Here is a 144179-nt window from a genome sequence, read left to right as displayed (position 1 = left end):
TTCCTCTTTCTCTTATGACTTGAACCACAAACTCCCATGTTCCCTCCAGTATAAACCAGACGTTTTATGTGCATCGCCCAGGTACGGGAGACGCTGACAAATATTGGGTTTGGGCTCATTTTAACCCTAATAGAATACACTACACCCCAGCCGAAGCCTTAAAGCCTCTATCTATAGTCTATACTAATATAATAAGACAGAGTTTTAACCCGACTGCAAGAAGGGTTTTTTTTTTATTCTTTACAAGTTAGCCCTTGATTACAATCTCACCTGATGGTAAGTGATGATGCAATCTAAGATGGAAGCAGGCTAACTTGTTAGGAGGAGGATGAAAATCCACACCCCTATCGGTTTCTACACGACATCGTACCGGAACGCTAAATCGCTTGGCGGTACGTCTTTGTCGGTAGGGTGGTAACTAGCCATGGTTATGTTTGTCGCGCGTATCTTGTATGTATGTATGTAAGTATTTATGTATGTATGTAATATTCTTTATTACCTCATATCTTCCAATCTGTTGAACGTATTTATGTAATTAAGATATCGTTAGATTTGTCTTAATAACCCAAATGTTGAAATTAAAAAAAAACCAACATGACGACTGTGAGACGCTTTAGACTCGAGGTGAGAATTTTTTTTTTTTGTTGAATATTGTGATATGGGTATCAAATTCAAGGACTCATCAAGAGAATTTCAAAATGGTACAAAACGTTATTTATTAATCGCTATACAAAATGTATAAAGAGCCGTGATAGCCCAGTGGATATGACCTCTGCCTACGATTACGGAGGGTGTGGGTTCAAATCCGGTCCGGGGCATGCACCTCCAACTTTTCAGTTGTGTGCATTTTAAGAAAATTAAATATCACGTGTCTCAAATGGTGAAGGGAAACATCGTGAGGAAACCTGCATACCAGAGAATTTTCTATATTTCTCTGCGTGTGTCTGCCAATCCGCATTGGGCCAGCGTGGTGAACTATTGGCTTAACCCCTCTCATTCTGAGAGGAGACTCGAGCTCAGCAGTGAGTTGAATATGGTTTGATAACGTAATACAAAATGTATGTGCGAGCAGGTTGGGCTGTCGGGTTTTTTAATTTTTTAATTATTGACTTGTTGCTGCATTGGTCCAACGGTTAGCTTATGCGGGTTCGGATCTTGTGGTACTGGGTTCAAATCCTGGGGACAAGCTTTCGTGATGTCATGCTTCCAGTATGTCATCATTGCAGTCAGACTAGCGAGCCGCGTGGAATTCAGTTTTTCACAAATCCCGCGGGAACCATGATTTTTTTACGGATGAAAAGCCTATGTGTTAATCTAGAGTAAAATCTATTTCCATTCCAAATTTTAGCCAAATCGGTTCAGTAGCCGCGACATACATACATACGATGTAATTTTTTGCTTTTTTACTTTGTTTTTGTGGTTGAATTTATTTGTTAAAAATATTTTATTAGTCAGTTTTTCTTACTGAAAAACCAAACTAACAAAACTACCATTGAATGTTTGGACAAAATACATCCTTTTGTGCAGTTATTTCTCTGTAAATCCTATATATTTAAATTGTAACAGCAGCAAAGCCTTTGCAAGCCCACATAGCTCGCAACACAGGTGCCGGCGCGCGGCTGCGCCCGTATTTGTGAACATTATTTATATTCGCCCCACAATCGCCGATGTTCGCTAAATGGGATTTAAAAGCTCCCAACAATTCACGGCGATGCTTTGCTGCTCCCAACAAGGACGGTCTTATGCGAGATACACTCAACATGCCGTGACATATTGTTTTTATATGTACATTAAGCCGTGATAGCGCAGTGGATATGACCTCTGCCTCCGATTCCGGAGTTCGGTTCGAATCCGGTCCGTGGCATGCACCTCCAAATTTTCAGTTGTGTGCATTTTAAGAAATTAAATATCACGTGTCTCAATCGGTGAAGGACTTCGGCGTCGTTAATGATTATGATGAAACCAGCATAAGACTGCGACTTCGCCTGCGTGGATTATCTATTAAAGTAAAGAAGAAAAAGCCTCTGTTTGCTTGCAAGTGATTTTTCATTTTTTTTTTCTTCTCTATAAGTTAGTCCTTGACTACAATCTCACCTGATGATTGCAAAATATAAGATTGTGTGGATTCTCTGATTTAGTAAAAAATCATTTTTTTTTTCTCTCTGTAGTAAAGTACCAATTTGGTACTTCATAGAATTACGATTTAGCCTACTTATGTGACTGATTAGTAATTTAACTTTAACCTAAACGTATAATATGTATATTATTATTATGCTAAGATAATGTCCAATAACTTAATCTTAGTCTTTCACTAACTAGTCTTTAGGTCACTTTGTTCACGTGATATTCCATGTAGCACTTAGCACTACACTATCACTAGTCACTAAACACTAACTCTAATGGTTTGGTCCGTTTAAGTCTTCTCACTGTATTCGTAACGTCGAGTAACTGGGTTGCTTCGATGTTTACGTGATGTTGAAGTCTTTGTTCATGAGCAAGAGACATTTTTCAAATTATTTTGTCTCTGATTTAGTAAAGAATTCTGATGCTATAAAAGATTTAAACCTGCACTTAGAAAGTAGCTCATTAATTATGGATTTTATTCAACTAGAGATTTTTTTTAATTATAAAAGCAAATAAGAAACAATGTATTGTGACATTTTTAATATAATTTTTTTTTGTTTATATTTATTAATTATGTTTATCCTATGACATTGTAAAGATTATTTTTATATTATTAATTATTATTATTTAACATAAGTACTCGTACCTGCACAGATTGTAATTTATAACTTTTCATTAAATTTTTATATTTTTGTTTAATCATTTGCTGTTGAATTAATTTTTTTATATTGTGTCAATAATATTGTATTTGTAATGTAAATTGTTGTATGCCAGAAATGGCTGAATACATTGGATTTTATGTGTTCTCAGCAAATAAATAAATGAATTGGCTTGCAAGCGACTGCATAAAGTCGTCCGCACCCGCCGGCCCGTCGCAATTAGAGCGTGACTGAGGACGGGGGAGTATCATAGATTTGTGATACATCCCGCAAACTGCGCCGTCACTCGCCACTTGCTTCACGCTGAGGATTCTATAAAAAAGTTATACTATAGCACATAATCATCATCATTCATCATCATCATTCATCATCATCATCATATCAGCCGATGGACGTCCACTGCAGGACATAGGCCTTTTGTAAGGACTTCCAAACATCACGATACTGAGCCACCTGCATCCAGCGAATCCCTGCGACTCGCTTGATGTCGTCAGTCCACCTGGTGGAGGGTCAACCAACACTGCGCTTACTAGTGCGGGGTCGCCATTCCAGCACTTTGGGACCCCAACGTCTATCGGCTCTTCGAACTATGTGCCCCGCCCTTTGCTACTTCAGCTTCGCAACTCGTTGAGCTATGTCGGTGACTTTCATCATCATTATCAACCCATATTCGGCTCACTGCTGAGCTCGAGTCTCCTCTCAGGGTGAGAGGGGTTAGGCCAGTAGTCCACCACGATGGCCCAATGCGGATTGGCAGACTTCACACACGCAGAGCATTAAGAAAATTCTCTGATGTGCAGGTTTCCTCACGATGTTTTCCTTCATCGTTTGAGACACGTGATGTTTAATTTCTTAAAATGCACACAACTGAAAAGTTGGAGGTGCATGCCACGGACCGGATTCGAACCCACGCCCTCCGGAACCGGAGGCAGAGGGTATATCCACTGGGCTATCACGGTTCTTGACCGTAGGTACTGCTCAAATTTGTGAGATTTTCAGGGGCATATAAAGACCAAAGGTTTCATTCACAATCTGTTTGACTAACCATGAATATCGCATAGGTGTTTGAACAATGAATACTTATTTTGTTATCTTGTATATTTGTTTTGTTTGAAAATGGACTGACTAACTTTCAGTTCTTGTAAAATGATTTCTAGTTTCGTTGCGTGAGGAAACCTGCATATCAGAAAATTTTCTTAATTCTCTGCGTGTGTGAAGTCTGCCAAACCATATTGGACTAGCGTGGTAGACTATTGGCCTTCCCTTCTCATTCTGAGAGGAGACTCGAGCTCAGCAGTGAGCCGAATATGGTTGATATTAATAATAATAATATATAAAGGAATGTCTTGAGTTCTTTCCGTATAAATCAAAATCCTCAGTTCGTGTAAACAATGCCACATTACAATTCGAGGCGCGGAGACGACAGTCGGCCGCGCGGAATAATATTTTAATCCAATCGCTAGCAGATGTTTAAATACGAATCTCATTATTTCATAGGGTAAACGCACCTATTTGCGGTTAGGTATAATAATCGCATTTTGAGTTCGTTTTTTTACATTTCCAAATCATTTTATTTACGAATAACTTGCGTCTATACCATGGTTAGCCAGTGTAGTTCTTTTTTTTTCTTCTAGGTAATTTTCTTTCTTCTAACTCTGCCTCCGATTCCGGATGTCGTGAGTTCGAATCCGGTCCGAAGCATGCACCTCTAACTTTTCAGTTGTGTGCATTTTAAGAAATTAAATATCACGTGTCTCAAACGGTGAAGGAAAAACATTGTGAAAAAAACCTGCATACCAGAGAATTTTCAAATTCTCTGCGTGTGTGAAGTCTGCCAATCCGCATTGGGTCAGCTTGGTGGACTATTGACCTAACCCCGCTCATTCTGAGAGGAGACTCGAACTCAGCAGTGAGCCGAATATGGGTTGATAATGATTGTAGACGTACAAACAAGGCCAGCGCTTGGCTGCAATCAAGCCTGGTAATAAGCAGTGTTGCCTGTAGTAGAAGGCACTTGCATAGAAGGTGCCTAATGCCTATCAACTCTTAACTTGAAGATAAAGGTTTTTTTTTATTATTTTCAAATTAGCTCTTGACTACAATCTCACCTGATGGTAAGTGGAGGAGATGGAAGCGGGCTAATTTGTTAGGAGAAGGATGAAAATCTCTTCGTCTTTATCAGTCTTTATCAGTAGGGTGGTAACTAACCGCGGCCGAAGCCTCCCACCAGCCAGACCTGGATCAATTAAGAAAATTTTAATCGGACCAGCCGGACCTCTGTTTTGTGAATCCACCGCGCATACCACTGCGCCACGGAGGAAGGTGGTAAAGGTGGTAAGAAAAACAGTTTTAATTGTCTTAATGATCATGTTAAGCGGTCGGTTTCAATTAATTTAATCTATACTTATATTAAATAGCTGAATAGTTTGTTTGTTTGCTTGAACGCGCTAATCTCAGAAACTACTACACCGATATGAAAAATTCTTTCACTGTTGGGAAGCTTATCTATCTCCGAGTGCTACAGGCATTTTATTCCCGTATTTTTACTGAGACGGGATACACATGGGTGAAACCGCGTGGCGTCTGCTACGTCAGTCAATTGCGCATTAACAGAAAAATAGTTTTCCGTAGTTTTTGGTATCACGTGCTCGCTAACCAGAAGTACGTATGACGTCACAATCAATTTTCTATTTGTTTTGTGTAATCTCGATAAATAGTGAGTAGTTAAGCGCGGTTTATTGATCACTGACTAGTTTAATCCTAAGTATAATTTATTTCACGCAAATCTGCGCGTCTGGATATCTAGTGATAATCATCACGTGTCAATATTTTGGTGATTCACGTTCCTAGTAAATAGATACAAAATAGTATTTACTGACCAAGACCTTCCACCACGCTGGCCAAATGTGGATTGGCAGACTTCACACATAGTTCGAAGAGCCGATGGACGTTGGGGTCCCAAGGTGTTGGAATGGCAACCCCGCACCGGAAAGCGCAGTGTTGGTCGACCCCCCACTAGGTGGACCGAGGACATCAAGCGGATTGCAGGAAACTGCTGGATGCTGGCGGCTCGAGATCGTTATGCTTGGAGGTCCATGCAAGAGGCCTATGTCCAGCAGTGGACGTCCATCGGCTGAAAATGATGATGATGATGAGACTTCACACACGCAGAGATTTGAGAAATTTCTCAGGTACGCAGGTTTCATTCACCGTTTGAGATACGTGAAGCTCGACTAAGTTAAAAAACATTTACTTAGTCGAGGTTACTACAACATTGATGAGTTAAAGATAAAAGCGCGGTGGAAGCTGATCCAATGGCCTCCAGCCATTGGATCAGCTTCCACCTTCACACAAAAAGTAAAACTATAAGAAATTGTAATGTTATCATCAATTGTAAATTATATTATTGTATGATTTTTTAACAAGAGCATCTTTTGAGTTTCTTGCCGGTTTCTTCTCAGCAGAACCTGCCTTCCGAACCGGTGGTAGAATCTTTACAAATAGTCAACTGACGTGTCAAACGTACTTGTAAACTGAGCCTACTTGAAATAAATGATTTTTGATTTGATTTGATTTGATTTATTTTCTTAAAATGTTGTTTCGTAAAAGTTGGAGGTGCATGCCCTGGACCGGATTCAAACCAACGCCCTTCGAATCCTAGGAAGAGGTCATAACCACTAGGCTATCACGTCTCCCAATAGGCTACAATATTTAACTGTAATGTCACTTAACGTCAGATAAAACTGCTCCAGCTAACAGTTTATTAAAACAGTATGCTTCCGCATCATTATTACGAATACTAAACTCGAGAATAGGCCAATAAAATAGTTATCTACCTATAGGCTTATTTTACTGCCTCGGGCAATCCAGTGGTTAGCCTATAGGTATAGCTTCGGATTTGAATCCTGAATCGAACTTTGAGACTGAGCTACGAAATTTTCAGTCAAAATTCTCAGCTTGAGAGTTAGAAAGTTGGTGGTGTTACACACAATCTAACATTATCACTCTAATACCACCTACCCTCATTGAAGCAGCATGGTGGGTAAAAACTTCATACAGGAGACTGGAGAGGGACTGATAACGATCATAGGCTTCTATCTAGATCTAGACACAAAAAGGCACCTTCGAAAGACCAGGCTAAAGTCTTCTTATAACTATAACTACAATAATGGTCAGGTATTTAGCCAGTCTTGTAACCGGACTTTTAAAAGTATGTTTGGTTGTGCTACATCCGGATAAATAAAACGAAACGTAACGTAAACGTTGAAGCCAAGGTAAAAGCAAAGACAGGAACTTTACGAACCCCATTTTACCACAGAACAGCGAGACGCCGTGAAAAATGGCATCCTTTTGTTGTCAACGTCCAGTCAACGCACGAAACGTTTTGCGTCAACGTTCCTAATAAGAACTGCCAAAATATGGAATGCCCTTCCGGCGTCTGTTTCCTGACACGTATAATTTGTACACCTTCAAGGCAAGAGTGAATAGGCATCTTCTAGGCAAACGTTCTACATCTTAGAACTCATCATTGCTTCCCACCAGGCTTGTGGTCAAACGTAAGCATGTTGCCATTGACGGTTACATCATGGAAGACATCAATTTTGAAGAAATTATCAGTAGCTGCTTGGAGCTAAAAGATTGGCAGAGATGATACAATCCCGTGCCTTGAAGAGTACGTCTTTCTTTCCGATTGTGTCAATATGCCGTCGGTATATCTGTGTGATGTGAAGAGCAGTGATAGCCCAGTGTATATGACCTCTGCCTCCGATTCCGGAGGGTGTGGGTTCGAATCCCGTCCGGGGCATGCACCTCCAACTTTTAAGTTGTGTGCATTTTAAGAAATTAAATATCACGTGTCAATCGGTGAAGGAAAACATCGTGAGGGAACCTGCATACCAGAGAATTATCTTCATTCTCTGCGTGTGTGAAGTCTGCCAATCCACATTGGGCCAGCGTGGTGGACTATTGGCCTAACCCCTCTCATTCTGAGAGGAGACTCGAGCTCAGCAGTGAGCCGAATATGGGTTGATGAAGACGATATCTGTGTGTGTGTCTTGCACTCCATTGTACAATAAAATGTCTTTCATGTGTGTCTAGGCACAACAAGTAATTGGCCGATTAATTATAAGTAGGATTAATACCAGACAGGCGGTATTAAACGTTTAAAGTACTCATAAAAGAAATAATTACAGTGTGTTTTTATTTACTTTTAAGAGAATATTAGTCATGACTTTTGAATAATAAGATCTCTTTTGTCAAAGCAAGTGGATAGTCCAACGGATACAAACCTAGACCTCTTGAATTTGAGTTTAGCATCTTAACTGTTGAGCTATTGTGGTTTTCAATGTTATGGGTTTTATTTATTTTATGAAAACTGGAAAATCATAATGCCGTCGGACGCATTAAAATTCAAGCAGTTTAAATTCAAGTTTATTTCATTAGACTAATTTCAATTCGCATGCTTACTTGACAATCATTTTTAACGTTAAGTCTCTTTGTTTATAGCGACTCGCTATAAACAAAGAGTTATATACTTAATGTACTCAGTATGAACTGCCTTTATACCATGGGGTTTGAAGGCACTTCATACTGAGTAGCATTGTTGTTTTCCATTTCAAAAAGCGATTTAATTTGCAGAGGAAAGCAGATACGACTGCTTCCGAAATATTTGTATTACTTTTTATAGTAATAGTTGAAGGTACAGTCTGGTGTATTCAATTTATTCGGGCACTTTATGCAAAGAGAGGTTGCAGCTTGGAAAAGCGGATATTAACTGGCAACACCAAGCCTGACGAACTCACAGAGGAAAGGAAGACATAGATACCGATTGAAGCCGGTGCAAAAAGTGAATCCGTTTTAGATTGAGATCATACTAGGAACACAATCTTCAGAAATGAAGGAAGGACTGCAGAAAGATACCATGTATCCACCCATCTATGCGTTGTTACCTATAACAGAGCAACTTGTTTCAAGCACTAAGAACATGTGCTATAATTTTCCGCTATACGCCCGGTACGTCAAGCATTGATCTTCTTCTTCTTCTTCTTTCCTGGGCCTTTTCCGCACTTGGCCATTTGTGTTTGGCCGTTGTACGTTGGTCCCTTTGGTGCTGGTCCCCGTCGGAGTTACTCCAGCCAGCCGAGCTCGCTCCAGAAGTTTAGCAGGCCGCCCAGGTCGCCGAACGCCTCATGGAGTGTTGCTGGGGATCCAATGTGTGCTGCGCGTTGTTCGGATACACCTCTGCATCTAAGCATAACATGTATCGGGGTTTCCTCTTCCTCCATGCATGCTCTGCACAGAGGACTGTCGGTTATACCTAGAACCGAAAGGTGTTTGTTTAGTGAACAGTGCCCTGTCATTAGTTATGTTACCGTCAAGCATTGATATTAAGCCTCTTAATGTATTTCACTGGCATGTCCTGATCAAAGCACAACAATATTTAGCGGCGGTATATAGCAGTAAGCACTTTGCTAAACAAGGTCTATCATAAAGATATACTGCTGATCTCGAGTCTCCTCTCAGAATAAACCGACCTGGATTATCAAAATTCTCTTGTATGCAGGTTTCCTCACGAAGTTTTCCTTCATCGTTTGAGACGCGTGATATTTAATTTCTTAAAATGCACACAACTGAAAAGAGGTGCATGGCTCTTTTAGAAAGAAAGATAAACTACTAAAATATTATATTTTAAGAATGAAACGCGTTCCAAGATATTTACATCTATGTAAATTTATCTTACTGATAGCAACGGAATATCATGTAAATTGTGGGATCATCTAGTGTTGGATGATTGCAATTCGTTTTGTTGTTATCACGGAAAGACGTTATCGAGGTTAATTTACTTGTACTGATCGATTTATGTTTTTCCATTGCGATAATGCTTGCGATATCTATCTTTAATTCCTTTACGTATTGAGGAAGTATATATTTAAGTTATTTAATATATTGATCGTCATCAAGCTTCTATCTTTAGGAAAACGAATTTCGAGTTCAAACTGCTGATCTAATGTGGCTGGCTGGTGTAAACACTCATGTCATTAACACTTGCAGGGACCGACGGCATAAGTTGCACGGGCAACGTTCGACGCTGCTTCTAAAATATTTTTTTTAAGGAAACACAAGCTAATGATTTTATTTTCACAATTTTAATTATTTATTGTAACCTTTATCGAACAATTTTTTTTTTATTGTTTACAAGTTAGCCCCTGACTACAATCTCACCTGATGGTTAGTAATGATGAGTCTTAGATGGAAGCGGACTAACTTGTATGGAGGAGGATGAAAATCCACACCCATTTCGGTCTCTACACGGCATCGTACCGGAACACTAATTCGCTTGGCGGTACGTCTTTGCCGGTAGGGTGGTTACTAGCCACGGCCGAAGCCTCCCACCAACCAGACCTGGACCAATTAAGAAAATCTCAATCTGCCCAGCCGAACCCAGGACCTCCGTTTTGTAAATCCGCCGCGCATACCACTGCGCCACGGAGGTCTTTAAGTGATAAATAAAAAAAAAACAATTATACAATATAAATTAAACTCCAGCGACTTTGTTCAAGTGAAGTTTGTTCCCGGATAGATTTTTATACTCAAGCCCGGTTTTAAGCTAAACTAATCAATCAATCAATTTAATTATTTGCAGATACATGCATTATATATACAGGTGGTCGGTAGATGTAGATGGTAAATGTATCTTACCAATTTGGCATGCAAATTATTTATTAAGTATTTAATGATTCAAATGACAATTTCACCATTTAAAATTTACATCTTTACAATAATTTTATAATTAAACATTTGATAATTATATTACTAAAAATAGTTAATGTGTACATTTTAAATATTTAATATTCAATTATAATAGGAAAAGATTACCAAAAGCCTTACTCTAAGTTTGCTTCAATAGGGATGATGACAGTTTTTTAAATTGTATATAAATTAAGAGTATACTAATAGTAAAGCAATTTTGTAAAAGGAACAGGGTATCTGCGATCATTATTTTCGGAGCTACAAGGATTTAAAGAGTCAGATTTGCGGCGCTAACGCGGATCCCTGAAAAACGCCCCATACAAAATGGTTCGAACTAATGACGTCATAGGCAATGTAATGATCGTTAGATTTGTATGCGCGTTCAAACAAAATTACTAATATCTTTGTTATTTGTGCGTTTATGCTTATAGTTCATATTATAAAAAATGTCACATTTAATGTAAGGACGCTAAAACTGTATGAATTTTCATCTAGTTACGATAAAATATTTTTAATAGATTTTGAAATTTTATAATCTCATTTATTTGGCAAATATCCAGACAATCCTTGCTTTATATGTATAAATTAGTTAACATTGACCCTATTTACCTGAATGAATCATAAAAATGAATATATTCAAACCTAGTCATCATCCCCATTTACTCGCATAAATCACGTAAAAATTGGTCCACAAACTGCAGTTGTTATCTATCCACTATAAGTCAAGATTCATGATACAAAAAATTCTTTTGGAGATCTTATCATTATCCTATATTGATTTTATCAGAATCAAAGATGAATATGAGTGATGATAAAACATTTATTTAATAAAAACAGGAAAATAATTAATTTATCATTAAGTTCATGTTAATAATAGTTAAGTGCCGAAAATGGGCACATTTACCCTACCGCGGAAAGACAAAAGATTTTACACTGACGTTTGTTTTACGTTAAGGGAGTGGATTAAAACAGCATCCCGTCTTATTATTAATATACATAAAGATCTATCTAACAAATTTCAAAATACATTTGTAATACTAATCATCATTTTTTTTTGGTTTTTTTTATTTATTTATTTTTTTATTCTCTACAAGTCAGCCCTTGACCACAATCTCACCTGATGGTAAGTGATGATGCAATCTAAGATGGAAGCGGGCTAACTTGTTAGGAGGAGGATGAAAAATCCGCACTACTTTCGGTTTCTACACGACATCGTACCGGAACGCTAAATCGCTTGGCGGTACGTCTTTGTCGGTAGGGTGGTAACTAGCCACGGCCAAAGCTTCCCACCAGCTAGACCTGGACCAATTAAAACCTCAATCGGCCCAGCTGGGGATCGAACCCAAAACCTCCGTCTTGTAAATCTACCGCGCTCAACACTGCGCCACGGAGGTCATCAAAAATTGTTACATTTATTCTTAATAAGAATTCATACATTCCAAGTAGATTTAGTTTACTTAGTCCGCGTGGATGTCAGTGTAAACTTTAAACCCCTATTTCACCACTTTAGGGGTTGAATTTTTGAAATTTTTGAATCACGTTATATTTCTTATCTTTTTTATGATTTATAAACAAAGTTTTAAAACTATAACTCTTAAAATTAAGGACTTTCCATACAAACTTTCAACCCCTATTTTATCCAAATTATTTCTTAGCAGATGCGTACGTCATACCTGCATGCCAAATTTCAACCCCATCAGTTTAGTGGTTTTGGCTGTAGGTTGATAGATCACTATGTCAGTCAATCACCTTTGAGTTTTATATATTTATAGGTAGGCTACTTTTGAAATGTCAAACTTTATTTATTTAGCAATACATAGAAAATAATTAAAACTATGACAAATTATGGACGAAGGCACAATTGTATTTCGACAATTATATTTCGATAATAATAATCAGATCAGAAAAATTTTTGATTTATAGTGCCCCACATGGCGATAATCTGGTGAAAGCTGATAAGTAACAAAATGATCAAAATACCTAGGACCACATTATCCGCCATGTGGATGTTAATTCAATCGCTATTCTTCCGATGGTCATTTCAATCGACATCAACCCATATTCGGCTAACAGTTGAGCTCGAGTCTCCTCTCAGAATGAGAAGGGTTAGGCCAATAGTCCACCACGGCCCAATGCGGATTAGCAGACTTCACACACGCAGAGAATTAAGAAAATTCTCAGGTATGCAGGTTTCCTCACGGTTTTTTCTTTCACCGTTTGAGACGTGTGCTATTTAATTTCTTAAAATGCACATAACTAAAAGTTTAAGGTGCATTCCCAGGGCCGGATTCAAACCTATGGTCTATAAATCGAAGGCAGATGTCAGAGCCGTGATTGAGCTTATACGGCTCTTACCAGATATCTTATCTTACCAGATAATATTTTGAAGAGGAAAAGTTCGATTGATTATTTGTTTATTTGTTTGCTTGTTTTTTGCATTGCAAAAATTATTTCACTGTTAGGATAGCTTCCTAACAGTGAAAGAATTGTACTATACACTATAGACTATTTTTTATTCCCGTATATCTATACTAATATTATAAAACTGGAGAGTTTGTTTGTTTGTTTGATTGAACCCGCTAATCAGGAATTACTGGTCCGATTTGAAAAATTATTTCAGTGTTAGATAGCCCATTTATCGAGGAAGGCTATAGGCTATATATTATCCCCGTATTCCTACGGGAACGGGAACCACGCGGGTAATACCGTGCGGCGTCAGCTAGTATTTGAATATGAATTGTAAGTTTGAGATTCGTAGTGCCCTCTGTTGCCAAGTAGTCGATAGCTTGAATTATTTACCACACTTACAAAGATTAACATTTATAAATATTGTGATTAATACGCATTTACCTATAATGCGTTTTTTATATGATACGTAAAAAAAAATAATAAAAAAACCGAATTCAAAATCACATGAATGTTACCACTAAACTAAAAAGCAAAAAATAACATTGTATGTACTACCTTCTGATCAACTTGAAGGCGGTGCCAAGCCAGTGACGTTTTAATTAAAGCCGTTTTTAAAAGAACCACGGGAAAGAACTGTCTGAAAATACTAAATCTTTACGATTAAAACGAGAGTTAATGCCCTTTTTTTGAAGTCGGTTAAAAAATTAACTCCTGGACACTGTAACAAGCTCACATAACGAGAATACAGTTCTGATAAGATAACTCAAAGATGCAGTTCTTGTGTACTAAAGGACAGTTCCCTAGAGGTTCTTCAGGATCCAAGGATCTCCAGGATTGATCAGGATCCATACAGATGCTGACAGGATCAGTATGGATCCACCTATAAAGTGTAAAAAATCGTTTAAACAAAAATAATTTAAATTAAATGTTTTCAAAGATCAGCAGAACCTGACTTCCGAACCGGTGGATAGAATCTTTACAAATAGTCAACTGACGTGTCAAAAGTGCTTGTCAGTTTAAAAGCACTTTTGACACGTTGCCTACTTGAAATAAATGAATTTTGAATTTGATTTTAAAAAAGTTGTTTGTGTTTTACGTGTAAATAACATTAAGTATTTGAGAATACATAGTTTGAAATCACAGACAGACATTAAATTTTATTTATAATGTACCTATTGATACTGCAGCTACTAGTCCGCTTCTCAAGGTGTGTGTGGCACATATTACACCTAATAAGGCGTCTTGTAATAATCGGGGTACATACTTACCTACATAATCAAAGAAAAAAAAAATCGGCGAATTGACAACCTCCTATTTTTAAGATCGGTTAAAAATATGAAAATGGTAAAGTGCTGCAATCTAGTGACTCGTAAGTAACTTTTGGGTTATAGCTCACAAGTTTTAAGCAAGATGGCGCTAAAAACAACCTGAGAGAGGCTCTACTGGGATACAATCTCCTCGTCGGGATGCTGCGACGTGTTACATGTTCTATTCGTTAGATGTCGTGGCAAATCCGTGGAGCTTATAAATATTACAACCTCGCTTAATAATAAATTAATTAATTAAACAAATAAAAAACCCGACTGCATAAAGTATAAAAAAAACTGAAAAGTAAAAAAACAAGCTCAGTCCAGAAGTGTGGAAAGCAATTAGAAAACAGTCGGGACTATATATATATATATATATATATATATATATATATATATATATATATATACATTCACAAATAACATGGCTTTATATCGGTGAAGGATTTTTTTTAATCTGTTTAGTAAATTACTCCCTACCATCAAAAAACCATCTATACTAATATTATAAAGCTGAAAAGTTTGTTTGTTTGCTTGAACGCATTCATCTCCAGGAACTACTGGTTCAATTTGAAAATTTTTTTCAGTGTAAAATAGCCCATTTATCGAGGAAGGCTATAGACTATATATTATCCCCGTATTCCTAAGAGAACGGGAACCACGCGGGTAAAACCGCGCGGCGACAGACAGACTCTTTATAATGTTTATATATAACAGTAATGTATGCATTATTTGATTAATTACAGGAAATGTCTAATAGGGATTGATACTTGATCTAATAATCTCGCTGTCACTCAGAATAGAAGTTTTGCAATCACATTTATAATCTGACTGAATGATTACTTCGAATTCAGTGAGATTACGAAATAGTTCTCGTGATTCTCGTTACTCGATAATTAATATTCATCAACAAACACATGATAAGACAAATATTTTAATCTCACCCGCTTCCGAGAATTTTTGGAACATTTTGGGCCCAGTAAGTTACAGACCGACAAACATAGGCGTATATAGCGGGTAGGCCGGGTGGGCCGGGCCCACATAATGTTGAAAAGTCGAGTGTGTCGAGCAGGGTAGCGTACTTTGTCCTCCGAATTACTCAACAGTATTCGTTAAAGGTTATATCTCAGACCAATTATTGTATAGGACCTGCCTCGCTAGATGTTACTTTTCTGTCAAAGTATATGATCAACGATCTAAAGCGATTATAAAAACTGTCTCTATATAATCGGTGTTAAATAGTTGTACTCGTTTTCATCGGTCAAAGAGCCCCGTAAAATACCTTTTTGTGTAATTGAATGGTGTAAAAATTGGACAAAACCTTCTAGTTTAGTACAAGGTATATACCAAATCTAAGCTCGTTTTCCTCAGAAGATGTCAGACAATTTTGTTCGTGACTATGAGTGCGATACAGGCAGGGCCGGCCCGTCCATACGGCGAACGGAGCGGTCGCTCCAGGCGCCAAATCCTAGAGGGCGCCTAAATAGTAAAGAAAAATATAAGAAATTTCTTTCCTTTCGATTGTCTTTATTTTGAGTGCGCGGGCACCATCACTTCGTCATCCGGTGTCCGGAAGTATGATTTTAGAAGTTATCGATATTCCTACCTACTTTTAAAATCCTAGTCGAACGTAAACGGTATTGCGCCTAAATTTTCAATTGGTCACTGCAGAGTATGGTCGAGATCTTCGCGTTCCATACTTACTTTGGACTCACAGTTGGCACATATAATTATTATTAGGAGCCTGGAGCAAACAGGAGAGGCGCCATAATCGGATCTCGCTCCATTCTAAAATTTACTTCGGGCCGGCGCTGGATACAGGTCCTTCTATAATTGGTCTGAGGGTTACATAGGTTTACGCCCGACCTCGACACATCCTGACGATGAGGTAGAGGTATTGTATGAGGATATTTCTAAAGCCATACACTCCTTACACTCTTATTACAATGTTGTGATGGGGGATTTTAACGCTAAGCTAGTCGAACGAAGCGGTTCAGAGTTGAAAATGGGACGATTTGGGCAACGGGACGATATGGGCCTAATGTTAGCTGATTTCATGGAAAAGGAGGGCTTCTTTATGATGAACTCCTTCTTCAAGAATCCATCACACAGAAAATAGACCTGGATGAGTACCGATGGTTCCACGAAAAACGTATTCTTTTATCAGACTCAAAAGTGATTACAAAAATAAGAAAACTAATGTCGAACAAAGGTTATGATATAATAAATATAATAATAATAATAATATTCTTGTAATATTCAGCCACAAAAATGAGGCTGGTCGGTAGTTTATGTTAGTAGACGTTCGCTAAGAAAGGGTTTTGCGACAGGGCCGGATTAAGGAGATCTAAGGGCGGACGAAGTCTCAGGCGTCAGCTTGTTAAATACAAATAGTATTCGCTTCAATTGTATGTACCTACTCGTATTTTCTCAGAGTAATATTATTGTGGCCGAAGTTTGTACAATGGCTAACTTTTAACTATTCACCCACACCCTGTCATGCCTGCTTCCTGTCTTTAATGATGCTTTTTAAGGAATTTAGGGTATTTCAGTATATTTTCTTTTTTATATCAAAATGTCTAGACTTCAAAATAGGATAAAGTTTGGTGTTTTTAATGAGATCGAAGTTATAGAAAAGAAAGTTACTCTGTTATTAATGTCTGTGTATCTACTAGAGAGCTGAAATTTGCCATGGGTATCATCGTCATCATTATTCGGCTCGCTGCCGAGCACGAGTCTCCTCTCAGCTTTAGAATCATTATTATAATATTATGTAAAGTGTCCTGCAAGCTGATTTACTATCTTTGACGTAAGCTAGTTGACATAATACGAAATTGAGATTCTATGTAATAACAAATGTCATCCGGTGCTTACTGGTGGATATTATACAGTAGATGACATTTTGTCAGTTGATTTTATTTTATTTTTTATTTTATTTATTTGGGATCGAAAACAGTTGTGTACAATAATATATATTACAAAACTTAAAGTAAATTTAAAAACAAATAGTTTGCATACACAACCCACATCTCTATCCACGAGTAATTATACAAAATGTAGATGGGGCTGATAAAAATGATATTCAAATTAAATTATCTAAAAAAGTGCTTTTATACAAAGAAAAGAAAATAATGAAAAAAAAAAAAAAACAAAAAAAGAAATGACACAAGTACAATAAAAATTAAAGTATATAAAAAAATAGCAAAATTATTAATCGCTTTTAAGTGTACCGATGACCAACTTTTTAAAAGTACCTACTCGACTGGCAAAAATGTCTATGTTTTTGAAGTGCTTATTATACGTCAGTGTCATTCTTACTATTGGTGACCGTTTACCTGCATTTGTGCGGCACCTAGTAGTTGCAAACAGTCGATGTTCGCGACCACTACGTGCACGCATTTTATATGGCACACTATAGCAGAGTTTACGCGTTAAAGCTGTACAATCATATTTATTGTGACACAGATCGTATAAAAGCATGACTTCCAATTCTTACGTCTTGATTTTAAGTCGAGCAGTTTATATCTTTTTAAAAGTTGGTCATAGGATAAGCGGTTTCTCGTACATTTGTAGTGCATAGTCCTTAAGAATTTTTTCTGAACAGTTTCAAGGCTCTTAACATATTTTTCATAATGAGGGTTCCAAATAGCAACAGCATATTCTAGTTGTGAACGAACTAGTGTTTTGTACAGATGAACATATGTTGATGCTTTCTTGAAATTATTGCTTGCTCTCATTACAAATCCGTACATTTTATATGATTTATTTATAATGTTTTCAATATGTATGTCCAAGTGTAGTTTACAGTCTAATGTAACTCCAAGATCTTTGATAGTATTAACTTTTTCGAGACTAACACCACAGAGCGAATAGTTAAAGTTACTTACAAATTTTTTCTTCGTAAAAGTGATATATTTACATTTATTTAGGCTTAAACTAAGTTTATTTCTCAAACAATATTCTGTAAATCTATCTAAGTCAGCTTGAAGGTTGTGATGATCATCCGGCGTTTCGATAGTTTTAAATATTTTAAATATTTTGATTATTTAGATTTGACATTTATTTTAATAGAGCATCGGATGACATTTGTTTGTTCTCAATCTATACTATAAATATAGCTAGTTTTACGTTATCTTTTATAGTAATTAGATAAAAATTATTATTAGAACTATAAACATAAACGCACAAATAACATAAATATTAGTAATTTTGTATGAGCGCCCATACAAATTTAACGATCATTATGTACCTACGACGTCATTAATTCGTACTATTTTGTATGGTTCGATTTTCAGGGATCGCAAATCTGACCCTTTAAATCCTTGTAGCTCTGAAAGTAATGATCGCAGATACCCTGTTACTTTTACAAAATTGCTTTACTATTAGCATACTCCTAATTTATATACAATTTAAAAACTGTCATCATCCCTATTAAGAAATTTCTCTGTCCGTCTATCCGACCCTCAGTCCATCTGTTCGTCAGTCCGTCTGTCTGTCTGTCGCAGTCGCTATTTTGCTGTAATTAGGTATTTAAAGTACTTCCTTCTTATAGAATTATTAGCTATTGCGAAATTAACATCAGGATTAGTGTTGAACGATTATACACTTATCGATGGATTAGTGTCATCGTATTTCTTGTGATTTCTTGATTCACTGTTGTGGAAATGCGAAAAATTTCTGATAGATTTATGGCCTAATGGTATTTTATTATCATGCCCTTCGGTTTCTTCAAGGTTCGTGATTTAATATCAAGGTACTACTACGCGTTAAGCTTAGATGTATTGAATAGAGGCAAGCCTTATTATGCGGAAGTTAGGAATATATGTCTCTTTGTTTTTTTTTCTTTTTTTTATTTAAAGACAAACAGCTTTACATATTACTTAAAATTAAACATATATAGTTGTTAACATTAAACCAGCAAATTTTTCACATAAAAATTGAGAAATAATTACAAAAGTAGGTACAATAAATAAAAATATAATAGATACACTTAGTTATTTATTTTGTCGTATGTATTTGTCTAAGGTAAGGCTTACATCTGCAATCAGGAAACGAATCTATACTAATATTATAAAACTAAAGAGTTTGTTTGTTTGATTGAACGCGCTAATCTCAGGAACTACTGATCCGATTTGAAAAATTCTTCCACTGTTAGATAGCCCATTTATCGAGGAAGGCTATAGGCTATATTTTATCCCCGCATTCCTAAAGGAACGGGAACCACGCAGGTGAAACCGCGCGCGGTCAGCTAGTTCAGGATATGAATCCAGATAGTTTAGGCACTGGACCAAACGAGGCAGTTTAACTGGGTTTCTCTGCAGATACACCAAATTTGAATGCAATCCATCCGTACGGTGTTGCCACACCAAAAAAGCAGCAGTGGTTATAAAGTGGCATTTAGCTACTAAGATTTGATCCACACATACTCTTACATAAAGGCAAGATAAGTACATCTTTAACTTAGTCAATTATATTAAAATTTTATTAATGTATCTGAAATGTCATATATTTAGGTATATGACATTTCATAACAATATCCTAACCTCATCATGTAACATGCATACTAGCAACATTAAGTTTGCTGATTGCTTTAAGCAATGTGTTTGCTTGATAGCTTTAAGCAATGTGTTAAAAAACATTTACTTAGTCGAGGTTACTACACTATTGATGAGTTCCTTAAAGATAAAAGCGCTTGGAGGCCATTGGATCAGCTTCCACCTTCACACAAAAAGTAAAATTATAAGAAATTGAATTGTTATTGTAAATTATAATACTGTATGATTTTTTAAAAAGAGCAACTGTTGAGTTTCTTGCCCGTTTCTTCTCAGAAGAACCTGCCTTCCGAACCGGTGGTAGTGTCTTTACAAATAGTCAACTGACGAAAATAAATGATTTTTGATTTTAATTTTAAGTCATCTGATGAATAACCTATAAATAAATGAATGAAGTTTGAATTATAGTACTATTTTGTGTACTCACTGTACCGGAGTTGATACTGGGGACCGATTATAATCAAGACATCGACACATTGCAATGGATTACGAGTATAATCCTTGATCTCTTGTTGACAGCTCTTTGCAGGGTTGTCAAAAATATATAACAATTTTTTTCGTGTTACTAGCCAAAATACGGCTAGGTATATTCGTTTTTTCGGAGTTCCTCACTCACTTTTTGTTTCATCATCATCTGTGAAGGTTGTAATAATTGTAAGGACGGTTGTAGATCCTAAGCATCGCAATTATGTAAAAGGCACAATAAACCAAAATACGCAAAAAAGATCCTCACACATCTTGAAATAAATCCTTTATAATAAAAAAAAATTATGTCAAATGGACAAGTCGTTTTCGAGTAATCAAACCTAAAAAGAAAAACCGGACAAGTGCGAGTAGAACTCGCGGCACGAGGGTTCCAAATGATGTCAATCTATCATGTTTTGAAAAGTGACCTGAAATTGTACCTAATTATATAATTTTCAGGCTTATTTGTTTCGTTAAATATTTATCTAAGCCTATAATTATTATCACAATAATATGTATTATAGTTAGTATCGATTTAACAAAACTTAACATAAGTTCTGATGAATAGGGTATAATAATATGCACAAGTTTTCCTGTAATCTATTTGAGATTAAAATATGTAAATATATTTTACTAGCTATTTCATTTGATATGCCACACATTTTTTTATTTTCCATATTGCTCCCCAAAAGTGAACATATTCAAATATTTCAGAGTTCTGAAGTTTTCCGGTAATCTCCAAGTAGTAAGCTAACTTCTGTATTTTTTTAAAAATTTTAGATTTAGTGGTTTTGGAGAAAGGGCCCCTTTCTAGGGTCAATTTCATTCAAAAAATCGTCATCGTCGAATAACTTGTAACTATTTATTTTCACATTACAAAATAATATATATTCAAGAGAACTAATGACTTCTGTAAAATAAAACTTTCTTTAGATATAATGCAATCGATCAAGTGACAACCCTAGCTATCGATTCTTATCAACTACCTATATACTGGAATTAATATAAAATAAGTTAATTTTGGAATATCCAGCAGTTAATTGTTTGCTATCGCGGACACTAGGAATTTTTGGCGGGAACAGTGAACAAAAGAGCCCTGTGTCTACTGAGACACGATGATAGGTATGTAATTTATATATTTAATTAAACTTAGATTCGAATCCTGAGTAAAAAAAAACAACAGATTTTTTAGTTTACCTAATTCTTACTAGCCATCACATATTATTGAAAGTGGTTTTTTTTTTAATTTAATTGTCACTGAGAGCACCAATGAAAAAAAAATGAAAAAAAATTGAAGAAAAATTCACTCAAGGGAATCGTCACGGAACCTGCCTTCTGAACCGGTGGTAGAGTTTCAAATGTACTTGTGTAGTAAGCCTGCTAAGATAAATGAATTTTGAGCTTTGAGCTTAGCCAAAGTATGGAGCATCCGAGTCATCACCGCAAACCAATTAGAATGACGCTGATTTGAGTATCAAAGTTCAAATTTTTTGTAGGTTCCATTGAGGTCATATTCTTTCAATAGGGATGATGACTAGGTTTGCATACCTATATTGATTTTTATGATACATTCGGGTAAATAAGGTCAATGTTAACTAATTTATACATAAAAAGCAAAGATTGACGGGATATTTGCAAAATAAATAAGATTATACAATTTCAAAATCTATTAAAAATCTTTAAAAATTCATACATTTTTAGCTGCCTTACATTAAATGTGACACTTTTTAATATATTTATGATCTATAAACATGAACTTTTTTAATATAATAATGATATATATACAAATAACAAAGATATTAGTAATTTTATTTGACCGCTCATACAAATCTATAACGATCATTATGGTCCTACGACATCATTACATTGTACCATTTTGTATGGGGCGTTTTTCAGGGATACGCGGCAGCGCCACAAATCTGCCACTTTAAATACCCGTAGTTCCGAAAGTAATGATCGCAGATACCATGTTACTTTTACAAAATTGCTTTACTATTAGCATACCCCTAATTTATATACAATTAAAACTGTCATGATCCCTAATAATTAATAGCTTTTTGTAGGAAAATGTAAGCGAAGTAAACTACACGCAGCTCTTTCTTGCGCCAACCGTATCATACGTTGTTTATATTGTCATATTGTCGGGGAATTGAATGAATGAATGAATGAAATATACTTTATTGTACACCAAAAATATTAATAACAGGCAAGAAATTAACTTAAAAACTAATGAGCGATCTCTTCCAGACAACCAATCGAAAAAAAGAAAGAAAATAATTGTTTGATTGAACGCGCTAATCTCAGGAACTACTGGTCCGATTTGAAAACTTCTTTCTGTGGTAGATAGCCTATTTATCTAGGAAGGCTATAGGCTATATATTATTCCTGTATTCCTACGGGAACGGGAACCACGCGGGTAAAACCGCGCGGCGTCAGCTAGTGTATGATATAAACAAAAACTGTAATTATGGGTGGATTTATTATTTTTTATCTTAACTTAGGATTATAATGTCACAGATAGATTAATCCACTTTTCTTACAAACTAGGTACATAAGACTTTATCTTATGTACTTATGCGGAATTTAATAATATTATCAATTTTGAGTTAATATCTTGTAGCTCATGCAGATACCTATATTTTTGTTATATCAGGAATTAATCCTTAAATACAAGTAGGAATTACTGTTTTCACAGTTTAAATACAAAAAAAGATTAAAAGTTTTGTTTATTTATTTATGCGATAAATAAATAAACAAAACTTTTATTTTTTTTAAATAATCTCTGAATCTAATCAGGTTTAAAAAATTGATGGAAAGTTATAAATATATAATTTTTACTTTTCCGGCCTTTTTTTTTGTATCTATGGTTTACTACTTGACTAGTCATTTGTACAGTAGGTACTTTAACATTACATTTTTTTTATTTTTTTTTTTCATCACAAGTTAGCCCTGGACTACAATCTCACCTGATGGTAAGTGATGATGCAATCTAAGATGGAAGAGAGCTAACTTGTTAGGAGGAGGATGAAAATGCACACCCCTTTCGGTTTCTACCCAACATCGTACCGGAACGCTAAATCGCTTGGCGGTACGTGTTTGTTTGGTAGGGTGATAACTAGCCACGCCCGAAGCCCACCCGGGCTTCCCGGCCCACCAGACCAGACCTGGACCAATTAAGAAAATCTCAGTCGGCCCATTCGGGGATCGAACCTAGGACCTCCGTCTTGTAGATCCAACTTGTAGAGGCCGTCACATTACAGCTATACCTATATTATACATACGAAAGATTTGTTGGTTTCTTTGCATTGAATAGGCACCGAAACTACTAGACCGATTTGAATTTTGTTTGTAGTGTTTGTATATAATGGTACCTATACAAAACCCTTTAATTCCCAAATTGACTTACTTATTTATCTCCTTCCAGTTAGACTTCTCCTTCTGGGCCTCGTAGCCTCGGCCTACGCGAGGCCCCAGGCCCAGAATGCCTTGCAAGCGACAGTGGACAGCAGATGCCCAGCATCAGGTCAGCGTTACCTGCTGCCTCACGAGGATGACCCCACGATATACTTCTTCTGTGTCCACGGCATGAAGATACACGACCCCCAGACATGCGCGGCGGGAACCCACTTCTCTTATGAGTTGCAGGTGAGAATTTACGCTCCTCAAACTTTTTATTTTTTTTTTTTAATATTTGCCATATTTTTTTTATAATATGACCAATATTCCCATTCCCCTCCAACTAATCAGGAAAGACTGTGCTAGGAGTGGGTACGACAATAGACCAACGGGGCGGGGATCGGACCACCACCCCTCGGTGATGAGTCCGATCGCTCTTACCGTTGAGCTATTGAGGCTTAAATACTAAATAACAATAGAAAAGGAGATGGTACAAAATTGTATGGAGCCCAGGTCCAGTCATTGTACCCTAGCGGAAATAAAAGAAAATATATTTTTTAACTATTTTTGATTATACAAATCTACGAATTTACTTTAATTCTTTCGAAATAATATTAATTATCTCCCTAGAAATGCAACATTAATACGGGTAATAATGGCGGATTGATGACGTTTTTCAATGCAGTAATCGGTTTGACGTTTGCTGTCAATTGTCATGTCATAGTTGCTAAAAGGGCGCCATCTTGATACAATTCAAAAACTTGGGTTTTAATATTATTTATTTCTTTTTATTTAGTTACATTTATTCACTTTAGTAAATTTTAATAAGATTCTTGTATTTAAAACACAACATGCTTACATAGGTCCGATACCGTATAGATATCTTCAGTGACTCAATTAGTAGTATCAAGACTAGGTTTCCTTAAATGTTAAATCACCGATTAGGTACTTCTTTGCATTTGTTTTTTCCTCATCATTTTGTTTGTTTGTCTTTTTTCTTTTTGTTTAGAGTAAGTTAATAATTTATGTTATGTACCCTATGTAAGCATGTTGTTTTACTTCAAGTAGGCACAATTACGTAAGGATGAGAAGAAGCTATTTTTAATATATTATATGTTAGGTTAGGTCATTGTGCCAGCTTAGCAAACCAATAAAAAATAAAACATACTTGGAAACTCGTCATCCACACAGAAAAGCTTAGGAGGATGGAAAGGTTTTTAAATAAAAGGCGAAGGCTCAATAAATCTTCGTAATAAACAGGGTGTCCCGTAAATACTACGAAATACTTTACAGGGTGATAGCTGACGTCAAGGACTACTAAAATAACGCAATTTATTTAATTTGTTTTTTTATTAAATAAAATTCATTTATTTCAATAATTATACATATGCAACTAAATACAATAATATTTAAATTACTAGTAACTAACCTAAACTTATTATAAAAATAAAATAAAAGGAAATATAAAACTATATCTACAGACTTAGACGTGAATAGAATACATCTGAATCGATGTTCATTGGTAATGTGCCCAGAAGGCTGGCAGTATTGCTTCGTTGTATGGCAATACTGATTCTCTGACCTAAATATAGGCCAGCCTACGGTCACGGGAGGCTTTGATTTCTTTACGGTTTTAAGTTATATTTATTTTACTCCAATTGTGAGATCTTTCTACAGACCTGTCTCGAGCTATCGAAGCTATTTTCGGCGTTAAATAATCACCAGTAGGGAATTTTGTATTTTGGAGAAAAATTAATATAACTTAAGAATTTCGGCTAACATAATATATTTCATTATTTTAGAAGGCCTTGATGTCAGCTAAGTATGTAGTACTATTTACGGGACTATATGGGCAGGGGAGTACACAAGGAAGTATCCTGGGTACAACTTTGTATAACCTTTTCATATCAGATTTACCCTTGACGGAAGGCGTGGTTGCAGTTGCCGATGAGATAGTGGGTCTGAATTTCCATAAAGGCTCAGTCCAAACTAGCCACATACTTCAAACCAGCTTAGATATCATCTCAGAATTACTAGAATTTTGGAGGACCAAAACTATTGAAACGGCACAAGTCAGCTTTGCCATGACCATGAGACACCTGCCCTGCAGGTAACTTGGATATTGTGCAAATCTCGCAAGCAAGAAGAAACTAAATATCTGGGACTTTATTTGGATAGACGTCGTAATGGGAAAAAACACAATTTACTAAACGCTAAAGCTAAAGCTTTAGGCATCCAACTCGAAAACACGTACTGGTTCTAAAAACAAACTGGTCTTTTGCTTTAAAACAAATACCGGTGCGTACTATAAGTTGTTTGCGCTTATGGGATTACGCTCTAGGGAATTGCCTCTAATTCAAACATAGAAATACTACAAAGGTCTAAAGGTTCAAGATGCTGAGAATTATAACAAACGCCCCTATTGTTAACTTTTAACTAACCAGCAATCACATAAGAATTATAGAAGAAACCAGACATTCTATGACAGGCGACAAGAAGAGACTGGAAACTGCAAATTTAAAAGAAACGCCCAAACCACTTCAAGTCATATTCTGACATTATTCATAAATCGAACTGTAAAGTATTTGTTTCGATAGGATTTGGTGGCACAGAATGATCTTGAGTGGAGTCACGCACTTGTGAACGCTGTGTGTAGGGTTAAAGGTAACTTTGACTGTTAACAAACACTCCCATTTTCCACTCAAGTAACCCATAAAGAATTACACAACAAGAATTGTAGATGGCTCGAACGCCACAAGTACGCTGAACGACGCGCGCCTTATATCGCAATTCGTTCACGCCAATCGATCGCTACCCCTCTCAAAATCCCCACGGAAATTACTCGACAGACGTCATATCCGTCTCCGACTACTATTTCCTACAGTATAATATTACAAAATTGTTTTCTTTTAAAGATTTGTGATTGGCCTGAAAATTTGAGTGGAGGCGGAGGAGGCGGCGGCGGTGGCGGTGGCGGCGGCGGCGGCGGTGGCGGCGGCGGCGGCGGTGGCGGCGGCGGCGGCGGCGGCGGCGGTGGTGGTGGTGGTGCTGGAGGTGGTGGAGGCGATGGTGGAGGTGGAGGCGATGGTGGAGGTGGAGGCGATGGTGGAGGTGGCGGTGGAGGAGGAGGTGAAAGAAAAATGCGTTTATTTTAAAATTATACCACACATCACACCAAGTCATCCAGGACAATACCCTGCGATGTGTGGCATAACTCAGAAAATGGCCCCAGCTCAGCATAATGCTACGTGACCATTTGAATTTGGACACGTAGCGCTATTTTTTTTATTTCTGATTTTCAGCTGGAACCACTGACTGGGTAACGCCACGAACACAGCCATCACAACCTTATAATCTAAACTAATATCTACACTGACATTAAACTAAAAAAACACTTAATAATGAATAACCAAAAGGAATTCAAATGAGTTAACTATACACCTAATAAAAATATTGTAATATTATTTCAATATATAGTAACGTTATATTATTTTAATAAATACATAGGTACATACATTTTCAATTGATTTATAGGTATTTTTCTTATATATTATATTGCATTTTGTGCAAATAATAATGTTATCCTATTTGTAACACGATGATGAAACTTACTAAACCTACTGACTATGCAATGCGGTAACGATTGAAATTAAATTTATTTAGGTGGTGGCGGTGGAGGTGGTGGAGGTGGAGGCGGTGGTGGAGGCGGTGGTGGAGGTGGCGGTGGAGGTGGCGGTGGAGGTGGCGGTGGAGGAGGAGGTGAAATTTCAATATATAATTACATTATATTATTGTAATAAATACATGGGTACATACATTTTCAATGGATATATACAACGATCTAAATTTATAGACAACTTACTTAATTTAACAATTAACAAATTAAAATACTTATCACCTTTTTTATTTTTTTATTTTTTTTTTTGTTTATTTACCGCTTTTTTATTTTTTTTTTATTTATTTATTTGTAACAATTTGACTATGCAATGCGGTAACGATTAAAATTAAATTTATTTAGGTGGTGATGATGACGGCGGCGGTGGTGGAGGCGGCGGTGGAGGAGGAGGTAAAATTTCAATATATAATTACATTATATTTTTGTAATAAATACATAGGTACATACATTTTCAATGGATATATACAACGATCTAAATACATAGACAACTTACTTAATTTAACAAAGAACAAATTAAAATACTTATCACCTACTTAATTGTAAATATATAATTACATAATATTATTGTAATAAATACATAGGTACATACATTATCAATGGATATATACAACGATCTAAATTTATAGACAACTTACTTAATTTAACAATTAAAAAATTAAAATACTTATCACCTTTTTTATTTTATTTTTTTGTATATTTACCGCTTTTTTATTTTTTTTATTTATTTATTTATTTGTAACAATTTGACTATGCAATGCGGTAACGATTGAAATTAAATTTATTTAGGTGGTGATGATGACGGCGGCGGTGGTGGAGGCGGCGGTGGAGGAGGAGGTAAAATTTCAATATATAATTACATTATATTTTTGTAATAAATACATAGGTACATACATTTTCAATGGATATATACAACGATCTAAATACATAGACAACTTACTTAATTTAACAATTAACAAATTAAAATACTAATCACCTTTTTTTTTTTTTTGTATATTTGCCGCTTTTTTATTTTTTTTATTTATTTATTTGTAACAATTTGACTATGCAATGCGGTAACGATTGAAATTAAATTTATTTAGGTGGTGATGATGACGGCGGCGGTGGTGGAGGCGGCGGTGGAGGAGGAGGTAAAATTTCAATATATAATTACATTATATTTTTGTAATAAATACATAGGTACATACATTTTCAATGGATATATACAACGATCTAAATACATAGACAACTTAATTAATTTAACAATTAACAAATTGAAATACTTATCACCTAATTAATTGTAAATAAAATGAAAAAAAAAGGCTTTTTTTTATTTTTTTTATTTATTTATTTATTTGTAACATGATGAACAAACTTACTAAACCTACTGACTATGCAATGCGGTAACGATTGAAATTAAATTTATTTAGGTGGTGATGATGACGGCGGCGGTGGAGGTGGAGGCGGCGGCGGTGGTGGTGGAGGCGGTGGTGGAGGTGGCGGTGGAGGAGGAGGTAAAATTTCAATATATAATTACATTATATTATTGTAATAAATACATAGGTACATACATTTTCAATGGATATATACAACGATCTAAATACATAGAAAACTTACTTAATTTAACAAAGAACAAATTAAAATACTTATCACCTAATTAATTGTAAATATATAATTACATAATATTATTGTAATAAATACATAGGTACACACATTATCAATGGATATATACAACGATCTGAATTTATAGACAACATACTTAATTTAACAATTAACAAATTAAATTACTTATCACCTAATTAATTGTAAATAAAATGAAAAAAAAAGGCTTTTTTATTTCTTTTATTTATTTATTTATTTGTAACATGATGAACAAACTTACTAAACCTACCGACTATGCAATGCGGTAACGATTGAAATTAAATTTATTTAGGTGGTGATGATGACGGCGGCGGTGGAGGTGGAGGCGGCGGCGGTGGTGGTGGAGGCGGTGGTGGAGGTGGCGGTGGAGGAGGAGGTGAAATTTCAATATATAATTACATTATATTATTGTAATAAATACATAGGTACATACAATTTCAACGGATATTTACAACGATCTAAGTACATAGACAACTACTTAATTTAATAATTAACAAATTAAAATACTTATCACCTAATTAATTGTAAAAAAAAAGAAATAAAATGCTTTTTTTATTTATTTATTTATTTGTAACATGATGAACAAAGTTACTAAACCTTCTGACTATGCAATGTGGTAACAATTTAAATTAAATTTATTTAGGTGGTGATGATGACGGCGGCGGCGGAGGTGGGGGCGGCGGCGGTGGTGGTGGAGGCGGTGGTGGAGGTGGCGGTGGAGGAGGAGGTGAAATTTCAATATATAATTACATTATATTATTGTAATAATTACATAGGTACATACATTTTCAACGGATATTTACAACGATCTAAATACATATACAACTACTTAATTTAACAATTAACAAATTAATATACTTAACACCTAATTAATTGTAAATAAAAAGAAATAAAAGGCTTTTTTTTATTTTTTTTATTTATTTATTTGTAACATGATGAACAAACTTACTAAATCTACTGACTATGCAATGCGGTAAAGATTGAAATTAAATTTATTTAGGTGGTGATGATGACGGCGGCGGCGGAGGTGGTGGCGGCGGCGGTGGTGGTGGCGGTGGAGGAGGAGGTGAAATTTCAATATATAATTACATTATATTATTGTAATAATTACATAGGTACATACATTTTCAACGGATATTTACAACGATCTAAATACATAGACAACTACTTAATTTAACAATTAACAAATTAAAATACTTAACACCTAATTAATTGTCAATAAAAAAAAAAGAAATAAAAGGCATTTTTATTTTTTTTATTTATTTATTTGTAACATGATGAACAAACTTACTAAATCTACTGACTTTGCAATGTGGTTACGATTGAAATTAAATTTATTTAGGTGGTGATGATGACAGCGGCGGCGGAGGTGGTGGCGGCGGCGGTGGTGGTGGAGGCGGTGGTGGAGGTGGCGGTGGAGGAGGAGGTGAAATTTCAATATATAATTACATACTATTATTGTAATAAACACATAGACAACTTACTTAATTTAACAATTAACATATTAAAATACTTATCACCTAATTAATTGTAAATAAAAAGAAATAAAAGGCTTTTTATTTTTATTTATTTATTTATTTGTAACATGATGAACAAACTTACTAAACCTACTGAGTATGCAATGCGATAACGATTGAAATTAAATTCATTTAGGTGGTGATGATGACGGTGGCGGCGGAGGTGGAGGCGGCGGCGGTGGTGGTGGAGGCGGTGGTGGAGGTGGCGGTGGAGGCGGTGGTGGAGGCGGCGGTGGAGGAGGAGGTAAAATTTCAATATTACATTATATTTTTGTAATAAATACAGAGGTACATACATTTTCAACGGATATTTACAACGATCTAAATACAAAGACAACTTACTTAATTTAACAATTAACTTATTAAAATACTTATCACCAAATAAATTGTAAATAAAAAGAAATAAAAGGCTTTTTTATTTTATTTATTTATTTATTTATCACATGTCGAACAAACTAACTAAACCTACTGACTATGGAATGCGGTAACGATTGAAATTAAATTATTTAGGTGGTGATGATGACGGCGGCGGCGGAGGTGGGGGCGGCGGCGGCGGTGGTGGAGGCGGTGGTGGAGGTGGCGGTGGAGGCGGTGGTGGAGGTGGCGGTGGAGGAGGAGGTGAAATTTCAATATATATAATTACATTGTATTATTGTAATAAATACATAGGTGCATACATTTTCAATGGATATATACAACGATCTAAATACATAGACAACTTACTTAATTTAACAAAGAACAAATTAAAATACTTATCACCTAATTAATTGTAAATATATAATTACAATTACATAATATTATTGTAATAAATACATAGGTACATACATTATCAATGGATATATACAACGATCTAAATTTATAGACAACATACTTAATTTAACAATTAACAAATTAAAATACTTATCACCTAATTAATTGTAAATAAAATGAAAAAAAAGGTTTTATTATTTTTTTTATTTATTTATTTGTAACATGATGAACAAACTTACTAAACCTACCGACTATGCAATGCGGTAACGATTGAAATTAAATTTATTTAGGTGGTGATGATGACGGCGGCGGTGGAGGTGGAGGCGGCGGCGGTGGTGGTGGAGGCGGTGGTGGAGGTGGCGGTGGAGGCGGTGGTGGAGGTGGCGGTGGAGGCGGTGGTGGAGGTGGCGGTGGAGGAGGAGGTGAAATTTCAATATATAATTACATACTATTATTGTAATAAATACATAGACAACTTACTTAATTTAACACTTAACATAAAAATACTTATCACCTAATTAATTGTAAATAAAAAGAAATAAAAGGCTTTTTATTTTTATTTATTTATTTATTTGTAACATGATGAACAAACTTACTAAACCTACTGACTATGCAATGCAATAACGATTGAAATTAAATTCATTTAGGTGGTGATGATGACGGTGACGGCGGAGGTGGGGGCGGCGGCGGTGGTGGTGGAGGCGGTGGTGGAGGTGGCGGTGGAGGCGGTGGTGGAGGCGGCGGTGGAGGAGGAGGTAAAATTTCATTATTACATTATATTTTTGTAATAATTACATAGGTACATACATTTTCAACGGATATTTACAACGATCTAAATACATATACAACTACTTCATTTAACAATTAACAAATTAAAATACTTAACACCTAATTAATTGTAAATAAAAAGAAATAAAAGGCTTTTTATTTTTATTTATTTATTTGTAACATGATGAACAAACTTACTAAACCTACTGACTATGCAATGCGATAACGATTGAAATTAAATTCATTTAGGTGGTGATGATGACGGTGGCGGCGGAGGTGGAGGCGGCGGCGGTGGTGGTGGAGGCGGTGGTGGAGGTGGCGGTGGAGGCGGTGGTGGAGGCGGCGGTGGAGGAGGAGGTAAAATTTCAATATTACATTATATTTTTGTAATAAATACATAGGTACATACATTTTCAACGGATATTTACAACGATCTAAATACATAGACAACTTACTTAATTTAACATTTAACATACTTTATCACCAAATTAATTGTAAATAAAAAGAAATAAAAGGCTTTTTTATTTTTTTTATTTATTTATTTATTTGTAACATGTCGAACAAACTAACTAAACCTACTGACTATGGAATGCGGTAACGATTGAAATCAAATTATTTAGGTGGTGATGATGACGGCGGCGGCGGAGGTGGGGGCGGCGGCGGCGGTGGTGGAGGCGGTGGTGGAGGTGGCGGTGGAGGCGGTGGTGGAGGCGGCGGTGGAGGAGGAGGTAAAATTTCAATATATAATTAAATTTTATTATTGTAATAAATACATAGGTACATACATTTTCAATGGATATATACAACGACCTATACAACGACCTAAATATATAAACAAGTTACTTAATTTAACAATTAACAAATTAAAATTCTTATCACCTAATTAATTGTAAATAAAATGAAATAAAAGGCTTTTTTTCATTTTTTTTTTCATTTATTTATTTGTAACATGATGAAAAAACTTACTAAACCTACTGACTATGCAATGCCGTAACGATTGAAATTAAATTTATTTAGGTGGTGGCGGTGGAGGTGGTGGAGGCGGCGGCGGAGGTGGAGGCGGTGGAGGAGGAGGTGAAAGAAAAATGCGTTTATTTCAAAATTAAGCCACACATCACAATCTCCAATATACCAAGTCATCCAGGGCAATACCCTGCAATATGTGGCATAACCCAGAAAATGGCCCCAGCTCAGCATAATGCTACGTGACCATTTGAATTAGGACACGTAGCGCTGATTTTCAGCTGGAACCACAGATTGGGTAACGCCACGTACTCAGCCATCACAACCTTATAATCTAAAGTAATATCTACACTGACATTAAACTTAAAAGAAATAAACTTAATAATAAATAACCTAAAGGAATTCAAATGAGTTAACTATAGACCTAATAAAAAATAAAAAATATTATAATATTATTTCAATTTCAATATATAATTACATTATATTATTGTAATAAATACATAGGTACATTATTTTCAATGGATATACAGGGTGATTCGGTCTTTAGTGCGGATATTTTTTTTCGTGGTTCTGTATCATTAATAGAATATAAATCTACAAACAGTTCGATACATTTTATGTAATTTTTTTTTAAATTTATGTCTCTAAAATAACAAAATAATGTACATATTATTACTAAAAAAGATATATTCAGCTTAAAAGTGATCTGGTGACGTCCTTTAGGTATCAAACAAAAATAAAATAAACGCACAATAGGGTGACCCTAAAATTCTGTTCAAAAGTAAATAACTATAGCTAACGATAATTTTGTTATTTATGAGTTAAAAAAAAAAGAAAAAATACGTGATCATTAAATTTTGTTTATGTACAAAATATAAAAATATCCGCACTAAAAAAATTTTCTTCCTGTATACAACGATCTAAATACATAGACAACTTACTGAATATAACAAAGAACAAATTAAAATACTTATCACCTAATTAATTGTAAATAAGAAGAAATAAAAGGCATTTTTATTTTTTTTATTTATTTATTTGTAACACGATGAACAAAGTTACTAAACCTACTGACTATACAATGTGGTAACAATTTAAATTAAATTTATTTAGGTGGTGATGATGACGGTGGCGGCGGAGGTGGGGGCGGCGGCGGTGGTGGTGGAGGCGGTGGTGGAGGTGGCGGTGGAGGCGGTGGTGGAGGCGGCGGTGGAGGAGGAGGTAAAATTTCAATATATAATTAAATTATATTATTGTAATAAATACATAGGTACATACATTTTCAATGGATATATACAATGACCTAAATACATAGACAAGTTACTTAATTTAACAATTAACAAATTAAAATACTTATCACCTAATTAATTGTAAATAAAATGAAATAAAAGGCTTTTTTTTATTTTTTTTTATTTATTTATTTGTAACATGATGAACAAACTTACTAAACCTACTGACTATGCAATGCGGTAACGATTGAAATTAAATTCATTTAGGTGGTGATGATGACGGTGGCGGCGGAGGTGGGGGCGGCGGCGGCGGTGGTGGAGGCGGTGGTGGAGGTGGCGGTGGAGGCGGTGGTGGAGGTGGCGGTGGAGGAGGAGGTAAAATTTCAATATATAATTAAATTATATTATTGTAATAAATACATAGGTACATACATTTTCAATGGATATATACAATGACCTAAATACATATACAACTACTTAATTTAACAATTAACAAATTAAAATACTTAACACCTAATTAAGTGTAAATAAAAAGAAATAAAAGGCTTTTTATTTTTATTTATTTATTTGTAACATGATGAACAAACTTACTAAACCTACTGACTATGCAATGCGGTAACGATTGAAATTAAATTTATTCAGGTGGTGGCGGTGGAGGTGGCGGTGGAGGTGGTGGAGGCGGCGGCGGAGGTGGAGGCGGTGGAGGAGGAGGTAAGAGAAAAATGCGTTTATTTCAAAATTAAGCCACACATCACAATATCTCCAATATACCAAGTCATCCAGGGCAATACCCTGTGGCATAACCCAGAAAATGGCCCCAGCTCAGCATAAAGCTACGTGACAATTTGAATCAGGACACGTAGCGCTGATTTTCAGCTGGAACCACAGATTGGGTAACGCCACGAACACAGCCAACACAACCTTATAATCTAAAGTAATATCTACACTGACATTAAACTAAAAAGAAATAAACTTAATAATAAATAACCTAAAGGAATTCAAATGAGTTAACTATAGACCTAATAGACCTAATAAAAAATATTTTAATATTATTTCAATATATAATAACATTATATTATTGTAATAAATACATATTTACATACATTTTCAATGGTATATAGGTATTATATATATATATTATTTGTTACATGATGAAAAAAGTTACTAAACCTACTGACTAAGCAATGCGATAACGATTGAAATTAAATTCATTTAGGTGGTGATGATGACGGCGGCGGCGGAGGTGGGGGCGGCGGCGGTGGTGGTGGAGGCGGTGGTGGAGGTGGCGGTGGAGGCGGTGGCGGAGGTGGAGGTAAAATTTCAATATATAATTACATTATATTATTGTAATAAATACATAGGTACATACATTTTCAATGGATATATTCAACGACCTAAATACATAGACTGCATGCACGTTTCATTAAAACGGCGCACGAAAATTCTTCTTAATGCTGTTTTGGGAGGAACCGTTGAACAGTTGCTTTTTGACATTCAAAAAGATAGGTGGTGTCACAGCGCTTAAAATTAAACAAAATGCCGAGTTGTATTTTTAAAAAATGGCGCAATAACACGCGTTATTTTAAAAAGGCAGATGAAATTACGTATCGCACGTTAGTACATGCTGTATTTTATATATAATTTAAGAAATTTTTTGATGAACAATTATGTTCATAATAAAATTTCTCAAATTATCGCTATTTTAATAATATTAAATCAATTTATTCAATGAATCAGGGCCGTATTAAGAATATATTTCTGTACATAAGTTTCCTTCCATTGTAATTTATTTAATACAAATCATTTATAAAACCCCGATGAAAAGTGTTATCGCCGTTTGGTGTTGGAAATAGTAGTCTGTGACGGATATGACGTCGCTCGATCTCATGTTGGCTTCAGTGTGCTCGTGGCGTTCGAGCCGTCCACATCTCTTGTTGTGTAATTCTTAATAGGTTACTTAGGGTAGGCAGGGAGAGTGACTTGAGTGGAAAAGGGGAGTGTTTGTATACAGTCAAAGGTACCTTTAACCCTACACACATCGTTCGCAAGGACGTGACTTCACTCAAGGTCATTCTCTGCCATTCTAGGGCCTTATTTTGGTTACAGTTTGATTTGTTAATTAAGTTGTCCTGACAAGTGTTGTGAATCATAACCTTTGTTCGACAATAGTTTTCTTATATTTTGTAATCACCTTTGAGTTCTATAATAAAAGTAAATAAATTTAGATGCATTTTTGATGCGTAACGATAGAAATTAAATTTATTTAGGTGGTGGCGGTGGAGGTGGTGGAGGCGGCGGCGGAGGTGGAGGCGGTGGTGGAGGTGGCGGTGGAGGAGGGGATGACGACTACGGCGGTGCAGGAGAAGGCGATGACGACAATGGTGGTGGGCAAGATGATGACAACAATGGCGGTGCAGGAGAAGGCGATGACGACAATGGCGGTGGGCAAGACGATGACGACAATGGCGGTGGACAAGGCGATGACAATAATGGCGGTGATGGAGGTGATAATGATGGTGGCGGCGGCGGCAACGGTGGTGGTGAATGGCTTCCCAACGGTTGCCCGGCTAGCTTTAACGTCCACTGGCTCCTGCCCCACCCTCATGACTGCAACAGATTCTACTACTGTGTATTTGGGGAACTGGTGGAACGCAACTGCCCTGGTAACCTGGAATTTAATCGTGACATACAGGTAATTTGTTACATACGTAATGTCATTTCTATCCTATTTCTTTTAATGATAATCCAAAGAATTAACTTAACAGAAATAACAGACCAAATCCTATATCCATTTTTGCGAACATCTTGTGCAATCGTAAATTTTACTCCATCGAAACATAATCACTTGTCCCTAAACTTATAAGGCTGTAACAGCTTCTATTTAGGAATATTTTGGGTAGTATTCAAATAAATATGGATCTTTTTCGAAAGTCCATGGAATGGACATAAACTACTAATTTAAAACCAAAATGAATGACGTTGCGATTAGGGGATCGTCAAAACCTGTTCCGTCATTTTAGGTTTGCGATTGGCCTTGGAATGCTGGCTGTAATGGCTGCCCAGCGGATTTCTCTATACATCGTTTGCTACCAGATCCAACGGACTGTAACAGATTTTACTACTGTGTTTTCGGAAATGCTCAACCTCGCCAATGCCCATCCGGTCTTCATTTCAACAATGAGAAACAAGTAATTTGAAGTTGCATCTTTTTTTCTTTCTTTCTTTTACTTTTCTGTTCATTCCTTTTTTTCTCACTTTATGTTTTTCTTTATTTAGTTACTCTTCTTCTAGCTATTTATCTTATTTCAATCCTTGGCCAAGTCTTTGATTTTGTTTGTTTGCTTCATTTTAATTCAGCGTTGTATTTATTCTTTATACCAACTTTCTCTCTTCTTTCACACCTTAAGAGTTTCTAGTCATGATTTTTCATTGTTTTTTTTTTCTTTTTATTTAATTTACATATATTTTATTGAAAGAAAGTGTGTAAATAAATAATAGACTTAAAACCATTAAAATATATTTTTAAACAAAAGAAGTAAAATTATAATATATGAATAAGAAGGCGGTGCCTTTATTTGGAAACCCTTGGATGCTGAAGTCAGGGTTACTACTCACTACCCACTGCACCACTTGCTCGTGAAATAATAGTTGGCGTTATGATTCAATTTATACAATTCATACGTTGATAGTACGATTTTCGATGCATTACAAACAGCTTTTTTATTGACTTGTAACTTTTTACTCCCAAAGTAAATAAAAATGAAAAATAAAAAATAATTAACAGTGGGATTTATTAGGATAAATCCCACTGTTAATTAAACTTAAATCTATTTATACCATTGTACGCGATTTTTTACAAATCGGGTCAGATTGTACTCATTGTTCTTTGGCACACAGTCTCGAATAGCTTATAATTTCATTTTAATGCCAATTTTCTCGAAGGAATCGAATTCTCGTGGATAAGACTGCGGTGTAGAATTAATATGTATATGAATGTCATTCGTTTTTTGTTTAATTTTTCTTATTTATGTTTATTTTTACTGTGGTGTTTTGTTTCTTTTTAATTTTTATGTACATTTTTAATTAGTGTAAATGGATTTGTCAGTACTAATTAATAAATAAATAAATGATATATACACCAAAAATAAATTTGATAACAATCAAGAAATTAACTTGAAAAACTAACGTACAATTGGCGGCTTTATCGCTAATGAGCAAACTATTCCAGACAACCAATAAAAAAAAAGATAATAAATATAACGGCTTCATATTTATAAAGAAAAGTTAATGAGATATTAAATTACATATTAACTTTAATTATTATGTAGCTTAATGTACCGACAAAGACGTACCGCCAAGTGATTTAGCGTTCCGGTACGATGTCGTGTAGAAACCGAAAAGGGTGTGGATTTTCATCATCCTCCTAACAAGTTAGCCCACTTCCATCTTAGACTGCATCATCACTTACCATCACGTGAGATTGTAGTCAAGGGCTAACTTGTAAAGAATAAAAAAAAAAATGATTTTTTTTTACAGGTATGCGATTGGGCGTGGCAAGCTAATTGTGTCGTGAGAGCTAATGACAACGGTGGTCAGGTGTCGACTAACCCTGGGAACGGAGGAGGTTTAGTCATTGGAAACTCCGAGTTCGTCGAAGATTTAGATGAAGTTGAGGCCAAAGGGACTTTCTGGGATCAGTTACCAATTCCAATTTTCTTAGCTGACGAATAAATTAGTCTCTTTTAAACTAATTTTGCGTCCTACAAAATTATGTAATTCGAGAATTTTTTTAAAAATGTGTATAGATTTTACAATTTTTTTGTAATAATCAGCATAAGGAAAAGTTTAAATAATAAACAAACAAAAAGTCACATAAATACACATAAATAGGTTAATTTACAACTAGTCCGCTTATATCATGACGAGCGATCGTGAAAATATTTTTTTTCAATATTGTATTAATACTGCAAGAAGGGTTTATTTATTGGTACATTTATATCTAATTTTTAAATTAGATATAAATGTACCAATGATTAGATATAAATGGTTTAAATTAACCAAATAATAACGAAATATTTCAAGGGTGATTCGTTATTATTTTGCTGCCATTGTTCAAAAAATATACCATTATTGTTATTTATTTTTGAGACATGTAAAAAAAAATTAATGGGGATGATGACAGTTTTTTTTAATTGTATATTAATTAGGAGAATGCTAATAGTAAAGCAATTTTGTAAAAGTAACAAGGTATCTGCAATCATTACTTTCGGAGCTACAGGGATTTAAAAGGTGAGATTTGCGGCGCAGCAAATTTTTTTCATACAAAATGGTACGAATTGATGACGTAGTTGATGTCGCTGATCGTTATATTTGTATGGGCGTTTAAACAAAATTACAGATATCTTTGTTATTTGTGCGTTTATGTGCATAGTTCATTTATTGAAAATGTCACATTTATTGTAAGGAAGCTAAAACTGTGTGAATTTTCATCTAATTACGATAAAAGATTTTTAATAGATTTTGAAATTTTATAATGTTTATTTTGCAAGGATCTTTGGTTTTTATGTATAAATTAGTTAACATTGACCTTATTTACCCGAATGTATCATGAAAATCATTATATTCAAACCTAGTCATCATCCCAATTGCCAATCTGACAACGATTTATTGTTATAATATTTCTAGGCAAATATTTGTGAATAAAATAAATCTGCTAATTTAAATTACAAACTGTCTTTCTTGATTTCATTCCTAATTTGTTTTTATTTGTCATTCGCTTACATTTAATTATGTATCTATACTAATATTATAAAGCTGAAAAGTTTGTTTGTTTGATTGAACGCGCTAATCTCAGGAACTACTGGTCTGATTTGAATAATACTTTCAGTGATAGATAGCCCATTTATCGAGGAAGGGTTTAGGCTATAATATATTTTCAAAAAAATTGGTGTACAAAAGTTTTGTTTACATGGCGTGCGCACTGCAAAAACTATTGATGTTAGAATTCTGTATGTTGCCGCATAATTGATACGCTTTTTTTGATAATTAGTGTTAAAACAGTTATATATATAACGGTGAACAGACTAAATTCCACTTCTGATAACGGAGAAGTCGTAACCTCAGAGCAGGTTCTAAGCTTTACGTGTCAAAGATGGCAGATACACAACGTAACATTATCGATCATTACCGGAACGACCGCTAAAACTTACTAATACAGTTACCCCTCTAAATACAGTATTGATCAAGTATAGCGCTGATACTATCAGATGTAAACCAAGATTAACTATAGTGGAGCAGAGAGTCAAGCACGATCTCGGACTGGCAACCGCTAGTAGTTGGGTTAAAGTTCCCTTTTACTACATGTAAGCGCTCCCCATCCCCGCTCGTGTTGGCTCCCAGCCAAGTATCTAACAATGCAATGTTATTATAATAATGGCCCCACTACACGGATAGCTGACTCACCCAATTCCTTCACTCACTAACAGTCAGATGCAATTGATATAGTTCCGACAGTCCAAATCTACCTTCCTTTCGCACTCAGAGTGCTCGCTTAATAGATTTAACCACGGCACGGGGGCACCAGCTGACTCATGCGCTCGACGCAATTAAATAAACATAAAATAAATTATAAATAAAATAACATACGCAATAAATCAATATTAAAAATATTGTGAGAAGGATGAACCTGATGCTTTAATAATAAAGATATAAGATAGTGTGATGTAAGTAAATAGGTACTATCAGTGTATGTGTTAAGATCCACTATCGTGGACCCCCATTTTCATTACATGGACCCCAAATTGTTTTTCGCTGACGTAGACCCCTTGCAGGTTGTCATAGACCCCTAGGGGTCGATATAGACCACTTTGGGAATCACTGCCTAGAGGCTGAAATGCTTGTTTAGAACCGCTGTGGAGTGGTAATATGACAGTGTTTTTGAGCAAGAGTAGTGAAAAAGTAATCAACTTTCGTCTACCATCTAATTGTGCCCAATACGCTGGCATCAATCCATGCGTCAGGTGACCCAAGAGCTGGCGCTTATTTGGTCCAAAGGATAAGTCTTGCCATCCAGAGAGGTAACAGCACCAGCGTATTGGGCACCTTGTCTATGGGTGAACAATTAGATGGTGTGTACCTATTTGTTATAATTATTTAATTTATTAAAATCTAGATTTTCTTATTTCTTCAGTTTTTGGAAACAATTTTAAAATATAGTTACGGTCACTTTCGTCTTATTTTACACTAGCGGACGCCCGCGACTTCGTCCGCCCTTAGACCTCCTTAATCCAGCCCTTACAGTAGTACCGCTGTAAAAATGGAGTAACTTCTCCCGCTTTTCCCGTTCTCTACCCTACTCTACACCTACCTTATCCCTACCCTTCCCTTACCCTACCACTACCCTAGCCCTACCTGTCATACATGATTTCTTGAAATGCAGTAACTTCTCCCGTTTTCCCAACATTTACCTTCACAGATCTGCTCCTTTACGGGACCACGGCTGCCAACATTAAATGCTGAAAGGCACATAAGTGAGTGCTTAGAACCTCACGTGATGCCATACGCCATATGTGGGCCCAAATTTACTTTTTATGCATGATAATGCAAGAGCCCATACGGCCGGCATCGTCAGGGAATATCTTCGGGATGTGAACATCGCAGTTATGGACTGGCCAGTCAAAAGCCCAGGATCTCATTGAGCACATGTGGGACGAGCTAAAAAGACGTGTCAGGGCTCGTCAGTCAGTTGCCCAGACGATGCAGGAGTTGATAACTGCCATAGAAGAGGAATGGAAGATGATCCCTCAAAATTTCATAGAGCGGTTGATAAACTCTGAATGAGAGCTGTGGTAGATGCCCATGGAGGCAACACTCGTTATCAAATTAAACCTTTATTTGATAGAACATGTTTTTTATTCAACAATCGATTGCCTTTATCAAGGCGCATACCCGACTTGTTAGGCGTAGCTCCATGTCGTGTGGTATTCTGAATTCAAATTTAAAACAATACGATCGAAAAAGATGGTAAAATGTATCAGGTTTAAAACTGCATCAATAGTTTTTGTTCAATCTAGCAATCATATTTCGGTAGGGGCCATCGAAACCTAAACTTTAAGGCCAATAGACGTGTCCAGAAGTTTATAATAAACTCTGCTCTTTCGCTCTTTGATAGTTTCTAGTGAACAGTAATACGTCATCGCGTCGCAAGTTTGCACGTTGCAATGTGCGACATCATATATTTTTGCGATCCGACGACACACCGTACTGTTGTGGTATCGCCCTTAGGTCTAGTTTGGACTACTTTAGTATTTTAGTCGAGTACGAAAGTTTTTTGGTCGGTGAATCCAAAAATTGTTTGTAAAACACTAAAGTAGTCCTAAGGCATTAGTGCGTGGAAATTAAAATGAAAAATATATTTACAATTAATATTTTTTATTATCTCCTCTAATTAAGATCAAGTTCCGCCAACAGAGAGGGCAAATCTTGATCGATGTCTTCCAACAAGGGGCGCAGGACCGACAGGCTGTCTAGCTCATTCGATTGGACGTCGCTTCTAGGCCTGGGCCAGCCGATGCCGCCGCCGCCACCACCACCACCACCACCACCGCCGCCGCCACCGCCGCCGCCGCCACCTAGAAATTATAAATTGTAATTAGGGTTCGTCGAAAGGTTCGAAGACATCAAGCGGGTTGCAGGGAACCACTGGGTGCTGGTGACTCGAAACAGTTGTCTTTGGAAGTCTGACACACCACAAGTTAAAGTATTGTACACAACTTAAATTGGCCTGTATTTAGGCCAAAGAATTAGTATTGCCATACAACGTGGCAATACTGCCAGCCTTCTGGGCACTTTACCTATGATCGTCGATTAGGACGAATTCTACGACGCCTAAGCCTTTATATATAATTTAAATTTAGTATATTTTCTTTTTAATTTTTATAATATGTAATTTAGATATTTAGGTACGCAGTTTTAATATTATTGTAAAACTTTATAAAATTGAATAAAGACTTGAAATTAAAATATGAAAGCGACGTATTATTTTAATTTAACTTGACATGCATATGATATATTAGTAATAGGTATTAAAGAAATTATCAGATAATAAGTGCTATGTTATTAAATTATAACTTTAAACTCGATCGTTAAAAATTGATTCGAATATACCTACTGATAAGTGATTTATCAAAACCACAGTGACTATATATTTTATTATTTTCTAAGAAAATACATTTGTATAGAAAGATTTACAAGTTAGCCCTTGACTACAATCTCACCTGATGGTAAGTGATGATGTAGTCTAAGATGGAAGCGGGCTAACTTGTTAGGAGGAGGATGAAAATCCACACCCCTTTCGGTTTCTACACGGTCGCTAAATCGCTTGGCGGTACGTCTTTGCCGGTAGGGTGGTAACTAGCCACGGCCGAAGCCTCCCACCAGCCAGACCTGGACAAATTAAGAAAATCTCAATCTGCCCAGCCGGGGATCGAACCCAGGACCTCCGTCTTGTAAATCCACCGCGCATACCACTGCGCCACGGAGGCCGTCAAATATAGATAATATCCGGAGATAGATTTGAATCGGCTGTTACATAGACGGGGTTTGTGTAAATAACAAGCTACGCTGATGACATGGTGCTGCTGAGTGCAGAGGCTGAGGGAAAGTTACCAAGTAATGTTCCATCTGTTTTGCAAAATGGGACAAAAGACATGTCCCAAAATGAGCCTTTATTATTTACTAGCGGACGCCCGCGACCTCGTCCGCGTGAAAATCGATATAAACTTTCATCCCCTATTTCATTCCCTCACAGATCGAAATTTCAAAAACGCTAGAGCAAATGTTAATTTATATCTTATCAAGTGTTTAAATATAAAGTTTTATGGTTTTATCTTTTAAAATTAAGAAATCTCATACAAACTTTCAACCTCTATTTCAACCTCTTCATCGCAATAAAAGATAGCCTATGTCCTTTCTCAGGGTTAAAAGACAATTTTTAAGCAGGTCGATGATTTTTTTACGGATAGAATATACAAATTGCTGTTGAGAAAATATTTTTCAGAATTTTTGGAACCCGCATTAATTAGATAAATATTTTTTTTGTTTCGCTCCCTTGTCTACAAATTAAACATAGACAATACAGTAAAAGTGTTCAGAATAGCCAATAAAAATGAGTGGAATTCAATTCATATCCGGTGTAAGCTGTCAAAGTCATGTAATATTGTCAAATGCCATTATAACACAAGTTAAAAAGAAACATTAAATCGTAGACAGAGAAGCATTAAACAAAAAAAAATCCTTAAATTGCTTTACAAACGCCTTAAACGAACGCTATTACGCAAAGATCACTGACTGACCATTGACTGACGTTAACCGTGGTTTGCTCTAAAGTTAAGAGCTAGCGATCATCATTACTTGGTCGATCGTCGATCGGTAGTCATTTAGGTGTAAGTTAGGTGTAGGTTTTACTTATAGAATGTAATAGATCGATTGCAGATCTTAGTTATAATTTATGAATTCAGATCGATCTCCGATCGCGATTCATTATTTAGTTATAGTTAGTTATAATATATTTTGTAATAATTATTATATTGCAAAATTTCTTATTAAATAAGTATAAAATCATACGCATTCTTCAACCCCCTAGCTGCCCCAAAACGTAAGTCACATGCAGGTCGTGAGCAAAATAAACACAATTTAAGATCTATTTACAAAAGAAATATTATTTACTCAGAAAACATTTATCTTAGAACAGATGTTCCATGAACACGCGAACACGAATTTTGCGATAGGGCCGGATTAAAGAGGTCTGAGGGTGGACGAATTCGCTGTCGTTTGCTAGTACTCTATAACAGTGTGCGCGACAAAAGCTTGCCCTTTGGCGAATGTAACCTTTAAATTAATTTACTCTTTGGGCGAATATTTTGGGTACAAGATAAGATACAGTGGCGTGTTTAAAGTCTAGGGATAAGTATTACAAAATGGAAAATTCCTTTTACAATTATTATAGGACTCAAAACTGATTCCAAATATAAGAAAACTAATGTCAAACAAAGGTTATGATTCACAACATTTTTACAACAACTTAACTACTTAATTAACAAATCAAACTGGAACCAAAATGAGACCCTAGAATGGCAGAGAATGACCTTGAGTGGAGTCACGCACTTGTGAACGATGTGTGTAGGGTTAAAGTATTTTCTGTAGTTAAGACTAAAGCAGCTGTGAAAGTGTTTTTTAGTGTATCCGAAATAATTATAATTAAGTCAGTTTAATGTAGTGGTGAGTGGCTAAATATACTGTGAAGTGATGTTATTATGGGTAAATGTTTAATTAATATAACCCTGATACTAACGTGCCGATAATACAATATAGATCGTCATGATTTCTCAGGGCAGACGGTGCATTTTTGCATCTATAATACACGTGACTGATAAGATATAATTAACCTTACTTTTTAATTATTAAAAACAATTCTTTTTTAATTAATTACAACCAATTTACAACAAAAATAACTAACTCGTGTGATAAGATACGAGTAACCACACGTGCGATCTTAGCGAGAATATTAGAAATTTGAGCCGTTTGTTTACGTGTGAAAGTAAAACAGATTTATAACACATTTGCTCGTAAAGTATCGCTTATTTCACCAATTTCAATATCGTAATGTATCTCATTACGCACATGTGCCGTAATCCCTACTAATATTATAAATGCGAAAGTAACTCTGTCTGTCTGTCTGTTACGCTTTCCCGCTTAAACCTCTCAACCAATTTTGATGAAATTTGGCACAGACAATCTTTAGACCCTGAAAAAGGACATAGGCTACCTTTTATTGCAAAAAAGGGATGAAGAGGTTGAAATAAAGGTTGAAAGTTTGTATGGGATTTCTTAATTTTAAAAGATAAAACCATGAAAATTTATATTTAAGCACTTGATAAGACATAATTAAACATTTGTGCTAGCGTTTTTGAAATTTCGACCTGTGAGGGGTTGAAATAGAGGTTGAAAGTTTGTATCGATATTCACGTGGACGAAGTCGCGGGCGTCCGCTAGTGTAACATAAAACCTATATATCTCATTCGTCTAAAAACGAACGATACTTTTTTAAATCTTGCTATAGAGTTTTAGTAATACTGGCTGTTTTTGGTGTGTTTGTCTAAAAAAAACAAACGCTGGTGTGCGCACTTTGTTATCTGTGCAAAAATGACAAGCATATCAAAATGTCATCAAGGAAAAGAGGTAAAGATGCAAATTCATTTTCAGAAAGTGTGTTCAAAGTGTGTTTCCTCGCAAATCCTACTAATATTTAAACGCGAAAGTTTGTATGGATGTTTGGATGTTTGTTACTCTTTAACGCCGCTACTACTGAACCGATTTGTCTCAAATTTGGAATGGAAATAGATTTTACTCTGGATTAACACATAGGCCACTTATTATCTCAGAAAAATCCATGGTTTCCGAGGGATTTGTGAAAAACTAAATTTCACGCGGATGAAGACGCGGGCGTCCGCTAGTGTGTTATAAAACGTCGTATGACATACGTGCGCTTTGATAATTGCAGTATCTGCTTCCTTACTATAGCTCTCGCCTTCGACTCGAGCTGCAATATCGCCTCAGATGTATTTTCACTTCACTTCATTTACCGCACTTATATCATAATGTACTATTAACGCATTGTCGTTTCTTTTTAACCCCCGAGGACGCAAAAAATGTTGTAAGTTTGACTTGTATGTCTGTCGGTCTGTCTGTGGCACCATAGCTCCAGAATGGATGAAACGATTGCAATGTAGTTTATTTTGTATGAAGGGTGACTTAAGTGCGAGCGTTCTTAGACATGTTTGATGAAAATCGGTTGAACCGTTTAAAAGTTCTGGGGTTAAAAGTGGGGAAGAATATATTTTATCTACCATAATTTTAAATCTGCGTCTCAATATATGTATTTTCATATCGACGGCCCAACACTGAGTTATTTTTTAACGCCAGCCACAGACGGTATACAAAGTGCATACGAGTATCTGCAGAACAAATAACTATCGAATATTGTGGTTACTGGGTGTGCATTTACTGTCCACTGCCCTGCACCTTGTGACCTTGTGTGAGCCACATGTCAGACCTTATCCTTATGAGAACATGTCTGTCTGTAACCCTTAAAAAGAAAGGGTGTATGGCTCAGCATATGCACGTGCACTACATACAAGCATAATACACCGCGCTGATTTTCAGCTGACACCCGTGTGACGTCACTGACGCTAATATGAATACATTTAAATAAACTAAATTAAGATAAGCAGCAAATATGTGTTACAATTTAAAATTTACAATAAATAATGATTAATTGAATTTTAGATATATGTAATGAAAAATTACATATTTAAGTGTGAGCAGCAGACTGTGCGGTAAACTTGACCGTCTGTGGCCGGCGTTAAAATGTAACTTGGTTTCATTCTACAACTCAAAATTAGTCTTTTCGTTTCGTCGGACCGTTGTAATTTCTTCGTCACATCTATCACATCGTTCAAATAAAATGATATTAATATTTACCACCGCCGCCGCCTCCGCCGCCGCCTCCGCCACCTCCGCCGCCACCTCCGCCGCCTCCACCACCGCCACCTCCGCCGCCTCCGCCACCGCCTCCGCCGCCGCCTCCACCGCCGCCTCCGCCGCCTCCGCCACCGCCTCCGCCACCGCCTCCGCCACCGCCTCCGCCACCGCCTATGTCTCCACCTCCACCGCCACCACCTCCGCCGTTACTTCCTCCTCCACCACCACCTTATAACCAATTTAAAAATTATTTAACATTATCACATTTAAAAACAGTTCACCCACCAGGCCATTCTTGCAACTTCCCACCATTTTTTAATTATTTAGAGCAAAAATTTCAATTGCTTTATTACAATTGCTTTATTCATCGGTTTCTGACTTGTCCATGTTCAGAATTACCTGAAATGTTCCATAAAATTAGGATAAACTATAAGATTTTTTCATCAACAAATGGGTTTTTAATTACACACGCAGTCAAAAAAGGATTGAGGTCGGCTCTAGACCATTGAAGTTCATGCAAGAGGCCTATGTCTAACAGTGAACGACCATCGGTTTTTAATGATGATGAAGATGATGGTGATGAAACTGGGGTGCATCCAATAGCATGCGACTGATACTAAATGGGCATTGTTTTTTATTCTTTATATTATTTGTTTAAATTTACTCGTATTGGTAAAAACCACATGAAAAAGTTTGACCTTATCTTGAACAGACATATCAGTCTGCTAAAGATAAACTTCCAAATTTTTTTTTTAATTTTAACAATGTTATTAAAATACAAAATATAATATAAAACACTATTAAAAAATTATAAAAATAAATCAGCCCCCGACATGTGAGTGCCCAATCAACCGGCGGTCAGGGCTCCAGAGTGAGGAACCTCTTCACAATACGCGCCGTCTCAAGAATCACTGCCTTTTGTATCCGACCCTTGCAACCGTTAGATGAAAGCTTCTTAAGGTGTTAGTCGAAACTTTTCGCTATATGACCATTGACTGAAACAACTATCGCAACAATAATAGTTGACTCAACATTCCACATGGCGGTAATCTCGTGAGCAATGTCCAAATATTTTTATCACTCATCAACATCATATAATATTAAAGGCCCACTACAGAGCTAGACCTCCCTCCTTATAGGAGATGGATATGGAGCTTAGATTCACTAGAGCGTTAAATTCATTAACGACGACTATAATGTCAATAATGATGACCGGAACCCATCACTTAACGTGCTTCAGAGTCACAACACCACAATTTTCTCAATTCTGACTTAGGACTTCGTCATTTGAAACTACATAGCCCAATGACGCAGTTAGCTTTGTTTACTTTACCTCCTCCGTTTCCGCCGCCGCCTCCGCCGCCGCCGCCGCCTCCGCCTCCGTTATCGTCATCACCATCGCCACTGCCCACATCGCCGCTGCCTTCATCACCCCACAGCCCCACGAAGTTGTCTCCATCATCCAGCAGCACCTGGCTGATCAGCGCGTTCTCATCTACATCAGCATTGCTTTGCACGAACTCAGGAATGCACATCTGAAATCGATTAGTTTTTTGATTTTTAGTAATCAAATATAAATAATAAAGCGATCCACTGTTGATGAATTATGTGAAGTATTAGAATTATGGACAGTAATACCCGAAAAAAGGACCACAACACGAAAAGTCACTTAATGGAGTGACCTTTAACTAGAAACATTATATGCTATGAAAAATTCAGTTTATAGTCAAATGACTGATCACTGATAGATATAAGTGAACACAAAAAAAAAGTAATCAAATTATTTTGAAAAACCAGTGGCAGTATAATAAACTGGCAGTATATGAGGCATATGGTGGAGGATGGGGCCCTAGAAGAAAATGATAACATTAGAATTTTTTAAAAGTTCAGGTTACATCTCGGACCGTGTGTACATGACATTTTGCTGGCCCTCCCACCCTTTAGATAAGCAACTGCCCCCGGCAATTATGAATTTATTCGTAGCTCAAATAACGGAATTTTATGTCAGAAATTATTAAATAAAGGAAAAACGCTGACGTCTTCAGAGTGACTTATCAGATCTTTATTAACCATCCTGATTAAGCTTTCAAACGAAATGCATTAATATCGGTCCATTTTCAATTCGATGTTAAGAATAAGATGCCACATACAGACACATAGATAGACACGTCTCAACACATAAATAGACACGTCACAACACCCCACTTGTTATGTCAATAACAGGTATTAACAAAGTTTCAGCGAACAAGAAATGGGTTATTTCTTTGCTTGGCAATGGGTCTCTCTCCATTATAATTCTAACTTAGTAATCGTGCTTATTTATTTTTTATTCAAATGTACACTAAATAAGATCTTTCCCAAGTAGACAAAAAAGATTTTACTTAAAAAAACGTTTTCATATCTTACCTGAGCTTCCGAAAGAAACACGGTTCCCACAGGGCAAACCTTTGGCTCCTCATTCTTTAGACCGTTCTTGCAAACATAGTACTTAGTTTGGTCATATCTATGAGGCAGCAAGTAGTCCTGGGATGGGTCACAGCTGTTGTCTATGACCTGGTAGTCATCCTGAGGCCTGCCGCAGACCGATGCGACAAGACCGAGGATGAGAAGTTTAACTATAACGTAAAAAACGCACTTATTAGCTGAGCAATCGTATGGACGACAATTAATGATAGAAACACTTTTCACATAATGATCGTCTAATTGTGGTATTACAATGACGTATATATAAACTTCTTAGAGACTCTTAAACACTGGCAGACACCGCGTGGTTTACCGCACCGTAATACTCAAGTCGAGAAGAGGAGGTCCGAATAGCTGTGATAATGAAGACGAAGAAGGGTCTTTAAGTCCCACAACGATGCACCAATACAGGTTAGCAAGGCTAAATATAAATCCAAAAAATATAACTCATGACTCGGATAGGGCAGTGTGTTTTCAATCATATATTTTTTTTCTATTCTTTACAAGTTAGCCCTTGACTACAATCTCACCTGATGGTAAGTGATGATGTAATCTAAGATGGAAGCGGACTAAATTGTTAGGAGGAGGATGAAAATTCACACTCTTTTCGATTTCTACTCGACATCGTACCGGAACTTTGTCGGTAGGGTGGTAACTAGCCACGGCCGAAGCCTCCCACCAGCTAGACCTGGACCAATTAAGAAAACCTCAATCGGCCCAGCCGGGGATCGAACCCAGGACCTCCGTCATTAAATCCACCGCGCATACCACTGCGCCACGGAGGCCGTCAATATCCTGTAAAACCACTCTGTTACAGAAGATAGTTTCACTAAACACCAAGTAGACAACCTGCTTGTTTCATCTACTGTCACTATTTACAATATACCCAACCACATCTATAGCAGACAAACCAAAGTCAGATTGTTTTGGGTCTTACACAAAAACGAGCTCATCATTAAGAACCTCGAATGGGTTAGAAACAAGTCGCCTGCAGCAAATTCACGTGATTTGAGTAGTTTATCTATAAAGGAAAACACTCACTAACTAACGATTGTTTAAATTCGAAAACATAAAACGTTAATTGCAAAACTACTGAACTATTTACCTAACATCGTGTCCTAAAAGACACGTCACGTTCACAGAAAATTATTTTCCCTCAAAAAAATCACTGTCTTTTCCAATGCACTCAAACTCAACTACCACTACAAAATGTTGCTAAACCTAGCTTTATATACAAGAAAGATAATAAATGACATATTTGATAATAGCATAATTCAGTTCTAAAATAAATCCAAGAAATCTGCAGCCGATATGAGAATAGAGGAATTTGGGGTTAGTTGAAACTGCCTTTGTACGTTACCTCAATGGAAGCATTACTATGTCTAGATAGGTCTTACAAAATAATTAAAAAAAGAAGAAAATAAAATATTAAATCAAGACTAAAATGATATCTATGATGCCTTAATACCGAGAAAAATCTTTTAAAAACTTGATATACCAAATTTTCTACGTTCTCTCTTAAGCTACAAGATACGTTAAAGCTACAAAATCTAGCACCCATCCTCGTAAGCCGTGTTAGCTCAGTGGATTTGACCTCTGCCTCCGATTCCGGAGGGTGTGGGTTCGAATCCGGTCCGGGGCATGCACCTCCAACTTTTCAGTTGTGTGCATTTTAAGAAATTAAATATCACGTGTCTCAAACGTGGTGAAGGAAAACATCGTGAGGAAACCTTGCATACCAGAGAATTATCTTAATTCTCTGCGTGTGTGAAGTCTGCCAATCCGCATTGGGCCAGCGTGGTGGACTATTGGCCTAACCCCTCTCATTCTGAGAGGAGACTCGAGCTCAGCAGTGAGCCGAATATAGGTTGATGACGATCCTCGTATCGGCCATATACCTAGAATTTTTACTATTTCATTATACATTAGTTTTTCCAAATAACAGTATCCATTTTCTGTTACAGATTATAAAATTTGCATTTGTTGTAACAATAGTTTAGAATTTTGTGTTCCAACTCACCCCGACCTCCCCTAATTATTATCAGTGTTATCGATTAAAACATAATACGCACGGCTTAAATAGATTACCTTTGTGAAAACCTATATCCAGACACTAATTACCATTAATCATTAATGTTTAATTAATCCTATGTTGTTTTGTTTTGTTAATCTCATTAGAAGTTGCGTGACCCAGCGTATAATATCAGTCAATAGGCCTACGTTTGAAATGATGGAATTTCCCCTAAATTAAGACATCATCAGCTTATTTGCCCATGAGAAAACCAAAACCATCCGGTCAGGAAATTCTTAGATCATCATATAATGGCCCTTTGTAGGGCAAGGTTTCAGATAGTTGATTTTAGGGCTTAGATATTAAGTTTGGGTCAAGAAAACAGATGCACACTGGTTCGATTTTTAGTAAAAATTTTAATAAAAAAAATTCAACCGACTTCCAATTCAAAAAATAACTTAAACTAAAAAGCAAAAAATAACTCCTTACCTATGTGCTACCTTCTGATCAGTCTGAAGGCGGTGCCAAGCCAGTAATGTTTTAATTCAAGCCGTTTAAATTACAAAATTTCTGTGGTTCCCTAAGAATCGGCTTTAATTAAAACATGACACTGTATTGGCACCGCCTTCAAACTGATCAGAAGGTAGCAATCAATATTTACAAACCTAGTCATCATCCCCATTTGTGAATTAAAAATGTTCTTTCAAAATAGTTGCATAATGCTAATACATATCGTGAAAATCTTCAACGTGCATATCTAAGAATCTTCTCCCTTTAATCAACTCTACTAAAATAATACATATTATCTCACGTTAGAAACTAACAGACAAACCTACAGGCAGACACATTAACCCTAAACCTTTGATACAGTTCTAAAACGTTTGAGTTTTTAACCCCCATATAATTCTTGACGCCATTAATTTGGCCATGCCGTCATGCAGCTTTCCGGGCCGCCTTTTAGGTTTTATTCCTCCTCAGGAGGTCAAGCGTGTTCAGTAGTTATTGATTACATACTAAAGGATGATACTTGATAAAGACTTGAAATAAATGAATTTTGAATTTTGAAAATGAATCCAGCGGAGACCTGAGGATCCACGCACAATTGCCAATCACTTGGCCTAATGCGGAAACGGCCCAAAAAAAAGGAGATGTTAAGAAATCTATTTACATTCCTCAACCAAATCCATTTATAAATTTTTGTTTGAAAGATTAATAAATATTTTACAATTGATTAGGTACTACAATGATATTAGTTAAAAATATTATTATATAAACAAAAAACCCGAGCATAAATCCCAAAGCACACGTTCCAATTGTTCAAAAGCCCTGATGGTTGGATACAATTAATTTAGTATCGTGGAACGCTTGGTTATTCTTATATAAAAAAAAAACCTAGAGAGAGGAGAAATAAAAGGAAAAAAAAACACTTTTTTATAATACAAATAATGTTTAATTTTGACTTATCTCATTTTGCTAAATACAAATAGATTTTGTATAATAAATTGATTATGTACCTATAAATAGAGTATACAATAAAAATAAGTAATCGTAAAAAAGAAAAGAATGTTTTATAATATAACATAAAAATGATAAGAAAAATGTATATCTCTTATACAGAAACTGTGTACAGAATATGGATTATCATAATATGCCTAAAGACACAGTGAGTATTCACTAAAGCTAAATATATTTCAACCTTCGACTCTAAAAATACTACTTCGATACCACACAGGGGGTTAACCATAATAATATGACTTCTTTTCAGTACCTTACCTCAAATTGAAAAAAATTAACTCTTAAGATCACTTAATTGTCCATTAGTCTGCCTTTCGTCTGTCTGTCGAGATTTTTTTAACTCGAAACGCGTAAAGGTATCAAGGTCAGACCCTTGAAGCTGTGAAAGTTCCATCTACTCAAAAATGGAATGTACTTATTCTTTATAAGTGATGATGCAATCTTAGATGGAAGCGGAGTAACTTTAGAGGAGGATGAAAATCCACATCCCCAAACCTGAACACTACCGGATCATCCACGTACCGGAACACTAATTAGTCTTCCAATATATCCAATATATGTATTAATTATGGGATATATTTGACATTTATTTTATACCTTGACTCGTAGAGATCAATTCTGGATGACTGGAATTCAACAGTCATCCGATTTACTAGATCATTTCTTCCACAAACTTGCAAATTTTGGAACTGATTAAACATTAACAAAATTACATCTATGGATATTTAAGGGAGGGAAATCAAATCTCTCAAAGCTGGCAAATCGATTTCTGCAAGCTATCATTAAAGTGATAATCACTTAACATCAAGTGTTCCATCAACCACGCTCGTTTGTTATAAAAATATTTTGATATTTGGTAAGATTTCAATGTTGACAGGTCCATGAAATGGAATGTATCAAAAATATTTGACTACAATAATAGCACCTCTACTAAAGCTCCATTTTGAACTATTCTTGACTGTCCGCAGGATCTGCTTCTATTACCTGTAACATAAAATATATTTTTAAATAATATTAAGGAGAGAGTCAATTTTAGATTGTAGTTGGGCCAAACTTACGGCAAAATATCAAAAAAAAAAGCTAGGTACTTTGAGAAATTGAATTGCAAAATATCCAACCCAATAATATTTGGCAATACAATAATTACCATACTCTATACATATATATATCCCTATTTTTATTTTTATTCTTTTATCTTCTTTAAAATACAATTTTGCGAAACTAGAGAGGTAGTTAGGTAATCTTTCATCTATGTTAGTGTCATAAAAATTTATTAATATCATAAAAATTGGATTTGAAGCGTAAGCGCTTGTCAAAATTGGCAACTTGACTACCAATTAGCGATCTCTATTTATATTTGTACTAGGAGCGAATACATATCGTTGTAAATTTTTTTTTTCTTCTGGGTTTATCTGCGATCAGTATCATAACTATAAGCAGATGTGTTCTGTGATAACTTCGCTTTTCGAGTGTATTCCCCAGTGAGAATATCCCCTCATTGTTTTCATAGGTTAATAGGTTTAAATAATGTTCTTTCTTTTTTTAAGCCTGCTCTGATAGTGGTAAGTATGGCTTCGACTTTTCTATTCGTTGCGTCGATCACGCTACATATCGATGTCGAACTTTTACCCCTATACATTTTTAAGTTTTCGTGAGCGTTTTCGATCGTAGAAAGTCAACTTGGCTAGGCTGGCAGAAGACGTTTTAAAAAACGTTGGCCTTGAATTTAGGGAGGCCTGCCAGAAATCTATTTATACGAAGTTGAGAACGCCAGAGTAGTCATCAGCGGCAAACGACGGGATGTTAAAAATGAAAAGTTAACTTACTCTTTTTATCTTTTTCCCATACATGGACCAGAATGTGACCTTAACTTCGTTAGACTTGCCGGTCCTCGAGTCGAACACCCTGCAGCTGTCAAAAGGAGGGCAGTAGAGATGGAGGGAGACTGCGCCGTCCACGTGAGAAGGGTTCTCCATCCTATGCAGACCTTGCGCGTCTGGAATAAAAGGAAACAAAAAATTTAATTATACTCCGAGTGAAGCCAAGATATCTCACTTTATTAAAATGCTTGTCTTTGGTCGTATAGAAGATATCGTTCGTTATCAACCCATATACGGCTCACTGCTGAGCTGAGAGAGGTTAGGCCAATAGTCCACGACGCTGTCCCAATGCGGATTGGCCGACTTTACACACGCAGAGAATTAAGAAATCCTCTGTTGTGCATGTTTCCTCACGATGTTTTTCTTCACCGTTTGAGACACGTGATGTATAATTTCTTAAAATGCACACAACTGAAAAGTTGGAGGTGCATACCCCGGACCGGATTCGAACCTACACCCTCCGGAATCGGAGGCAGAGGTCATATCCACTGGGCTATCACGACTCTAATAGAAGATAGAGATAATCATAATATGCCAATTTTTAAAGGTAGGTATAGTTTTTACAGGAGAGGAGATATGTAGCAGCATCGAGTTCTAACCAAATCTCCAAGCTTCAAAATGCTTCTAAGCGCTTTTGAAAATCGGTTTTGTAGATCCACAGATTACCTCTTCAAAATATTAGTACAGATAATGACCGGTAGAGATGTCTTTGAAGTCATCTCCGAGACACGAGCGAATAAAACAAAAACCCAGGCTCCAAGTCCTCTGAAATAGTTTGTTGGTGATGCTCATTGCTCACCAAATCACCGCATCCAGCATGTAGGCTCAATGGCGTAAATAGGGCGGTGCCAGACTCTTGGGGGCGCAAGAAAAGATAGAATTAAGCATCAGAATGGGCAACGCATTTGTAGTAGTGAACCTGCGTTTGAGTTTTAGTGAGTGAGACACAGTGGCTGGTATGATAAGCAAAGGGTCTAGTTAAATAGGGCGCAGTTATAGAAGCTCGCACAGGGCGCGGGCTATTTACGGCACTGAGTAGGCTTATGTCGGAAAAAAGTGGTGAAAAAAGTAATCTTTATTCTATACTTAATCTATTTCTGTGCCGGTTTTCATCCAGCTAAAGTTCAAATTATAAATGGCTACTAACCTAAACGTAAAACCTTTAGAAAAGAACGAATATAAACAGAAAAGAAATCCGTGATTGATATTCGTGGACAAACATACTCGTATTTACATATAGGTACATTTATGAAATTTGGCACAAATGTTAAGAAGCTGGTAAAGACAAACTTTTATGCAATTTATACATACGGGTCGCACCTAACCTTTTTTGAAGATTTTTAAAATTAAAGTGATAATCTATCTATCTATCTATACTTACATAATTATAATAAATCTGTAGAGAAATCAATTTGTCCATGAAATATATTTCCAAAATAACTATCAGGGGGTGATAAGTGATCGATACTCATGCCAAAAATGCAATCAATAAAATTTTTGTCTGTCTGTAGGTATGTTCGTTATAGAAACAAAAACTACTCGACGGATTTCAACGAAACTTGGTACAATTATTCTTCATCCTCCTGTGCAGGTTTATAATAAATAAAAGAAAGTAGCGTAATAACCAACAATATCAAGATTAATAGAAAGGACTGACTGAAAGATCTTACCATTAATGTAGCAAACATCGTTAACTTCTAATCTCGTTCTTCCAATTTCTTTCATACTCTGAGCGTCGTAACCACAATCTTCCTGATCTCCATTTTGACAACTACACTGTTGGTTTTGACAGCCGTTTTGACACCTGTCATTTTCACCGCTTATGTCCAAGTTGGTAAAGTTTTCGGTAATTTCATCTTCCGTTGACGCGTGCCTGTTTGATTTGGTTTTCAGTTTTTTTATAACTTCGGGCTGGATGTTGTTGGGCCATTCGTATCTGATGATAGAGATTTGCATTATTTAAATGTTAGCTGTCTATATCAAAGTATCTTTTTTATTCTCTTATAGTTTACAGAAAGAAGTTTCGTTTTACAAAGTCAGAAAAAAAAAATACTCAAGATGTCATCCACTGTCAGTGAAATATGCAACTTAGAATTTTACAAAACACTCGACAATCCGACTTTTATATATATATGTTGTCGATTCGAAATGTTTATTTTTTCATGTTTAATTATTCAGGGAAATTTTCGATCAAGTCTACCGTACCCCTTGACGAAATTATTAATATAGATTCCTGTTTTACCCTTTGGGTACGGAATCCTAAAATGGACTAGCTACTAACCTGACTTCGTCCAAGCTGCCGCTGAGTAGCTTCATGAAGCAGTGCGAGTCGGCGTGGTCGTGTATGGCAGAGGCGTGACCCGCCCCCCAGCACAGAATCATGATGTTGAACGCGCCGTTTCCCGCGTCCACCAGGTTGCGAGTGTATCTGGGAACAAAAACACAAACTCACATACAATTTAAAGTTAAAAAATACAAATATTTTGGTTATGTTATGATAGAGTGACGATGAGATTTTGACGGCCTCCGTGGATCCGTATGCGCAGTGGATTTACAAGACGGAGGTCCTGGGTTCGATCTCCGGCTGGGTTGATTGAGGTTTTCTTAATTGGTTCAGGTCTGACTGGTGGGAGGCTTCGGCCGTACAAAGACGTACCGCCAAGCGATTTAGCGTTCCGGTAAATGTCGTGTAGAAGCCAAAAGAGTTGTGGATTTTTCACCCTCCTCCTAACAAGTTAGCCCGTTGCCATCTAAGATTGCATCATCTCTTACCATCAGGTGAGATTGTAGTCAAAACTTAAACTTTCCAAGATAATCGATTATTAACAAAAACATCTTTTACTATATTTGTTTTATCTGATACATATTCGTTCCTTTAATCGTCTACGATGCTGATGAACATCCGATTGTGATCGCTGTTCATATGAACCGCGAGTTGACAACGTAGCGTCCATCCGTGGTCTACCTGTCGAAGACAAGAGGACGCCTAGCAACGAGGCGATGCGGGTCGAGTCCCGGGTGGTTCTAATGAGTTACGACCTTAATAGAGACGAATGGAGAAGATAGACATTTTGCCATTATCAACCCATATTCGGCTCACTGCAGAACTCGAGTCTCCTCTCACAATGAGAGGGGATTAGGCCAATAGTCCGCCACGCTGGCCCAATGCGGATTGGCAGACTTCACATACGCAGAGAATTAAGAAAATTTCCTGGTATGCAGGTTTCCTCACGATGTTTTCCTGCACCGTTTGAGACACGTGATATTTATTAATTTCTTAAAATGCACACAATTGAAAAGTTTTTTTTTTTTTTAAACAATATTTGCCATATATTTTATAATATGACCAATATTCCCATTCCCCTCCAACTAGTCGGGAAAGACTGTGCTAGGAATGGCTACGACAATAGACCAACGAGGCGGGGATCGAACCACCACCCCTCGGTGATGAGTCCGACCGCTCTTACCGTTGAGCTATTGAGGCTTTATTGAGTTGGAGGTGCATGCCCCAGACCGGATTCGAACCCACACCCTCTGGAATCGGAGGCAGAGGTCATATCCACTGGGCTATCACGGCTCTATTTTGCCAGTCCAACTTGAAATTTCGCTTCGCCTCAGCTCAAATGTGAACGAAGCCTAAGTCAATAACATCGTCCGAACAACGTCACGAGTTATTTTCATCAACATAACTTATTTGTTCACGATAAAGATAATAATTATAATAAATTAATAGTTTTGATAACAGCTTCTGATTCCGACTGTTGCTTGGTGACGTTCTATGTTGACGTGAGCGATGTTTATTTTCTAAAAAGTTTTATACGTCATTTTGAATTGTGATAAAAGTTTTCCTTTTGTCCAAACAAACAAATGAACTAACTAAAAATGGATATGTAGTTAGTCTGTACGCCGTAGACGTAGGTGCGAGAGGATTACCAGCAAAATCTCTCTATAACTTGCTTAAAGACCTTGGCCTCTCTAGAAGTGCAGCTAGTTCTATATTAGAACGAGTATCCAAAGCTGGGCATGGAGAACAACACGAGCAGAGAAGGGGAGTGTTGATCGATCGTCAAGGAATTCCTTAACCCTACATCCTGTAGTCACAAGTCCTGGACTTTGCTTGGTGTTTTTCTCTCTACCACGCGATGGACCCGGCACCTGCACGGTGAATCCATAAAATGCTAAGATATTCGTCTATCGTCTCATTCATTTATTATTTTCGTTTTTCATTTATTATTTTCTTCTAATAGTAGAACATTTGAAATAGAAAGGACCCTTCGAAAAACAATGTTGAAGATCAAACAATGAAAGATTTTTAGTGAACAGCGAAGAGTTCCCTTGGAGGAGAGGCGACTTGAGACATGATTATTCTTCCTGCCGAAATTATGATTTTTTTTTCACTTGGATAATTTGAAGGTCTTGATCCAATAATATAATTGTCTGGATCAGTAAGCCTTTCTTCCTGCCGAAATTATGATTTTTTTTTTTTCACTTGGATAATTTGAAGGTCTTGATCCAATAATATAATTGTCTGGATCAGTAAGCCTGGCTGTCATAGGCTCAAATTATTTCTTTTTTTATTCGTTACAAGTTGATTCTTGACTACAATCTCACCTGATGGTAAGTGATGACGCAATCTAAGATAGAAGCGGCTAATTTGTTAGAAGTTGGATGAAAGTCTAAACCTCTTTTGGTTTATACACGATGGGATCGGGGATCGAATCCAGGACCTCCGTAAATTCACTGCGCCACGAAGGCCGTCTGTTAATAAGTATATCTACCTACTACCAAAGACCGTATACTTACTAAGTACTTAAGTATAAGGTCTTTGCCTACTACTAATTCGCCATCTTTAAATTTGCCTACTACTAATCAGCCATATTAAAAATGACGTCAAAGCCAACCATGAATGTTTCAAACAGAATGTGTATAAAAAATAAAGAAACCCTCCCTAATCTTATCATAGAATACCTAAAGTTCAAATGCAAAATTTGACCTAAAAGTTAAGGAAAATTAAGAATAAATATATTGATTTGACAGTAGGCAAGTCAAAACAACCAGATACGTATATTTTAACGTAGCAACAATCCATAACTTTTTACATGAACTTTAGATAAGTAATCGATTATAGACCTTTAATACAAGTGCATTAACATTCAATCTTCCTTAAATAATTTGTACAGAACCCTCGGTGGGAAGACTGGCCCGTTTTTTTACTTGGTAACAGTTTTATAAATATCTGGTAGTTTTAAAAGAAATAACAAGATAATGTGAAGATGTTTTCGTAAAACAAGATAAGGAATAAAATAGGGTAAGATAAGAACAATATGAGGTAAGGTTAAACCGCGTGGCTCTAGTGGTTAGTTTCTATAGCGCTCATGAGGTTGTGGGTTCGAATCCAAACCCAAAGATCCTGCTCTAAAATATTTTACCATAGGCTGCATCATTTTTCGTAGCGCAGTGGTGTGCGCGGTGGATTTACAAGACGGAGGTCCTGGGTTCGATCCCCGGTTGGGCCGATTGAGGTTTTCTTAATTGGTCTAGGTCTGGCTGGTGGGAGGCTTCGGCCGTGGTTAGTTACCACCCTACCGGCAAAGACGTACCGCCAAGCGATTTAGTGCTCCGGTACGAAACCGTGTAGAAACTGAAAGGAGTGTGGATTTTCATCCTCCTAACAAGTTAGCCCGCTTCTTAGACTGCATCATCACTTACCATCAGGTGAGGTTGTAGTCAAGGGCTAACTTGTAAAGAATAAAAAAAAAAGTCGTGATTGCAAATGCTATACAGACTCATCGGCAGGGTTATTATGTATCTCGGTGTACCATTCAAATAACCAATCACTACAACGTTTTTCGTCATATTTTCGTTTACGCAATCATCTAACATCGTACTTTCAACGTAATGACATAAAATCTTAATTTTACGCATTTTAAGTAAATTGGCAGTAATATAAAAGTAGTATCAAAATAATATTATTTCAACGAAAAAACGTTGTTTACATAATTTCGATGAAAAAAATCACTGCCATTTGATGTGAAATGACGTAGTCGAGATTATTTCGTTGAAATAACTGTGGTAAATGATCACAATTATGAAATTTCGATGAAAAACGATGTACTCGCGTCGTCGTCACCAACCCATATTCGGCTCACTGCTGAGCTCGAGTCTCCTCTCAGAAAGAGAGGGATTAGGCCAATAGTCCACCACGCTGGTCCAATGCGGATTGGCAGACTTCATACACGCAGAGAATTAAGATAATTCTCTGGTATGGAGGTTTCCTTACGATGTTTTCCTACACCGTTTGAGACACGTTATATTTAATTTCTTAAAATGCACATAACTGAAAAGTTGGAAGTGCCCCGGATCGGATTCGAACCCACACCCTCCGTAATTGGAAGCAGAGGTCATATCCACTGTGCTATCACGTACGTAGAAATACATACCGTCGTATATTATATTATTATTTTTTTATTTATTTTTTTAAATTAGACAGTTAATTCAACTTGGGAATTTTAGATTTATGTAATGTATCTACTTGATTTTTATTTATTTCCTTCAAAATAACGAAAAAAACAATAAATTTAACCGCAGTCGAGGTATGCGTATGCTATGTCGATATTGCTTATTGATTTGCGCATAAGCGACCAGGTCAGGCCACGGCGCCCTGACATTAAGAACAATTAATTTGCTATAAACAGGCAATTATTTGCATTCCAGATAAATATACATTTAATTTAATCTATGCATAAATATAAAATCGTAACTCAGTGTCTGTCCATTGCAGGTGTTTTTTTGAAACACAAAACCATCAGCCTTTTTTGAAAATTCAGTTATGCAAGTCAGGTGGCTAGTTACGATTCCTCCGGCAAAGACGTACCGCCAAGCGATTTATCGTCCGGTACCTATGTCGTGTAGAAACCGAAAGGGGTCTGGATTTTTATCCTCCTCTTTACAAGCTAGCCCGCTTCCATCTTAGATTGCATCATCACTTACCATCAGGTGATTGTAGTCAAGGTCTACTTATAAAGAATAAAAAAATAGTAGATAAAAGTAGTGATTATGGGTCTTTTAGCCCCCTTGTATACAAGGGGCTAAAAAGACCCATTATATACGAGGTATTTTTAGGCCGCTAAATAGAAACAATCTACTATTTATCCGCGCTGTGGAGTGGTAATATGATAGTATTTTTGAGCAAGAGTAGTGAAAAAGCTTTGGTTATGATTAAGAATTTTTTTTGTTATATAAAGAATAGGTATTTTCAGTATTTTTTAAATAATGACCAATTTTCCTGTTTCAATCCAATTCGTCGGAAAAGACTGTAGGTACGAAACTGTACCTGTAACTGTTAACTGTAGGTACTGTCTGTTAGGTACGAAAATAGCAAAGGGACGAACCACCACCTTTTGGTGATGAGTCCGACGGCTTTACCATGGAACTTCTGGGGATGAAACAAGAGCTTAGCAGAGTTCGAATGAAATAAGGCCTCAGCAGAGTTGGATGAAACAAGGCATCAGCAGAGTTGGGATGAAACCAGGCCTCAGCAGAGTTGGGATGAAACAAGGCCTCAGCAGAGTTGGGATGAAACAAGGCCTCAGCAGAGTTGGGATGAAACAAGGCCTCAGCAGAGTTGGGATGAACACAGTAATGTTGTATTATCTCGAGTTTGCGCACTTCGAGCAGATAAGATGGCGCGCTAAATAGACTTTAAGCGAAGAAAACACAAATAACATTGGCTGATAAGATTTCATTAGCACAAATATGGCAAAAAACAGCTTTCGGAAATTGATGAATGATATAATTAACGAATTTATTTACAAATTAGTAAACTTTTTCATTATTTGTAATCGGAACTTTGTAGATTCAACATCTCTTGAGTATGCTTCGGTTTTAGGTTTGTAAAAGGTTTTTTGACGTGACAACGTCTTATAATTCGATGGAACCGGCTGCGCAGTCGAAAAAAGACGACGTCATGCGTCGTTCCCTCGCCCGAGGGTTGCCAACTTTTTTTGCAAGAAATAAAGTATATTCTGGTCTATGAAAATTATTAACCATTCGCTGCCCGTGAGTATTTTATCGGTGAGCCTGTCTGCGTTGAAGAAGCCGACAGTCAGGGAATGCGGTTTTAATCTACCGTTGTGAGCCATTTAAAAAATCTTTATATTCCTCTATCGCGCGGAGCATAATACTGTGCTCGCCTATTGCTTTTAGTGGTAGTTATATTTTTTTACATGTCACGTAACGGATACGATGGGCGACCGGTTGTCCATTTAGGAGTCAAATGGACGACGACGACGATTAAACAGTATCTTAGAAAAACGAACATTTTGTTTTGAAAAATGCAAGCAATTCATCAGTATTTTCATATGACGTTGTCACGTTCAACTATCGTCCGTAAACCGACTTTATAGACAACCGATTTTTTTTATTTAAATTAGGGTATTCGTATATTATATTATACGAGATATTAGTATAACGCGAAAAGTAATAAAGCTTTCTAAATAATATAAAAAATAGGCACTATCATTGATTTTTATTTGAGCTTTATGAAGGGTCAAAGTTCAGCGATTTGTCTGATAAATTATAGGAAAACTTTGACTCTCGAATTACATATTTGACTACAATTTTAATTGTTTTTTTTATTCAGTCAGGCACATTACGTACGTACGTATTTGTTGGTAGGGTGTTAACTATCCACGGCCGAAGCCTCCCAGCCAACCAGCCAAACCTGGACCAATTAAGAAAACCTCAATCGGCCCAGCCGGGGATCGAACCCAGGACCTCCGTCATGTAACCGCGCATACCACTGCGCTACGGAGACCGTTGTTTCCCCACTATCCCCTTAAATAAGACCTTGGTCACTTTTTATGTGTTTTCATTCAGTTTATAAGTGTCTGAAAAAATCATCCTACTAAACTGAACTTACCGGAAACGATCAAACTTTGCGAATTTCCGCCACTGTTTCGGGTCCGATTTGTAAGCCGACATCAGTTTCTGCACCTCCTGTATGTTGACGTGGCTTTTTGAGAACACCCTGTGTAGTTCTTGGACAAGCGTCTCGAGACCGTCAATTTCTCTGGAAAGTTCGAGATTTTTGTAAATAAAAAAATTAACATAATGAAGTTGGTACCTAAGCCGCATGCTCAAAGCTAGTCTGTTGGGTTATTCTTTTTTTTTTATTCTTTACAAGTTCGCCCGTAACTGCAATCTAACCTGATGGTAAGTGGCGATGCAATCTAAGATGGAAGCGGGCTAACTTGTTAAGAGGAGGATGAAATCCACACTCCTTTCGGTTTCTACACGACATCGTACCGGAACGCTAAATCGCTTGGCGGTACGTCTTTGTCGGTAGGGTGGTAACTAGCCACGGCCGAAGCCTCCCACCAGCCAAAAATTTTCTCATACTTATACAGCGTAATCTTAGCACATGCTATTTGCTTGGAAGAGAAAAGTATCAGTTATGTTATCGCCGCGTTGCAACGAATTGCGGTACGCACGGTTCAATGTGCTCGTGGCGTTCGAGCCGTCCACATCTCTTGTTGTGTAATTCTTTACTACTTGGGATCGGCGGGGAGAGGATCTTTTAACCCTACACACATGGTTCACAAGTGCTTATCTCCACTCAAGGTCATTCTCTGCCATTCTAGGGTCTTATTTTGGTTACAGTTTGATTTGTTAATGAAGTTGTAACAAATGTTGTGAATCATAACTTTTGTCCCATACAAAATGGTACGAATTAATGACGTAGTAGGTAAATTACTAATATCTTTTTTATTTTTGCGTTTATGTTTATAGTTCATGTAATATAAAATGTCACATTTAATGTAAGGAAGCTAAAACTGTATGAATTTTTTATCTAAGTATGCTAAAATATTTTTAATTTTAAAATTTTAAAATCTAATTTATTTTGCAAATATCCAGTCAATCTATGCTTTTTATGTATAAATTAGTTAACGTTGACCTTATTTACCCGAATGTATCATAAAAATCAATATATTCAAAGTCATCATCCCCATTACAATAGCTCTGCGAAGCTCGGCGCGTTAGAACGGACTAGAAGTTTGGCGCACACAAAATCTTACCTTACCTTACCTTATCTTACTTTACCTTATTTAATCAACAACCTGCCCTTAAAAGACTCCACAGAGTTTTATATAAAACTCTGTGGAGTCTTTTAAGGGCAGTCTGTTAAGAACTATTCTCGTCATTATAAGCCTATATTAATGAACCAGTACAGACCGGATTAGGGTAAGCCTCTAAAATGCCTTAACGATCACTTTCAGATGTTTATGACCAGGATCGATGGCTTAACGTGCTCTCCGAAGTACGTTAAAAAGCTATCATAAGAGATTTTTTTGCAAGAAAAAAAAACTCAACCTCATGGTCATTGTATCAATGAGACATTATAGAGTCAAAGTCAAAGTCAAAATTCATTTTTTTCAAATAGGCTTAGTTTACAAGCTCTTTCGAAACGTCAGGTAATAATATTAAATGATAATAATCATTCGAAAACTTAAAATTAAAGTTACGAGGGTTCCAAACGCGCCTTGGTCCGAGAAGAGCCCACAACAAACTCATAGATATATTATTCATGTCCCAAGATCATAGAGTCCTTCTATAGGAAAACTCATAATTCATAATTCATAATTCTTTATTTGCAAATTGTTAAATACAGATCTTGATATAAATGTTGGCATACAATTTGCTACAAAATAGCATGCAAATTTAAAAATAATCTTATAACTAAATTACATTGTCTATAATACACTATAATTATTGAAATTTACTTAATGACTATGATGTTAAAATTATTAATTTATTATTATGTCCGTTATACGTTAATTATTATTGTTTGTCAGTTAAATAGTCTTTGATAGTGTAATACCGTTTTTTTAACAATAGTTCTTTGATTTTAATTTTAAACAAAGCCACACTTAAATTTCTATCAGCTAATTTCGCTGGTAATTTGTTGTAAATTAGAGGTGCCATATGAAAAATGCTATTGCCATATAATGAAGTATTATGATGAGTAAAGCAGATTTTGTTTTTCCTCCGTTCTTTATCTGAATATTTAAATAGGTGTTTATGTAATTTGACAAATACTAAAACCTCGTAAATGTATAAACATGGACAGGTTAGAACTTTAAATTTATCAAAATATGGCTTGCAGGAATCTGTGGGCTTCAAACGGCATATGGATCGTATACATTTCTTTTGGGCTTTAAATACTCTGTCTCGGTCATAAGAATTACCCCAGAAAATAATGCTAGATACATACTGATCACATTTAACTGGATAGTCCACCGATAGTTGGTCAATGTCGGCGCACTCCGAAACTCGATATTTGCAATTGGCGCTCTCTATCTCCATTTTTTTATCTGAAAAGAAATAAATTACTATTTAAAATACATCAAACTAGCGGACGCCCTCGACTTCTTCCGCGTGTTTTTAGTTTTTCATAAATCCCTCGGGAGCCATGGATTTTTCCGGGATTAAAAGTAGCCTATGTGTTAATCCATGCTATAATATATCTCAATACCAAATTTCAGCTAATTCGGTTAAGTAGTCGAGGCGTGAAAGAGTAACAAACATTCATATCATCAAAATCATCAGTTTTCGCAAATCTAGAGAAACCATGATTTTTTTCGGGATAACAAGTAGCCTATGTGTTAATCCAGAGTAAAATCCATTTCCATTCCAAATTTTAGCCAAATCGCTTCAGTAGTAGCGGCGTTATAGAGTAACAAACATCCAAACAACCATACAAACTTTCGCGTTTATAATATTAGTAGAATTTTTGAATTGAAAGACTTCAACGCTTGGATGTACGCGTGGCATCTCTGCAATGACCTTAGCACAGCTCAGGTTTCCACCGAATCCGAGATTTAGTCGCTAACTATGGCTCATAAGAAGGCTCAGATTCACACAGCGGGCGATGGAACGAGCTATGTTAGCAGTATCTCTGCGTTATCGAATCAGAAATGAGGAGATCCACAGAAGAACCAAAGACATAGCTCAGCGAGTCGCAAAGCTGAAGTGGCAATGGGCGGGGCACACAGTTCGAAGAGCCGATGATACCTATTAGCAGTAGCGTCATAGAGGCAAAATGTACTGTGACTATTTACGACCCTGTAATGTGTAAGGTGTAACACGACTGTCCTATAGTACCGTGTTACTCACTATTTCTATGTTGTCTGTGGTTGTATCTATGAGTCGGTCGCCATGTTTTTACTTTTTTCTGAATGACAGAGATGAACGGATTGTAAAAACTAAGGTGCGTAATGCGTGATATAATTTTTATTAATTGTGATCTACATTATTTTAGTTGGTTTATTGTGAATATGAATTAATGTTAAATACTACTAAAGCATTAGTAGTGAAGTACATAATGAATAAATGCGTAATTGCGATTTAAATTTTGTGAACACGAATACTGTTTGAATAAACGGTCAAATCTGTGATTGTGATAAAATGATTTTTATTTAATTAACCATTTCTGAGATGCCTTTTACAATTGGGAGGAGAATCTTCATTTCGTACAGTTAGTACGAAGAATGCACATCCTATATATGAACCTAGTGCACGTCTATTAGGTAATTTATTTAATAAACAAGACTGCTTTATTTGACGCAAGTACATGTATATACATGTATGTATTTGTTAATACAGATATAAATTGAAAAGCCATTTCCGTGCGTGTGGAAGAAAACAGCTTTACGATGCCAAAGGCGTGCTTTCATCAGAACATCGGTCAGGGGTCACAAAACATGATAAGTAGTGTACATCGGATATGTTATTATACTTGACCACTATGAGAATACTTATTTTACACGCGTTTTACTTTAATTTACTGTGTCTTCGAAAATCTGTAGAATACTTATAATAAATCTGTAGAGGTCAATTCTGTACATGAAATATATTTCCAAAATAACTATCAGCGGGTGATTAGTGATCGATACTGATGCCAAAAATTCAATCAGTGAAATTTTTGTCTGTCTGTCTGTATGTTCGTTATAAAAACAAAAACTACTCGATGAAGCGATTTCAATTAAGTTTTATTTATTGTTTTTTTTTTTATTTATTTGGTTAACCAACAACCTAACATTTCTTACATAATATTTTAATAATAAGTATAAGGTATCAAGGCAAAATGTTCGGCCACTTATAGGTCACTTATACTACATGCTCTAAACAATAAAATTTTCTAAATATTACAATACTAGCTGACGACGCGCGGTTTTACCCGCGTAGTTCCCGTTCCCTTTGGAATACGGGGATATTTTTAGTCTATAGCCTTCCTCGATAAATGGGCTATCTAACACTAAAAGAATTTTTCAAATCGGAGAATTAGTTCCTGAGATTATCGCGTTCAAACAAACAAACTCTTCAGCTTTATATTATTAGTAAGACTAAGTTTACTTTGTATGTTACCTAGTTTGTTTTGTATGAAAGGCGATGTATGTGTTCATAAATATGTTGGATGATCGGCTTAAAAGTATTGGGGGGTTGAAGTGGGGGACCGAATGTCGGCAAATATACTCGAGTGGGCTCAGAATATTGATGACTTGATCGAGAGTGTAATTAATAATTTTATGGCGATCGGTGGTTTTTCAAAATTTTCAATTTCATTAGGTAACTAGCGGACGCCCGCGACTTCGTCCGCGTGGAATTTAGTTTTTCACAAACCCCTCGGGAACCATGGATTTTTCCATTTTTTTTTGATGGGATAAAAAGTAGCCTATGTATTAATACACGCTATAATAATATATCTGAATACCAAAATTCAGCTAATTCGGTTCAGTAGTCGAGGCGTGGAAGAGTAACAAACGTTCATATTATCAAAATCATCAGTTTTTGCAAATCTCAGGAACCATGGATTTTTCGGGATAAAAAGTAGCCTATGTGTTAATCCAAAGTAAAATCTATTTCCATTCCAAATTTCAGCTAAATCGCTTCAGTCAAACATCCACATCCATACAAACTTTCGCGTTTATAATATCAGTAAGATGTCAATTGTCACCTGTCGTTTAGAGAGCTATGCCCTCAAAGAGATTTTGGAATCTCTAAAATAAAATCCGGAACGAAGTGATTCGCCAAAGAACAAAAGTAACTGACTGGTCATGTCTGTCGGACAACAGATTGACGTTGTAACGTGTAGTGGTAAAGTTCTTGCGTGGAGACCAAGTCTCAGTAAGCAAAGTGTGGAGCGGCGATTGAGAATCAGACTCAGAATGAGAGGGGTTAGGCCAATAGTCCACCGCGCTGGCCCAATGCGGATTGGCAGACTTCACACACACGCAGAGAATTAAGAAAATTCTCTGATATGCAGGTTTCCTCACGATGTTTTTCCTTCACCGTTTGAGACACGTGATATTTAATTTCTTAAAATGCACACAACTGAAAAAAATTTCAAGTAGGCTCAATTTACAAGCACTTTTAATACGTCAGTTGACTATTTGTAAAGATTCTACCACCGGTTCGGAAGGCAGGTTCTGCTGAGAAGATACCGGCAAGAAACTCAACTCTTTTGAAATGCTTGAAAAGTCATACAGTAATATAATTTACAATTGATAACAATTACAGTTTCTTATAATTTTACTTCCTGTGTGAAGGTGGAAGCTGATCCAATGGCCTCCATCAATAGTGTAGTAACCTCGACTAAGTAAATGTTTTTTAACACATTGCTTAAAGTTGTACATTGGCAAATCCATCACAGTCTTGGGGATCTTGTTATAGAAACACAAAAGAGGCCTATTCAGCAGTGAATGCTTATTGGTTGATGAATGAATTGTCTCCCACATCACTCTGTATACTCGTACTTTGCCACACTCGAAACATCCTGTATATTGAGAGGGAAGCACTCGTTTGATACAAAAATGCAGTAACTTCCTTCAACGTAATGCGCTGCGTTTGCGGACGGGTTTTACTCATTCCAAGTATTTTTGACCATATAAGAAAATAAATAAAAATTCCTAACTACACTAGCAGAGCCTCACGACTGCGTTTGACTTCATTTTATTAAGGCTACTTTATCATTTTCTATCTTTTATCTGCTTCAATGCGGGATGATGGGCTAAATCAATATTCGACGCGTGCACTCCAAGCAGTGGCGTGAACAAGTGTGTAACTAATGCTAAGCAGTAAGCAGTGCAATTATGCATGTATGAAATGCACACAACTGTCTCCGAGGTAACAACACCAACTTTTTTGACTTAAGAAAGTATTTCAAAGCCAGAATTCGAACCCAGGACTTCCAGAAGTGAAGCTACATAGGCTGGACCAAAGAGGCAACCTAATTTTGTTTTTATTATTGGCTGAGTTTTTTGTGGGCTCTTCTCGAACCAAGGCGCGTTTGGAACCCTCGTAACTTTAATTTTAAGTTACGAGGGTTCCAAACGCGCCTTAGTTTAAGTAATTTAAAGTTTTCGTCTATTATTACCACCATTAGATTAAATTAAATTTTGACATATACCTGACCTTTCAAAAGTGCTTGTAAACTAAGCCTAATTGAAATAAATGAATTTTGATTTTGATTTTTTTGATTTTATTATTTTATCAACAGACATACGGAATAATATTACCTACAAATTTCATTTATACAACATGATCTTGAATGCCGTCCCTATAGAAAACCAGTTCTCAATACTTTCATACAGAACCAATATTAAAGTAAAGAACCTATAGGTATCCAGATTTATAATCGATGATTAAAAAAGAACAATCTACGACATTATATATTAAGGCTTTTTTAGAGTTCCTTATACTTATACGTAATCCATTTTATATATTTTTTTTATGTAGGTATGATCCGCGATTATTCGAAGATGCCTGGAAAATTTGGAAAGAAAATATACTACTGGAGACATCGTGGGAACTCTACATTTTTATTTTGGTTTAACTTTCGAGAAAAAAAAAATTGTGTTTTTGTAGTCTAATATTTTTTTTTTTAGTTCTATTCTTCTGTCACTATTTTTTCTACTGAAACAATCCTAATAAAAAGAAAAATGTTGGCATATTAATTATTGTCACCCAATTACTCAAACAAATTTTGATGAAATTTGGCACAGATATAGATTATAAACTGGAACAACATCTAACTTACTATAACCTGAAAAACATTTCCATGAGATAGTAAAATCCTCAAATCACGCAAAAGAAGTCGCGAGCATTAGCTAGTAACACAATACACTCTATTTCTAGGTAGGCATTTATTATAATAGATAGAATACTTACATAAAAGTTCTCGATTACTTGCAAAAACAAAACACACACAAAACTAAAAAAAAATATCAAAACAAGTAAACTAAAACCTCTTTCCACAGATGCACCGAACAAATTGCCAGTAACTCTTTTTAATTAAAGATTAAAAAAAACAAGTGAAAGGTCCGTGGCCGCGCGTCGTTTAATGTCAAATGATAGGAGATTTCCCTCCGTCTGTGCATTTATTTGACATCTTCTCGAAAGTTTATCTACTATAGTTTATATTGAAGAGTATAACTTTGGGAGAGATCAGTTATCGGCAATTTTATATGCATATATACCTAGTCTACCTTATCAACCGATAGACGTCCACTGCTGGACATAGGCCTCTTGCATGGACCTCCAAACACAACGGTCTCGAGCCGCCAGCATCCAGCGGCTCCCTGCAACCCGCTAGATATCCTCGGATATAGTGGGGGGTCGACCAACACTGCGCTTTCCGGTGCGGGGTCGCCTTGGGACCCCAACGTCCATCGGCTCTTCAAACTATGTGACCTGCCCATTGACACTTTAGCTTCGCGAATCACTGAGCTATGTCAGTGACTTTGGTTCGTCTGCGGATCTCCTTATTCCTGATTCTTAATACCTAGTCTGCATACATCATCAGGCCTCATTCTCGTATCTAACCCTACGAGAATGATGATGCTTATCTCCCTTGCTTCTTCCTTTCTCACCAACCCTTGCATATAAATTCGTCGATTTAGGATACTTTTGATCTGGTCTTTATTGAGAATGTTATGGATTTGTGCCAGGAACGTTTTCCTTTCAACATATACTTACATATATATATGTCTCCAATAGTAAGAATGACACAGACGTATAATAAGCACTTCAAAAACAGACATTTTTGCCAGTCGAGTAGGTACTTTTAAATAGTTGGTCATCGGCACACTTAAAAGCGATTAATAATTTTGCTATTTATTTATATATTTTAATTTTTATTGTAATTGTGTCATTTCTTTCTTTGCTTCTTTTTTTTTCATTATTTTCTTTTCTTTATATAAAAGCACTTTGTTAGATAATTTAATTTGAAAATCATTTTTATCAGCCCCATCTACATTTTGTATAATTACTTGTGGATAGAGATGTGGGTTGTGTATGTAAACTATTTGTTTTTAAATTTACTTTAAGTTTTGTAAGTTGTATTATTGTACACAACTGTTTTCGATCCCAAATAAATAAAATAAAAACATTTCCACCATTTCACCCTTACCTTTCATTCATGATTTATGACGATTTTTCACAGTTATGCTGGCTAAATTCACAACTGTGGGATTTTCAATAATTTTGTATTTAAATTTATCAATAGTTAATTAAAAGAAGGAACTTTACCGTTCTAAAAACTCACTCTACATATGACTAATCTCATATTTACTTGTTATTGTATGTTTTTCGATTATGTATCTATTGTATTTGTTTACTTCGAGAACGCCTGGGAACTGTACTGTCCCTTAGTTTTAAAATATTTATTTATCTATACTACCAATACATGTGTAAGTAAGTTTGTTACATTACCCAACCCATTATTTTTTCTATTTAGGTACGTTTTAGATGGGTAGGTACTATATATCTTAGGTAATATATCTTTATCTATATTCTAAGCAAATAATACGCGTGTGAGTTTGTTCGTTTGTTTCGCTTTCTCACAACTACCAAACCGATCATTTTGTACAATTTGTGTGTAATATCATGAGTAACACATAGTTCGAAGAATCTACGGACGTTGGTGCTGGAATGGCGACCCACACTACACTGCGCAGTGTTGGTCGACCCCCCACGAGGTGGACTGATGTTTGGAAGTCCCTACAAAAGGCCCATGTCTAGTAGTGGACGTCCGTCGGCTGGATGATGATGATGATGATGATCGTAAATGCCTATCCTACTTACAAACCTTGTGCACACCACTGAGTAAAAGTAGATATATATTTATCTACCTACGTCAGAGGAATATCTTAAATTAAAAAAAACATCTGTGACGTCATCACTCCTCTGAATTAACCTCAACGCCGCTGTTATCAATGGGATATTAAGAATCATTATTACTTATCGTCATTTTGTAAGAAATTTAAATCATATTTCGATAAAAACATAAACAAAGTAAAATGTGTTTCCCTATATCCGATTTCCGAACGTCATTTACTACGCCTAATATTTACAAAAAAAACCGGCCATGTGTTGGGCCACGCGCAGTGTAGGGTTCCGTAGATTAAGTTAGCACTTTAATCTCAGTAATGCACAAAATGCGTCTTCAAGCACTGAGGAATTTCGGACGAAAAGATGTCGCGGAGTTTTCCGAACGCTACTCAGCCGAGCTGGATTCGACGATTCACCTCTTTCTAGAAATTGGCCTACCTAACTGGACTGTCGATCCTAGGTATACATATTCGTCTACAATTTTGAGTTCTCAACAATTACTGGGTGGAACGGTACATGAGCATTAGTCATGATCTTCGTCTTCCTTCGTTCGGCCCACACGTTCAGAAACTGCTGAGGTCGTTGAGTTTTTGAGGTCCCATTTAATAAATTCGCCAATGGCCTCGGTTACACCACTGAGTATCTACCTCATAAAGGGACCCAAAAAAACATCCGGAAAAACATTAAATCATTGGATTCGCGTCCATAGAAAGCCACTTTTCCAAAACTTTCAATAAAAGCTAAAAAAAGCCCAAACGTCACACTAGCAAGGTATTTCGTTAAGCACATACAACCTTTTTCTTCTGAACCAAATTAAGTGGTATACCATTTTTAAACCAGAACAAAATGGCCGCAAATCCAAAATGGCGTATCCTAATATCAAATAACATGTGACTTAAGACATTTTGGATTTTATAGAGTGTGTTCGTAAAAGTAGTATACTATTTCGCGTTTGTGATTTGCAAAAGGTCATAAGTGATTGAATTTGTTACCACCTATCCAAGCACGCAACTTTGCTTATTAATTTGAGTTAGTCACTCAGAAATATTTAATAGACATACTTAAGCCTATAGGAAGTTAGATATTCATCAACGCAACTCGTTAAGCTATGTCGGTGACTTTGGTTCTTCTGCGGATCTCCTCATTTCTGATTCGATCACGCAGAGATACTCCTAACATAGCTCTTTCCATCGCCCGCTGTGTGACTCTGAGCCTTCTTATGAGGTCCGACGAAAAGATCATCGAGCTGGAACAAGTTAGATATTAGTTTCTATTTATTAAAACTGTTCTGATGGCCCAGTGGTAAACATGGCTACGGATCACAATTTTTAGGTTTTAGCCCGAGCCCTAGGTCGGAATTAGAAATAGGTACTTTTCGTCTTTCCGAGACATTCTCAGAGCGATATTGTATTGACTAAAAGTAGGTATTTGTTTAGTTGTCCTAGAGATACCTATTTCAACTCATTGGACAGTGTACAGTTTCATCAAAATCGGTTCAGTTTTGAATTATGTTTATTTTTTAATAATTCTCTTTTGTTTATTTATATTTAAATAGTAGTATTTGTATAAATATTTTTAATTCATTACGACTCTGCTAAAAGACAAACGGACAATCCTATTCCTCCTACATTATACATTTGTGTTAGTTCTCATCTCATTGTTAGTAAAAACATCACGTTCTCGTATGTTAGAAGTATGTTAGTAACGATCATTTGCTCAAAAATATAGGTGAACATGAGTTTGTCTGTATGTTGAATATCTTTACATACAATCATACATTAATTCATTCACTAACATATATGTTGAACTGCTGCTTGTACAATATTATAATAAAAGTAAAAAAGTTTTTTATTTTTGATTTGATATAAGTTTTATACGCTCTTTCATTTATTTACTTTACATTATTTTAAATATCAATGAAGGAAAAATACAATTTATGTAAAATTATTGTCATTTACTTCCTTTAAATCAGAAATAAAAGTAAAAATTATGGGTAGGTACTATAAATTATACTATAGCTATACACTCAGATAGGTATAGTTTTAAACGGCTAAAAATAGTTACGCCACAGATCGCCAGGGGGCGCTACTTGTGTATACATTCTATTCTATTTCTACTCTATGACCGTATCTATTAAATCTTAATCTGTGACATAACCGTAAAACGTAAACAATAATAAATAAAATAATATATTTTGTATTTAAATTAAGAGAATATTACTAAACTAATAAGTAAATATGTCAGATAACGAAGTCGAAGTGCCGTCCACATTTAAAAGACGCAATTTTAAAAATAGAGGCGGCAGGCAACGGAAACAATCAAGCTCAGAAGGTAAATATTTTTGATGAACTAACAGGCAGTTTTTAGCCAATGCCTAAACAACTTGGAAAACCTCAATCAGGTTATCCTTCTTTAAGCTCTGGGACATGCAGGAATGGTTTTATAACATAGAACTTCATCTCGTACTTGGTAGAACTGTCAGGCATCGCAGTGGTATTGCATTTATAATAGTGTACCTACGTAGTTGATGGCTCTTCCACTCTGATCCGCACTGCGAAGTAATGGAATGCCTGAATGTCAACAGTGAATGGGCATCTTCTTGGCAACAAAAAGATGACCAATTTCCAAACAACGCTCGAGGACAGACCCTTAGCATTTAATTCCTACAAGCCTAATTAAACATACCCTGTTTACCTATTATTACTAAAATGTCTTAGCAATCCATGGATTCATAGGGCGGGTGCCGGGTTTATTTTGTGGCAGAGAAAAAACTCCAAGCAGATGCTGGATTTGTGACCAATAAATGTAGGGTTAAGAAATTCCTTCTCCCCTTCTCCGCTTGTGTTGTACTCCTTGCCTATCCTATTAGAGCAGCTTTGGATACCCATTCTTATATAGAACATGCTGCAGTTCTAGAGAGGCCAAGGACTTTAAGCAAGTTATAGAGAGATTTGTTTATTGCTATTACAAAGCTGCTAATCTGTACATGTCACATAATCTGTTCTTGGCAGATCCCAGACCAAATTTTATCTTTGTAGCTCAAGAAATTTTTAAAAATTTGTGATGTGTGACTTTTCTCTTTTCTTATTTCATAAGCATTGGTAAATTGGAAAAAAACATGAATAAATTACTGGAAAAAATATTAAAAAACATTTTTTTTGTATTTCAGAAAAGAATAGTTCGGACTCAGATGAGCCTACAGTGGTGTTGCCAAGTAAAAGACAACACAAAGCCAACCCCAACATCCAGTCTACAGGGACCAAGAGACATAAAGTTGACCTTAGCAACAGTGAGGACAGCAGCGATGGGGAAAAGGTACAATGCTTAATTTGATACTCCAATCAACAATTAGATAGGTGGTGATCGGTGGTGGTAGGATAGGTTGATTGATAGGTGACTTTGTAGGCATTATACAAAAGTAGGTAGTGTAGGTTTAGATAGGTGGTGGTAGGATAGGTGGTGATTTTGTAGGTAATATACTGCGTACAAAATCACCACCTTTCTTATTGAGTACTGTTTAACAACAAAAAAATTAGAAATTAGAAATGTATGTCATTTCATAACTTATTTATTTTAATTTATGTATTATTTGTTTATAAAATGTTATATAAAATATATTAACTATATGTAATTGTTATAAGCTTATTAATCAAATTTATTTTCATTATTTTAAGAACAAGTTAATTTTAATTATTATTAGGTTTGAAATGTCTAGTGATTTATACCCTCATTTTTAATTTGTTTGTTGGTAAATTGTAACCATCAAGAAAGGCTGTTTTGTGTTTGCTTACATTATACTATATTGTTATGAATCATCATCTCCTTTCCCTTAACCCACTTGTCTTTTGTGTTGACATATTTTTAATGCTTTTGGCTAGTGACTATGATGTCTGCCTGCCTGACGTCAACTCTCCTTGGGAATTCTCAGTTAGGTGCGTTTTACTAACCGCCACATTTCGGTTAAATGGGCATCTCATTGGTAGTGGACCCTTTGCCGGATTGTGGGTAACACTATTACCGTTTAATCTGTTATATTGTTACCCACTTACAACATTTTCCCTTAGTTGCCTTTTACAACATCCACGTATAGATATCCAAGATATCCCCTATTCTTACACCGGGAACCACACAATTGACATTATATTGTTATGAATATTATTATATATTATTATGTATAAGTATATATTTTGTACACTTCCTGAATGCACAAGTCAACATTGTAAACAATATTTAGGTATTATTTTTGGCCATTATTAAGTGCATTTAGGCTCCTCCTTGAAATTTCATCAAGTCATTCATCAGACAGCTGTGTCAGGCACAAATAAACAATAACTTTTAATGTTTTGTCTGTCTGTCTAACTTTAATCACCAAAACAATGTCTAGTAGTGGTTCAGTTTTGTTTATTTTTTATTTATTTAATACTCTTTATTTGAACACCACAATAATTAAAAAAACAAGCAAAACAGAAACATAAGGAAATAGAATACAAAAGGCGGCCTTATCGCTTAGTAGCAAACTCTTCCAGACAACTTTGGGCTTAGGACGTTTCACACTGCTACTTATAAGCTAAGCTAAGCATGAAGCAACAAATATACTTTTTTTTATTTAAGTACACAGACTAAAATGATTTAGCATACTCACAGCAACTTCATATAAATGTATTTATTTATTTGACTTGTTATTTTTCAGAGTAAGCCAAACATGACACTATCAGTACAACAGCAGAGAGAAAATGCCACTTCTACGTATGAAATGGACACACAAGTGGACAGAGACGCTCAGGCCATATTTGAGAAGGCACAGAAGATTAACGAAGAACTACTAGGACAGGCTGATGATAAGGTACTTCTAGAATTTAGTATTTATTTATTGAAGCTATCAATACATACATGTAGATGTTTGCAATGCAATACATGGGCCCAGTTTGCGTGCAGTTTCTTTATTTTTTTAGACTTACTTTGACTAAAATAATATAAAGTTGTAAATATAAAAAAATTGCTAAAATTGAGATTTTCTTTAAAGGACATTTCCCAATTTTGTATGGAGGCTGGGCCTTTATTCCGAGGGTCAACTAAGCAGAACTTTTACACAGTTTTTAAATTTTTTTTTTAAATTAATTAAATAAAATGTATTTTTTTCATTAGCTGACAACATTAATTAAGAGGTGTAAGGGGGAGGCTAGTACCAGTCAGTCTCCCCAACTGCCAACCTCACCTGCTCGTGGTGCACCCTGCAGATGGACCGACGAGGCTCTGGCGACCGACGAATGGCGGTATATCCATTCCCACAGGCTAGATTACGAAATGCCTCAGGCCGGTGTCGGGCAGCAGCGACACCGGCGCGAGTAATCTAGCACTGCGCTGACCAACCCGCATGCCCAGCGTGGTCAGTACTGGGCAAAACTTTGTATGGACGGCAAAAACAAAACACAGCCCCTAGTCCCCGGCAGCCCCGCTATTCCTGGCTCTGGCAGCGGTTATGGTAACGGCGGGGCAAGGGGTGTTAAGAATCTCCGGCAGAGATTCCGCTGCCAACCCCGACGACTAGACCTGGCAACATACAACGCACGCACTTTGAGGTCCGACGAAAAGGTCATCGAGCTGGAAGAAGTTATGAGCAAGTTGCACTGGGATATCATAGGATTGTCTGAAGTCCGAAGAGAGGGGGAGGGCTCGATAATCCTTGAATCCGGCAACATGCTCTACTACCGGGAGGGCGACCAACAGTCCCAGGGTGGTGTCGGATTTATCGTTCACAAGTCCCTCGTGAACAATGTTGTAAAAGTCGAGAGTGTGTCGAGCAGGGTAGCGTTCCTGGTCCTCCGAATTACCAAACGGTATTCGTTGAAGGTTATACAGGTTTACGCACCGACCTCGACACATCCCGACGAGGAGGTAGAGGTATTGTATGAGGATATTTCTAAAGCCATACATGCCTCAAACTCTTATTACAATGTTGTGATGGGGGATTTTAACGCAAAGCTGGGCGAACGTAGCGGTTCAGAGTTGAAAGTGGGACGATTTGGATATGGGCAACGGAACGATAGGGGCCAAATGTTGGCTGACTTCATGGAGAAGGAGGGCCTCTTTATGATGAACTCCTTCTTCAAGAAGCCACCACACAGGAAATGGACCTGGATGAGCCCCGATGGTTCCACGAAAAACGAGATCGACTTCATCTTGTCTACCAGACGGCAAATATTCAACGATGTTTCTGTGATCCATAGGGTGAAAACCGGTAGCGATCACCGAATGGTTAGAGGCACGTTGAATATCAACATTCAGCTGGAACGGTATCGACTGGTGAAGTCTACGCTCCGACCTACTCGTGCCCATATTCAAAACCCCGAGTCCTTTCAACTAGAACTGCAGAACCGCTTTGATTGCCTAGCAAATTGCGAAACTGTGGACGATCTGAACAACAGGTTCGTGGAAACTGTCCATTCCGTTGGGTCTAAGTTCTATAAGACCCACCGTGCGAAAAGAACCAAAAAGTTCTCGGACCAAACACTTAAACTCATGGAAGAGAGGCAAGAAATGAGATTACAGTCTTCAGCAGATGCGTCAAAATACCGACAAATCAGTAGACAGATCTCTAAGTCGCAAACCAGCGACTTGCGAAATTTCAATACCGAGCGTATTAAAAATGCGATTGAAAATAATCGAGGCTCGAAAGTTTTCGCCAGAGATCTGTCTATTGGACAGAGGCAGCTGACGCGTTTGAAGACCGAACACGGTAATCTAATTTCTTCCAAGCCCGAGTTATTAAGTGAGGTCGAGAAGTTCTATGGACAGCTATACACGACTACTCAGCAGCCTGTTGCCAATTTGGCTAAAGACCCCAGAGCCAAGTTGACCCGACACTATACCGAAGATATCCCGGACGTCAGCCTATACGAGATTAGTGTGGCTCTCAAACACCTGAAGAACAATAAGGCGCCAGGTGAGGACGGAATCACAGCAGAACTCCTGAAAGCGGGTGGAAAACCGATACTTAAAGTCCTTCAGCGATTGTTCAATTCCGTCATTCACGAGGGCACGACGCCTGAGGCGTGGCATAGGAGCGTGGTGGTTCTGTTCTTCAAGAAAGGTGACAACACCTTGCTGAAGAATTACAGACCCATCTCGCTGCTAAGCCATGTTTACAAATTGTTCTCGAGAGTCATTACGAATCGTCTCGCTAATAGGTTTGACGACTTCCAGCCTCCCGAACAAGCCGGTTTCCGAAAAGGCTTTAGTACCATAGACCACATCCATACGCTGCGGCAGGTTATACAGAAGACTCACGAGTATAACCAGCCACTTTGCTTAGCGTTTGTGGACTATGAGAAAGCCTTCGATTCGGTGGAAACCTGGGCTGTGCTAAGGTCATTGCAGAGATGCCGAATTGATTACAGGTATATCCAAGCGTTGAAGTGCTTGTACGAAAACGCCACTATGTCAGTCCGTATTCAGGATCAGACTACGAGGCCAATCCAGTTGCAGCGAGGAGTGCGTCAGGGAGATGTGATCTCTCCGAAGCTATTTACCGCCGCACTGGAAGACGTCTTTAAGCTTCTGGACTGGAGCGGACTTGGCATCAACATCAATGGCGAGTACATCACTCAACTGCGGTTCGCGGATGATGTAGTCATCATGGCACAGACTCTGGATGACCTTAGTACCATGCTCAATGACCTCAGCAGCGTTTCTCAACAGGTGGGCCTGAAAATGAACATGGGCAAAACAAAAATAATGTGTAATGCTCATGTATCGCTCCACCCAGTTATAGTTGAGAACGCTGCACTCGAAATTGTAGACGAATACATATACCTAGGACATATGATCCAGTTAGGTAGGTCCAATTTCGAGAAAGAGGTGAACCGTCGAATCCAACTCGGCTGGGCTGCATTCGGGAAGCTTCGCGACATCTTTTCGTCCGAAATTCCTCAGTGCCTGAAGACAAAAGTCTTCGAACAGTGCGTGTTGCCAGTGATGACCTATGGTTCCGAGACTTGGTCGCTAACTATGGGCCTCATAAGAAGGCTTAGAGTCACACAGCGGGCGATGGAACGAACTATGTTAGGAGTATCTCTGCGTGATCGAATCAGAAATGAGGAGATCCGCAGAAGAACCAAAGTCACCGACATAGCTCAACGAGTTGCGAAGCTGAAGTGGCAATGGGCGGGGCACATAGTTCGAAGAGCCGATGGACGTTGGGGTCCCAAGGTGCTGGAATGGCGACCCCGCACTAGTAAGCGCAGTGTTGGCCGACCCCCCACCAGGTGGACTGACGACATCAAGCGAGTCGCAGGGATTCGCTGGATGCAGGCGGCTCAGTATCGTGATGTTTGGAAGTCCCTACAAAAGGCCTATGTCCTGCAGTGGACGTCCATCGGCTGATATGATGATGATGATGATGATGATTAATTAAGAATTTTTATCATGGCAACATGCTTGTAACTCACACCCTGACTGACTGTTAGTGATCTTCGCGTAGTAGCGTTCATATATGGCGTATTTAAAGCAATTTAAGGATTTTTTTGTTTATGCTTCTCTGTCTACAATTTAATGTTTCTTTTTAATTTGTGTCTTATTGACATTTGACAATATTACATGACATTGACAGATTACAACAGATATGAATTCAATTCCAGGTGATTTTATCGGCTGTTTGAACACTTACTGTATTGTCTATGTTTAAGTTGTAGACATGGGAGCGAAACAAAAAGTATATTTATCTGATTAATGCAGGTTCCAAAAGTTCTGAAAATTATTTTCTCAACAGCAATTTGTACCTTCTATCCATAAAAAATACTATCGACCTGCTTATAAATTGTAAATAATAAAGGCCCATTCTGGGATTGGGCCCTTTGCAGGTCTACAGAGGTATAAACAACTATGCGCAGTACTACAAGAAGAGAGACACCGCAGCGGGCAATGCCAGCTCAGGGCTCGTTAGGAAGGGCCCTATTAGGGCTCCTGCTAACTTGAGAGCTACTGTGAGGTAATTTTATTTTAAACTATCAGATGAACCTGGTGGTCCAGTGGTATGCGCAGTGGATTACAGGACACATCCCTGGGTTCGATTCTCAGCTGGAACAATTGAGGTTTTCTTAATTGCTCCGGGTTTGGATGGTGGGAGGCTTTGGCTGTGGCTAGGTGGCAATGGGATTTTGGGGACAGTGGGAATTTACATCAATTGGAAAGAATACAAAAAATATATTATTTATTGATTGAACTTAGTTAGAATTAGTAGAATTAAATTTAATTTAATTAGTAGAATTCTTTAGATGCACAAATAAAACATCTAAAGAATTCTACTGAATATCTTTTTCCACAGATGGGACTACCAACCTGACATTTGTAAGGACTACAAAGAAACAGGCTTCTGTGGTTTTGGAGGTAAGCTATTACCCATTTTTAACAGACTTCGAAAAGGTTCTCAATTCGGTCGGTATTTTTTTTTGAGTAGGCCTTCCACCACGCTGGTCCAATGCCGATTGGCAGACCCGTGCGTTTTAAATAATTAATATTTTTATGATCTAATTGTAGTTCACTTAAGGGGGCACAAGGGAAGATTGCTAATGTCATTAAGTTATTAAGTTTACCAAGAAAATAAGTTATCTAAACATTTGTTAAATGATTGTGAGACGGTTATCTAAGCATTCCATGGATTTAATTCTGGATCAAATCAAACATTTTTAGTTAGTTTACTTGTTAGCTTATAGTCATCATCATCATCATAATATCAGCCGATGGAGTCCACTGCAGGACATAGGCCTTTTGTAGGGACTTCCAAACATCACGATACTGAGCCGCCTGCATTCAGTGAATCCCTGCGACTCAGTCGTCGTCAGTCCACCTGGTGGGGGGTCGGCCAACACTGCGCTTACTAGTGCGGGGTCGCCATTCCAGCACCTTGGGACCCCGACGTCCATCGGCTCTTCAAACTATGTGCCCCGCCCATTGCCACTTCAGCTTCGCAACTCGTTGAGCTATGTCGGACTTTGGTTCTTCTGCGGATCTCATTTCTAATTCGATCACACAGAGATACTAATAATATTGGTACACTTTTATTATTTCGTCACAGTAAGCACTACAATCCATGATATCCAAATGGATATGACCTCTGACTTAGATTTGCAGGGCAAAGGTTCGAATCCAGCCCAGGGTATGCATCTCCAATCATCTTTGTCATACATTTTCAGTTATGTGCATTTTATAAAAAAAATAACTTGTCTCAAACGGTGAAGGAAATACATTGTGAGGATACTTCAGAATCTTTTTAATTCTATATAGTCTGCCATTGGGCCAGCGTGGTGGACTGTTGACCTAAACACTCATACTGAGAGGAGACATGTGCTCAACAGTGATCCAAATATGGATTGTTAATGATGATGGCTATAATAAAACTCTAAAAGTACTATACCTTAATTTGTTTAAAAAATACAATCATTTGATTTTATTCAAAGGAGATGGTCTAAAATTGTATTGAGCCCAGGTCCAGTCATTGTACCCTAGCGGAAATAAAAGAAAATATTTTTTTTTAACCATTTTTGATTATACAAATCTACGAATTTACTTCAATTCTTTCGAAATAATATTAATTATCTCCCTAGAAATGCAACATTATTAAGGGTAATAGTGACGGATTGATGACGTTTTCAATGCAGTAATCGATTTGACGTTTGCTGTCAATTGTCATGTCATAATTGCTTTAGGGGCGCCATCTTGATATAACTCAAAAACATGGGTTTTAATTTTATTTATTTCTTTTTATTTAGTATTCACTTTAATAAATTTTAATAAGATCTTTGTATTTTTTAAATTTTGATTATACGGGGTACAAGAGTGGACCTTTAAATAAATGAAATACATAATTAAATTTCAGATTCCTGTAAATTCCTCCACGACAGATCGGACTATAAGCACGGGTGGCAGTTAGAGAGGGAGGAGACCCACCCCAGCCACGAGGGGGGTAAGGGGGACTCTGACTATGAGATACACAGTGATGAGGAGTTGCCCTTCAAGTGTTTCATATGCAGAAACAGTTTCAAGGACCCCGTGGTCACTAGGTGGGTATTGTCAGGGGAGAACCCAATAGTTTTTTTTTTTTAGACCATACAACGTCGGCCCAAGGAACCCAGGTATAATCCCATATACAAGTATATGAAGATGATAATATGATGTATAAATAAGGATCTGGTTAAATAATTGACATACTAAAAGTATGATTCTTGAAGAAAAATGAATTTTTTCATCACTCTTCTAGAACAAAATGGTCGCCGGCGTACCAAAGCGGCGAAGTAACATTTGAAGCTGTAATTTTTTTTGTATTATTTTTTCTATTACTACTAAGCTTAATAAACAAGAAAATGAACAAACAAACCAATCATAAGTCTTCAAAAATATCATAATACTCAGGCTGTATAGTCAACGATCTTTGCTTGTCCCCGTTGTGGACAAATTAAAAATGAATTTAAAATGTAAAACATTTACTGTTAACATAATATTTTTGTCAATTGCTCCGTTTGTAAAGAATGTGTTGACGTGTGAATTGAAATACAGACCATCATGGCCGACAGAGTTTTGGCTCGTATTGTGAAAAACTTATATTAAAAACTTTGACCTCTTATAATAAAAGGACGCACAATCATGTAGAAAATTTCACTAAAAACTGGCCAATTTTGCTTTGACAGTTTAAGAATTATTGAAAAAAATATGATAATTTCTTGTCAATCTAGTAGAACGATAATAAACAATTTAAGAACATTTAAAAAGTGACAACTAGCCTATTAGTTCTGTTTTGTTTAAGATGTAAGCACTACTTCTGCGAGAAATGTGCTTTGGCCAACTACAAGAAGTCGACGCGCTGTTTTATCTGCAACGCCCAGACCAGCGGCGTGTTCAACCCGGCGCACGAGCTGCAGGCCAAGATCAGCGCGAGGGGTGATGATGATGATGATGACGACGACGATGATGATGATTAAATTATTGTTTCTAACTAACGTTGTTTGTTTTTCATGTTTTTTTTTATAATATACCTCAGACTTATTGCGTAAGGACCTGTCTCGCTAGATGTTACTTTTCTGTCAAATATGATAAACGATCTAATGCGATTATAAAAACTGTCTCTATGATATCGATGACTACATACGGTGAAGGAAAACTTCTTGAAGAAACCTGCATACCAGGAAGAGGAGACTCGAACTCAGCAGTGAGCCGAATATTGGTTGATAACGATACGCTTTTTTCCTCAAAAAATGGCAGACAATTTTGTTCGTGAATTTGACAGCGATACTTAGTCGCTGAGGTAACGCCGCATGAGTCAAGTTTTTTCGTCGGCTCCATCGAATAAGACATTGTCACGTCAAAAATCGATCATTTTATTCGAAGGTAGTCAATTGTATTCAAAGTACAGACATCTGATTTCTACTCTACTATTGTAGTAAAGATATACATAGAAAAAGAGACTCAAGCATGTGTTTCTTATCATGTTTCAATGGCGGATCGAAATATTGTTACGTCACCTAAAATACTGCCCATTGTTCATAACCACACTAATATTATCGATGACAAATTCGAGTTTCACATTTTTTGCTCCTCGGTCCAGTAATTAATGTACGCGGTTTCCGATTATAAAGGATCTAGGTTCGAGTACGGGTTGGGCTATGATATATCGAGTTCTCTTGCGAGAAATTCTCGCAAGCCCGGTATGGAGAAGCAGTTTTTATATTTATTTTTGACTATTGATTTTTTCGGGTTGAAAATCCAGAAAAGAAACTATTTCCATTCCAAATTTCAGCCAATTTGCTTCAGTAGCCGCAGCGTATCTAACGAAGGAACAAACATACATACTCACACACGAACGCCTTTCGCCTTTATAATATTAATGTGATTAATGGCAAGGTTAGCCCTTGGTAAGGCCCTATTGTCTGCGATATCACCTGATGTTAAGTAGGTTTTTACGCGACATAGACATAATCCGGTAGATAGGTATATTTTTAATATATGCCTATCTACCGGAATGCTATATCGCTGGCAGTAGGGTGGGCCGTGATAGCCCAGTGGACATGACCTGTGCCTTCGATTCTGAAGGGTGTGGGTTCGAATCCGATCCGGGGCATGTACCTCCATCTTTTCAGTTGTGTGCATTTTAAGAATTTTAATATCACGTTTGACGTTTCTCAAACGGTGAAGGAAAACATTTATTTATTTATTTATTTAATTTTTAGTAGTTAATTAACTAAACTTACAAGGTTACCTGGACTATAATAACGGAAACAGTGACGTAGCTTGCCTTGGAGGGGCTCTGTATCAAATTATTTGGCCCTAATACCCAAGCGAGCAAATCCCAAAAATCTCTTTAGCAGTAAGTACTAAATGTTTTTTTTCCTCCGGATTCAGATTAGGGAGATTGTAGATTACATTTTACTAATTTTTGCTTTCACACCTAAGGGGCCCCGTAATAGTCAGGGGCCCGTACCTACTATAAAAAAAATATCACAGCAAAGTCGCAGGAATATAATATTATATTAACATTATATTAAGTAGGTAGGTATCAATAGTGAATAAAATCGATGTTTCGCCAATTATTTAATACAATGCAATTAGTTTTCTTTCGTACTATGTCATTGGGCGAGGCAGATCGTCGGCGGTCGACATGGGTGAGTTTCAAGAAAATTTTTTTTTTTTAATAGATAATTTTAACGTCTTCTTTTGAATTTTTAGGTTCATAAGGAAAAGGTTCAAGTCGGATTGGGTTACGAGATTAATATTTTTTTCTGTTTAAGCATTTTTTGACAACCAGACTACCTAGTGCGTAGTGTAATAACCATGCCTTAATAAGGTAAAGAGTATGAAACCCACAAGTGGAATGTGTTACGAGGAAGGGTGTTTTTAGTGTCCGGGTGGTTTACCTATAAGGGTGTATGAATTTTTGTATATTACACATATCAATATCATCATTATCAACCCATATTCGGGTCACTGCTAACCTCGATTTGTTTTTTTTTTTCGTGTTTTGAGTAAGTGCCGATGGCTCCATGTGGTACCACTACGGCGTCACCGGGGGTATGGGCGAGCGCAGAAGCATCGCCTGATGAGACCCGAAGGCTGAAATAAAGATAGAGGACGGAACGACTCTCTAAAGGCGTCTCCTATGAGACTCGGACCTCGGTCCATTCGGGAGGGTGTGACCTGAGTGAATCAGTCCGGACGCCCCCGAGATCGTGAGTTAGAAAACCCACGTCCGGGTGACGTTAGATATCGAGGACCTCGTCTTCGTCGGCGAAGACGTTGTGTCGCTTGTGATTGTGTTGCCCGGGAGGCTAAGCTCGAGTCTCTCTCAGAATGAGAGGGGTTAGGCCAATAGTCCACCACGCTGGCCCAATTGGCAGACTTCACACACGCAGAGAATTAAGAAAATTCTTGACCGGATTCGAACCCACACCCTCCGGAATCGCAGGCAGAGGTCATATCCACTGGACTACTCGTATCACGTCTCACTTACACCTACCTAGGTACATTGTTCTGAAGAGAAACCTTATTCCAGAGCACAGACTATACCTGCTCCTGCTCTACCTGACCTCGGCGGCGGGGAACCTCTGCAGCAACCAGACCCTGGGCACGGAGCCGCACCCCACCGACTGCAGCGCGTACATCGTCTGCTGGATGTCCATGCCCTTCCTCAACAGCTGCCCGGAGGACAAGCTGTACGACGTGAAGACTAAAGTAAGGATTTTAACAACTAGGTCCTTGATATCCGCGTCACGGTAACTCGCACGTGAGCCCCAATCGACTTAAAACCTTATTTTGAATGTAATAGAGACTACTTTAGAATGAACGAGTTTATTGAGTTACAACCTTTGTTAAATTTCCAGAGGATTTGAATGAAGAACACGGTCAATCTTGTTCATTATTTTAGACGGAGGTCCTGGGTTCGATCCCCGGCTGAGTAGATTGAGATTTTCTTAATTTGTCCAGGTCTGGCTGGTGGGAGGCTTCGGCCGTAGCTAGTTACCACCCTACCGGCAAAGACGTACCGCCAAGCGATTTAGCGTTCCGGTACGTCTTTACGGTAACGTCTTTTTTTCAAACTGGTAATTAAGTGGCTAGCCGTTATAATACGGGGATTAAATATAGCCCAAAATTAAATAGCACGGACGCCCGCGACTTCGTCCGCGTCTGAGTTTTCACAAATCCCTCGGAAACCATGTTTGTTTCCAGAAAGATAGGTTTCAATCTATCTCGTTTTTTTTCTATCTTTTTTTTAATGTTTGTTATCTCGTAACTTCGTCATATCTTAACCGATTTTAAATAAAACATTTTTTGTTTGAAAAGGTATAGTTCCAGATTGGTCCAGTTTAATTTTCATTAAAATCGGTTAACTAATTTTGTGTTAAAATGGATCATTAACGAATTTTCCCGTTCTGTGGTGCTATCGTTTAATGTGCTAGAACACACTAAAAACAGAAAAATAAAATATTTTTAACAAAAAAATTCAACCGACTTCAAAAATTACAAAAATAATCTAAAAAGCGAAAAATAACATCGTATGTGCTACTTTCTGATCACTTTGAAGGCCGGGCCAACACAGTAATGCATTAAATCTCATGCCGATTAAATCATAAACTTTTAGGATTTAAAGACATTCCTTCCTGGGGTTCTTATAGAACTTTAATCAGGAAGTCGGTTAAATTTTATTGTTAAAAAGATTTTATAAAAAATCTGAATGTTTGTCAGACCATGCTCCTACAACAGGTAAAAAAAAAACGATAGGTACGTTTGGTGGGGTTGAAAGGTTGATTTCTGCTTAGTCCGTCAATTATTAGTAAAAAAAAAATACTTTTTTATTTTTGATGTACCTAATAAAAAGCTTTAGCAAATATTATCTTTTTGCAGAGTTGCCAACCAACGCATCTGTCAATATGCTGCAACGTTACGTTCCCATCTGCAACCACCAAGACACTGTCATCTTTATCCCCCGTTCCAACTAAAGCCCCAGATACTTCCATTACCATTCCAGTTACAACTACCAAGCTTTCATCTGTCCCTACAACTTTCCCAACTTCAAAACCTGTATCTACTTCGACACCGCCTAATATAGTAACAGAAGCAGAAAAAACTAAAACTCCTATAACAGAACCTCTACCAATTAACAAAGAAACAGTTCCTATAATAACTGACCTACCTACCACAACTACATTATCTACTTTATCAACCTTACCAACTATACCTATAACTCAAGAAATCACAAATATTAATTTAATAACATCAACATCTGCTTTAGCCCAGCCATCGACGTATATAGTTCCTACTGAACAAACAACGGAATCCACGTATCATCCAACTTCTACGGAATTGTACACGAAACCGAGTCTTTCAACCACAACGGATTTTACATCAATAACTTCAACTTTTTCACCAATGACAACAGACAAATCTTCTACTGAATCATCTACTTATAAAATACAACCAGACTCAACACGTTCAACATTACCATCAACATCAACAGAAACTATATCAAAACATACTATTACAACACCAAGTAAACTGCCAATTTCAACAGTAACAGATTTACTAACAACAGAAATAACTTCCACGTCTGTTGATTTGGATACAAAAACTACAGGATTACCTACCACCTTGTCAACTCTATCCTCCTTGCCAACTATACCTATAACCCAAGAAATTACAAATATCGATATAACTACATCAACATTTGCCTCAGCTCAAACATCGACCTATACAGCTCCTACTAAACAAAGAACGGAATCAACTACGTATCATCCAACTTCTACAGAATTATATACGAAACGGAATCTTTCAACGACAACTGAATTTTCACCAACAACTTCAACTTTTTCACCAATGACAACATACAAATCTTCTACTGAATCATCTACTAATAAAATACAACCAGACTCGACAAGTTCAACATTACCATCAACATCAACGGTACCTATAACAAAACATACAATGACAAAACCGAGTAAACTGCCAATTTCGACAGTAACAGATTTACTAACAACAGAAAGATATTCAAACACTGTTACTGTAGACTCAAAAACTACATCCATGACAACTATACCTCCAACTCGGAATATTACAAATATTGATTTAAGTACATCAACATCTGCCTCGGTTCAAGTATCAACTTATACAGTTCCGACTATACAAACAGCGGAATCAACAACATACCATCCGACTTCTACGGAATTATATACGAAACCGAGTCTCTCAACGACAACCGATATTTTACCAACAATTTCAACATTTTCACCAGAAACAACATACAAGAATTCTACTGAATCATCTACATATAAAATACAAACGGACTCAACAGGGTCAATATTACCATCTACATCAATAGAAAGTTTTACAAAACATACTACTATAATACCAAGTAAACAACCAATTTCAACAGTAACAGATTCATTAATAACTGAAATACCTTCAACTTTTACTGTTACTTTGGATACAAAATCAACAGGATCGCCTATCACAATATCTACAGCTCGAGAAGTTACAAACATTGATGCCATTACATCAACATCTGCCTCAACACAAACCTCAACGTATACAGTTCCTACTAAACCAACAACGGAATCAACAACGTATCACCTAACTTCCACAGAATTATATACGCAACCGAATCTTTCAACGACAGTTGAGTTTTTGCCAACAACTTCAACTTTTTCACCAGTCACACCAGACAAGACTTCTACTGAATCATCTACTTATAAAATACAACCAGACTCAACAGGTTCAACATTACAATATACATCAACAGAAACTATAACAAAACATACTACTATCATACCTAGTAAACTGCCGATTTCAACAGTAACAGATTCACTAATAACAGAAATATCTTCAACTCCTATTACTTTGGACACAAAACCAACACGCTCGCCTACTACATTAATGACTCTATCGTCCTTGCCAACTTTACCTTTAACTCGAGAAATTACAGATATTGATATAATTACATCAACATCTGCTTCACTTCAACCGTCAACTTTTATAGTTCCCACTAGACAAACAACAGATTCAACGGCGTATCAACCTACTTCTACGGAATTAAATACAAAACCAAGGTTTTCAACGACAACTGATGTTTCACCAATAACTTCAACATTTTCACCAATGACAACATATAAGACTTCTACTGAATCTTCTACTTATAAGACACCACCAGTCTCAACAAGTTCAACATCTACATCAACTCCAGTATACATCCCAACAATACCAACAGTAACTATTGTAAAACCAACTATTACAACAACAACTGAACTCCCAGTTACAAAAATAACAAATTCAATAATAACAGAAATAACTACTACTCCTGTTACTTTGGATACAAAAACAACATCCATGACAACTATACCTTCAACTCGGAAAATTACAAATGTTGATTTATCTACATCAGCATCTGCCTCAACACAACCATCAACTAATGTAGTTCCTACTAAACAAACAACGGAATCAACAACATATCAACCGACTTCTACGGAATTATATACAAAACCAAATCATTCAACTACAACTGATATTTCACCAATAACTTCATCATTTTCACTAATGACAACAGACAATATGTTTACAGAATCGTCTACTTATAAAACACCACCAGACTCAATAAGTTCAACATTACCATCTACATCGACAGAAGCAATAACTGAAACATCAACTAAATTGCCAACTTCAATAGTAACAGATTTACTAATGACAGAAATACCTTCAACTCCTGTTACTTTGGATACAAAAACTACGTCCTTGGCAACTATACCTTCAACTCGGGAAATAACAAATATTGATTTAACTACATCAACATCTACCTCAGCTCATACATCAACGTATATAGTTCCTCCTAAACAAACAACGGAATCGACAACGTATCAACCAATTTCTAAGGAATTATATACAAAACCGAGTTTTTCTACGACAACTGATTTTTCACCAACATCTTCAACTTTATCACCAATGACAACAAAAAAGATTTCTACCGAATCATCTACCTATAAAACAACATCAGACACAACAAGTTCAACATTACCTGCATCAACCTCATACATTCCAACAATATCAACAGGAACTATTTCAATTTCGACATTACCACCCATTATAACAACTTTTTATCCAAATACCGAACAAGCAAATACATCACTAACAACAATATTACCAACAGAGTCATCAACACAAGCAATGTCGACGTTATCAGTCTCATCTTCAACAATAACACCGCCTATAACATCTCCAATCCCAAAACCTATTTTCACCTTACCATCAGTTTCACCTTCCACTACTAAAATACCTCCTTGTTTCACACGACCCACCCCTTCCACTTTGAAGCCATCTATACTTATCCCTATGTGCAGACTAGGTGATTCATTCCTCTACCCTGATGTCAGGAACTGCAGTTTCTACTATGCATGTGACTACGGCAGCTTAGTCAAGAATAAATGCAAATATGGATACCAATTTAACCCACGAGCTTTGGTAAGTGATTTTATATCGCCTGATATTAATCAGCGCCCATATTTGAAATATTACAGGATCAGTGTCCGCATTTACATGTGCTAAGAAACGATCTGATAAAATATTGAGTGCTTGTTGACAACGATTCGTCCAGATGCTACAGAAGAATTTTGTTTGTACAGCGCAAGGCTAAGTGTTTTTTAAAACCATTTCACTGAAGAAGCAGATGATCCTTTCGTTCTTGAGAACCTCCTTAGTATCAACATCAGAAATTGATTCGTTAAACCTTTATATATATATCCACCGGCCCTAAATGAAAAACCTTCGCTCTTATAATAGTGCATCATTTTGTAGTAGACGCTAGAAACATATCTTCACACGAAATTTAAGTTTGTCATTACCAATATAACAAACTTAAATTTTAGTTAGCATTTGTGCCATTTATTTCAATCATTACCTTTAAATGAGAAACACAGTGATGCTGTTTTAAGGTAGGAATAATGGCAGCAATCATCATCATCATTATCAACCCATATTCGGCTCACTGCTGAGCTCGAGTCTCCTCACAGAATGAGAGGGGCTAGGCTAATAGTCCACCACGCTGGCCCAATGCGGATTGGCAGACTTCACACACGTAGAGAATTAAGAAAATTCTCTGGTGTGCAGGTTTCCTAACGATGTTTTTCCTTCACATTTCTTAAAATGCACGCAACTGAAAAGTTGAAGGTGCATGCCCCGGACCGGATTCCCCTCCCCTCCCTCCCTACAGAATCCCCAGAATCGGAGGCAGAGGTCATATTCTGAGGTCTGGGCTATCACGGTACTGGCGGCAATGCTGCCTTTAAATAGCCCCTGAGGAATTCGATCAGAAATATTTATCTAGAGTTGGTACAGAAGACTGATCTCTAATCATGTCATTCTTTTTCAGAAATGCATGCCTAGGATAGAAGCAAATTGCCGCATACTAACTTTTCCGGACATCCAAAATGAATATCTAACGGAATTTCTGCAATTGTATCATCTGCAACCAAATTTGTGATATTGCACGACATAACAGCTACAACAAAATATTGCGAGCCCAAGAAGTCATATTTATCATCATCATCATCATCATCATCATCATCATCATCATCATCATCATCAGATGGACTTCCACTGCTGGATCTAGTCGTTGCCATCTCAACGTTCCTTTGCACTCGCTGAGCTATATCGATAAATTTAGTTTTGCGGATCTCCTCAATGTGATTCGATCAATTAGAAATACTCCGAGCATAGTTCACTCCACCGCCCGCTGAGTTTTGTTATTTTGAAATAACATAACTAAAAAGTTGTATGTAACTAGGTATGTCTTGATCTATATAAAAGGCCTCAAAGGCGAAAACTGGATATTTACAAAGACCTTGTAGATTTTGCATGAATAAACCTTGTTAAATACAAATAAAGAAAATATTACTTTCCACTAAAAATAAAGTTGTAAAAAGTTTTTAATATTTTATTCCATTTAAAATTTGAATGTATAAAGAAATAAATGACTCTCTAGCATTTAGCCTCATGTCCTAATGCATTATTTCTTCCCAATATTTCGATATCAAATCAATAAAGTTTTCTCCAAACGGACGAATGGTTTACAAATTCATATTTACAGGAAAAACTTAAAAAAGATTTTTTTTACAATAAGTTGTTTCGATATAAATATTATTTCGTCTGGATTGAAAGAAAATAAACAATTTGATAGTAATCTCAAATTTTATTTTGTGTATTATAAAAAAACTGTATAAACATTATTATATTTTTCTAAGTTAATTAATAAAAAACAGCCTTTTCAAATAATACTGTAAAATTAAATATTATTTATTTTTATCTATTTTTAATGAATAACGTCAAGTCAAGACAATTGTATAAAAAACTTAATGCAAAGTAAAAAATACGAGTATTTTTGTTCTTTGGGATTCATCTGATGAATTTGAAAAAATTAAAAAACATAATTGTTGAAAAAATTTAATTTTGAAAAATTTTAATTTAACGTCAAGTTTTTAAGTAGATAAATGTTATAAAAATACGATGTCTATGATTCTACGATTGGAAATGAAGGTGAAACTTTACAATCTGTTAGCAATTTTAAAATAATAATCTCCAAACTATATATATGCGTATTAGTTTTGAGAATTTGTATCCATATTCCGTGTATCTATAAAACTTTAAACAGGAACATACATAAGCTATTTAAATTTAACGAAAAACAACAGAAATTGAAATACTAAAATGGGTCAAAAGATATTAATAAGTAAAAAATGTATTTCTAACGTCTATTACTGTTGTATGAGAATCGCCATATTGGTGGAGAGGGTAGACCTCAAATTGTCTTCAAAGTAAGTGTAGTGTTTGTGTCTACTGACATTGGTAGTGGGGGCAATGGGACAGTCTGTCACCGGCGCTAGACCGGAGTGGTCGTGTGCGGTTTGCTTGCCATACCAGTGTAGGGATGATCTGCTTATCTTATAGTGAGGATGAGGGTCCTTACAGTAAGTAAAGAGAATCTTATTACTACCTACTATTAAAGTACACTTTTCTATGAAGATAATTGAGTTTTAAATTTTGATCCACCTTAAATATGGTTGTTAGCTAACAAGAATATATATATACTATTTTTTATTGGGTTTCTAGGCCTAAATTTTTATACCTGCGATAAGACTTATGTGCTTCGAAAAGCACGTTAAGACTTATTTGTAAAAATATTACAAATAAGTCTTAACGTGCTTTTCGAAGCACATTAATACTTGCCTCGTGGGTTAAGAAACTATCACCTTATAGATTTTATATACCTAAGTAGATATTTTGTGACGCTACTGAAAATATCTTGACTGATATAATTTCGTTAAAGCTAGTTAATATTCTTTGGCTCACTTTTTCGCATTTATGTTGAAAACTATAACATTTGCATGACGTTAATCATTTCTTAAATCATTACACTTAGATAAATTAAGGCCGCAAATCCAAAGTCCAGAAGTCTTATTGATGCCTACGTTCTCGATGTTGCCGTACATCCAGTATCAGATATCAGCGCACATTGCTGTAAATAATAAGAAATAGGTATTTAATAATTAATCAATTATTACTTTTAAAATAACATTAAAATGAATTGTCGGAAAATATTTAAAAATAAAGAGTTATCCTGCCCAAATCCTTGATTGGCTATGAATAACGTAATTCGATATTTTCCGCATAATCGAATTATTATAAACTACCACAATGTTACTCTATTAGGTACATTAAAAAACTGTATAACAGTGGCGTTGGGGGATAGGTTGGTGTTGAGGGAACCAATTATGCTTACGTTTGACGACCATCCTACCTGATGGTAAGTGATGATATGATCTAAACTAAGGCCAAAGAGCGGGGGCACATGGTGCGTTGCGTTTAAAAGCCGCCGCGCTCAAACTTGTTATGCAGCGTTTATAAACGAACAAATTGTTTTACACCTATTAACAATTTTAATTAATTTTTTTCCTATATTAATCTCGATTTATTAAGCTTATTTAGAATAAAAATATATAGTTAATATCTTTTCAGAACATTTTATAGAAAAGCTATACATAATTTTAAATAAATTAGGTTTGAAATGGCTTTCTGAACCCATTTTTAATTTGTTTGTTGAAATTCATTGCACATCAAGTTTGACTTTTGTACTAGCAGAACATGCTTCACTCCTGCTATAAAGGTGTTTTTTTTTCCCACCAGCCAGACCTGGAAAAATTAAGAAAATCTCAATCTGCCCAGCCGGGGATCGAACCCAGGACCTCCGTCTTGTAAATCCACCGCGTATACCACTGCGCCACGAAGGCCGTCAAAATGTGTATGAATCACACGCTAATTCCGAAAGATCTTTAACCTCTTTAATTTTAAATCTGTCATACTGTTATTTTAGAAATTGTTGAAGCAACTTACCCCTTCTTTCGGATCATACTCAAATCCATCACCGCAAAACAGAGGAATGGCCATTCCATTTGTGCACATATAAAACTTATCACATCGGTTTGGATGCGCTACGTTGCCAAACAGCCCTGGTGGACATACTGGTGCTGTTTCAACATTCTCTGTTGTTGTTTCAACAACACTTTCTGTTGGCACAACTTTATCCGTTGTTGTTTCTACAATCTCTTCTGTTGGCACAACATTCTCTGTTGTTGTCTCCAAATCAGGATTTGCAGTTTGTCGTTGTCTAGCAAAACATCCGTTTTCGGATATTTGGACGCATTGCTGTTGAAATAAAAATACATTTTATATATAATATGAACACAGAGACAAATTATTTAGGTTTCAAATATTTAATCAAATTCTTAACATAGCATAAGGAGAGTGTTCTGACCCTGTAGTGTTATTTTTTTCTTTCATCCAATTGCATCGAAATATATAGAGAAAATATTATTTAAAAATAGCCCTCAATTTTCGTGTGATAGGATGAAAGGGAGAGCGGTATGTAGCCAAAATTATTTTGTTATCTCTTAAGCCTGCTGCGCTCGAGTCTTTACATTATATCTGAGCCTTAACCGCTTTCTTACCTCTTTTTATGAATAGTTATAACTATTCATAAAAAGAGGTAATATTTGATTTTTTGTTTGCTTGTCAAAGTCAAAAAGTCAAAGTCAAAATTTGAAATCAGGGGGCTTTGTTAGTTATTGAATAATGTTATAATGTAACTTACACCAACTGTATCATCGAATTCAAACCCGGCGGCGCAGTATAGCGGTATAGCCATTCCCGCCGCGCACATGTAGAACCGATCGCACTGCTGCGGGTCCGGTATATTGCCGATCTTGTCCGGCGGACACACGCCGCTAGTTGTTGTTGCAACAGGCGCTGTTGTTGTTACAACAGGTCCTGTTGTTGTTTCGTTGGAGTTTCCATTCACACCTGTAAATGTAAATGAATAAAAGAGAAATTCACTTTCAACTCCTATGATATATTTTTTATTAGGGATACAACTTTATGTTAAATAAATTACCGAGGCCTATAGAAAATACTTCGCCTGGGACATGACATGTAATCCTGCGTTTTCTATCTAGTTATTTTATGGTGCGGATGTTGCGGATATGTGGATACAATAATGTCAGGAACGATATAACCTCAATTTTTATAATAAATTTTTACTTACGAATTGATTTATTCAAGTTGTATTACCTTTATTTTTCGTTGTACTTGTGAGAACTTTCGTAGTTGCGCTTTCATCAGAGCCCGTGTACACGTCTGTTGTCTTTTCGGCCTCTTCCGTCGGTGTGAACATACCTTTAGAGGCGTAACAACCGTGTTCCGATATTGGTTGACATTGCTGTAATCAAATAATAATGAATGAGTGAGGAATCGAAGAGAGGATTTTTAATTCACTCGAACACGGTATATGAACATTAGGGAGAACTCCTTGCATGTTGGTGAGTATCTACACTAAAAAGACTTTGGAAACCAAGGTTTGGAATTGGTTTCAAGGGTCCAGATCCTCAATTGTTCAAGTGTAGATCTTTTTTTTATATTTTCTAAAGGATGAGGAATCATATCTCCTGTGTTCTGACCCTTAGCTTTCTTTAAATACATTCACTATGATCTTGTATCAAAATCCATCTTTTCAAATTGACGGATGTTTTAGAACTTACCAAAGTAGCCGGGTCAAATTCTGTTCCAGGTCCGCAGAACCATCTTATCGGATGCCCAACGATACATTGATAGAAGCTGCTACAGGCTGCTGGATCTGGTATGAACCCTGAAAATCCTGCTTCACAAACATTGCTTGTTGGATAATTTGATGTACTAGAAGTAACTGTAACTCCATCTGCTATTGTTGATTGTGCAATTGTTGTAAATTCTTCATTAACATTAGGTAGTGTAGTAGGAACTACTTCAGTTGTCGGGTGATCTCTTGTAGATTCTTGATTATCAGTTTCTTTTGTTGTTCTTATTACATTGTCTGTGGTTGTTTTATCGTCTGAGCTTTTAGTTGTTGTTGCAACTTCATCGGTTCCACCAGTTGTCGTTTCAATGTCATCTGATGTTGTTACTTCCACAGCTGCAGTTGTTGCTTCAGGATTGTCATTGTTACTGCCAGTTGTTGCTTCGGAATTACTAGATTCAGTTGTTTGTGGTTCCGTCGGTGTCCATTTACCTTGGGCAGCGAAACAGCCGTTTTCAGAAATTGGAACGCATCTCTGAAAAAGAGTATTTGTATAAGAAACAAAACAACAATATAATCTCATCTTCATCACTCATCACGAAATCTTGCAAACCGCTTGATGTAGAAAGACAAAAATTGACAGGGAGGTAGTATAAAGTTAGATTTTGTGACAAGGTCAGACCAAGGATGTCTAAGGGCGGATAAAATAGCAGGCGTCCGTTAGTATGACTATCAAAGCGTTTCATTGGCACAATACCAAACTGATTTTAAATTTTTAATGAGATGATGTTTTCGACAAGGAACGGAACCCTCGGTGGGCTATTCCGACCGACAAAACAAGGCAAATATTAATGTTTTAAACTCACTTCATAAACAGGATCATACTCAGTGCCCGCTGGACAGTAAAGAGGCACAGCACTTCCGACGGCGCAGAAATAGTACCTGTCACAACGCACGGGATCCGCCATATAACCAGAGAAATCTGAAAAAATATAGTTAAATTATAAATTGCAATGAAATTGATGACAATAGTTATTTAATCTCAATATAATTATATAATCATGACAATAGTTATATAAATCATTATCATCTTCATCATCATCACTTGGTGCAATCCCCATTCTCCAGAACAAAGCTTGGTGGTCAGAAGGTGAAAAGCTTTTCTCTCGTAGAAAGAAGTAGTAACGAAAGGAAAGTAGTAAAGAAGTAAAAACATAGACGCACAAAATATAACAAACATATTTGTAATTTTGTTAACAAACGTATTTGGCACGCACACGATTCAATCGATTTAACGTAGTTATGACGTCACATTTCAGCAGTATTTAATATGGTGCGTTTTCGAGCGATCCACGGCATCATCAAAGATGTTCCTCCTGTATATTCGAAACTAATAATCGCAGATACACTGTTACTTCTACAACACTGTTCGTTAAGAAGAAAAAGAATAGTATCTTCTTTTTCTTCATTGAGTCCTTTAACTCCTGTAGATGCATAGAGCAGAAACAAAAGAGGAAAAGGAAGGAAAGAGGAAAAAGTTCGATTCGGTCCTATTCGCTGGCTGTACTCTTGCGCATGATACAGGACAGACCGGCAGCCTTCAACTCCGTTTCAATGGACCACTACCATATTGGCTTAGGCTTACTACGTCTTCTCCTGCCCCTTTCAAAAGATATCGAATGTGTTTCACAGGCACTTGTTAATGAAGGCTATTGCACTATTATTAGCATTTTTTTGTACCTATAAAAAAAAGTCAAACACCCAATTTTGGGTATTCTAGTCAGACATTGGTAATTTACTTCGGAGGCAGCAACGTGGAATGTCCCATTCGATGCGTTGTTGCTTCATTTAAGACGCGAAGGGTTACGCTGGGTTTTAGTGGGTATTCTGGTAATGGTCCCGGCGAGCTCCGCATACCCTCCTGAGTAGTAGTGGTGCCACAGAGGAGTCTCTTCCGCGACACCTTCGAGAAAGATGCGATGCCCAATTTCCCAGCGAGAAAAAACACACATTGGTAATTTAATCACAGCAAACGAATAAATAAATCAATATAGTCACCTGGGGGACATATGTGACTGGTGGTTGTCTCTACAGGTTGAGTAGTGGCCGTGTCATCTAATGTAGTCTGCACTAACATGGAAGTAGTTTCGAAGTCTTCAACAGTTGAGTTATAACCTGTAGTCTTCCTTTCTGTAGTCGGATCCAACTCCCCGTGTCCATTGTCCTTCGTGGTGGTCTCTGGACTCTCGGTGATATATGTATCCCTGGTTGTTTCATTATTAGAACTTGTTGTTGCGTCAGTGACAGGCACTGTTGTTAGATACTCTGTTGTTGTTGGTGTCACCGTTGGAGTCCATTTGCCTTGACCGGCGAAACATCCGTTTTCGGAAATCAGAACGCATTGCTGTAAAATAAAATAGCTTATTTTTTATAAGTAACACACACTATTAAAATTTTTAGGCATTTTTTTCATGCTTTTGAGGTTGTTAAGTTATGAATTAGGTGTCAAACTGAAATAATAGTACGATAGTTATAAATACCATATTATCCTATAAAAATAAACAGAGATATCTTACCGCAGTAACAGGGTCGAATTCAAATCCTGCAGCACACGACAACAGTGTGGCGACGCCTCCAAGACACAAGTAATATTTGTCGCAAAGGTAAGGATGAGGTATATTCCCGAATACTCCTGGCGGGCATATGCCAGCAGTTGTGGTCTCAATTGATGATGTTGTACTTGTTGTTGTTGGAGGTTGTATAGTAGTAGTTGTTGGAACCTTCTCCGTATCTGTGGTAGTTATTGTCGGGGCCTCCTCTGTCGTTATAGTGGTCTGAGGAGATAAGGTTGTTGTCACATCCTCTGTCGTCGTTGAATTTTCCGTTGAGGTTGTTATTATTGTCGTTTCCGCCTCGTCTGTCGATGTTGAGGCTTGAGAAGGTAAAGTTGATGGTTGGAGAGTTGTTGTTACCTCCTCTATTGTTGTGGGTATCTGCGTTGTGGTTGTCGTTATTGTTGACTCAGCCATATCTGTTGTTGTCATTGCCTGATAGGTTGTAGATAGCGGAGTAGTGCTAGTTGTTGTTATATCCCCTTTTGTTGTTGTCGCAGTAGAACTAACTGTTGTCACAGAGTCAGTTGTTGTTTTATCAGTATAATCAGTTGTTTCATACGTATGATCTGTTGTTTGGCGAACTGTTGTTGAATCATCAACGATCGTGGTTTCAGTCTCTGTTGTTGTTGTGCTTAATAGAGATTCTGTCGTAGTCGGTAATACCGTTGGAGTCCATTTGCCTTGGCCGGCGAAACATCCGTTTTCGGAAATCAGGACGCATTGCTGTAAAATAAAATTTGCATAATTGTTTTAAGAGAATTTCTATGTGCATTTACTATATTTTCAGCTCAGAAGTTGCAATGCATAATATTTTGAATAGTTGACAAACTCACATTCTCAATTATAACATTAGTTTGATATCGATAACATGCTAGAAAAAGATTTTTTTTTTCAATATTTATTAATTATTATTAACTAATAATGCCTTTTTGTGATTACTGCTACTTTAGTCTGACAAGATTGAAAAGACACCTCCCTACTAGTCAAGCTAGTTCCAACATAGACCTTTTTGGTCTATGTTGGCTTGGCTGCAATCAAACCTAATAAAAGTAAGCCAATAGTGGAACTTGCCTAGAAGGTGCCGATGCACTCGCTCATAACTTGAAGATACCTTTTTGATTGTAGGTGTTAGTGAAAACAGAAGTTGAAAGTGCATTCCATAACTAACGCATTCCATCGCTCTGCGATTCAGGAACGAAGACCTAATAACTTTGTACGAGTCTAAGTCAAATCAAATCAAATCAAAAATCATTTATTTCAAGTAGGCTCAGTTTACAAGCACTTTTGACACGTCAGTTGACTATTTGTAAAGATTCTACCACCGGTTCGGAAGGCAGGTTCTGCTGAGAAGATACCGGCAAGAAACTCAACAGTTGCTCTTTTGAAAAAGTCATACAGTATTATAATTTACAATTGATAACAATTACAATTTCTTATAGTTTTATTTCCTGTGTGAAGGTGGAAGCTGATCCAATGGCCTCCAAGCGCTTTTATCTTTAAGGAACTCATCAATGTTGTAGTAACCTCGACTAAGTAAATGTTTTTTAACACATTGCTTATAAAGCTATGCATTGGCAGGTCCATCACAGTCTTGGGGATCTTGTTATAGAAGAGGATAAGGGATATAAACTACGTATGCATACAGATTACCTACTGCGATGCCTAACAGTTCTATGATAAAAAGTTGAAGGAGGAACCTGATCGATTTCCTGGGTACACCATTCCAAAATAAATCTTGTAGGATAAACGGAAAGACAGGCAACCTTTCGGTGATGCTCCAACGCCGATATGAACGACTTTAGTACTCTAGCGCAAGCCATAAACATAAAAAATTGACATAACTCACCGCTGTAACAGGGTCGAATTCGAAGCCTGCAGCACATGACAGTAATGTGGCGACGCCTCCAAGACACAAGTAATATTTGTCGCAAAGGTAAGGGTGAGGAACGTTGCCAAAGAAGCCTGGCGGGCATATACCAGCAGGTGTCGTACTTGGAGTAGTTTTTGTTACATCTGTTGTTGAAATCTCCCCTGTAGTTGTTGTAATCGATGATGGTGTTGAAATGCTACTGCTTGTTGTAATTTCCTCTGTTGTTGTTGGAACCTCGTCTGTTATCGTGGTCTGAGGAGGTAAAGTTGTTTTAGTAGTAGTAGTAATTGTAGTGGGGACCTCTTCTGTGGTTGCACCATCTGTTGTTGTCGGGTCCTCTCCATTAATTGTTGAGGTCTGGGGAGGTAAGGTTGATGGTAACACAGTAGTCGTAGTAGTACTAGATGTTCCGTCTTCCTCTGTCGTTTTTGTAGTTTCTTCTGTCGTAGTGGTCTGAGTACTAATTGTAGTGGGGACTTCTTCTGTTGTTAAACCTGCTGTTGTCGTTGGGACCTCTTCAGTTGTTATTGTCGTCTGAGGAGATAAAGTTGATGGTGATACAGTTGTTGGAGTTATACTGCTCGTTGTGATTTCCACTGTTGTTGTTGGAACCTTTTCTGTCGTGCTCTGAGGGGGTAAAGTTGGAGGTGATATAGTAGTTGTACTGGATGTTGTGACTATTTCTGTGGTCGTGGAAACCTCTTCTGTCGTGGACTGAGGAGGCGAGGTTGATGGTGACAGAGTAGTCGTGGTACTAGATGTCGTGACTTCCTCTGTTATCGTTGGAATTTCCTCTGTTGTTGTGGCCTGAGTACTAATTGTAGTAGAAACCTCTTCTGTGGTTACATTGTCTGTTGTCGTTGGGACTTCTTCAGTAGTTGTTGTGGTGTGAGGAGGTAAGGTTGGTGGTGATTGAATTGTTGTAGTACTGCTTGTGGTGACTTCCTCTGTGGTCGTTGAAACCTCCTCTGTCGTGGTCTGAGGTGGTAAAGTTGAAGGTGGTAGAGTTGTTGTTGTAGTACTTGTTGATTCATCTGTTGTTGTTGTATCCTCTACTGTTGTTGACAATAAAGATTCAGTTGTTGTTGGAGGCCATTTGCCTTGGCCTGCAAAACACCCGTTTTCGGAAATCAGGACGCATTGCTGTAAAATGAATAAAAATCAAGATATTTCAATTAAATCTACTTTTTATTTTAATTAAATATGTATTTTACGCAAATGTTAAATTTATACGTGCTGCAAAAGTTCGCTGTAAATATTCTTGGTATAAAACTTAGAAAAAAACCAAATCACCTAATATTTTTGATGACATCTCCTGCGCAATTGATAGTGCTCTGGTTCTTAAAAGGAAAGTCCTGGATTCTATTTCCAGCTCGGGTCAGTCAGGGTCGGGTTTTATATTTTCTAAATTGGCGGCTTATGTCAGGTCTAGTGATACTCGTACCTAGGGATCGGCTAGTTATCACCCAAGCGGTTAAAGGCGTACCGCTAAGTGATTTATTGTACCGGTACGATGCTGGATAAAAAACCATCAGAGGTATGGGTAGAATTTACTTGTACCTCTTCTAAGTAAACCCGTTTCCGTCTTAGATGCGTCATCACTTAAAACATTAAGTGAGTCATTGAATAAAAAATCTATGTTTTAAATTGCTGTCATGTTGTCCACACGTTTTATGCAAATATTTAAATGACTAATTGATGATAATATAACAATAATAAACATGGGTTACCTTGATTATAAAATGAAACATACATTTCGATCCGAACATGGTTTGCCGTTATAGGCGTGCAAAATATATATAAACGTAGGGTCAATATTAAGAATATTAAAATATAAGAATATTAAACTATAAAAGCTACAAAAGAGAAACAATATAACTTTCCAAAAAAAACAATAAAAGAGAATGTCATGTCATAGTTTTTAAAATATCAATGATCACAATTATTAGTCACTTCTAGTATAAACTTCTCCTTATTGCCTGTATATATTAATACTATACCTACCATAAATATTCTTCTAACTCAAAGAAACCTAATTAAACTAAAATTGAAAGGTCGTTGAACAAATTCGGAACCTTAAAAGGATATCGCCTACTGTATGCCATAAATAAAATTAATAAAAAAAATTAAATAAAACTACTTACCGCAGTAACAGGGTCGAATTCGAAGCCTGCAGCACACGACAGTAATGTGGCCACGCCTCCAAGACACAAGTAATATTTGTCGCAAAGGTAAGGGTGAGGAACGTTGCCAAAGAAGCCTGGCGGGCATATACCAGCAGGTGTCGTACTTGGTGTTGTTGTTGGTAGGTCTGTTGTGGAAATCTCTACTGTAGTTGTTGTAGTAGATAAGGGTGTTGTAATAGTACTGCTTGTTATAATTTCTTCTGTTGTTGTTGGAACCTCATCTGTTATTGTGGTCTGAGGGGGTAACGTTGGAGATGAAAGAGTAGTCGTAGTCGTGCTAGATGTAGTGACTTCCTCTGTTGTTGTTGGAACTTCATCTGTTATTGTGGTCTGAGGGGGTGACGTTGGAGGTGAAAGAGTAGTCGTAGTCGTGCTAGATGTAGTGACTTCCTCTGTTGTTGTTGGAACTTCATCTGTTATTGTGGTCTGAGGGGGTGACGTTGGAGGTGAAAGAGTAGTCGTAGTCGTGCTAGATGTAGTGACTTCCTCTGTTGTTGTTGGAACCTCATCTGTTATTGTGGTCTGAGGGGGTAACGTTGGAGGTGAAAGAGTAGTTGTTGTAGTGCTAGATGTGGTGACTTCCTCTGTTGTTGTTGGAACTTCCTCCGTCGTGGTTTGGGGAGGTAAGGTTGAAGGTTGTAGAGTAGTAGTACTAATTGTAGTAAAGACTTCTTCTGTAGTCATATTCTCCGTCGTCGTTGGAACCTCTTCAGTAGTTATTGTTGTTTGAGGAGGTAAGGTTGATGGTGATATAGTTGTTGTAGTAGTACTGCTTGTTGTGACTTCCTCTGTGGTCGTTGAAACCTCTACTGTTGTGGTCTGAGGAGGTACGGTAGACGGTGAAAAAGTAGAAGTAGAACTGGATGTAGTGGCTTCCTCTGTTGTTATTGAAACCTCCTCTGTCGTAATCTGAGGAGGTAAAGTTGATGTTGGCAGAGTTGTACTTGTTGATTCATCTGTTGTTATTGGACCCTCCACTGTTGTTGTCAATAAAGGTCCTGTTGTTGTTGGAGGCCATTTGCCTTGGCCGGCAAAACACCCGTTCTCGGAAATCAGGACACATTGCTGTAAAATGAAAAATATTAATTTAAGATATTTCAATTGAATACATTGTATTTTAATAATGTATTATTTCCACAGGTCACATTTTTACGTGTTGCCACAATAACTGTAATTATATCCTTATTATAAAACTTTGGAAATATTAATAGTTATGTATAGTGAATCTATTACAATTATACAGTCTGCTAGTCCGTCTGCCTAGGCCTCCTAAGACTAGCACTGTCGAAAACACGAGGTCCTGAATTTGAATCCTTTATTTCAAATTATTGAGCATTTCTTTTATCTAAGTAATTTTTGGGAAACATTATTAGCCCAAAAGTGAGTTGATACATGAAACTTAGTGTGACTGTATCTGAGACATTTAACATTTAATGATATCGCAGTAAAGCGTTTGAATATTTAAAAATAAAAATAAAAGATAATTCTTCCTTCAATAGCATGCTATTCCATGATTACGATAAAGAAAATTAAAAATTAAATCAACTTACCGCGGTAACAGGGTCGAATTCGAATCCTGCAGCGCACGTAAGCAATGTGGCAACCCCTCCAAGGCACAAGTAATAATAGTCGCAAAGGTAAGGGTGAGGAATATTTCCAAAGAATCCTGGTGGGCATATGCCAGGGGTTGTAGTTTCAATTGTCACTGTAGTTGTTGTTGATGGCGATTCAGTGGTTATAGTGCCAGTTGTGGTAGAAACTTTGTCCATTTCGGTTGTCACTGTTGATGACACCTCCTCTGTTGTTGTTCTCTCCTTTTCAGTGGTCACCACTTCCGTTGTTGTTGGAACATCTTGAGACGTTGATGTAGTTTGAGGCGGTAGAGTGGTCGTGATACTTGGAGTACTCGTTGTTGTAGGAATCTCTTTCGTAACAGATGCCTCTGTTGTCGTTGGAATCTCCTCAGTTGTAGGAGTGGTTGGTGGAGCTACTGTTGTGGTAGTAGTCGTAGTACTGGTTGTCGTAGACGCCTCTTCAGTTGTCGTTGGAGCTTCAGTACTAGGATAGGTTGGTGGAGCCACAGTTGTGGTAGTACTGGTTGTCGTAGACGCCTCTTCAGTTGTCGTTGGAGCTTCAGTACTAGGATAGGTTGGAGGAGCTACTGTTGTGGTAGTAGTCGTAGTACTGGTTGTCGTAGACGCCTCTTCAGTTGTCGTTGGAGCTTCAGTACTAGGATAGGTTGGTGGAGCCACTGTTGTGGTAGTACTGGTTGTCGTAGACGCCTCTTCAGTTGTCGTTGGAGCTTCAGTACTAGGATAGGTTGGAGGAGCTACTGTTGTGGTAGTAGTCGTAGTACTGGTTGTCGTAGACGCCTCTTCAGTTGTCGTTGGAACTTCAGTACTAGGATAGGTTGGAGGAGCTACTGTTGTGGTAGTAGTCGTAGTACTGGTTGTCGTAGACGCCTCTTCAGTTGTTTTTGGAACATCAGTACTAGGATAGGTTGGTGGAGCTACTGTTGTGGTAGTACTGGTAGTACTGGTTGTCGTAGACACCTCTTCAGTTGTCGTTGGAACTTCAGTACTAGGAGGGGTTGGAGGAGCAGCTGTTGTGGTATTAGTCGTAGTACTGGTTGTCGTAGACGCCTCTTCAGTTGTCGTTGGAACTTCAGTAGTAGTTGTAGTACTGGTTGTCGTAGACGCCTCTTCAGTTGTCGTTGGAACTTCAGTACTAGGATAGGTTGGTGGAGCTAATGTTGTGGTAGTAGTCGTTGTACTGGTTGTCGTAGACGCCTCTTCAGTTGTCGTTGGAACTTCAGTACTAGGAGGGGTTGGAGGAGCTACTGTTGTGGTAGTAGTCGTAGTACTGGTTGTCGTAGACGCCTCTGCAGTTGTCGTTGGAACTTCAGTACTAGGATAGGTTGGAGGAGCTACTGTTGTGGTAGTACTGGTAGTACTGGTTGTCGTAGACGCCTCTTCAGTTGTCGTTGGAACTTCGGTACTAGGATAGGTTGGAGGAGCTACTGTTGTGGTAGTAGTCGTAGTACTGGTTGTCGTAGACGCCTCTTCAGTTGTCGTTGGAACTTCAGTAGTAGTTGTAGTACTGGTTGTCGTAGACGCCTCTTCAGTTGTTGTTGGAACATCAGTACTAGGATAGGTTGGTGGAGCTACTGTTGTGGTAGTACTGGTAGTACTGGTTGTCGTAGACACCTCTTCAGTTGTCGTTGGAACTTCAGTACTAGGAGGGGTTGGAGGAGCAGCTGTTGTGGTAGTAGTCGTAGTACTTGTTGTCGTAGACGCCTCTTCAGTTGTCGTTGGAACTTCAGTAGTAGTTGTAGTACTGGTTGTCGTAGACGCCTCTTCAGTTGTCGTTGGAACTTCAGTACTAGGATAGGTTGGTGGAGCTAATGTTGTGGTAGTAGTCGTTGTACTGGTTGTCGTAGACGCCTCTTCAGTTGTCGTTGGAACTTCAGTACTAGGATAGGTTGGAGGAGCTACTGTTGTGGTAGTAGTCGTAGTACTGGTTGTCGTAGACGCCTCTTCAGTTGTCGTTGGAACTTCAGTAGTAGTTGTAGTACTGGTTGTAGTAGACGCCTCTTCAGTTGTTGTTGGAACATCAGTACTAGGATAGGTTGGTGGAGCTACTGTTGTGGTAGTACTGGTAGTACTGGTTGTCGTAGACACCTCTTCAGTTGTCGTTGGAACCTCAGTACTAGGAGGGGTTGGAGGAGCAGCTGTTGTGGTAGTAGTCGTAGTACTGGTTGTCGTAGACGCCTCTTCAGTTGTCGTTGGAACTTCAGTAGTAGTTGTAGTACTGGTTGTCGTAGACGCCTCTTCAGTTGTCGTTGGAACTGCAGTAGTAGTTGTAGTACTGGTTGTCGTAGACGCCTCTTCAGTTGTCGTTGGAACTTCAGTACTAGGATAGGTTGGTGGAGCTACTGTTGTGGTAGTACTGGTAGTACTGGTTGTCGTAGACGCCTCTTCAGTTGTCGTTGGAACTTCAGTACTAGGATAGGTTGGTGGAGCTACTGTTGTGATACTAGTCGTAGTACTGGTTGTCGTAGACGCCTCTTCAGTTGTCGTTGGAACTTCAGTACTAGGATAGGTTGGAGGAGCTACTGTTGTGGTAGTAGTTGTAGTACTGGCTGTCGTAGACGTCTCTTCAGTTGTCGTTGGAACTTCAGTACTAGGATAGGTTGGTGGAGCTACTGTTGTGGTAGTAGTCGTAGTACTGGTTGTCGTAGACGCCTCTTCAGTTGTCGTTGGAACTTCAGTACTAGGATAGGTTGGTGGAGCTACTGTTGTGGTAGTACTGGTAGTACTGGTTGTCGTAGACGCCTCTTCAGTTGTCGTTGGAACTTCGGTACTAGGATAGGTTGGAGGAGCTACTGTTGTGGTAGTAGTCGTAGTACTGGTTGTCGTAGACGCCTCTTCAGTTGTCGTTGGAACTTCAGTACTAGGATAGGTTGGAGGAGCTACTGTTGTGGTAGTACTGGTAGTACTGGTTGTCGTAGTCGCCTCTTCAGTTGTCGTTGGAACTTCAGTACTAGGATAGGTTGGTGGAGCTACTGTTGTGGTAGTAGTCGTAGTACTGGTTGTCGTAGACGCCTCTTCAGTTGTCGTTGGAACTTCAGTACTAGGATAGGTTGGAGGAGCTACTGTTGTGGTAGTACTGGTAGTACTGGTTGTCGTAGTCGCCTCTTCAGTTGTCGTTGGAACTTCAGTACTAGGATAGGTTGGAGGAGCTACTGTTGTGGTGGTACTGGTTGTCGTAGTCACCTCTTCAGTTGTCGTTGGAACTTCAGTACTAGGATAGGTTGGTGGAGCCACTGTTGTGGTAGTACTGGTAGTACTGGTTGTCGTAGACGCCTCTTCAGTTGTCGTTGGAACTTCGGTACTAGGATAGGTCGGTGGAGCCACTGTTGTGGTAGTACTGGTAGTACTGGTTGTCGTAGACGCTTCTTCAGTTGTCGTTGGAACTTCAGTACTAGGATAGGTTGGTGGAGCTACTGTTGTGGTAGTAGTCGTAGTACTGGTTGTCGTAGACGCCTCTTCAGTTGTCGTTGGAACTTCAGTACTAGGATAGGTTGGAGGAGCTACTGTTGTGGTAGTAGTTGTAGTACTGGCTGTCGTAGACGTCTCTTCAGTTGTCGTTGGAACTTCAGTACTAGGATAGGTTGGTGGAGCTACTGTTGTGGTAGTAGTCGTAGTACTGGTTGTCGTAGACGCCTCTTCAGTTGTCGTTGGAACTTCAGTACTAGGATAGGTTGGTGGAGCTACTGTTGTGGTAGTACTGGTAGTACTGGTTGTCGTAGACGCCTCTTCAGTTGTCGTTGGAACTTCGGTACTAGGATAGGTTGGAGGAGCTACTGTTGTGGTAGTAGTCGTAGTACTGGTTGTCGTAGACGCCTCTTCAGTTGTCGTTGGAACTTCAGTACTAGGATAGGTTGGAGGAGCTACTGTTGTGGTAGTACTGGTAGTACTGGTTGTCGTAGTCGCCTCTTCAGTTGTCGTTGGAACTTCAGTACTAGGATAGGTTGGTGGAGCTACTGTTGTGGTAGTAGTCGTAGTACTGGTTGTCGTAGACGCCTCTTCAGTTGTCGTTGGAACTGCAGTACTAGGATAGGTTGGAGGAGCTACTGTTGTGGTAGTACTGGTAGTACTGGTTGTCGTAGTCGCCTCTTCAGTTGTCGTTGGAACTTCAGTACTAGGATAGGTTGGAGGAGCTACTGTTGTGGTGGTACTGGTTGTCGTAGTCACCTCTTCAGTTGTCGTTGGAACTTCAGTACTAGGATAGGTTGGTGGAGCCACTGTTGTGGTAGTACTGGTAGTACTGGTTGTCGTAGACGCCTCTTCAGTTGTCGTTGGAACTTCGGTACTAGGATAGGTCGGTGGAGCCACTGTTGTGGTAGTACTGGTAGTACTGGTTGTCGTAGACGCTTCTTCAGTTGTCGTTGGAACTTCAGTACTAGGATAGGTTGGTGGAGCTACTGTTGTGGTAGTAGTCGTAGTACTGGTTGTCGTAGACGCCTCTTCAGTTGTCGTTGGAACTGCAGTAGTAGTTGTAGTACTGGTTGTCGTAGACGCCTCTTCAGTTGTCGTTGGAACTTCGGTACTAGGATAGGTTGGAGGAGCTACTGTTGTGGTAGTAGTCGTAGTACTGGTTGTCGTAGACGCCTCTTCAGTTGTCGTTGGAACTTCAGTACTAGGATAGGTTGGAGGAGCTACTGTTGTGGTAGTACTGGTAGTACTGGTTGTCGTAGTCGCCTCTTCAGTTGTCGTTGGAACTTCAGTACTAGGATAGGTTGGTGGAGCTACTGTTGTGGTAGTAGTCGTAGTACTGGTTGTCGTAGACGCCTCTTCAGTTGTCGTTGGAACTTCAGTACTAGGATAGGTTGGTGGAGCTACTGTTGTGGTAGTAGTCGTAGTACTGGTTGTCGTAGACGCCTCTTCAGTTGTCGTTGGAACTTCAGTACTAGGATAGGTTGGAGGAGCTACTGTTGTGGTAGTACTGGTAGTACTGGTTGTCGTAGTCGCCTCTTCAGTTGTCGTTGGAACTTCAGTACTAGGATAGGTTGGTGGAGTTACTGTTGTGGTGGTACTGGTTGTCGTAGTCACCTCTTCAGTTGTCGTTGGAACTTCAGTACTAGGATAGGTTGGTGGAGCCACTGTTGTGGTAGTAGTCGTAGTACTGGTTGTCGTAGACGCCTCTTCTGTTGTCGTTGGAACTTCAGTACTAGGATAGGTTGGTGGAGCTACTGTTGTGGTAGTACTGGTTGTCGTAGTCACCTCTTCAGTTGTCGTTGGAACTTCAGTACTAGGATAGGTTGGTGGAGCCACTGTTGTGGTAGTACTGGTAGTACTGGTTGTCGTAGACGCCTCTTCAGTTGTCGTTGGAACTTCAGTACTAGGATAGGTTGGAGGAGCTACTGTTGTGGTAGTACTGGTAGTACTGGTTGTCGTAGACGCCTCTTCAGTTGTCGTTGGAACTTCGGTACTAGGATAGGTTGGAGGAGCTACTGTTGTGGTAGTAGTCGTAGTACTGGTTGTCGTAGACGCCTCTTCAGTTGTCGTTGGAACTTCAGTAGTAGTTGTAGTACTGGTTGTCGTAGACGCCTCTTCAGTTGTTGTTGGAACATCAGTACTAGGATAGGTTGGTGGAGCTACTGTTGTGGTAGTACTGGTAGTACTGGTTGGCGTAGACACCTCTTCAGTTGTCGTTGGAACTTCAGTACTAGGAGGGGTTGGAGGAGCAGCTGTTGTGGTAGTACTGGTTGTCGTAGTCACCTCTTCAGTTGTCGTTGGAACTTCAGTACTAGGATAGGTTGGTGGAGCCACTGTTGTGGTAGTACTGGTAGTACTGGTTGTCGTAGACGCCTCTTCAGTTGTCGTTGGAACTTCAGTACTAGGATAGGTTGGTGGAGCTACTGTTGTGGTAGTACTGGTAGTACTGGTTGTCGTAGACGCCTCTTCAGTTGTCGTTGGAACTTCAGTACTAGGATAGGTTGGTGGAGCTACTGTTGTGGTAGTACTGGTAGTACTGGTTGTCGTAGACGCCTCTTCAGTTGTCGTTGGAACTTCGGTACTAGGATAGGTTGGTGGAGCTACTGTTGTGGTAGTACTGGTTGTCGTAGACGCCTCTTCTGTTGTCGTTGGAACTTCAGTACTAGGATAGGTTGGTGGAGCTACTGTTGTGGTAGTACTGGTTGTCGTAGTCACCTCTTCAGTTGTCGTTGGAACTTCAGTACTAGGATAGGTCGGTGGAGCCACTGTTGTGGTAGTACTGGTAGAACTGGTTGTCGTAGACGCTTCTTCAGTTGTCGTTGGAACTTCAGTACTAGGATAGGTTGGTGGAGCTACTGTTGTGGTAGTAGTCGTAGTACTGGTTGTCGTAGACGCCTCTTCAGTTGTCGTTGGAGCTTCAGTACTAGGATAGGTTGGTGGAGCCACTGTTGTGGTAGTACTGGTTGTCGTAGACGCCTCTTCAGTTGTCGTTGGAGCTTCAGTACTAGGATAGGTTGGTGGAGCTACTGTTGTGGTAGTAGTCGTAGTACTGGTTGTCGTAGACGCCTCTTCAGTTGTCGTTGGAACTTCGGTACTAGGATAGGTTGGAGGAGCTACTGTTGTGGTAGTAGTCGTAGTACTGGCTGTCGTAGACGCCTCTTCAGTTGTCGTTGGAACTTCAGTACTAGGATAGGTTGGAGGAGCTACTGTTGTGGTAGTACTGGTAGTACTGGTTGTCGTAGTCGCCTCTTCAGTTGTCGTTGGAACTTCAGTACTAGGATAGGTTGGAGGAGCTACTGTTGTGGTAGTAGTCGTAGTACTGGTTGTCGTAGACGCCTCTTCTGTTGTCGTTGGAACTTCAGTACTAGGATAGGTTGGTGGAGCTACTGTTGTGGTAGTACTGGTTGTCGTAGTCACCTCTTCAGTTGTCGTTGGAACTTCAGTACTAGGATAGGTTGGTGGAGCCACTGTTGTGGTAGTACTGGTTGTCGTAGACGCCTCTTCAGTTGTCGTTGGAACTTCGGTACTAGGATAGGTTGGTGGAGCTACTGTTGTGGTAGTACTGGTTGTCGTAGTCACCTCTTCAGTTGTCGTTGGAACTTCAGTACTAGGATAGGTTGGTGGAGCCACTGTTGTGGTAGTACTGGAAGTACTGGTTGTCGTAGACGCCTCTTCTGTTGTCGTTGGAAATTCAGTACTAGGATAGGTTGGTGGAGCCACTGTTGTGGTAGTACTGGTAGTACTGGTTGTCGTAGACGCCTCTTCAGTTGTCGTTGGAACTTCAGTACTAGGATAGGTTGGTGGAGCTACTGTTGTGGTAGTACTGGTTGTCGTAGACGCCTCTTCAGTTGTCGTTGGAACTTCAGTACTAGGATAGGTTGGAGGAGCTACTGTTGTGGTAGTAGTTGTAGTACTGGCTGTCGTAGACGTCTCTTCAGTTGTTGTTGGAACTTCAGTACTAGGATAGGTTGGTGGAGCTACTGTTGTGGTAGTAGTCGTAGTACTGGTTGTCGTAGACGCCTCTTCAGTTGTCGTTGGAACTTCAGTACTAGGATAGGTTGGTGGAGCTACTGTTGTGGTAGTACTGGTTGTCGTAGACGCCTCTTCTGTTGTCGTTGGAACTTCAGTACTAGGATAGGTTGGAGGAGCTACTGTTGTGGTAGTAGTCGTAGTACTGGTTGTCGTAGACGCCTCTTTAGTTGTCGTTGGAACTTCAGTACTAGGATAGGTTGGTGGAGCTACTGTTGTGGTAGTACTGGTAATACTGGTTGTCGTAGACGCCGCTTCAGTTGTCGTTGGAACTTCAGTACTAGGATAGGTTGGTGGAGCTACTGTTTTGGTAGTACTGGTTGTCGTAGTCGCCTCTTCAGTTGTCGTTGGAACTTCAGTACTAGGATAGGTTGGAGGAGCTACTGTTGTGGTAGTAGTCGTAGTACTGGTTGTCGTAGACGCCTCTTCTGTTGTCGTTGGAACTTCAGTACTAGGATAGGTTGGTGGAGCTACTGTTGTGGTAGTGCTGGTTGTCGTAGACGCCTCTTCAGTTGTCGTTGGAACTTCAGTACTAGGATAGGTTGGTGGAGCTCCTGTTGTGGTAGTAGTCGTAGTACTGGTTGTCGTAGACGCCTCTTCAGTTGTCGTTGGAACTTCAGTACTAGGATAGGTTGGAGGAGCTACTGTTGTGGTAGTAGTCGTAGTACTGGTTGTCGTAGACGCCTCTTCAGTTGTCGTTGGAACTTCAGTACTAGGATAGGTTGGTGGAGCTCCTGTTGTGGTAGTAGTCGTAGTACTGGTTGTTGTAGATGCCTCTTCAGTCGTTGTTGTTGTAGTTGTTGGCGGTCTTACCGTGCTTGATGTACAATTTACCGCGTGTGGCCAGTTACATACCTGGAAAATATTTTATTTAATTATATTGTTGTAAAACTTGTATTGTTAATAACTATGCTACGAGTACCTTTGCTAGAACACACAATAGAAGACTATAGAAGTGCCATGATTTATTATTACTTCAACAAATGCCAAGAAAACAGTGGTAAATATACTCGGTCATTCTCCGATTCCAAATAATTACAACATAAGAAAGAAAGAAAGAAAAAAGAAAGTTTTAAGTTGGCAAACACAAACAATGGATATCAAAAAACATAAATAAAATAGAAAATAAAACATAACTCACTCAGTACACTCGTAACTCAAAACATAAACGAACATTATTTAAAATAAAAACATTAAACCCTTTTTAATCCATTCGGGGTAGAATTTGGAAAGATCTTGGAATGCATTCTGTTTGGTATTTTTTTGGTATCACACATATTAGTTTTTACAAATGTAACTTCATAAATTAAATACTTTTCATCCCTGTTTTAACCTCATCTGATTTTATTTTCGCGGCAAAAAGTATCCTATAACCTTCATCGGATTATTGTCTTAAATCATGCCGTGTTTTATTGAAATTCATTTATTAGTTTCAGCGCGATGCATTGTCAATATTAATTCAAACAGACAGACAAAAGAAAAAATTGAAAAAAAAATCTTCAATATACAGAATTGGACCTGTTACAGTTTTATTTAGAGTTGCGAAGCTGAATTGGAATGGGCGGGGCACATAGCTCGAAGAGCCGATGGACGTTGGGGTTGCAAAGTGCTGGAATAGCGACCCCGCACTAGAAAGAGCAGTGTTAGTCGACCCCCCACCAGGTGGACTGACGACATCAAGCGAGTCGCAGGGATTCGCTGGATGCAGGTTGCTCAGTATCGTGATGTTTGGAAGTCCCTACAAAAGGCCCATGTCCTGCAGTGGACGTCCATCGGCTGATATGATGATGATGATGATGATGACAGTTTTTTATTATAAGTAAAGATAAGACATAGATTACCTGTATAATAGGATCAAAGTAAGTTCCTGTAGCGCAACTCCTCTCAACCTTTTCACCATACTCGCACACGTAGAATTTATTGCAGTCATACTCGTGAGGTAACAAATGGTGAATGTTAAAGCTTGCAGGGCATCCGTTAGGTAGCCATGCTGTATCTGTTGTAGTTGTTGACTGCGTTGTTGTTGGTGCGCTCGTTGTAGTTGTTGTTGTCGGTGTACTCGTTGTTGTTGTTGGGGCACTCGTTGTAGTTGTTGTTGTCGGTGTAGTCGTTGTTGGTTCTGGTGTAGTTGTTGTTGTTGTTGGTAGTGGTGTACTCGGCGTCGTTGTTGTTGTTGTTGTTGTTGGGGCACTCGTTGTTGTTGTTGTTGAACCCGTGGTTGTTGTTGATGGCGTGCAGTCGACCGCTTGTGGCCAGTTGCAGACCTATAAAATAACAGTAAATTATGTGTTACGCTCAAAGATCGAAAACGCTCAGTGAGCGAAAAAATAGCTCACATCGCGTTGTCGTCACAGTAAAACATCCACATGGCAAAATTCGTGTTAAGGCCCCTACCTACTCGTATTTCAATTTATAAATTAACTAGTGACCCGCCCGGGCATCGCACGGGTGCTATATAGATTGTAGATACTTATATGTGGTGTGTGTGTATTTCGTTCTTCGCCACATCTACACTAATATTATAAAGCTAAAGAGTTTGTTTGTTTGAATTTTTCAAATCAGACCAGTAGTTCCTGAGATTATCAGGAACTACTGGTCCGATTTGAAAAATTCTTTCAGTGTTAGATAGCCCATTTATCGAGGAAGGCTATAGGCTATATTTTATATATATTTTATCGTCTTGATACGGGCCCAGACTTCGTCCCTTTTTTGTGTAAAGCCGAAAATTAGTAAAATGTAATACACAATTTCACTGAATCTGGTATATCCACGAAAAAAAATTTTTTATTTTTCTTTTCATATCAGAAATGACAAAAGTAAAAAAAGCAATGACTTTTTTAATTTAACACTAAATTGCTAGAAAGCAATCGACCTAATGTACTATTACAATCTGTCGTAAAAGATAATTGTAATTCTGATTAATGTTATTTATTTTATACCTGACCTTAGGTAAACTAATTGTTAGTTCCGGCAACTTTTCATATGAAAATGATGAGTCAATCGATAGAGATACGGACGGATAAGGTTAAACTTGAAATTGAAATTTGATTTGGCGTTTCAAACATCCTACGGCTGCACTTTGATAATTTTGGTATAATCTGTAAATAATCTTCAATTGAGCATTGAATTTGAACAGATTTATTGATTAATAATCCGATAATATTGCAACACGTTTGAATTATTTCAATCACGTTCCGTTTCTGACACGGCCGACTAGTGGATTATCTCCCAATGTAATTATTTAAAGTCAAACAGACTTTGTAAAGTAGACACACTTTCAAAGAATTTATCAATCTAGCCCCTCCATTCTTAAATTGAATTACAGCATCCTTTTGTTGTCGATGTCCAGTCAACACAAACAAAACGTTTCGAATCAAAATTTCTAATAAAAACAGCGAATATGTGGAATAACCCTTCCGGCGAGCCGTGATAGCCCAATGGATATGACCTTTTCAGTTGTGTGCATTATAAGAAATTAAATATATATGTCTCAAACATTGTGAGGAAACCTACATACCAGAGAATTTTCTAAATTCTCTGCGTGTGTGAAGTCTACAAATCCAGCGTGGTGGACTATTGGCCTAACCCCTCTCATTCTGAGAGGAGACTCAAGCTCAGCAGTGAGCCGAATATGGGTTGATAATTATGAAGAAGGTTTGGCCATCTACATCTACATTCACAATCCATATTCATTTCATATTTAGAATGCTGGAAAACGCGCATGCGTAGATAAATTGTTTTGCCCTTTCATTACACGTTTACCAGTTCATCATTCCACTTCGCATCATCTATTTGATAGTCCTATTACTTTATATTCTTTTGCTATTTAAAAATCAGTGAAATAATAAATCAATATACAACATCGCCTTATTATACCAACCTATAAAATCTCCATGGCGATAGCCGCTAGGAATCGGGTTGTTTAGACTCCTCCTGATATCTACCTGTAAGTGTCGGTCGAAGTGCAGTCCAGCGGGGCAGCTCCTCTCCACTTTGTCTCCGAACACGCAGTAGTAGAACCGGCCGCAGTCGGTCTCGTGCGGCAGCAGGTGGTGCACGTCGAAGTCTTTGGGACATCCGTTGGGCAGCCATCTTGTATCGCAATTCGCGCTTTCCGGCCAGTCGCATTTCTGTATATCAAAACATACAAAACAATTGAAGAGTCAGTGATTTAAAATAACTGTATTTCTTCAACTGTTTAGCACGATTACTTCATCATCATCATCATCATCATCATATCAGCCGATGGACGTCCACTGCAGGACATAGGCCTTTTGTAGAGACTTCCAAACATCACGATACTGAGCTACCTGCATCCAGCGAATCCCTACGACTCGCTAAATGTCGTCAATCCACCGGTGGGGGGGTCGACCAACACTGCGCTTTCTAGTGCAAGGTCGCCATTCCAACACTTTGGGACCCCAACGTCCATTCTCTCTTCGAACTATGTGCCCCGCCCATTGCCACTTCAGCTTCGCAACTCGTTGAGCTATGCCGATTCTCTGTAAGATTATTTAATGGGAACCTATCAAGTCTAACAATTCCCACTATGAATGTTACGAATAAACCCTAGAGTGGCAGAGAATAACCCGGACTTGTGACCGTTGTACGTAGGGCTAAAATTAGTTAACACTTCCTTTCTTTGCTCAAGTTATTCTCCCCGCCTATCTCAAAATAATCCATGAAGATTATCCAACAAAATGTGTAGACGGATCGAACGCCACTACACCCCACTTAGCTCACGGAACACTTCATAAAACATCAGTATTTTATATGACTATACCTGTGGTGGTTTTATGTAGATTGTTTAAATTATAATTTTACCCATAGATTAAGAAGATTCACCGGAGATCCTTAATTATTTTGTAGATGCATTTTCTATTATTTTGAGGGATTCATTTTTATACCAAGGTTCGTTTGGAACCCTGGAACCCCAAATGTAATTTCGAGTAAGAAATGACATACGACTTCGAGTAAGAAATTACATCTACATCTGCAGTAATATTATAAAGAGCTAAAGTTTGTGGTATCGTAGGGGTAATCTCTGGTTCTACCGAACCGATTTCGAAAATTCTTTTACCACTAGAAAGCCACGTTATTTGTGAGTATATTAAACCCCCATTTTCTTACGGCAACGGGTACTATGCGTGTGAAACAGCGTCGGTTGGTGAAATTTAAGAAAAGTACCTGCAATTCCACGTTAAAATGCAATCCTGTGGGGCAGTCCCTCTCTACTTTAATGCCAAACGAGCACTGGTAGAACTTGGCACAGTCTGAGTGTGCCACAAGTCTGTTCTCCTGAAAGTTCGCCGGACACCCGTTCGGTAGGTAGTTGGCATTCCTCTTAACTCTAGTGATGTCTTCCCGAATCTCTTCTTGGTGTGTGCTTCTCTCTTCTCCGGTACAATTCACATTCTTGGATGGCTTACATACCTGCAATTTCAACAAAAGTTATCTCCAAGAAAGATGCATTTTATTTATTTTTATTGTCATGTTCTAAATTGAAAACATTATTATACATTTATTTATTATAATATAATTATTAGATATATATACATTATTTGTTTATACTACTAACTGTTATACATAAATTATTTGCCTCTAGCATCTCAACACATTCCTGTACTTATCTGACACCGTAAAATTATAAATACCGTTGGATTATAATCTATGTCGATGTCGATAGATTGTGAACTCCATACATACTCCTAAGAACCGGAACTAGCAATGATTTTAAACTTATTTCGGGTACATACCACGATAAAACGACGAGATTTTTAATGTCGATATATCGACCTAGTTGCATGGATCGTGTCCCGTCGTGACCACAATCCATGAAACTGGGTCGAAATATCGACATTAAAAATCTCGTCGTCTTATCGTGGAACTAGCAATGGTTATGTTGGGTTAGGTTTGGTATATTTCCATTTTTTTATTTGTAAATTCTTCCTTACAATCTACCGAATTAACACGTTAAATTGTGAGCACTACGTTGCGGTTCACAATATTTCGACAGTTTACAATATCACGAGATAGAGTATAATCTAACGGTGTTTACAATTTTACGGTGACATATCTACTGTACTGTAGACAGAGAAGTAAATAGACAGACAAGTGTTTGGCGTGTCATTGTAATGGGCTAAGAGTGTATGATAGCCAGACTTTTCTAATTTTATAAAAGCTCTCGTATAAGGTTTTCAGCTTACGTTTTACCTTAGTTACTAACTATGGAGTTTGGAGTTCCACCATGGTGGCTTTGGGAGATAACAGAATATTTTAATGATCAATGGTCCAAGTGTTAAACGTAATTTTTTTAATATTTTCTTTGTATGTTTTATGAGAAATTATTTCCCCATTCGCCGGTCAGTTAGCTTCATGGCAAACCATTTTTTACGAAGGGTTGCCGAAAAACTAAGTGACTTGCTTATGAAGACATGATTTTGATACTATGCTGAAAAAAATAAATAAATCAGTTATTTAACGTTTTTTACGAAGGGTTGCCCGGAAACTAAGTGACTTACTTATGGTGGCATGATTTCTCATATTATGCTGTAAAAATGGATTTTTAACGATTTCTTAAGAAACTTGAAACGAGTCGCCGGGAAACTAAGTGACTTGCTTATGGTGACATGATTTCTCATTAATGATAAGGAAAAAAATGGACATTTAACAGGTTTTTAAGAAGGCTTGCCGCGAAACCTGCTATCTTACAGAACCACCACAGGAAAATCTCCATTGTTCCCTATCGTAGTTACCTATAGTAGGAGGAAGTGTTGACAAATTTTCATCATATATATTTTTCTTAAGACGAAACTTAAATAAATAAAAAAATCTATATTCGTATAGCCCATTAGGAGTCTCTTCGGCAGGTACAGGGTTATCCATTATTTACGCCACACCCTGTATAAAACTCAGAGGTTTATGACCATACAGGCTCACATCGATATAAAATACTGAAAATACTATCAAGTATACATACATTTAATCAATACGTTTCGTGAGCTTGTTGAGGTATCGAGAAAAAACAATTTCAAAATATTAGGGACTTAGCGCACTACGTCTACGTCCACGATTGTGGCCACAACCACCAACTGGGATATGTAACTCAGTGTATCATTCAACTAATGAGTCACTATGTCGGATTTTCGTTTTAGCGATCATCTAATATTATGTTCCCGATGAAATTAAATAAATTAATTTTATAAATTAATTTTACGTAAAGTGGCATTGGTATAGTACCTAGTGCTAGTAATAAGTAGTAACGTTATTGTAACAAAAACCACTATTTACGTTATTTTGTCGATTAAGGCATGTTAGCAACAACAAAAGATCACTGCCACCTGCTGTAAAATGGCATAGACAAAGTAATTTTGATAAAATAAGTATGTTATATCACATCAATCACAAAAAAAATATGTAGTGTTTCATTAATTGAATGATATACCGAGATAATGTTAACTTGTTAACTTGAGAAATCATATGAACATCGCGCACTTTCAGCGCCAACCAATTGGCCGCAGGTAAAATAGCATAGTTTGCTATAAGTGATCGTGCACTAGTTCTGTGACGGCGAATACAGCACGGCTAGCAAACTGCCAACGTATTTTGTCTTGACTGTAATCGCATAGAGATTAGGAATAAATTGTGATCATAGGTAGATATATCTTTACCTAACCTTAAAAACATAACCTTTTACAAATACAAACAATAATTTTACTTATCAATAAATACTTAAAATTATACTTATTTAAACAATTTATACTTATACTAGTACTTATTCTAGTCTTAACTATACCCAAAATGTACCTTCATAAAAAAATCTCCAATCAATACCAATATACATAAACCAAAAAATAAAAAAAATCACGCCCATCAAAATCAACACAACATGCAATGCAAAAACCCAAAAATAAAGTAAAAAAACAACCATAAAATCACCATTGGGTCAAATATCACTCACCTATGGAGTTGCATACGGTGACCATCCTTTTAAAATGCGTTTTCTCAGCAGCTAAAGGCTAAACTTGACTATAATTTGCTAATGAAAATAAGATATATCAAGAAGTGATGCGATTCATATTTTTGATTATTCAAATATGTATTCAAAATCACAACTTAATCTTAATTATTAATTGATTAATAACTAATATTCTAGTTAAGTGAAGTGAAGTAGCAACACTTTACTTTGATTGTCCTGTCAATAATATATAACTTTTACTTTTACACTACTTTGTCGGTAAGCGTGATTTTTTGCAATTATTTTAGTTCTGTTTAGTTAGTTACTATTAATTCTGTTAAATAAGTGATATGCTTAATTAGCAGAATTAAAAGTTGAAACTAACTATGGAGTATCAAGACATTACAGGGTATAGTTGGGAGATTTGATTGGAAGCTCATATTTGAGCTTAGAACAGTATCCTTACAATAAAATATTAATAATTAATAATATGCAATATAATTTATTTGATCTTTTTTATATTACGTATGCTTTCAATTCTAAAGTCAAATATTTTTAAAGACCAGAATAAATAAAAACAATAATTTTACAATGCAAAATGTATTTATTGAAGTAAATCGAATGATAACATATTCAAAAAATATATTTTCACATTCAATGAATCCTTTTAATTTATTTGTGTACACAAATTTCTTTTTAATATATACAGTGTTTTTACTTGCAAATATTTTAATGACAGTAATATGTGTCAGTATTATGTCTTATTTGTCTTATATGTATCAGTATTGTCTTATGTGCGTTATGTGTCGGTATTATGTCTTATGTGTCTCGGTATTGTCTAGTATAGTGCTTTATAAATGCTGTTTTATAGCAGGTAAACCAAATGCTCGTGTCCGATATTATATCTATAAAAAAAGAAAAAGTTAGCAAATCCAGTGGACCATGAATTTTAAAAGGCCAATAATAAAATATTGAACTTGACAATGACAAACATAATTTCATCGTCCAACGATGAATCATAAAAATAATGTCTATCAAAAGCAACGTAATTACTATTTATTAACATGAAAATAATTGATGATTTTAGTTCAGATATAGATCTAAACACACAGATGTGTATCAGTAGATAATAATGGCGGCAAGTTACTAAGGATTATTTTTAATTTCCCAGTTATCTTTGTGTTTTTGAACGTAATTAGTAAATACCGTTTAATTTAGATTTGTTTTATGATACAGATTCCTTTTTACATTATCTTTTAAATGTATCAGATTGTTATTTGCTTTTTAACGTTATCGACAAATAAGGAAGTAACAAACGTATAATACTGGTATATTAATATTATGTAAAGTATTATAAAGATTTTTTTTATGGACTCAAAAACTACGAGAACGATTTAAAAAATTCTTTCTCCTTTATAAAGCTATACCTTCGCTGAAAAACATTTTATTATATTACGGGTATTTTATTCCCGTACTCCCCCGTACGGAAATGGAAACTTTGCGATTGCAACCGCAGCAAATCTGGTAGTTAGTACGTAAAGTATAAAACACTCCTAAAATATCTGAAATTACTTCAGATGCCGTTTTTTATATGGCCATATTAATTCTATAATTGAAAGCTATAATTAAATTGATTCAAAAGTCTTTTCTACCGAAAGTTCTAGTATAATTCGCGGAAAATACCATATCGAAATGTTTCACTATGGGGCATTTTAGCTTTAGCTTAATATGGTCGCTGCAATGAAAATATTTATCACAATCTGAATCTTCTGGAAGTCTCAACATAAATTGCCATTCTGGTGGACAGTCGTGCGGTGGTATGGGTCTTATTGTTGTTGTAATTGGCGTTGTTGTGATCGTTGGTGATGTAGTCGTTGTGTTCCATATTGGTGTTGTGATTGTTGTTGTGCTTGTGGGTGGTGTAAGGGTTATGGGTGTTGTTGTATTTATGGGAGTTGTTGTAGTATTCGTGAGTGGTGGTGTCGTATTTATGGGTGTTGTTGTAGTATTTGTGACTGGTGGTGTCGTATTTATGGGTGTTGTTGTAGTATTCGTAAGTGGTGGTGTCGTATTTATGGGTGTTGTTGTAGCATTAGTCGCTGGTGTTGTAGCGTTTGTCGTTCCGGTTGATGTTGAACTCGTCGTTGTAGTTAGAGTTGTTCTCGCGGTTGTTGATGTTAGACGAGGCCACTGACATATCTAGATATTTGTAAATATTTTAATATAAGTTATACACATTCTTAAACCATGTAGGAGAAAAAAATGCATAAAATTAATTAAATATAATAAATTTATTAAAAGTACATCTTACTTCTATAACACATTCTACTCGTATAATGCATAACAATGCTTTGTGATCAGTCAATTTAAATTAGAACACGGATTTTTATGTTAATGATAATTAATCAAATTCTTGACAGTACCTAATCATAACTTATTTTAATTTATCTATACAAAAAATAAAATTGAAGTGTCAGCTGTTTGTCATCAATCAACAGTTTTCATTAAATACATATCAATATGACACTAAGTTCAAAAAACGATTTTTATAAATATTGGCTTTCAAACTGATTTTAATACTTTCACTAGTAGAAAGAAAGGTTATTGAAAAACATATCTAGCCTACATTTTAAGCCAAAAAAATCTATAGGATGGATAACGCGAGGGATTTATTTAGTCGTGGACATCATCCTATATGTCATATTTAACCCGTCAACAGTGACGTCAATTTAACTTTCACCAACGGTGATGCCGGTTTCACGCACCGGGATATTCAATATTTTTCAGAATGGTTTTTTTTATTATGACCATTTTTGAAGTTTACTCCTTAAGAATCGCTCGGCTCTCGCCAAGACTCGAGCTGCAATATCGCCTCGGCTGTAATTTTCAACTTACCGCACTTATGACCTTGTCCAGAAGGGGCGAATTCATCGCGAATCGTATCGTGCGAATTTATACGCGCGTTGTCAAAGTACTAGACATCAATACATCGCGTCCACAGTCATCGCGCGAATTCAAAATACGCGCGTAAATCGCGCGTAAAGTGCACTTAGCCAGACTCTCGACTCGCGCGTGATACGCGCGTATTGCGTGCGAGTTGAGCTACTAGGGACGCCTTGTTGCGTCCAGTTGACGCACGAACTCTAGAGCGAATGCACGTTCAACTCCTTGTTTCGTACTGAATGCTCGCGCGTTGGTACGCGCCTTGTAGACGCAACGGTAGCGCGTAATACCCGCGAGAGAATCGCGGCGAATTCGCCCTTTCTGGACAGAGCCTATCCTATCATAATGTACTATTTTACGCCTGTATATTACCTGTGAATGTACATCGAATGACAGTCCAGCGGGACACCGAAAAAGCACACGTTCTCCATTGCTGCACAAGTAGAACTTGCCGCAGTTAGTTTCATGCGGCAGCAGCAGATGGACGGTGAAGTCCGCAGGGCAGCCGTTAGGCAGCAAGCTAGCCCAGCCATAGCCGAACAGCAGGAGGAATATTAATATTGGCATATCTGAAAAATATATATTCTATTAAATAAGTTTTCTATACTAATATTATAAAGAGAAAAACTTTGTATGTTTGTTTGTTTGTAATGAATAGGCTCAAAAACTACTGGACCGATTTTAAAAATTATTTCACCATTCGAAAGCTACATTATCCACAAGTAACATAGGCTAAATTTTATTTTGGATAAAAATAGGGTTCCGTAAGATATTTAGGTTTTTCGGACACAAGGTAGTCGACACAAGGTTCGGAGTAGGGTAGGGGTAGGATAGGGGTAGTTGAAAGTTTACATCGAGTTTCACGCGGACGAAGTCGCAGGCGTCGGCTAGTCTTTTATACAATGACTAGCGGAGGCCCGCGACTTCGTCCGCGTGGAATTTAGTTTTTTAGAAATCCCTCGGGAACCATGGATTTTTCTGGGATAAAAAGTAGTCTATGTGTTAATCCAGGCTATAATATATCTTAATACCAAATTTAGCTAATTCGGTTCAGTAGTCGAAGCGTGAAAGAGTAACAAACATTCATATCATCAAAATCATCAGTTTTCGCAAATCTCGGGAAACCATGGATTTTTTCGAGATAAAAAGTAGCCTATCCAGAGTAAAATCTATTTTCATTCCAAATTTCAGCCAAATCGCTTCAGTAGTAGTGGCGTTAAAGAGTTACAAACATCCAAACATACACCCAAACATCCATACAAACTTTCGCGTTTATAATATTAAGTAAGATATGAATGTTTCTTACATTCAATGAAATTTTCTTATATTTTGATTTTGACATTGTAATAATAATTATTATCGTAATTTTTTCTTAGATTTAAGTTTAGTTTAATTTTATACTTTTTTTAACCGGACTCTGCAGTGCTGTATATGCCTGTAAAAGATGCTACATTCATATAAGCCAGTATCTGCTACCTTCACTACTATATCAACTAATGCCACTTGTTGTAAAATGTATTTTTCTTGATTCTATACGTGTGTGAAGTCTGCCAGTTGGGCCAGCGTAGTGGAGTATTATCCTAACCTCTCTCATTTTGAGAGGATATTCGTGCTCAACAGAGTGCAAAAGTTGTTAATCATGATTAAAATATAATAAAAATAAAATGGCGACAATTATGAAATTTCTTTAAAAAGAACAATGTTGATGATCGCAAAAACGAAAAACCATGGTTTAAAAGTTTTGAACCATTCACCCATATACAATAAATAGTAATTGACAGGCAAGTGAGATCACAGTCAAAAGCTCAACCTCAACTGTCGGTAAATAAAGAAATGACAACACAATTGTGATATATTACGAAAGGATTGTCATTTGTTTGACACACGAGTGTATCTACTTAATTATAAAGTACTAATTATCGTCCAAAAATAACATTTCGCTGAAAATGACGTATTATGTAGATAAGTTGGAATCTAAGATACATTGTGGTATTAGCAGATACGGGGCTATCGCGCAGAATCTAATATGTTTTCTTTCTTCAATTAACAAATTGCTTTTATATGTCCAACTAGCGTACCGCCCCGCCTTCGCACGGCTGCCAGAGAGTATAATAATTAGTCTATAGTTTAACGGCAAATATTTGCATAGACATAATCAAGAAGCCAAGATAATCCGCCAACAGTTTGCTCTTCAGTGTGGTCTTATCGATTCTGAGATGCCCTTGCAGTGCATTGCTCTACGTTCGGTCCCACCGAACGATTATCAGTTACAGGTATATTGTTGCCAATAGACCTGATATAGTGCTAGTCGATCGGTCAGTGTGTCGTTTATTGTTAATATTAATTTTTCCACGTGACGGTAATCTGGTTAAAACCGAAAACGAAAAAGTATCAAAATACTTGGACCTTGCTCACGAGATTACCGCCATGTGGAATGTTGAGTCAACTATCATTGTTCCGATGGTTGTTTCAGTCAATGATCTTATAGCGAAAAACTTCGACTAACATCTTAAGAAGCTTTCACTTAACTGTTGGATCAAGAGTCAGATACAGAAGGCAGTGATTCTAGAGACGGTGCCTGTTGTGAGGAGGTTCCTCACCCTGGAGCCCTGAACACCGGTTGTTTGGACACTCAAATGCCCCACAGCGGGAGGGTTTATTTTATTTTTATAAATTTTTAATTTTTCTAATCTAACAACTAAGCCAGTCTCGTATCTATGTAAAGTCTTAGTCTATTCTTTTATCTTATCTTGAACATGTCCAGTTTGCTTCTTTAGTGGTGTGTTGATAATGATGTTCATTGAATGCGGTCAATTTAGATGTAAGACGCGTACTCATATCTTAACTCTTTTCAATGAAAAATGAAAGTTTTGTCTGGGTATTGATGGACGCATAATTATTTATCTTATCTTCGTTGTAAATACATGAAAATTGAAAATGACATTTTCTTTTATTTTTAATTTCTTTTTTTTTAATATAAGAATCAAACGACACACACACACACACGCGCACACACACACACACACGCGCACACACACACACACACACTAATATACACACAATCATGAGCATGCTCTCACACTAATACATTCTCGTATACTCCAAAATTCTCACTTTTTAAATATTGTTACCTATTTTTTGTTCGTTTAAAATTTACTAACAGTTTCTTTTGTTTTAATTGTAGTTAATCCGGGGGGAGATTGTTATCCTTAACACAGATCCATAGATCCATAAAATCTAGTCAGAACAGTCAGTTCTTGAACTTCAGAAAATTGTAATACATTTTTGTGTAATAAATAAACGATTTATTTTTACTTCTTACAGTACATACCAAAGAGATTTGGTAGTGTATGCGACACTTTATGATTTCTTTTTGAGAATTCCCATTTTTTTTTATATAGTCAATATTTTTGTTTCGTTGATAGAATCGTAAGGACTCTGTTAAGAGTGGGTACATAAATAATTCAGCGGGCGGGGATGACCCCATGACCTTTTGACGTGAATCCGTTGAGTCATTGAGGCTATATCATTTTATTTAGGAGTGGTAAAAAAGTAGTATCTTACTCGCTCATTTCACATTTGTTATTTTAATTTAAATAAATCGTTTTTTTTGCGTTAGAGAAAAATTCAGCGCGTCCTATTTCAATTATAACTTAAGATATTTATCGATTCTGATAAAGTACCACAGATTGGAAGGAGCACAAATCTATGAGAAGAAATGGCCAGCCGTGTTAGCTCAACATTTGTGCAAACTTTGAAGAGGCGTATTATTGTGTTAGATTGATTGATTGATATTAATTGTGCTAGATGTCTAATGACGTAGTAGTCGTATGAGAAATACACATTGAATTCGTAAAATATTTCTTTTCAATGGACAAAATCGTAGCTTTCCGCCTTACGAATGCCACCTGGCGCGAATGCCACCCTGTATAAATATCACCCGGGGTGAATGCCACCCGGGGTAAATGCCACTAGTACTAACGCAACTCTGGGCGAATGCTACTGCGATTGCTCCTCTTAACCCCTCATCAATACGCCACTGTGTTAAGTATAAAGATTATACTTTATGACGTATTCATAAATAATTTATGGTCGCCGTAAAGATAGTCTGCCCAATTATGATAAGACATCGATATAGTTTTATTATCCACTTCTGTGTTACGCCATGTTGGATTTTTAGTGTTTTGAGACTATCGTTCGTTATGGCAAGTTCCTTCGTAACACTCCCGATGCGGGAGCGGGCCGGGGGGCGTGTAGCGATGAATGAAAAACCCACGACAGACGCACCTCAGTTCCCAGTTTTTCCCCTCGTCGCCCGCATATCATGGGAATGTCATCAATTAACCTGCCAGACTATAGCATTGGTGTGGAAAGAAGAATAAGAAGAAGACTATTGCCCTCCTGTCTCCTCTAACTAAAAACCCATATGCCTGGGATTTGCTCCGTTATATCTCGTTAAGAGAAAATGACGTATTGTCGACCAATAGCAACGACATCTAAAATATCACTCTCTCTTTCGTCCCATAGCAACGAAAGAGAGCCATAACATTCAAATCGTCAATGTGGTCGACAATGTCTTTATCTCTTAATAGTGAACGCAGAAATGATATGGGCTATTGCCTTAGACCATTAAAAAGCATGGACCTGTTTCGCATCCAAATTCACCAACAAAAAAGTATGTCTTTTTTATATACTCGAGTGGGGTCTCAAATGAAAGCGCACTGAAAGAGAGTATTGATGACTTGATCGAGAGTGTAATTAATAATTTCATGACATTGGGGGATTGACAAATTTATCAATTTTATTCAGATAGCAATATCGCCTGTATGACGTTCATAATACGTACTATTATCGTGAATCGCGGCAAACTTTCAAGAGTAAAACACCCGCACCATCCTACATGAAACGAACTGTAAGCTTGTAATTTCACCTACAGACTGACAAACGGAAAATCTTGACGACAAATTAATCATAATGGTTATAGGTACTTGCCCATATGAGCCTTATACAAAAAGTACCGTCACGTTATGATATTATGATAATAAATTAATTACCTATATTGTTTTTATTATACTGTTGTTGTAACAAATGAGTATGCACCCTACTTACAATAATCCACTGTTGACATCAATTTTCACAATAAACAGTTGTAAACCTAATTTTTTTTGGAATCACTATAAAGAAAACAATTCTAGAAAATACAAATGACACAGATAATCGTTCAAAAATCAATATAAATACTCAATATTATTTACGTCACGTTTGTGATTCCAAAATAGCTTAATCAGGGATCCGTAGAACTTTTTGTTCAACTGATTTACTATCAAGTTAATTTTTCGTGAGTAGCTTCATCTCGATGGGGCGATCAACTTTTTTATTTACGAAAATTCTTGATTCTGGTAGCTAACTGAGTTACCAGTACATGAAAATTTCTGAGCATCGGATCGAGATAATGAACCACGCAATGGGGATGATATGATACATTCGGGTAAAAAAGGTCAATGTTAACTAATTTATACATAAAAAGCAAAGATTGTCTGGATATTGGCAAAATAAATAAGATTATAAAATTTCAAAATCTATTAAAAATATTTTATCGTAATTAGGTGAAAATTCATACAGTTTTAGCTTCCTTCAAGACAAGAAATCTGCTAGCCAGTGGATATGACCTCTATTAGCCTCTATACTATGTGGTTTCTCAGGTGTATAGACTCTGTCCACGTGATATTTTGTTTTTCGCAAATACTGCGGGAACTGTCCCTGTAGACAAGTGGTACGACGATTCTCTTTCTACCATCGCTAACTCTTCGGAAACGGCCTCCGTGGCGCAGTGGTATGCGCGGTGGATTTACAAGACGGAGGTCCTGGGTTCGATCCCCGGCTGGGCAGATTGAGATTTTCTTAATTTGTCCAGGTCTGGCTGGTGGGAGGTTGCGGCCGTGGCTAGTTACCACCATACCGGCAAAGACGTACCGCCAAGCGATTTAGCGTTCCGGTACGATGCCGTGTAGAAACCGAAAGGGGTGTGGATTATCATCCTCCTCCTAACAAGTTAGCCCGCTTCCATCTTGGACTGCAGCATAACTTACCATCAGGTGAGATTCAAGGGCAAGGCAGGTCAAGGGCTAACTTGTTAAAATTTAAAAAAAAAATGAAACTAGAAAAATGTATGGGAATGACAGATCTTGATCACGTGACCTGTCGACAGAAAATGTCATTCAAATACATTTTTCTAGTTTTCGAAGCGGGCAGTTCCCGCGGTATTTGCGAAAAACAAAATATCACGTGGACGGAGTCGTGGACATCCACTAATCTAAACAAGTATTATAAAGAGATAAGATTTGATTTCTTGTTTGTCACGATTTAACTCAAAAACTACACAACCGATTTTTAAATATTTTACACTTTTAGAACGCTACATCTCTACCAAATAACATAGTATTTCGAAGGAAACGGGAAATACACAGGCGAAACCGCGAGCCGTCTGCCATTCTATCCTAATATTTTGAAGAGGTAAAGTTTGTGAGGTTGTAGAGGGAAATCTCTGGATCTACTGAACCGATTTTAAAATTCTTTTAACAATAGAAATCCACGTTTATTGCGAATATCACAGACTTGTATCCCCGTATTTATACGGGATCGGGAAATACGCCGGAGAAACCGCGGAGCGTTTACCAGTTATCTATACTAATATTATAAAGCTGAAGAGTTTGTTTGATTGAACGCGCTAATCTCAGGAACTACTAGTCCGATTTGAAAAATTCTTTCAGTGCTATATAGCCCATATATCGAGAAAGGCATTAGACTATATATTATCCCCGTATTTCTACGGGAACGGGAACCACGCGGGTGAAACTGCGCAGCGTGAGTTACTAAATAATATATTGTCAAATTTCATCGACGTTATGCGTCTAGGTTCAATTGTATTAGAATTTAGTTTTCAGACGTAAATACATTATTTTGTCCGATAACACGAAACGTGACCGAAATATTAAAACTAAATGATAATTTTTATAATAATTTAAGCCCTTTTAATTAATTAATCGAATAATAGATAATTTCAAGTGTCATTATGTACTACGCTGGATATTAGATAGGTATAGTAAAAAAATATTTCATATTTTCCACTATGGGAATTTTTTTTTAATGCGTAATTGGAAGCCGAGTGATCAAAATTCAATATTACGTTAATCGCTTAAACACATATAGTTTTCAGCCGTGGCTAGTTACTTACCGTCAATGACGTACCGGCAAGCGATTTTGCGTTCCGGTACGATTTCGTGTAGCAACCGAAATGGATGTGTATTTTCTTACGCCTCACAAGTTAGCCCGCTTCCATCTTAGATTGCATCATCACTTACCATCAGTTGAGATTGTAGTAGTAGGCTAACTTGCAAAGAGTAATAATAAAAAGAAAATATTGCTAGAATACTAGATAGTATAGTTATCATATATCTATTTATCATACCCTTATCACTTGGGGTATGAAAAATAGATAACAAAACACCGAAAACACATATAAATCATCAAAATCGGTCAAGCCGTTTCGGTGGAGTATAACAACTAACACTGACACGAGAATTTTATATACAGGCACTTCGATTCTCTTTCTACGTTTGCGTTAGTGATTGTAGAAAGAGAATCTCTTTCTACGATTTTGTAGAAAGAGATCTGACAGAACAACCTTGTTATCATTTCACAGCATGCTTATTCACTATCTTTGACGTATGCTGATTGACATACGCGTATACAAAATTGAGATTCTATGTAAAAATATCATCCGGTGCTTACAGGTGGATATCACACAGTAGGTAAACAACATTTTGTCAAATGATTTTAATGATTATTTTAATAGGTTGATAACAGAATAGTGAATAGGCCAGCTGGTATAACAGTGATTCAATAGACACTCAACAATCAAGTGGTACTTGTGATTTTGTAAACGGGCAATTCCCACTTGAAGAGTTTGAAGAAATGGCTAGTAAACTCTCGACTTACGAGTAATTAAAATTTTCAGGAAAGTACAATTTACAGTCTATATATTAGTATTAGTATTGGTAGACTTCAGTAATATAGGTACTCGCTCGTAATTTATCTACTGTCCAGTATTTTTTTTTTCATTCTTTACAAGTTAGCCCTTGACTACAATCTCACCTGATGGTGTATCTAAGATGGAAGCGGGCTAACTTGTTAGGAGGAGGATGACAATCCACACCCCTTCGGTTTCTCCACAACATCGTACCGGAACGCTAAATCGCTTGGCGGTACGTCTTTGCCGGTAGGGTAGGTTGGAATTAGTCAGCTATTGTTCTATTTATTATTGTGATTAGGCTAGAATGGTTAAGATTAATGACGAGTTTACGAGTAGGATAACACTGTAAGGTAAAATAATTAAATAAAATATGTAATGTCTTGGTCTTTAGTACCTATTTTCATTTCACGAGGTTACCACGTCTTGATTTTGAATATCTTTCTTTATCTATTGCGTAACAGTGGAATTTATAGACGTTGTAGGGGCACCCCTAGAGGATCATTCAGCAGCTGAATGTCGAACTTGACCTCTATTTGTTTGAGAATTTGACACTGAGCGGGTGAATGATCCACTGCCAAACTCTTCGGTTAAGTTAGTCTTAGGTTACGGCTAAAGCTTATTTTTCTGTTGCAGTCAAGTCTGGAAAAGATGGCTTAGAAAGAAAAATTCGCTCCTCCATGGTGCAACGCTATGCTACGCTACGTTAATAATTGTATCCGCTTCACCATGAACCACATAGATTCACAGAGCTATACAAAAGACATGTCCCAATTTTGTATGGAGGCTGGGCCTTTATTCCGAGTGTCAACTAAGCAGAACAATAGTAGATTGTTATACAAGGGGCTAAAAAGACCCATTATATACGAGGTATTTTTAGGGCCCGAGACGTAAGGCGAGGCCGCCTAAATAGAAACCGAGTTTATAATGGGTTTACCCCACGTGTTACACTCTGCTTTTCACTACGATTGCGAGAAAATAAAATAGTTTAGTACAATATTCAATGATTTATTTTAATTGAAAATTAAATGTACAAAGTCTACAATTTTAGATATTAAGGGAGATGCTTTTACCCGGTAACATAATTTCCGACTACTGTGAAGATGAATAATGAGTACGTAATTTAAACGTGGGAGATAATAGTTTAAAAAAACTCATTTCGTAAGTGAATCCATTCGTTGTTGTTTTCTTCACTTATTAAATTTTTCGTAGGTATCGTAGGTAAGTATTTAAGTAAATGCGTCTCGACTTTGATGATAACAGATTGAAAATTTCATCCATCTCCAAATTAGGATCACCATTCTCGCTAGATGAAGACAACAATAACAATTATTGTTGAAAAATATGTAAGTTACGGTCACAAATTTACAATGAATTTCTGACAAAAATCAAGTGTGTATTATTCACGCCAATTGTTTTTTTAAATTCTCGCTTTTTAATTTACTATAAAACGGAGGAGGTTTTATTCGAAAATATAATCATTATAGGTAAGGCTCTGATTGTTTTGAAAAATAAATAAAAAACTTTAAATTGGAATAAAATGCAGCGTTCTTGTCTGTGGAATGCGTTCATTTTTTTATTTAATTTTTATTGAGTTGCGAATAGAGCGAGATTTGAAGACATGGGACATCCTTTGCCTTTTTCTGATGTGAAAAAATAAAATCAAAAAGCGAGAATTTAAAAAACAATTGGCGTGAATTGTTTTTTAAATTCAATTTTTCAGAAAATTATTGTAAATTTGTGACCGTAACTTAGATATTTTTCAACAATAATTGTAATTGTTGTCTTCATCTAGTGAGAATGGTGATCCTAATTTGGAGATGGATGAAATTTTCATTCTGTTACCATCAAAGTCGAGAAGCATTTACTTAAATACCTACCTAGGTAAAGTGGTGAAAACAACAACGAATGGATTCACTTACGAAAGAAGTTTTTTTAAACTATTATCTCCCAGGTTTACCTACATACTCATTATTCATCTTCACAGTAGTCTGAAATTATGTTACCGGGTAAAAGCATCTCCCTTAATATCCAAAATTGTAGACTTTTTGTACATTTAATTTTCAAATTAAAATAAATCATTGAATATTGAACTAAACTAATTTATTTTCTCGCAATCGTAGTGAAAAGCAGAGTGTAACACGTGGGGCTAAACCCATTATAAACTCGGTTTCTATTTAGGCGGCCCTCGCCTTACGTCTCGAGCCCTAAAAATACCTCGTATATAATGGGTCTTTTTAGCCCCTTGTATAACAATCTACTATTTCGTTTTAAAGGATATACTCCCCATGTGGTCCCATATTCATCATGTCAGGATCATGGAAACCATGAGAAATTGAGGGAGGGGGAGAGAATTTTTAACCGCTACAATTTAACAAATGATTGGAATCGATCTGATGATGAAGCCAAAATACAGACGAGGGAACTCCTCAACAATTTACAGCAATTACAATTTTTTATAAGTGTAATTCTAAAAATGGATGACTTTCCATAGAAAATTTCAACACCTATTTCACCGTCTTCTCTTTTTATTTTAGGGATAAAAAGAAGCCTATACTCTGCTCCAAGGTCCCATTTATCATAATACCAAAATTCATCTTGATCGGTTCAGCCGTTTATCCGTGAAAAGGTAAGAGACAGGCAGACTAACTTTCGCATATAAAAAAAAATCAATTTTTCACAAATCCAGCAGGAACCATGTGTCCTATGAGTTAATCCAGAGTAAAATCTATTTCCATTCCAAATTTCAGCCAAATCGGTTCACACATCCATACAAACTTTCGCGTTTATAATATTAGTAGGATTAGTATAGATCAAGGTTTGTCAAAGTGGGGTTCATGCGATTTACGTAATGGTGGCTTGATAACTGATACCAAGTGAGAATTAAGGTTAATAAAAAAAAAGATACCGGTCAACTTGAATACCTCCTCCAAAATTTGTCCAAAATTACTCCTAACATTGAAAACATTTGCGAAAAGAAACAAGCACACCCATCACATTAATATTACAAAGACATTTCTTTTGGTACTTTATGTGCTACCTTCTATTCAAATAAAAACCTTATTTTCTGCAGTACGATGTCGTGTAGAAACCGAAAGGGATGTGAATTTTCATCCTCCTCCTAACAAGGTAGCCCGCTTCCAACTTAGATTGCATCATCACTTACCATCAAGTGAGATTGTAGTCAACGGCTAACTTGTAAAGAATAAAAAAAAAGTCAAATTATTTTTTTTTCTTTGGAAGGGGTCTTTAGTTAGTAAAGGGTTCTCTGTCCTGAGCTGAAAGTTTGAGAAGCCCTAGAGATAATAATCAGCCACAAATGTTCTTACCAATTACATCCAGCGCTGTATATAATGTACCTTCTCACTGCACAATTCACAGTCCTCACTAAGCACAATATACTTGGGTACTGATTTAAATAATCTAAATTAACACAGTTTATAATTGATCGATTGATTGATTCCTTATTGATAACGTGATAACGACAACACATGTAACGTTCTGTTAATTACGAATTATTGTTATTTTGTGTTCTTTCATTTTATGATAGGAATCCGTTTTTTTATGCGATAACACTAGGTACAGTTGGATGTAGGTAAATCTTTATTTTATTGTCTTATCACATCACATCACAGTAATATTATAAAGGTGAAAGTTTGTGTGTATGTAAGTATGTTTGTTCCTCCTTTACTGCTACTAAATTGGTTTGGCTGGTGTTTGGAATGGAAATAGATTTTACGCTGTATTAACACATAGGCTACTTTCTATCCCGGAAAAATCATTTATGATTAACAGAAGATTTATTTCCCGGAGTCGCGGGCGTCAGTTTTTTTTTATACTAATGTAAAAAATACAATATCATTTGAATTATGATGATTTCAAAATAGCAATTGTTCTCTCTGAATATTTTAATTTTATCTTTGTCTAAAAAAATAGTTCACTCTAGCTAACCCGGCAAAATTTTCCTCCATATCTTTCATACAAAAACACTAAACGTGCGAATAACAAATATATGTATAAAAAATACTTTACGCACTATCAAATACACAAAAATCATTGAAATCGGTCGAGCCGTTTTGGTAGAGTTTAATCATAGACAAGACACGTTTTTTTTTAATTCTTAATTTCACTTGCACAACTAAGAGAAAAGAAAACATAATACTAACCATGACTTAATTTTGAACTAGCTAAACACCAGAGACTTCGTCCGCATAAAAATCCTGAAGCACGATCATTATTAAACTTTACTATAACCTGCATTTTGCTCAATAACCTCTACAATCTTCTAGTTAAAGACCCATTAAAATCGGTTCCGATGTTCCAGAGATTAGCCCGGACAAACAGACAAACAAAAAATTTTATACAGTTTGTTTGTTTTTCATTTTGTGTAAATAAATATAATCATTTAAAATACCGGAGAAGTGCGAGTAGAACGGTCACAAGGTTCCGAACGATGTTCTATTTTCAACTTTCCATCTTACCCCCATAAGTGCCCACCCTATTAAAATTTTACATATTAACAAAACATTCCTGTATTTGGGTCACTAAAATTTATATGTGGACCAAATTTCAACTAGATTGGTCCAGTAGATTCGGAGAAAACAGACAGACATGTGGACAAGTGGTCAAGTTTAGGGTTCCGAACGTACGCAGTACCAAAACCAACCCTTATAATATGGGTTCGGTTTTTGTACTACGTTAGGAACCCTAAAAAGAAGAAAGTACAGCTGAACAGACAGACAGACACGTTAATTTTATTCATGTGTATTGATGCACAACATCCAAGCGATCTGCGATAACTGTTTCGCTTAAACGTTTTAATCCGTAGCTAAAGTGTGGAATGCATATCTGGCGTCTGTTTTACTGCCACCTTCGACCATTAATAACAGGACCTGCCTCGCTGGCCGTTACCCCTCTGGCAAAGATCAATGATCTAACGCGTTTATAAAAACTGTTGCTATAGAATCGATGTTTCATTGTTGTAATCGTTTTCGTCGTGTAAAGAGCTCCCTAAAAATGCCGGTTTGTGTAATTGAATGGCATAAAAAACGGCCAACAACTTGTAGTTTAGTAGAAGATGGAGTAACGTTACATTTGTAAGTATTTCTACCATAATTTTATTAAATTTGTAACAAAAACAATTTCTTAAAAGAATCGATTCTTTTAACGGAACAGCAAAAAAGGGTGGGATCAGGTGAGATTGTAGTCAAGGCCTAACTAAAAAATATATAAAAAAAAGTTGGTGGAAAACGTGGACCCGCTGAAGGTTGGGTTCTCACCAGGACCACGATCATCAGAAATGAAGGAACGATCGCAGAGAGAGAGTTTAAGATACTGAACCCCAAAAACAAAACTAATTACAGTTGGAATAAGTTTTCATAGTTAATCGCGGCTGAGTGTACTGTTTAGTTGTAATTAATTGACGTACATAGATTTTGGCACAGTGACGTCACGATAAGCGGCGGAAATTCAATTCGAATGCTTTTCAGTCCTTTCTTTATTGGACCACAAAGAAAAAGTACCTCTTCGACTTCGACTTCGACGTCCTAAGGTCGATTTTGAATTTTCAATGTTTTTATTATACTCTAAAGTTTTTTTTTAATTAATTGAAAAAGTTTTTATTTAGTTTGAAATGTCTGGATGAATTTAATAAAAATGTGTGTAAAATTTCAGTAGTTTAAAATACAAACAAACTCAGATACTGAATAATTTTTCAAATCGGACCAGTTCCTGAGATTAGCGCGTTCAAGCAAACATACAAACAAACTCTTCAGCTTTATAAAACAATGAAAAGAATAATATAACAGACAAATAAGAAAATATGAAGTAGGATACAAAAAGTCGACCTTACTACTACATAGTGATCTGTTCCAGGCAACCTTAAGTTTAGGAAAAAATTGGCGAAATATTTCAATTTCAAAAATAATTTCGAACAAACAGAAAAACTGGCAAATATTTCCAAAAAGATAGACAGACAAATATTTTGAAAAAGCTTGTTTGTAGTTTGGTTTCGTATAAGTAACTTTAGATATATGACAAGACGATGTTAGCCCTATATGACCTCTGCCTGCAACACGGAGGGCGTAGGTTCGAATCCGGTCCGGGGCATGCACCTCCAATTTTTCAGTTGTGTGCATTTTAAAAAATTAGTCGTAAATATCTCGAACGGTGAATTAAAAACGTCGTGAGGAAATCTGCATACATGAGGATTTTCGTTATTCTCTACGTGTGTGAAGTCTTGGATAGAAGCAGGCGTTACTTTGCGGAAGTTCATCATGATTATATAATGATTTATTTATTTTGCTATCATCCGCGAAAATTCGGCGAACCCATGCGACAACGTCACCCAGGTCCGACAAAATACTCTCTACGTACGTTTCACCCCGAAACCGGAGCATCCTCAGGAGATGTTGACTCTACAACGTGCAATTGCAAAGACGTTGTCGCATGGGTTCGCCGAATTTTCGCGGATGATAGCAAAATAAATAAATCATTATATAATTGTGTGAAGTCTGCCAATCCGTATTGGGCCAACGTGGTAGGTTAGGACTAACCCCTCTCAATCTGAGAGGAGACTCGTGCTTAACAGTGAGCCGAATATAGGTTGTTATTAATTAACTATAGACACTTGAGCTTACACAGTTATCGCGAAAAGTCGAAGTATTTACAGACACTTCAATTTTATTTCTATGTATTGATGATGTATTTATTAATTGTGTTAGCGCCTCGTGAGCTCGTGACGTCACACGGTTCAATTAGATACGCGGCTGGATATCAAAAGGACTATCTATTGATTCACTTTCAATAGAAAACAAGGAAGCGACATCATAAGGTTGCCACTGACGACTTTATTTTTTGACTAGTAGACGCCCCGCGGTTTCATCCGCGTAGTTCCCGCTCCCGTGAGAGTAAAATATGACACCCACAAATAATGGCTTTCTATTGGTAAATGAATTCTTAAAATCGGCTCTATAGATCCAGAGATTACCTCAAATTTTTCCTCTTTACAATAATAATAAGTATAGAAGTATTCTAGCTAATTATATTATTATTTTAATGTTTTAATTTATAATTGTATTTTTGTGTCGTCATCAACCCATATTCGGCTCACTGCTGAGCTCGAGTCTCCTCTCAGAATGAGAGGGGTTAGGCCAATAGTCCACCACGCTGGCCCAATGCGGTTTGGCAGACTTCACACACGTAGAGATTTAAGAAACTCTCTGGTATGCAGGTTTCCTCACGATGTTTTCCTTCACCGTTTGAGACACGTGATATTTAATTTCTTAAAATGCACACAACTGAAAAGTTGGAGGTGCATGCCCCGGGCCGGATTCGAACCCACTCCCTCCGGAATCGGAGGCAGAGGTCATATCCACTGGGCTATCACGGCTCTATTTTTGTGTGCAATAAATTATTTCTTCTTCTTCTTCTTATGAGTATTATTCTAGTGGTACATCACCAGAATAATACTCAAAGTAATGTCATTAAAGATTTCAAAATTTTACCCTTAGATGGTTAAAAAAGGGTTGAAGTTTTTTTATTATAAATCGTTGATATTTTAAGATAAACTTATGTATATTGACTATTTACTATATGCAGAACATGCGCAAATACAAAGGAAAGGAGGTGAAATAGGGGTTGAAAGTTTACACCGAATTTCACACGAAGTCGCGGGCGTCCGCTAGTTACTAATTTTGAGGAAAACCAAACATGTCATTTCATGTAACATTTATAAGTACAGTTACTCAGCGTTGCAATATTTCAAACACTATCTTAATATTAATAGCAGATAAGCACTAGTTTCCAACTAATTAGCTGTAAGTGAAATCAAGATAATACCAAATTATCTATTTACTAGCTGACGCCGCGCGGTTTCACCCGCGTGGCTCCCGTTCCCGAAGGAATACGGAGATAATATATAGCCTATAGCCTTCCTCGATAAATTTGCTATCTAACACTGAAAGAATTTTTCAAATCGGACCAGTAGTTCCTGAGATTAACGCGTTCAATCAAACAAACAAACAAACTCTTCAGCTTTATAATATTAGTATGGATTACCTATGCCACGCGGTTTCTCTTGCAAAAATCGTGCAACCCTAGATAAAATGTTAGGGGAGCCAAAAGACTCTGTCGAATTATAGAAGAACCAGCCTCGCTAAGCTTTACCCCTCTGTCAAAGATTAAAAATCAACGGCCTTCGTGTTTATAAAATTGTTTCTATAGAATCGATGTATCATTGTTGTCGTGTAAAGAGCTCCGTAAAAGCCGGTTTGTGTCATTAAGTGGCATAAAATGGTTTCTAGTTTACTAAAAGACGAAGTTACGTCTCACACGTGTGTGTATTGCAACAAAGGAGATCATTCAGGGCTCTGAACCAAGTTATACTGGCTCGACGATTCGTTATTTCCATACATTTTGTCGATTTTCAAAAGTGCCCGCTAAGAAAAAAAAAACTAGAACAATCTTTGTGCCATATTGCTCCAAATGAGCAGTTCTAACGATACGTATCAGTTTTTTTTCTTGGCACTTTTGAAAATTGACAAAATGTATGGAAATAATGAATCGTCGAGCCAGTATAACTTGGTTCAGAGCCCTCCTACAACTTTCATGCCATATTAGCTATTACTTCAAATGACTAGTTCTAACGATTCGTGCCATTGTTTTCCGTTGGCCGGCACTTTCAAAAAGGGCCCAAAATGAATGATCTCCTTTATAGTAGTGTGTAGTGTAAGGATGCAAAAAATATTTATTGGTATATTCGATGACCTTATTAAAATTCTCAAAGTCACTCAGCGGGCGATGGAGCGAGCTATGCTTGGAGTTTCTCTGCGTGATCGAAACAGAATTAAGGAGATCCGCAGACAAACCAAAGTCACTAACATAGCTCAACAAGTCACGAAGTTTTAGCGGCTATGGGCTGGCCACATAGTTCGAAGACTCGGATGTTGGGGGCCCAAGGTGCTGGCATGGCGACCCCGTACTGGAAAGCGCAGTGTTGGTCGACCCCCTCACTAGGTGGACCGAGGATATCGCGAGCGGGTTGCAGGGAGCCGCTGGATACTGGCGGCTCGAGACCGTTGAGCTTGGAAGTCCAGCAGTGGACGTCCATTGACTGATGATGATGATTATTTTCGATGTGTGAGTTTACCTCGAAAAACTACAGATAATTTTGTACGTTAATTTCGGTGCGTGAGTTTCTATGTAATTAGACAGAGCCAAAGAATTATAAGGGAGTGCAAAAGTTACATAGTTACATAGGTTACGTTCGAATTCATTTTCTCAGCTTTTCGAATTGCAGACATATTCCCATCCGTAGTCATTTTGCCTACAACCGTAGACCAAGCTACGTAGACCTTCTACGCCGTAGAGGGCTCAAGAGTCTAGCTTAAAGCTTTATACATACTCATTTCAAGCACGAAAGCATGCTACTATTGTGCAGTTGCTACTTATTAGCATGTGTATCGCAACATTGCTAATAATGAGCATGCTTATTTCGAGCTTACTCAAGAATCAACAGTCGTGCGATTTATGAGCATGCTACTGCTTATGCTTATATTGCTGTGCGCTAGTAGGATATAAAATATAAAATAAAATATTGTAGAGGAAACACATTTCTGTTTTTAGAGTATTATTGTTTTTTGTATTTTAATATATAAACTAATTTCTTTCTTGTTTTAGACGGGGGGATTAAATGGGACCAATCTGGAAAGAGATTTCCAGATTGGTCCCATTTAATTTTTATGAAAATCGGTTTAGTAATTTTGAGGTACAATCAAAATAACTGACATACGTCTTTGAAGTGGGTTCAATTTTTATGTTAAACGCTTAGTACGCGTTTCGTTAGTAATGGGCTTTGAGGAATACGAAACATGATGTAGTTATGGATGTTAACAATTTATTAGAAAGGAAGAAAGAAATTAAGTTTATTCATTTTTAGTGCCACAAACTAACAATACATCCTATCTAAAATATTATATGACTGTCTGTGACACCAAACAGATGGCCTATTTCCTATTTTGGTCTTTAATAACAACCCATCAAAATAAAAAAAAAACAATTATAACAAAATGTCATCCATATACTATGATACAAATTACAAATGTCACCCGATGCTTACGGTGGATATCATATAGTATGTAGCTGACACTTTGTTGTCCACTTCTATTGGTTGATAATAATGACCAAAATAGTGAATAGGCTAACAGAAAGGGTAGTATACATTAGGTGGCCAATATACACTAGAGTTAGTGAATATGCTGGTGAGTCTTGATTTTTTTAAGTTATCCTGCAGATCTGGATCCTTGACTGGCAAAGCAGCCGTTAGCTGATATATAGACGCATTCCTGAAAAAAATATATATAAATAATTTAAACCGACCTCTGCCTGCGATTCCGGAGGGTATGGGGCAATCCATTCCGGGGCATGCACTTTCAACTTCTCAGTTATGTGCATTTTAAGAAATTAAATATCATGTGTCTCAAAGGTGAAGGAAATAGTGAGTAAACCAGAGAATTTTCTTGATTATCTGTGTGTGTAAAGTCTGCCAATTCGCATAGAGCCAGCGTGGTGAACTATTGGAATAACCCCTCTCATTCTGAGAGGAAACTCGAGCTCAGCAGTAAGCCGAATATGGGTTGATAATGATAATGATAATCATATTAGATAAACGGTTA

At 37.2% G+C, this 144179-nt stretch overlaps 4 protein-coding genes across 4 annotated transcripts; 2 read left to right on the top strand and 2 right to left on the bottom strand.

Annotated features, from left to right (window-relative positions):
- Nucleotides 1-53618: 53618 nt before the first annotated feature.
- On the bottom strand, nt 53619-72188 carry LOC112054455 (cysteine dioxygenase type 1). Its single transcript, XM_024094245.2, has 7 exons — nt 71814-72188; nt 66859-66958; nt 64507-64656; nt 57868-58014; nt 57257-57522; nt 55533-55702; nt 53619-54690 (listed from the first exon to the last, which is right to left on the bottom strand). The coding sequence occupies exons 2-7, from the start codon at nt 66948-66950 to the stop codon at nt 54655-54657; spliced, it is 861 nt and encodes a 286-aa protein (XP_023950013.2). The 5' UTR covers nt 66951-66958; nt 71814-72188; the 3' UTR covers nt 53619-54654.
- Nucleotides 72189-75888: 3700 nt separating this feature from the next.
- LOC112054456 (E3 ubiquitin-protein ligase RNF113A) lies at nt 75889-85740 on the top strand. Its single transcript, XM_052887053.1, has 7 exons — nt 75889-76085; nt 76924-77069; nt 78445-78597; nt 82613-82740; nt 83077-83138; nt 84628-84811; nt 85552-85740. The coding sequence occupies exons 1-7, from the start codon at nt 75992-75994 to the stop codon at nt 85724-85726; spliced, it is 942 nt and encodes a 313-aa protein (XP_052743013.1). The 5' UTR covers nt 75889-75991; the 3' UTR covers nt 85727-85740.
- A 1624-nt stretch (nt 85741-87364) lies between these two features.
- Nucleotides 87365-94660, top strand: LOC112054452 (mucin-2-like). Its single transcript, XM_052887035.1, has 4 exons — nt 87365-87403; nt 88275-88469; nt 89640-93239; nt 94147-94660. Exons 1-4 carry the CDS (start codon nt 87365-87367, stop codon nt 94255-94257), a joined length of 3945 nt encoding a protein of 1314 aa, XP_052742995.1. The 3' UTR covers nt 94258-94660.
- Nucleotides 94661-96002: 1342 nt separating this feature from the next.
- LOC112054460 (mucin-2-like) lies at nt 96003-126044 on the bottom strand. Its single transcript, XM_052887034.1, has 22 exons — nt 125850-126044; nt 119765-120010; nt 118522-118707; nt 116769-116841; nt 116419-116696; nt 115291-115432; nt 112589-112800; nt 112055-112162; nt 111332-111379; nt 110138-110176; nt 108537-109612; nt 107099-107642; nt 105507-106613; nt 103339-104505; nt 101454-102215; nt 100936-101281; nt 99744-99859; nt 98864-99412; nt 98397-98544; nt 97921-98129; nt 97164-97475; nt 96003-96288 (listed from the first exon to the last, which is right to left on the bottom strand). The coding sequence occupies exons 1-22, from the start codon at nt 126042-126044 to the stop codon at nt 96238-96240; spliced, it is 7914 nt and encodes a 2637-aa protein (XP_052742994.1). The 3' UTR covers nt 96003-96237.
- Between the last annotated feature and the right edge of the window lie 18135 nt (nt 126045-144179).

This window comes from Bicyclus anynana, chromosome 18, assembly GCF_947172395.1.
Source record: "Bicyclus anynana chromosome 18, ilBicAnyn1.1, whole genome shotgun sequence".
Lineage (NCBI taxonomy): Eukaryota > Metazoa > Arthropoda > Insecta > Lepidoptera > Nymphalidae > Bicyclus > Bicyclus anynana.
The sequence above is the reverse complement of the archived record's forward strand: the minus strand, read 5'-3'. Positions and strand labels throughout refer to the sequence as shown.

Bases quoted from the DNA above. Each gene is read 5' to 3' on its own strand.
- LOC112054455 (XM_024094245.2), bottom strand. From the start codon at position 66,950: ATGGAGATAGAGAGCGCCAATTGCAAATATCGAGTTTCGGAGTGCGCC. The intron at 64,657-66,858 runs GTATGTATCTAG...CGAACTTTCCAG, and splicing joins TATCCAGTTAAATGTGATCA to AGAAATTGACGGTCTCGAGA. The intron at 55,703-57,256 runs GTAAGATCTTTC...CTTTTATTCCAG, and splicing joins CGATGTTTGCTACATTAATG to ACGCGCAAGGTCTGCATAGG.
- LOC112054456 (XM_052887053.1), top strand. From the start codon at position 75,992: ATGTCAGATAACGAAGTCGAAGTGCCGTCCACATTTAAAAGACGCAAT. The intron at 76,086-76,923 runs GTAAATATTTTT...TTTGTATTTCAG, and splicing joins GAAACAATCAAGCTCAGAAG to AAAAGAATAGTTCGGACTCA. The intron at 82,741-83,076 runs GTAATTTTATTT...CTTTTTCCACAG, and splicing joins AACTTGAGAGCTACTGTGAG to ATGGGACTACCAACCTGACA.
- LOC112054452 (XM_052887035.1), top strand. From the start codon at position 87,365: ATGTCATTGGGCGAGGCAGATCGTCGGCGGTCGACATGG. The intron at 88,470-89,639 runs GTAAGGATTTTA...ATCTTTTTGCAG, and splicing joins TGTACGACGTGAAGACTAAA to AGTTGCCAACCAACGCATCT. The intron at 93,240-94,146 runs GTAAGTGATTTT...ATTCTTTTTCAG, and splicing joins AATTTAACCCACGAGCTTTG to AAATGCATGCCTAGGATAGA.
- LOC112054460 (XM_052887034.1), bottom strand. From the start codon at position 126,044: ATGCCAATATTAATATTCCTCCTGCTGTTCGGCTATGGCTGGGCTAGC. The intron at 116,697-116,768 runs GTGCCCCAACAA...CAACTACACCAG, and splicing joins TTCAACAACAACAACAACGA to AACCAACAACGACTACACCG. The intron at 110,177-111,331 runs ACTGAAGTTCCA...TATCCTAGTACT, and splicing joins CTCCACCAACCTATCCTAGT to GAAGTTCCAACGACAACTGA.